The sequence below is a fragment of the Blennius ocellaris genome (genome assembly GCF_963422515.1).
Source record: "Blennius ocellaris genome assembly, chromosome: 15".
In the NCBI taxonomy this organism is placed as follows: Eukaryota; Metazoa; Chordata; class Actinopteri; order Blenniiformes; family Blenniidae; genus Blennius; species Blennius ocellaris.
Genome location: NC_137664.1, coordinates 22,377,616 through 22,520,137, shown reverse-complemented (window position 1 = coordinate 22,520,137; position 142,522 = coordinate 22,377,616). Strand labels below are relative to the sequence as shown.

Below are 142,522 nucleotides of genomic sequence, written 5' to 3'. Positions count from 1 at the left end.
AACAACATTATCTCAGATTGCAATATCTTTACCTGCTATTCAAATCCATTTGACGCCTTTCATGACAATCTTGATCACCTCTGTCAGCTTTTAGACGTTACGGCTTTTAGAAGCTGCAGCTCGTCTTTGTTCCCTGCAGCAGTAGACATTAGTGTTTTGGTGTCCACACACCGTATTCCAACTAGTGCTGGGGGAATTATTGCTGCTGCTCCCAATGAAACAATGAACACGGATGAAACTTGATATAATCACCTTGAAAGTCCTTTGTTTGTTCATTCGTATTTCCAACATAATAAATAAAAAGTAATTAAAAGGAACAAATTAACTAACCAATAAGTGACTAATTAAAAAGAATGTGAATACAGTGAAAAAACTACTTTCACATGCCTCAGCTTATTAATTCCCCCCTCCTCTCCAATCAGCCTGCTTTCTTGTTTAACCATTCACATACCCATAAACTTTAAAAAAAACACACAATAAAACAAAGAAAGCAACTAGCAAGTAAATAACAATGTGAATAAACAGAAGGTAAACATGATAAACGTCTAGTGTTTGTTCTGCCCTTCTTCTTCACCTTTCCTGCTGAACAGTTTGTATCTCTGTTTGAACTGCTTCATGGTTTGACTCGGCCCGAGGTCCCTGACAGTCTGTTCCACTCTTTACTTGCATAATAAAATATTAAAGCTTTTTAAACTTGGGCCTGCGAATGGTGTTTGAATTTTAGTTCCCTTCTTAATTGAAACTCAAACAACAAAGAGTTTCTGGATGTTCCCTGGTAGGGAGTCATTTGTTGCTTTGTACACGAGTTGTGCTGTTTGAAAATGAACCAGATCAGTGAGTCTTAATGTTTATGACTGTAAGAATAGTGGATTAGTGTGATCTCTGTAACCAGCGTTGTGAATGACCCTTAAGGGCCTTTTTTTTGCAGTGCAAACGGTGAATGTGGTGAACATTTGTAGGTTTTGCTCCAAATCTCTGCACACTAATGTAAATATGATGATATTAGTGAAGCGGAGAGAGTGTGGAGTGAACTGTGGTCCAGAAAGTATGCTTTACTGGGTAATGTGGCATTTTGTTTTGTATATGTTTCACTGAGATTTTCCAACAAATGACTATATATATATATATATATATGTCCACATGACCTGGACCAGTCTTGGGTCATGGTTTCAACAAGTACCATTCACTGAACCATTGAATCGAACGCGGCTTTATGGGCGAAGGCCAAGGGAAAACACCATTGCTCAGGAGACGACACAGTCCCTGGACAAACTAGTCTGTGAGACAAAAAAAGAATTTTGTGGCAGTGCGCACTGACAGTTTGTTTACTAATGGCACAATGGAGCCTTCAAAGAAAAGAGCACTCAGGAGCTTGAACAAGCTGAAGAGGATGAGTGGGAGAAGATATCAGCTGAAAAGAGCAAGGAGCTTCTCGATGGCTACAAGAAACGCTTGGAGGGGGTCATCACTGCCTCAGGGTGTGTAACTGCATGCTGCTATTTGTACAATTGTGCAAATACAAGTGCAAATTTGTACAATTTGTAGTGTAACCGTCCTTACACTGTTCACATTTTGACATCGTGAGACCAAGACCAGACCTAACAATTGATCTACAGAACATCAACATTGAATTGTCAAGCAGGATGTTCTGAGACGGAAGATACCAGTGAGCTCAGAGTGTCATCAGCAGGATGAACAGAGATACTGAGAGACTGGAAGAGTCCCAGAAGGACATGGAAGTGGGCGTCCCTTGTCCACGTTCCACCCGGTTGACGCTTCATCGTGAACAGAGAGCCTTGTGGAACCCGATGATGACTCTCGACTAACTCCAGGAATATGTAAGGACGGTGAGAGGCACCAAGTGTCACGTGAGGAGGACAGATTGAATCTTAATGGACCACAGTGCTCCCGCTAATGAAGGCGGTGTGATTATGGAACGGCTGCTTGGAGACTGAAGTTCCTTAAATGAAGTGGCCGGCACTTCCTCCAGACCTGAATCCCCTAGAAAACCTCAGAGGTCGGCTGCATCGCTGTGTAGAGGCTCGTTACTCTGGAGCCGCCACCTTCAAGAAGAGTGGGACGCCATGTCTCAGTGGACAATAAGTCCACCTGTAAACAGTAGGAGATGTCAACATGCTTTACGTGATGGATGCTCAAGGGCACATGACAAGTTATTGAGACACTGACATTTCTTGTTGGTGTACCTTCCACTGCTGGCTTGTGTTTCAATAAACTGTTTGAGGTGAGGAAACAACTACTGGATGCTTCTATTTTAATGTCAAAGCTTTCATGACATAATATCACTGTAGCATGAACTTAGTATTATTATTTAAAAAAATGTTTTAAGCCTTTGTATGAACCTTTGAAAGCGATCACTGATGACACAACACTGAGATCCAGAACTGATCAGGAAGCAGCTGACTTTATTGATAGCCACGTAGCATTAGCATCAACAGCACATGATGGCAGACAGAATTTCAGAACTCAAACACTTGTTTTTGTTGTCCATCTGACGATATGTTAAAGTGTCATTGAGCGGGACACTACTGCTCCAAACTGGCCCAAGTGGATGGACGGCTGCAAGGAAAACGCAGCAAAGGTTAAAATTCGGGCGTGAAATGAGATTCAACACAAACTGATGGTTGTTTGATGCTGCTGGGTTGGAAAGACACTCAATATGATTGTGCATTCTTGATTCATTCGTTACTTGCTTGTTATCAGTTGGTCCTGAAAAGCTTTCAGCTCCTCTGTGGCTGAGACTGTGTGAGGCTCTGTGTCATCCTCCATGTTTTTCATTCTCAGCTTGTTGGTTAAGATTAGTCACAGGTGACTTAATGACTTCCTCATCAGCTAAGCAGCCCAAAGGTTGACTTTAGAGCCAGTAATTAACCCAACAGACACGTATTAGGTTCAGGGAAGAAGCTTTTATTTCTGCTGTTATATTTTTCTCCCTCCTCTCTCTCTCTCTCTCTCTCTCTGTCTTCCTGCAGAGACCTCCCTCAGTATGGACACAAGCAGTGGCAGTCCTACTTCGGACGCACTTTTGACGTCTACACCAAGCTGTGGAAATTCCAGCAGCAGCACAGGTTATTTCCATCTCCTACTGTTTGTCTCAGAGTCGTGTTAACCGTCTGGTAAATTTATGAACATTGTCAGTGTTGTGCAAGTCACTAAAAAAATGTGTGTTAACTGGAGTGTATATGTTTCCTTACAAGTTGCTGAAGAAACTTGTGGGTCACTGTCATTACTTTATTATAGGGTCGGACATATAACAAGAACTGCTTGCTGTCAGTCCCAGAGTGCAAGTTTAGGATGTTTAAAATTGACAAAGTGCCTGTTCAAAAATAATTGAACTCACCAAATAACTCGTATTTCACCATCTGTACCAGCAAAAGTCTCTAAACTGGACCAATCGCTCACTGAATTTCTGCTAAAGTTTGCATTTGCACATTATTAAGTCTCACATTCCAAACAGAAAATGTACCATTTGCCCAGGATATAGGTTCAGTATGATTATGGTGCTTGTTTTACTACTTTACAGTTATTGATTTAGAAGAAACCGAAAGAAAATGGTTAAATGTCTCTTAAGGCGCGCTTCCAATGCACTTTCTGTCGCGGAGCGCGACGGCTTTTCGTGCGGCCCGACTTAAAAGTAGTGGATGGTACGGAAAGAACCCGTGACCGCTGAGTATGCTTTTCCGCTACCCCTCCGTTGAGGTACTTGGCACCGAGGGACGGGTCTGTGAGGAGGAGAGACGGCGCCACCGTCTGCTGGTTGGCCGTGACGATCGCTCCCCTCGACCACAATTTTTAATTATTTTACCAGATCTCCGTTGTTGTTTACATACGTTGCGTCTCCGAGTCGTTCAAAAACCCCGCCTACATTTTTACCGTACTTTCTGTCGTGGCACCAGAGACCGAGTTGGTCCTGGGGTGGGCTTTGCCGTACCGTAACTTCCCGCTCCGCCACATACCCTGCGGTGGAACAGCGGCTTTTAATGACCTGTGACATATCTGAATTATCGTAGTGTTAGCATTAGCTTTGGCTGAGCTGTCAGCAGTGTGTGAGCCAGAATAGTGACCGATTCACTCATGGAGTTCAGAGACGTCAGTTAGATTACTGTCACGCTTTTCCACTACGCGTTAGTCCTGCTACCAGGAGCTTTCGTGGTACCTGCGCGACCGAGGTTCCAAGCTAGCTAAGGCGAGTGGAAAATGTGATGTAGGGAGACGGCAGGCCGCTGATTGGCCAGCGCGTCACGATACAGGCGAGTCAGGAGGACGTCTCATTCAACCCACCATTTTTTTAAAGCCCGATTACAACAACAGCGTTCACAAAAGAGAGAGACGTGTAGAAATCTACCCCGTGCAGACGTTTCTTTGTCTGGCGGCCGACCAGAGGACTCGGCGGGAGCTGGACGGAGCGACCCGCCGAGAGTATCGGAGGTCGCCGAGCAACGCATACCCCCGGTGCTTTGGATTAACCGATGTCCGTTTCCTCGAGCGTTACCGTGTCACAGCAGATGTTGAAAACCGACCAAAAGCCGTAGCCGTCCGGCCGAATGCCGTTTAACTGTGTCTCACAAGTTCAAAGTATACCGTTTGTTCGTCTTATTTTAACATCAGCTGCTACTAATGGCTTGTGGCAGAAGTCACCAGTTGACAGGGGCCACAGTGAAACCGAAACACCGGACAGTGAAGGCCCCCTCCTTGAAGCACATTTGTAACAATCCACATTTTGTCATATTTGTTCTTAATAAATATAAACATATATACTATTTTATTTATTATATGAGCTCCAATGACTCCTCCCACGCCCACACAATTTCTTTCTGGTCATACAGAAGTTTTCAGAAGACCTATTCTGGAAAGAAACTGACATACATACATATGACTTGCTGACGTCAACAACAGCTGAGATAGAAGTACCAACCTGAAGGAAACTTTATTAATGCTTGCAGCCGGCTCAGGAAGAGACAGCAGCTTTGCAACTGTGTTATGTACGAAGAAAGTAACTCATTCACGTTCACATAATTGCAAATTTGTAACTCTTCATTTGAACATACAACAGTTGAAACACATGTGCTGAGTTTAAATTTGATTCCTGTTTAGGCTCATATACGCTCTACCTTCACACAAAAAGAGATTCAAATCAGTGTAAACTTATTTGCACTAATCCAATGGGTTGTTTTTTTTGAAGGAAGAAAGAAGTCAATGATCAATGGTGTGTGTTGGCAGTAAATACCTCCAGGTTTCACACAGCTGACATTTAAAAACTTTGACCAATTATAAAACCGCATCTTATCTCAACTTTTCCCCGTTTTGGTCAGCGGTGGTACTTCAGCATTAGTCTGCACGTAGACGGACAAAAATACCTTTGAGTGTCTCTAATGTGGAGTTTCAAGAAGTAAATAAACACTCGTGTTTTTACGAGCTACAATTGTACTTTAATAAGAGTTTTTAACGATGAATAAACTAAATAAATCAGGAGGCAGGGATTTTATTTTATTCTATCAAACATAATTTATTCATAGTGGAATCTACACAACTATTAGATGTTAAAGATTAGACATTTAAAAAAAAAAGACTAATTTGAATTTGACGACAGGTCAGAAAAATGTTATTACGTCAAATATTTGAGGGAATTTAAGATTTAACGAGTGCAAGAGAGATGTGTATACCTAACGTTGGGGTTCTTCAGATTTTCAGTTGGCACATTGAAAATAAACACAACTTCCTGCTGGAAACCAGCTTCAACTACATTTCATCTGTTATGGAGTCACTGAACAACTTTTATTTTGAAGCAGATGCCGGAGCTTCCTGCCATCGGGCAATGAATAAGATATTTATAGGACAAAGAGTTTGTGACACATTTCCATGAGATGTGTTGCACAGCAGAAAACTCACTGGTCTCTTTCCATTCACTGTTGTGGTCAGTTATTGTGCTCAGCGTTGTGTTTTCCTTCTTTTTGACAGGCAGGTCTTGGACAGCCGCTATGGCCTGAAGAGATGGCAGATCGGAGAAGTTGCCTCCAAAATTGGACAACTGTATTACCACTACTAGTAGGTCTGACTTTGAGGTGGTACAACATGAGGACACGTGTTTAATTTATGATCAAGTACTTTGTTTCTTACATCAAATGGACTTATCACGTTTATGATTTCAGGACGGACTATTGTGTTGAACAATTTTAAAAGACACAGAAAATTAACATTCTGCTATTATGGCCGAGTGACAATAATTTACAAAGCTCATTTCCATAAAAAACACATTGATATACATCTTTTCATACACTAAACCACGAAAATGGTAATTAATATGGAACAAATAATCTTTATATTAATTTAAATACAAGTCTTTAATATTTTGATTATTTCCAAATTTGTGTCAATACTTAAAATTGTTGGAAAAATGTTAAAAGGACAATTCATATGTCGAAACTTGAAAAGCTTACACATGCTGGATCTCCTGAATATCTTTATTTGTAGCACAGTGCACATATTTGACAGGTAGTTGGGGGGGTGACATCTGTATTTGTGACCACGTGTAACTTTAAAGAGAAAACTAAATGCTCAGTTTAGCATGTTGAGAGAGGCACGCGTTCACATGTCCCACGTCTCTGTCCTGAAGATAAAGTCTTGATCTTATTAAACTCTGGGTGTTTTTTTTAGTTTTTGAGCTTCATTCGCGATTGGCTGAGGGTCATCTGCTGACTTTCTTCACAGCAGAAGCGAAACATAAAAAGAAAAGTCTGAGTCTGTCCATATTTTTTTAGACCACCCCTCTTTTCTCTTCCTTCTCAGCCTTCGTACCTCAGAAACAAGTTACCTGAACGAGGCCTTTTCCTTCTACTCAGCCATTCGGCAGCGCTCCTACTACTTCCAGGTGAACAAGGAGGACAGGTGAGCTGCCTCGGGCCTGCACATTGTGGTTTTACACATCTCTGCTAAGACAATAAAAAAAAACTTTTGGATTTTGTTTTGTGTCCTTGTTTTTCTAACTTTTCTCCAGGCCTGAATTAGTAGTGAAGAAGCTTCGATACTACGCTCGCTACATAGTCGTCTGTTTACTGCTGAACAAGATGGACCTCGTCAAAGTCTTGGTGAAGGTATGAGCTCTTCATCCTCAGGACAGTTTCGTAGCTGCGGCACCTTCGGAGGCGATGTCACAATGAAGCGTGTCAGTTTGCAGAACTCCATTTTCCTGGAAGGACGTCGCCTGCCGGGGCCTTCAAGAAGCAAACGGCGCTAACAAAGAGCCGTCGTTTCTGACAGTCGCTTCTGATCTGAACAGCCAAAAATCAGCAGTCTGTCGATGAAGGAGAAGAGAGCAGGAAGGCGTGTGATGTATAACATAGCCGTCTCCCCTGTCCTCCTCACCCTGCAGGAGCTGTCTGAGGAGATTGAGGACTACACGCAGAGGTTCAACACGGAGGACCAGCTGGAGTGGAACCTGGTTCTCCAGGAAGTAGCAGCGTTTGTGGAGGTAGCATCGTCACTCTGCACGTGTCCCTCCTCAGTGTCCCTCCTCAGTGTCCCTCCTCAGTGTCCCTCCTCAGTGTCCCTCCTCAGTGTCAGGTCAACAGGGGAAGTTGGCGAGTTTTCATATGATTGATGATAAATACAAGCACTGCATGTCTTTCATGTCTTTATGCTTCGATTTGTTCTTCCAAGTGACAGTTCTCTTTCTCTTGCCCCTAATTTATCCCGCCATTAGTTTATTCACAATTTCTGTGACCTAATTATGACGTTTTAATCAATATTAGAGCTGCATTGTGTTGAATCAACATGCATATTGACATTTACAATAAATACAAAGACTTGTATATGATGTTAGTGACTGGTAGTAGTGGGAGCTGGTGGGGGTTACATTTCTTATGTGGGGCTCCTCATTATTCAATTTCAGCCAGTGTTAGCTTAATTTAAATACAGTGCATTTATTAACCACATTATAGCAATCCTGCCTTTTTTAGATCGAGAGGCTCCCAGTGATAAAAAAAATTATAGTCCTTTTAAACAGTTAGTGAATACAAAGCACTTAAGATGAATCTTTTACTAACATACTTGTACAACAAATAGTCCCTTTTAGAAAACGTTAGGAAAAACAAAAGGTACATCGGGTATATTTTCAAACAACACATCAATCCATCTTTCAAATCATTATGGAATGCTTTGAAAGAAATCCAAAGAAAAAAGAATTGCAAAATAAGCGGTGTGCTTTTTTTTTTAAGCTCACAGTCTTACAGTATTAAGTCATTAATAAATATGAGCATATCTAAACATATTTCTGTGTGTGTACATTTAAAAATAACTATACTGGAGAAAGTTCAACCTGACCTGCAGCTTTTCAGCCATATTTCTCCTTTCAAACGAGTAAATTCGAAGAGATGTAACAGAGTTAATAATCAGAGACTCGCCACTTGTTCTCTTCATCTCAACATCTCATTGAAACAAGCAAGAACAAACTTCAGGGGTCAGGGGTGATTAAAAAAGCACTCCAAGGCTCATGAAATGACACTGAATGAGTATGAATGAATGAAAAAATTAATGCTTGAACATTGTGAGCATAATGGACAGGTTATTGGCTGAGCCCCCAGGTAAACACAAAATAGAAGAGGAAGCATTGCCTGAAGAAACTCTTGTTACACTGAACATAATTACCGTATTTTCCGCCCTATAAGGCACCTAAATACCTCAAATTTTCTCAAAAGCTGCCAGCGCGCCTTACAACCCGGTGCGCCTTATATATGGAAGAATTGCTCTACTTGAGACTGCTATTTGACAGCTGAACAACCAGAAGCTTTTATTTTGACAACTCTAACTTCTCAACCGGATCTTCAGAGGACGACACTCCACACAACACCTTCATCACTCATGGTTGCACACCAACATTCTAACAAACCAAAATAAACTAGATGAAATAATGACTCCCTAAACTGGGGAACAAAAACACATAAACACAATCAACACAACACCAAGCCCAACAACAACCCACAATAACCTCCAACAACACAAAACATGAATTCCCATCATGCCTTGCAGCGACCACCTCTGGACGGTAAGCAGCCGCCGACAGCTCCTCAGTGCAGCTGATAGCTGCAATGAATTATGGGAGTTTCTGTTTGTGGTGTTTTAAATGCAATTATTGGGGGTTCTATTTGGTTTGTGGTGTCGGTAATAATTGTGTTGTGTTGTGTTTTTGTTGCTTAGTTCATGTAGTTTAGTTTATTAGTTGTAAGTTGTCAACCAGCAGTGAAGAAGGTTTTGTGTGTAGTGTCCTCCTGGCATAGGCTGCAGGTAGGACTATCAAAATAAAGTGCGCGCACCTCTCTGGGTGTTAGAATCAGTGGAAAATGTAACCTAATGGCTTTGAGCTATAAAGGTTGTTGACCACTGGTCTATTCCATGCGCCTTATAATCCGGTGTGCCTTATAGTGCGGAAAATACGGTACACTATTAAGGAGCTTGAACTTACATTGACAGCAAAAAATACTGTTCCACAGTGAATAGTTACACTGTAAAGGTGGTTAAAAAAGGTTGTAATTTATTGCAACCTTTTTATTGCAGTTTACTTTTCCTATTGTTCAAAAGACAGGGCTTGGAGGACAAAAACTTTTATTTTTAGACCAAGAGTGTAAGTGCTGCCCCTTTCCGTGTGTGCCTGTGTTTCACAGGCGGATCCAATGGTCGTCCTGAACGACAACAACTCCATGGTGGTCACCAGCAACCGTCTGCAGGAGGGCGGCGTGCCCCCGCTGGAACAAGGCATGGTGGTTGGACAGCTCGTCCTCGCTGACGCACTAATCATCGGAAACTGTAACAACCAGGTTCTAACCCACTAATTAATCAGTTTAACACATGCACACAGATCAAAGCTCAAATGATGTTTCCAAAACAAAAGAAAGCTATGTTCTATTTTTTTTTCTTCATTTTCTTCTTCCCCTCATCATTTGGTCTAAATTCTGTTGGCTTCGATTGTGCATCCATCGCGTTTCCTGCTTCGTCCATATGGGGGTCGCGCTGACGTACAGAGAGCAAGGATGCCCAGTGATCTCTGTCTCTGGAAACTTCCTCCAGCTCTTCTGGAGGGACCCCGAGGCACTCCCAGGCTAAACCAGAGATATAATCTGTCCAGCAAGTTCTTGGCCAACATGCCTGTTAGACCTCTAAAGGGAGGCCACCAGGGGGCGTCCTAATCAGATGCCCAAACCACCTGATCTGGCTCCTCTCAATGTGGAGGAGTAGCGGCTCGACTTTTAGTTTCTTTTGAATGTCTGAGCTCCTCATCCTATCACGAAGAGTGACGCCCACCACCCTGTGGAGAAAAATAATTTTGGTCACTTGTACCCATGATCTCATTGTTTCGGTAGTTGACGTAAAGTTCATGACCAGAGGTGAGGGTGTGGATGTAGACTGACCGGTAAACAGAGAGCTTTGCTTTACGACTCAGCTCCCTCTTCACCACAACGGCCCGGTACAGTGACTGTTGCCGCCTGTCCAAACCTGTGGCCAATCTCACAATCCTTCCTCCCATCACTCGTGAATAAGACCTCAAGATACTTAAACTCCTCCACCTGGGGAAGGTCCACCCCCTACCTGGAGAGGGCATGCCATCCTTTTCTGTGAGAGGACTGTGAACTCAGATTTGGAGGTGCTGATTTACATTCAAACTGCTTCACACTCTGCCGCAAACTGCTCTAGTGAACACTGGAGGTCCTCATGCGAGGCCACCAGAAGGACAGCATTCTGGTGGAGACCAGCGCCCACCCACCCTGTCTTAGTGCCGAGTATACGACTGGACCTTTCACAATGGGAGTACAAAGACTGGATTGCCTGCAGCAGCGGTTCCGGTGCTCTGTACTCCCTTAACACCTCCCACAAGACATCTGGGGGACACGGTCATAAGCCTTCTCCACAAAGTCCACCAAATTCATGTAGACTGGATTGGCAAACTCCAATACCCCTTCAATAATCTGCGAGAGGGTAAAGAGCTGGTCCGTTGTTCCACGGCCAGGAAGGAATCTGCATTGTTTCTCTTGAATCTGAGGGTCAACTATCGGTCGGAGTCTCCTTTCCAGAACCCCCATAGACTTTCCCCGGCAGGCTGAGTGTGATGCCGCGATAATTGGTACACTCTCTCCAGTCCCTCTTTTTGATGTATTGTAATGGTCCTGTACCCGAGGTCCATGTGATACTGCAGAGGTGTGTCAACCAGGACAGCCCCACAATATCCAGGGTCTTCAGCTGCTCCGGGCGTATCTCGTCTACTCCTGGGGTCTTGCCACCAAGAAGCTTTTTGATCCCCCTGGCGACCTCCACCGGGGAAATGGACGATGCCACACCGGAAGCCTCAGACCCTGCCTGTCATGTCCCCCAGGTTCAGGAGATCCTCAAAGTGTTCCTTCCACCTCCGGAGGATCCCCTCATTCGAGGTCAGAGGATGTCCAGTCTTGCTGAGTACAGCTTGAGATAGTCAGGCCAACTATATCTAGTCGGTACCTCTCAAACTTCTGCACCAGCTCTGGCTCCTTCACCCCAAGGGAGGTGACATTCCATGTTCCAAGAGCCAGTTTCTGTTGAAGGAGCCTGCAACGCCACGTTGCTCCCCTCTCTTGCACTGCTTGAGCAATGCACCGCTCCCCCATGTTGGACTTCATGGGTGGTGGGCCCATGTAGCCTCCCCACATCACTTGTTCGGTCTGTGCCTGACCAGGACACGTGGGCTAACCGGTCACCAGGCCATTGCTGCCGAACACAACCCCCGGGCCTGGCTCCAGAGGCGTGTCCTGGTGACCATCGTCTGGGCAGGCTACACCATCTTTTGTATTAATTTTTCATGGATGTGTTTGTTTTGGCCTTCACTCGAGACCTGTCTGCCTTGGGTGACCCTACCTGGAGCATGTGCTCCGGACGGCATAGCTCTGAAGGTCACAAGACCATGCAAGCCCTTCTGCCACACCAAGGCCACAATCCAGGGAAGATTGAAATTACAAATCAGAATAGTTTGGGGATTAAGTTACAATCGTCACACTAACTAGTGGTCATCAAAATGATGTGTTATATACAGAATAAAGGCTAAATGAGCATGCGTGGCATGTATCAAAACTCATTTAGCTAATAATGTAAAAAGTTATTTATGGATCAAAGCAACATTAAAAAATAATCCTTTCACGATGTATATGTACACATGAGAAAAATTGCATTTCTTTAAAATAAAAGCCATTGGTAGTTTGCTGATAAAATAATAGGTATTATGGATCATAATCATTCATTGAGGAAACAAACTATGCGAAACTTTGTGGAAAAAACAACAATATTTAAGTATGTTGTTATTGGTTAGAGGGGTTAAATACTTCATGTTGATTAGGAATATGAGTTGAGGCTACATTGACATTAGTGTTGTCAAACAATTACATTTTTTAGTCAGATTAATCACTGAGTTGCTGTGGATTAATTTCAATAATCATGATTGAATAACATACATTTTTAATCTATATTAATCCCATTTCATTTTGCATCAGCCAATAGACTCAGGAAAGAAGGGAATATATGCACATATAATGTTTATTAAACACCTTCAACAGTTGATGTTGACAAAAAACTTTTTCTGCGCTGGAGATGTGTTAATGGCATTAAAATATTGAATCAGATTAGTCATGATGATGGATTAATCCACGTTAACGCATCAATTTAGGCGGCACTAATATTATTTTCTAGCCCAGACAAAGGCCCATGATCCTCCTATTGAGAATCGCTGGTCTAGAATATTTTCATAAGGAGGATTTCTTTCCCGTCTTGTGATAATATTTCATGTTGTAATGCTACATCATATATTTAGAGTAGGGCGCTGAAGCTGGAACTGAGGATACGATCTATTCCGTAATATTTGAGGGTTCAACGTTTGTGTATTGAACTCATTCAGGCCTGTAGAGTGAACATGTGTTTTCTGCATTTACCAAACACAACAAAAGCATGAAAACAGTTCTCATTGTTCTTGATGTGACTAATTCTGCTTCTAACTTGTGTTCTTCATCTCTGAATTTCAAAGCTTCATCTTCTGTCTGTTATTAATGAAAATAAAAACAAAAAAAATCCACATCAAATGTGTATAATTTCCCATCATTACATTTTCAGTATTCCACTATTACCAGCAATGAATTAATAAAAAACTTTCAAAACTTTAACTGTATGGCACTGATCAGCCGTAACAATATGTTCACCTGCGTGAACACTGCTTCCCCCCTTACTCAATCAATGTTTGCACTGTTTATTGTGACCGCTTTCTAAGGCTGAGCTTTAGCTTCAGTAGCAGCTGTTCTTTTAGATCAGCTTTCACCCCCGACATGACCCCTGCAGACATTTGGAGATGCTCTGATCCAAACACTCTCAAATCCTCGCATGTCTCCATTGTTTGCTTTTCATCAACCTTTGGGTAGAAAATGTGCCATCATAGATATTCAGTGGTATTCAAGTCATGTGTCAGTGGTCAGGAGGTTATAACTTACCAGCATGAATCAATCGTTGTGTCCTGTGTAAAACAGAAAGGCTCTAAATTCATTTTTTTTATTCTTTAGGTGAAGTTCAGCGAGTTGACTATCGACATGTTCCGGATGCTTCAGGCTCTGGAGAGAGAACCAGTGAACTTGGCAACACAGACGCCCAAACAGGGAACGCTGGTGAGTGTGTGAGACTCCAGCACGTCTGGCAGTCGTGTGCTTCATGTCCGTGAAAGAGAGAATTGAACCGCGTGGAATCCGCTGGCTCATCATAACAAACGTCTCTTTGGGCAGTAACTTTGTTTCAGTGTGTGATTTGTAGTTTGATTGAAATCTGTACAGTTGACTGGAAGAAATTTAACAAATAAACAAAAGATGAGAATCTTCAAAGAATTTAAAGCCTATTTTTAAACGACAAGAGTCTAAACCAGGTGGCAATTATTTGAGAGGGAATGGTAAGAAAAAGAAGCAGCAGCAAATAGTGCACAAAAATATAGAGTTTCTAAAAAGTATTTAATAGAAATGACCTGAATTGAAACGAAATGTCTCAAAAATATCTTGTTGTCACAGTTGCGGCCTGTATATTGAGTTTCTTTGATTTGGGGTTGGTTTTTTTTTCACATTTCACAGTAAAAGCCTCTAACCTGCACAGGTTACCCACTGCCATTTATTAGAATATCTTTTATTGTGATAGTATAGAAATGTAGCCTTTCAACCAAATAGGATGCCTTGGTGTGTGTGTGTGTGTGTGTGTGTGTGTGTGTGTGTGTGTGTGTGTGTGTGTGTGTGTGTGTGTGTGTGTGTGTGTGTGTGTGTGTGTGTGTGTGTGTGTGTGTGTGTGTGTGTGTGTGTGTGTGTGTGTGTGTGTGGCATGCAAAAAACAAAAGAGTACAAGAAAAGCTTGAATTGTAATAATTGTAAAAAAAAAAAAAAAAAAATAGGTGTATTATAACAAACAACTAAAGCTTAATTTTCCTCACAAGTTAAGATGAAAAGTACAACTTAAACAATCCACATAAAGAATATAAGATAATACCTAAATGATTTCAGGTTGAAATGATATCCTAAGTGTTTCACGGATAACAATTACAAGCTATACAGACTCAGCAATGTGACTACTTCTGTTAGCATTATTCTCTCTATTTAGATAGTATAGTATAGTATTTAGGGCCGTATGGTCGCGCTCTCGCCTCGCAGGTTCAACTGGTTCGTGTGTTTCTCCCTGGGATACTCAGGCTTCCTGCCACAGTCCATGTGAGGCTAGTCAGTGACACTATGGTTGTAAATGTGAGTGTCACTGTGTTTGTACCCTCCCCTTGCCTGGAGTGAGCCGGGATTGGCTCCAGCACACCACAACCTTGACGAGGACAGAGCAGGACTGAGGGTGGATGGATAATAAAAAAAAAAAAGAGTATTGACATTGATTTCATTGATTTAACTAACCCACCCGATCATCATGGACAGTGTTTCACACCCTTACGTATTGTTTGCATACTGGATTTTACAAACTATGTTGATGTTGCCTGGTTGAGATGAACATTGTCCCTGGACGTGGCAGTCGCCTGTATAATCCTAAAGGATGTTTCACCTGGGGCAGTTCGTCAGACCTGCAGCTGCAGCCCCGCGAGGCTTCCTGGAATTGGAGAGAGACGCGTTGTTCCACAGGCTCTGATTCCGATTGTTCCGCACAGTCAGGAGGCAGTTGTCGGTGAAGTGAAATGTGACCTGTGCACAATGTTTCCCTGCAGGAGCCCAATGAAAAGCCGGCCAAGAGAGAAAACCCCCACAAGTACCTGCTGTACAAGCCCACCTTCAGCCAGCTTTTTACTTTCCTGTCTGCGTCTTTTAAGGTCAGCGCTCACAGCGAGCCAGTGTCACTCCATTATTTATGCTCGGATGTACAAGGTTGCCAGAATGTATCAGATGTCGATCGCTTGTCATTCAGAAGAAGGTGAAGCTAATTCAGGGATTTGGATGCAGACGCTTCATGATCAATTCTTGCATAATGTATGATGGCGCAAAAGTCGGGAGGAAACAATGTAGGGCAGCACAAGTTCACTGTATTCTGTCCCAGTTCATTTCCACACAGCTTCTGAGTGAACGTTCCCTCTGGAGAGAACGTCACAGCTGTCCTGACTGGAATAGAAAATATTGTAGTGAAAAATCATTTAGCAAAAAATTGCTTATTAAGTATTGAAAACATGTAGCTTCACTTGAAAACGTTACTCTGCTCCCCATTTGACCTGGAGTGGGCTGCACCAGTGGAACCAGAGCACAATATACACTGGACAACAAAACATAAATGCAAAACCATTGTTTTTGTGTTTTTGTTTTATTGTGAAGAACCCAAGACACACTTGCAGTTATGCTGCTGTCAAATCAGCATCGCGCTCACGAACACACACGTCGGCAGATTTGTGAATAACAGTTGAGAGAAATAAGCCTTTTGTGTACATAGAAAACGTGCATTTGAACTACATTTAGCAATTCAGTGTTTGAATCCCAGTTATTTTCATTGTGTTGGTGTCTTTTCAGGAATTACCTGCCAACAGTGTCCTGCTTGTCTACTTATCAGCGACTGGAGTCTTCCCCACTGGACACACAGATTATGAGGGTAAAGTACCAAATATGATAGAAATCATCAGGATATGATCGGTTATCTATAACTTCTGTCTTTGCCGTCTCTCCCACTTTGTCAAAAACAAAGTGTGTGTGACTCAAACATGAAGCGTCTGTGTCGTTATCTCTGCTGAACCTGCTGGGGCTTCTCTTCCCCCGTCCCGTCCAGCAGGACCGTACGATTTTGGAGGAGTTCTCACGAACACCAATCGAGACGTGATGAACGGAGAGACGGTGCAGAAGAGGAATCAGGCCCAGAAAGAAATGCACTGGTGAGACTGGGCTCCGTCCATTCAGGCAATCAGAGAGACACTCCCCACTGAACAGCCACAGACGATGTGGTCTGTTGAGATGAGACTGGTCTGTGATGCACTCGGGGCTTGGCATTGTATCAGCACACTGTGTATGAATGAATGAATGCTTACATACGAATGCTCCAGGTCATATATACACCTACTGCATGTCTAGTGCAGGGGTCGGCAACCTTTAATGCTCAAAGAGCCACTTGGTTCCGTTTCCCACTGAACACAACACCCAGAGAGCCACATACATTTTATTTTAACACTCCCACTGGCAGACCATGCCAGGAGGACACGACACACAAAACCTTCTTCACTGCTGGTTGACAACTTACAACTAATAAACTAAACTACATGAACTAAACAACAAAAACACAACACAACACAATTATTAACCCTAACAAACCTAACATAACCCCAATAATTACATTTAAAACACGACAAACAGAAACTCCCATAATGCATTGCAGCTCTCACATGCTATATAATGCTTAATAATTGCTACACATTATTAAAATGGAAGATTGCCTCCTTACGTCCCTCTCTGGGTGGCTTCGCCTCCTTACGTCCCTCTCTGGGTGGCTTTGCCTCCTTACGTCCCTCTCTGGGTGGCTTTGCCTCCTTACGTCCCTCTCTGGGTGGCTTTGCCTCCTTACGTCCCTCTCTGGGTGGCTTTGCCTCCTTACGTCCCTCTCTGGGTGGCTTCGCCTCCTTTCGTCCCTCTCTGGGTGGCTTTGCCTCCTTACGTCCCTCTCTGGGTGGCTTTGCCTCCTTACGTCCCTCTCTGGGTGGCCTTGCCTCCTTACGTCCCTCCAGGATGAACTGCAGTGGGACGGAGGCTCAAGGAGCCGCAGTGGAGGGACCAAAGAGCCGCGGGTTGCCGACCCCTGGTCTAGTATATACTGTATTCTGTAAGTGTAGAATACTCCAAGTTAGGTGTAATTATAATGAATAGCTGAATGAATATTGCAAGCAGTAAACAGGCTGTAGAGGATTTAGGAACGTTTTAAATACACTGATCAACAAAATTAAAGGGAACACTAAAAAAACACATCCTAGTTCTCAATTAATTAAAAGTTGAAAGTCTTTATTCAATATATATAGTAGAGTGCCTTGAGAACAAAATGACATTAAAATGATCAATGTAAATCAAAATGATTACCCCATAGTGTGGATATAATTGTGTATACGTGTGTAGAAATGTGAAAAGTTGTGATCTCCATGTGTGAAATCAGTGGTGCTCGTCAGAGAGAAATCAGAGTTTTACGTCTTCTTGTTGTGACTAATCAAACTCAACTTCTACGTGTGTGACTCAGTCTGACGTCTGACTGCCGCTCACACACTCTGTTAATAACAAGACTGTGTGTGTGTGTGTGTGCGTGTGTGCGTGTGTGCGTGTGTGCGTGTGTGTCGTCCCAGCCTTCATCCCGGGGACTTGTTCCCTTTTACCCGGAAGCCACTTTTTGTCGTTGTGGATTCTTCAAACAGCACAGCCTACAAGGTACGAACACCTCAAGAGTAACCTGCACACACCGATGTTGTCGTTGATGTTGTGACATTATCAAGGTTTTTTTTGTTGTTGTTGTTTTTTTTACTGTGCTGTTCCACACAAGTGATTCCCCTCCTTCCCCATAACAAGGAAAACCAACTCCTGCAGTGCGACGTTCAACAACAAAAAATGGCTTCAGGGTTTGAAATGCAAAAGTAACATATAAAATTAAAGCTGCAAGTAGCCTTGAATGGGTCGTCGCGACTCGCGGGACTCCAACCGAGAATGTCAGTGAGCATATGTGTGCTGCCCTCCCTATGTATTGTGCTGCTGCAGTGTTGACGTTACATCAAACGGTCAGACAAACTCTTGAGAGCCGGGGAGGTGAACAGCCAGGCTCCTTTAAGGACTCGTTGCAGCAGAGCCACTGACAGTCAGACAGACTGAGACTTAAAAAAAGAAAAGAGAGAGAGAGAATCCAGTGAACATGCTGTAAACCAGTGGAGGTACTGACCAAACCACTCCTGGGAGTGTGTGAGTCGACCTGCCGGGTCACACGTCTCTGGAGTTTTCTTGACCTTTGTGCTTTTTTTGTTTGTCCTGACAGAATTTCACTAACCTGTTTGGCCAGCCTCTGGTGTGCCTGCTCTCACCCACTGTATATCCCAAGAGCGTACAAGGTGTGTAACTCCAGCGTCGCAACTCGCTCAGAGTAACACAACTCTCCACAATAAGAGATTCACCTGATCTCTCAGGACGCCTCGGATCCCTCCTCGCTAAAACATCGAAGCCAAACACTGGGAGACACAAAAAATGGAGCCTTAAAAAGAAAGAAATGCTCCATTACTAGCCAAAGTTTAGGATTTTCTCTGACATGCAAGTCTTGACTACACAGGACGGATGTCTGTAAATTTATGGCTGAAAGAGTCTTTAGACTCCACTTTCTACCACACAATTTTCCCTGGAGCAGCAACACGTGTTCAACTTGTAAAACGGAGAGAACACAGTGATACACACTGATACACAATAATGTTTTGCTGTAGCTTGAGCCACTGGAGCAGTTTTATCTATGTTGAGACATTTAGCAGTTTTGGTTATTTGAGCCTTTCAGGCTGGTTTTTTTGTTGTTGTCATTTTCACTGTTTTAGCCATTGGAGCCGTTTAGTCTGTTTCGTCAGATATTTGACTTGTTTCAGCCGTTTTGTCAGGTGTAAAGATTTTCCCATGTTTGACCCGCTGTCCTGCTTCTCCTCCGGCCTGCAGATCAGTCCCAGCGTGGGAGCCTGTTCACCCTGTTCCTCTACAGTCCGCTCCTGGCCTTCTCCTCTGTTTGTGGCTTAAACACTGTGCGCAAGGGATTGTGGGAAAGGGCTCAAGAGTTTCTTCGCAAGGTCTACAGAGACATTGGACAGATGATAACTCGATCACGGACCATAGGTAATGTGTTGCTGTAACACCATCGATTTTGATTAGTGTTACGAAATGGTGCAAGCAGGTACTTCATGTTAGAATATCATGTGTTCAGTGCAGAGGAGCAGTGTTTTTATAGGAACAGACATTTTTCTTAATTTCCTTTAGTTGTTTAATAATTGTGAATTCTTCTGAAACATGGCATGATGGGGAAACATTTCATGTTTAGGTTTCGTCACAGATTACACCTCAAATAGCAACATTCCTCTTCCATGCATAAACCCTCTGACGAGAACTGAGGGCAAAGTTCACATAAGCAAGCGCGGTGACTGTTTCCCGATGCTCCGCCCACAGATCAGGCCTTCTTGCAGTTCTTCGGCGACGAGTTCCTGCGACTGCTGCTGATCCGCTTCGTCTTCTGCTCGGCTACTCTGCGACTGCACAAGCTGTTCCGGGTAAACGTCGTCTTCCTGAGCGAGCGGCTGTGTTTGCTTGGATGACAGAAATAATGCACCTCCAGAGCGGCGTCGGGCCCAGTAACCAGGCACTTAAAGCTTTGTTCACGCTCCAGTGAGCGCACACACACACACACACACACACACACACACACACACACACACACACACACACACACACACACACACACACACACACTGCTCAGGCATCTGCAGGCTGCCTCTCTGACCTACTTCACACCACAGTCTCCAGATGGAGCACAGACACAAGCATGTGCAGAGAACAGGGCTGATCCATTTACAATAACTAACGTGTATGTGCGCAGTTTGCAAGTTGCGCCTGTGCTCGTATGACGTCAACGTTTCTCGTTGACTGAGTCCTGTGATTGGCTGACAGGTGTTCAGGATGCAAGGCAGGAGCTTCTTGAAGGTTCTGGGTTTCACTTGAAGAATTGGTCCCGTCAAAAGGTTGAGCACAGACTGGGGGATAGCTCATTAAAAAAAAATAAAAAATACAAGTCTTTAAAATTAACTTAACATATTTTTTAAAATCTATTGTATAAACTGGGATTTGAATCTCAGCCTTCTCCCCCTGAGCTCCAGTGGTGAATGACCAGGATTCCTTCAGGGCTTTTGTCTCTGCCTCACTCAGTTCAGTTCTGATCAAACTTTCAGTCCCTCTTCCTCCAATGAAAGAAAAGAAAAAGGTGTGTGCGTGTGTGTGTGTGTGTGTGTGTGTGTGTGTGTGTGTGTGTGTGTGTGTGTGTGTGTGTGTGTGTGTGTGTGTGTGTGTGTGTGTGTGTGTGTGTGTGTGTGTGTGTGTGTGTGTGTGTGTGTGTGTGTGTGTGTGTGTGTGTGTGTGTGTGTCCAGTTATTATTTGGGGACCCTAGGGCAAAAATGTAAATGGCGCCGCGGTCATTCATGTCGCTAGCTAGCATTAGCATTAGAGGCTACGTTACTGAAGCTGGTGGGATCAGTATTCACGTCATGTTGTGTGTGTGTGTGTGTGTGTGTGTGTGTGTGTGTGTGTGTGTGTGTGTGTGTGTGTGTGTGTGTGTGTGTGTGTGTGTGTGTGTGTGTGTGTGTGTGTGTGTGTGTGTGTGTGTGTGTGTGTGTGTGTGTGTGTGTGTGTGTGTGTGTGTGTTGCAGGAGTGTCGGAGCTTCCCGGAGTCGTACCCTGAGCTCCCCAAGCAGGACACGGTGGAGAGCAGCCTCCTGCAGAAGCACGTCCTGGAGCTGGCGGCCATGTTGGACGTGCAGAGTTTATTCTGGGATGATTCACTGGAGGCTTACTAACGTCTCCACACAGGGCCCGTGGCAAACCTGTAAATACAGACTCCACTGCCAGAGCCCTCACTGTTGTTCTTTCTTTTCTTTTTTTTTCTAACAGGTAATCCAATAACAAATCACACACACACACACACACACGCACGCGTCCCGCATCCTAACTGACTGGTGGAAACAAACGTAGTGCAGTATTCAAACATCCACATAGACGAGCCGGCCTGTGTGACGCAGTGTAAATTGATTATATGCATCATGTGCTACACACATTTCAGCTCATCCTGCAGCCGCAGACTTTCTCCACCATCTCAAATGTAAAGATGTTGGGACTCCTGATTGTGTGTTTTGTTTGGTTTCAATAATTTGTCTTTGTTTATGCGCGTACAACTTGTGTGAAGACAAAGGTGCTGATTGGAGAAAGAAAAGAAAAAAAAAATCCTCAACATCTTCCAGGTAGGATTTTCCTTCTTAATCCATTCATTTGAAGGGAAATCGATGGAGGAAGAGAAAGTCCAGCACCAGGAGCCCTCACTGCATCCAGTAATGTAAGGGGGGGGGGGGGGATGCAAAGTCAGCCGTTTCCACTGATTTGTAGTTCCGTATTTGCCAAAATGTGCTTGTTTTGTCTGCCTTTAACTTGTAGCAGGCTGAGATGCATGAGGTTCTGTTCTGCCCCGTGTTGTAAGTCCTCCTTACTTTGTGTTATGAGTCGAAAGCCTTTAATCAACCATTTTAAGCCTCATACGTTTACGGTACAAGTTGTTTTTCCTCATCACTGTGCGAGGTTTGCATGCAAAAAAAAAGGAGCTTTTTTTTTTTACATTGATTAAATAGAGTAATTCACCATCTCAGAAGATTTTCAAAAGTGAGAGGAGTCGGTGCATGTGCATGAAGCAGCTCAGTAAATGAGGACAGTCCAAGAGAGAGGGGAGAAGTCAGTTGACATGTATGTAACATGTTCTCACTGATAATGCACAATTTCTATTGATACTAAACAAAAAACAAAACTGGCCTGATAACTTCTGCAGGAAATGTTATCATTGCAGAAAAAAAAATAGTAAGTCCTGGAAAAGCGTGTCAAATGCACACGTTTTTCCCACATTAGCCCCGCCCACTTCTGCTTTCTGACAAGCAGTTGTCAGACACTGCCAGCGAAGACGAGATTCACATGGTCCCACGTCACATTTTTGTACCAGGGGTGTCAAACGGAGGCCCATCAGAGGATCCAGTCCAGAGAAGACAAAAAACCTCTGGTTTATTACTATACGTCACATTGTTTTTGTTTTGGCTTTTACCGGGATCACTGTTTTACGAAGAGAAACGCTGAGCTCAGACTTCAGTGACTTTGCTGCCAGCGAAGTAGCAGTAGCATTAATGCCAGACTGTGTGAGCGCACGCAATCGGAGAAACCAACATCCTAATATATTTGTAAAAAAAAAAATTATTTTAACTGTACATAGTTTTACAATGTAGGCTAATCATTCTTGTGGAAACGCCTTTATTTATTTATATTATTTATTATGCTCTTTCTTTTCCACTGGTCCATTGAGATCAATTCGTGCTGTATTTGCCCTCCGAAATAAAGAGTTTGACATTCCCTGTATAAATCTTTACACATACCATGACATCAGTGACTTCAACCTCTTCAAATCCTCACAAGTTCAATTTAGAAAGAGCTCCGATGAAGATGAGGAGGGATGAAGGAGCTTCTGCTTTGGCGAGAATGTGACCTGCCATATTTTCCAGACTACAAGTCACACTTTTTATAAATGGCTCACGTCATGTTTAAGACATTATTTTACATACTCTTTGTATGTATTTTGTCAGTGAGCCTCTGCGGTTGAAACGGTTTGCAGTGGTTGGTGGAGACGGACTGATAATGCAGAACGTCCTGGTTCTCGCTGACACGATAGAGCCTCGGTATGTACGGTCGCCACTCGACAAGCAGCATTATTTAAACAGCTCGTGGGCCAGTCGTCGCTCACATACGCTGCTTTGTGCGCATTGGTTGTTTTGTTAACTTGCTCATTGAAACGTACGCTTACACTCCCCCCCCCCCCCCCCCCCCCCCCCCCCTCTGGCGGTCCCACGAGGTGCAGACGCTCCTTTCAGTAACAGGAGAGGAGGAGATTCAGCAGGAGCTGGACGCTGCTGTTCACAATGAGAAAGATTTCCAAGCTGCGTCCCAGAGAACGGAGCAGCGCCTCTCTTGGCAGCATTTCCTCCTCGCTGCCTGAAGCGTTCTCTCTGCAGCTTGTCCCTGTCGAAGCAACAACCCAAGCAAAAAGAAAGACCACAATGCCAAGCACGTCCTACATTATGTTACGCTTTATGCTAGGTCCCGCAATGATGTCGCGTACCTGCGTCGTTGCGCGGCCGTTTATAACCCCGCCTACAGTTTAATTGTACTCTGTGGTGGAACCACGCAACAGATTTTGGATGTGGGTACTCTTTGCCGTGCCGTACCATACTGACCGCGAGAAACGGGGCTTGACACGTCTGTTACCCTCCTCAGCAGATAATCCATAAGAAAAATGTATTTTCATCCCACAAAGTCGTCATGAGCAGCGACAGCAGGTCGTGTTTCTAATGGCTCAGTGTGTGGAAATATCTGAAAACTATCAAAAGAAACTTGATGGCTTTAAAGAACAAGAAGTTTGTGATTTATATGTTGGAGCTTTGGTGACCAACTCCACCCTTAATTCTTCAGAGTGTTTCATTCGTCCCCCTCTCATCTCCACTCTCAAATCCTCAAACAATCTGTCAAAAAGGTCTTCAGGATGTAAACAGTGCATTTCAGTGAGTACATGTTCTTGCTCCAACGTCAGAAATGCGCTCAAAGTCACCTTTTCACAGGGGTTGTGTTTATTAATGCTGTGCATCACTGGAGTGTAGCAAAAAGTGTTCTCAGTCTCAACGGAGGCATGTGACGAAGCCGCTAATCTCTTTCTGATACCAAGAGAGACTCCAGCTGGTATCAGCGACGCCGATACTGCCCATCAAAAGTCTCATCAGTGAGAGTAATCATATATCAGGATCCTACCATATCTGTAGTGTATCGACACCCTTTGGGTTTTTTTTTTTTTTTTGTATATCTGTATCTTGTGGGAATCGTATGTCTTGATGTTAGTTTTGTATCAGTGTAATATCGGTACGTCGGCTTCAAAGTGGATTCATAGCAGCATCGCGGGATGATACCAGCTCTGGTTTCTCCCCCCCCCCCCCCCAAACATCGGATTCTAAAGGAGATCAGCGGCGTCACATGACAGGTTGAGGACTGATCAGCAGATGATTTCCACGTTTTGTTGACAGTTTGAGTCGGTGCACACAGGAGGTTTGCTATTTGCTTTTATGCGGAGACGGTCTGAACGAACGTGCGAGAAAGTTAAAGAGTGAAAGGGGACAGTTTGTCCACTGGCCGCTTTTCTGACACCACATTCCAAATTTGCAAGGACTTGAAGAGAAGCAGAGGAGGGCGAGCGCCGTTTTCCTTCCCTTCTCTACGAGATAGATGGATAGATGCTGAAGTCCACCACCATGTCTTTGGTCTTGGCGGTGTTGAGGTGCAGGTGGTTGGAGTCGCACCACGTGACCACGCCCTGGATCAGTTTCCGGTGCGCCTCCTGTCCACCACTCAAACCGCCTCACGGTCGCAATGCCGTCATGAGCGTGAAGTTGTGCGTTCATCTCTTTCCACACATTCTGTGTTTTATAGGCTTGAACTTTATCAAGTTTTTTATTATTCTTATGATCTTGTTTGTTGTGTTTTTGGGGGGAGGGGGAGGGGTAAAAAAAAAAAAAAGGGAGACCGTGTTGATCCAGAGGCAGAGGTCCTCATGTTTTACAGCTGATGGTGCTCTAAAAATGACGCTGTCCCTGAGGATAGCAGCTTCATTCAAGCGTTCTCATTTCTTTTATACAGTCTGCTTAAAAAAAAACAAACAAACAAAAAAAAAAAAACTTGAACTGAAGGCAAACTACCAAATCGCATGTAGAACTAGATTTTCATGACCTCTCAGAATCGTATATTTCTGTGTTTTTGACACGTTATTGTTTTAAGTGTGTTCCCAGAACTCGACATGAAAAGATGAAAAAAAAGGGACTATCCAGTGAAAATAACAGTGACTTTTCACTGTTTTCTCATACTATAAGAAAACCAAGTAACTTTGTGCTTCTGCTTTGCCGTGGTGACCTTTTCTGCGCTTTGTTTCTCAAATACGACCGCCGATCGTGTAGCACACGTGGTCATTCACACAAACTCCCAATTCACCTGCATTTTTTTTTCTCATCACGCTCTGGATGAGTACGTGTTAATATTCTTTTCACTTTTTACGTGGGCAGCAAACAGAGCACTGTGCAATAGTGGGAATTTTCACGTTTGATGGGTCGATCAACTATAGATTGTTACAGAGCCCCGGAAGAGGCTGGTGATGAAACAATGGCAAAATAGCACCGTGTGACGTTTATCCTCCCGAGAGCAGCAAATACCTGTCCTGAAGGAGGCAAGGAATAGTGTCATAAAGATATCACCTCGCATAATTAGGATTGATCGTTCCAACAAAGAAAGTTGTGAGATGTACGTGAGCCAATTCGTAAAAGATGCAAAACGTCTGAAGAGATTTTATTTGTGGTAACACTACAGCTTTTATCAACAAAAATGAATGTGTAAACAAAAACACTTGCAATAAGAAGATAAATAGCTTCTAATAAGAAAAAAATTAACCTTCGTGAACAAGAGAGCAGCTTTTATGAACGGAGACTTGCGCAAAACATGATTTTGATTGTACAAACAGCGACTCGTGCTCAGAAGATAGAAACTGTCCTGGTCACAACGAATTTGTGCTGACACAACTGTATTTTGTGAAATCACACATGAACTTGTAGGAGCTTGTGCAAACAGCATAGCTTGCTCTATCATGACGATATCTTCAGCGGACCAGGTAGCTCATATTTATAAAATTGAACAATAGTGAACAAAAGTACCTTCTATGAACTTGTGCTCAAGTAAGTACTCATGCTAACATGTACTCCGCTACCGCTACTTATGCTAATAAGTGCAAAATGTTTTTGGGGGTTTTTTTGTAAGAAGATACTGGCGCGAACAAAGTTGTAGCTCGTACAAACAAACACACGTGAACTTTTGTTTAAAAACAAAACAAAAAGCCGTAGCTTGGACAAACAAGATAGCTCGTATGGATAAAAAGTAGCATGTTGCAGACTGTTAGTTGTGCAAATAAGATAGTATCTTTAGCAAACAAGGTGGTTTTATGAACAAAATTGATCTTTAACAAGAAGGCAGCTTTTATAAGCAGGTACTTCCTGCTGACATGAAGGCAACTTATACACTTTCCTTTGCTGACATGATTGTAGCCTGTATGAAAATAAAAATAGAACCCATATAAACAAGAGGTAGGTTGTCTATGAGAAAGTCGTCACTTCACTTTGACTAAAAAGACTTTATCTTGAACGATCAAACGAGAACTTGCGTAATAAAAGCTGCGAATGTGATGGTGCTAAATAGTCCTAAATAGTGCCGGCAGACGTAACAAACAGTTACGTGAAGGAGAAAGTAAGCGGTACAAACTATTAGCTTGTGTGCGCACAATAGCTTTTACCAACAAATATAAGCTGGTATGAACAAGAAAGCAACGTGTAGCTTAACAGTCGCTTGTGTCAGAAAATAGGAACGTTGTGTGAATAATGGTCGCTTGCGGCTTCTGTGAATCCAATAGTTTCTTTGAACAATCATGAACTCATATCGACAAAAAACAAAAAGCTTGTAGGGAGTCACAGTTTATCTATTACCATCATTAACTTGTGTAAACTCTACCACAGCTTGTATGAATGGTTTGCAGAAAGAATTTAGCTTCAAATGTAGCTCGGAACAAAATATGTAAAAGAAACGGATTTGTGTTTTAAAAAAAAGACGTGAGAAACACGTAGGCCTGACTTGTGTTTTGTAATAAGAAGAAGGTACAGGTGTGTCTGTGCAGATGAGACTATGAGTTGAGGAGGGACGCTGTAACAGATCTGAGGTCAGCCCCTCTCAAACAACAGTGCTTTTCTTTGCTGGCGTGACCGTTTGACGCTGTGCTCTCCGTTTCCCACTCACAGAACACATTCCACCTGCATCACAAATCACCATGTTTATACCATCGTTTCATACAATCAGTGTTGCTTTTCTTACATTCAGGCAATGAAAAAAAACAAAAAAACCAAGCAAATCCAGCCATAGGAGGGGATCATTTGCCAATATTAGCACAAATGTTTCACATGGATGCACAAGCACAAGTCCATCAAAAGAAGCCCCTTCCACAGAGCTGGCAGGCCACGCACCTGAGATAACTGCCCTGAACCCCCCCCCCCCTCCGTGCCCCCACACAGTGGGGCCTTTCTACCTTTTTCTATTGTAAAAAAAAAAAGATAATTCCATAAGACAGGTGCAGCTCTCCTTTATAGCAACATGTGTTGTTTGCTTGTTGTGATTCTCAGTGTTGAACTGTCAGATGTATTTTTAAGAGTTAATGTGGAGAAAAAAAAACAATGGGCAGATTGTTCTGTCTGTAAGCAGCATGTTCGTTTAGAATAGGAAGTGCCAAAGACTGGTGTGTTCTCACTCTCATCTCAGCAATGATTGACATCAATTATTGTATCGGATGTTTTTTTTTGTTTGTTTTGTTTTGTTTTGTTTTTTTTCCTGTGTGTTGCCAGATGGAGCCAATAAAAAAAGAAAAGAAAAGAAAGTTTAGCTTCATAAAGAAGCTGCCGTGTGTCTTTACTGGGGCTGGGTTTATACGGTTTACATAGTAGATGTATAGGATCTGACTTACGCAGATCCTGTATTAAAACACGTTTCTTATTTGATATAATTTGTCTGGAGAAAGTCATTTGAAATCACAAGACTGCAATCCTCCTATATCATCTCACATCCATTTGAAGACATGTTATAAAGCATTGATTGAGATGTGGTTTGTGGTTTCTCTTTCTTTGCTCACACCCAAGACAACTATGGAGAAGGAGGAAAATTAAATGAAAACACTACAATGAAGGAATAAGATGTTATTTAAACATCTCTTGACTTTCAAATTGAATAAAACCAGTATTTATAGGTTTAACGTCCTCCCCCATTTTGTTTAAGTTTAATTTAAAAAAAAGTTTGGAGTCCGAGACAAATTGATATCCTGCTGTTATCTTTCATATGTCGTGTCTGAATGTTTCTTGAAAGGTGGAGGTTTAAGACACTTCCTCGTTACAGCCATTTTTTATTAACTTTTTATGATTCTTAATATTTTATGTACCCACTGATTGTGATGCATCACATCTTTTTTGCAATTGCAAAATCAAACTTAATCTCCACAGAACTTTTCATACAGTGGTTATTTCCTTACTTGAAAGTGTGTTGCATGACAAAAGCTACATATCGGCACATAATTATAATTAAGTTTAAGGTTGTGATTATTTATCTATCTCTATCTATCTATCTATCTATCTATCTATCTATTTCATCACATCCTGTCAGGCCTGAAGCTGATGGTGTTTCAGCTCAGTGGAACTGCACTGCCCTCCAGCGGTCACTTGACAGTAATGCAGAGCTTTAAAACAATGAGAGCAGACGCAATATACGGTATATTGAATATATACATGTCTTTTTTTATTATGAATCTTTTTTGGGGGGAATCCAATGGTATACACAAACAATATACAATAGATATAATTCCACATCCTTTTTTTTTTCCTTCCAAAAAGTAAAAATAAAAAAAATAAACCCAAGAACCTGGAACAAGGGTCAAACACTACATGTCTAAATAAATACCTATATCATCACCATCATCAATCTTTATTCATTAAGATAACTCTTTATACCTATGTGTCTTGGTGTCTGCTTACATGATAAACCTAGTCTATTTGTATATGTGCATAGATATAAGATACAATGTGTAAAAAGTCCATCCTACTTCTATATGTCTATGTCCCGAAATTCTAGAGTTGAAGGATAGTTGAGTTGTGTGTTGCTAGGAAACGTTAGCGGATGTTCACTCGGGTCCAATCGCTGGCCGAGAAAGAGGGCACGTGTTTCAAAGCACCCAATCAGATGGAAGCTGGTCGTGTGCGCTTCCTGGACTTTATGTGAGTTTTTTTTAAGACTACAACAGATTTTATTCAGCTCTTTAACTACAAGCATCGCTTTTCCAATGACGCTTTCAACTACATCTTGACGACTTTATCTGAGCTTTCTTATGGTAAGATAGATAATGTGATCATTTATGTCGCAGAGGCTAAAAAAACCCCGCTGTTATCGCTTGTTCTTAAGCTGAACGTCAGACGACCGCGGTTGCGCGCGCGCGTGTGTAGTAATAGTAGTAGTAGTTGAACATAACTGAATGAAAGTGTCCAGCACATTTAAAAACTTGAGTAAAGCAGATAAACGAGTGCTCATAAATGTTTTTCAGAAGATTTGATGACTTTAGTAGCTGAACCTTTTTTTCTTGCCAAGTTTACTGGCAACAACTCAGACACACGACTGCATATAAAAAAAGATCTTTTTAGAGCCTTACAGAGGTAATTATATCATGAGCTTCACCAGTCTACTTGAAACTATACTGAAAATGTGAAATGTCGACGTAGAGAAGTGTCTGTGCCTGCAGTCATTGTTTTATTTAGAAACCAGCATTATTCTGTACTAAAATCCACGGCAGAGGCTCATGAGCACTTCCACAAAACAGTCTATGAACACACTTCACTGTGTCATGTCAATTCAACATGCCACGATCTTCTCTGATCTGATCTTCAGTTCTAAAGTGGGATTTCAAATATTTATTCCGTCAGATATTTGAAAACTGAGAAAGCCGTCTCCTCCAGATTAAATCCTGTCAAAACCCGATGCATACCACTTTATTAAAATCACATTTCTCAGGTTTGGGTTGTAGAACAGTTTCAAAATACAGGAACTGTTTCAGACCAAATGTTTTGTGTGCTATGAAAATCATCTGCCCTGTGACTGGCTGATTTTAAATTGATCAACTGGTGATGGAATCTGGTTTTACTGCAGTAAAGAGTAAAAGTGTCCAATTTACAGGAAGGGATAATGAAAAGAGGCAAGTCTCCGTCATATTTGGTGTGATGGTTTTTCCTGACACACTCACGTCATGAACAGTTCTACTCAACCTTTTTCTTTTTCACAGAGGAGAACAATGAGAACCCGATCCAGTTCCCCTCCGATCCACGTCCATGTGGACGAGGCCACACCGGTCCACGTCCACGTGGAGAGTTTGAAGAGGCCAAGTCCTGTCAGGACCCCTCAGGTCAGTCAGCGTCTCACTATCTGCCGCTTTACTGGACGTTTTTATCATGTTTTATCATTGTGACACTGAGAAACAGTTTAATCTGTTTGTTACCAGCTTTAAAATGCATCTTAAAACCCTTCATTTGGATTGGAATTCAGTATTTTTTCATCTTCCCTCTATATTGTGTTTTTATTCAATTAAATTTAAACTCGACTGTAATTGTGATCCTTTTCTGGTGATATTTATCTGCACAACTATTATTGTAGGCAATTTTCATTTCAGTTATTTTACTACTCTTACTCTTGAAATTAAATTTTTTTTTATCATTGAACTGATCATTGAGTTTGAATGTTTTTCCCTCCTTTTAAAATTTGCAAATCGCGAAAATTAAATAGTTGTGAAATCTGCCCCACTTACCAGTAGTTTTAGTTCTTTTCTGTTTCGGGCAGTTGAAATGACTTTGTGAGTCTTTTGAAGGGGAAAACGAAGGCGAACACAGTGAACCTTCGCCCGACAGCCCAGGTCAAAACCCGGGTTCCGTGGATCCCTCCAGGAAAAGCCTCCTTACAAGATGCTTCCTTCAAGTGGGAGGTGTGAAAAGTGGCTCCGGAACATCTTCCACTCCCAGATAATAAACCTGAAGTTACTGAAACAGTGTGTTTTGCACTCAGGGGCCCAGGCACTGTCTGGAGATCACGGCTCCACGCACAGAACCAGAACTCTCCCAGCCGCCGCTGCAACTGGCTGATCTCACTTCAGTGGCAGAGGAGGAAGAGGAGGAGGAGAAGGAGGGTCTGCATGGACGAATCATCCAGTACCAGAGGAAGATCGACAGCTTGCTGACTGAAGTCACCTCGTTGAGAAAGGAGGTGAGATGCAGAGAGAAGAGAAATGAGGTTACTTCGTGTTCTGGACTGTAAGTAGTATCTGGGTATGGGTCGCATTTGCCAAAACATACATCATGAAGAAGAAAAAAACATGTATGGGAACATTTTATTTTCATGACCAGGCATACAGAGAATATAGTAATGACACGTGGTATGAGACTGTATGGAGACGCTGAAGAGAAATCGTTTTGTAAGTTCTCCCAGTAAAGCATCTTAAATACGAAAGTGCTGCAGTTCAAACTGATGGGAGCCTCAGTAAAATCCAAACATTACATAGCCAGGTGGTCGACCATGCCAGCCGAGACAGAGACAGTTCTGGCTCGTTGGAAATGTAACATGAAAAAGAATACATCAGCTTTTTCAGTCTCTTTTTCTGTCCCAACAGCGAGAGAGAACTTGAGGATCACACAGGTTTAGTAGGAAAAGCATGAATATCACATCACTGAGGCCTGAGCTGAGAGACACAAAAGGCTTTTCCCAATGTCAGCAATAAAAGGATGTGGAGAGAAATCTCTAATTTAAGACAATAAAGCTAATTCTAAGGAATTATAATGAGTCATAATTCATATTTATGTTCCAGGTGTTGTGCAGTTTGAGACAAAGTGATAAACAAAGCTATTGACAAGGAAACGAGCCTGAAAAACACTTTCACAGTATTAAAACAGATCAATCAGTATGTTGAGGATTTTGTTTTCACATTTCTGTGGCTGCAAAGGAGGAGTTCTGGGCAGTGAGCAAGGCAGTGGGGCTGGTGTCAAATTACAGCATGCTCAGACCTGGAGGTCAACCAGTCAGAGGAAAGGACGCTTAATGACACTTGAGCTGTGTGTGTGTGTGTGTGTGTGTGTGTGTGTGTGTGTGTGTGTGTGTGTGTGTGTGTGTGTGTGTGTGTGTGTGTGTGTGTGCAGCTGCTGGAGCATCACTCAGAGCGGCTGAGCATCTCCCAGCATGCACTGCTCCAGCAGGAGGAGGAGCTGGCCAAGGTGAGCAGAGAGCTGGAGGAGACGGAGCAGGAGAACGTCCGCCTCCGTCGGTCCATGGAGAAGATGGTGCAGGAGGGCGAGTGCAGCAGGTGAACACTTCACACTGAGTTTATAGCAGTTTCATGTAGAACAAGGAGTGTGGAGAACATTCTTCTCGTTAATGTCAAAACTCACCAAAAAGAAACTTCACAATTGTTCTCTATGTGATTTAAGGTGCGTTGGTATTCTTTTGATGTCTTGATTCCACCATAATATTAGTCATCTATTGCCTCTGAAATATAGAGAAAACATGGGTTTGGGGAAACACTTGTTTATTCCATTACTACAACTCCAAAAGGTGTCAAATGTCACTTAAAACATCATGAAATGGTTTGAAAATCTCAGAAATACTTATTTCACAACTTGTCAAAAGACACATGTCATATTAATTCCTGTAGGATTGAACTTGTTCAGCAGTCCTCAGTTTCCTTTACTGGATTTTTTTTTTTTTTATTCAATGCAGCATGAGCAGCATGTTGTGGTGTTTTAAACTATTTTCACTGTAAAGAGATGCTGCTGTGATCAGAGCTGACTTTTAGTAAAGCTGAAGTAAGAATCCCCAAGAAATACCTTGTGTGGCTTTGAGCAGATACGGGTTTTGGTTGGAAATCAGTTCAGTGGGGTCAAACAGTGTGGAACAATACGTCTGTGGTGCGAAAGCTGCAGGGTGACTGTGGCAAAGTGCAAAAACCACAAAGTAGAGTGAAACTGCAATTTTTCCATAAACTTCCACAGTCCATCCTCTGCTCATGTGGGATAATAATTTGGGTGATACAGTATACAACACTGGAAACTTGTGAAATTCTAGCTATTTCTTGTATTATTATTATATATTGTGGGAATAGCAGCAGGTTTCAAGATGAGCTTCTGAGGAAGTCCAGTTTCAAAGTACCGTAGTTCTGGAAGCTTCTTTGCTGACGTGTCGCTCACAAACAAACACATTGTTTGTGGAAAAGAAAAAAAAGTCCAGTAACATTCGGCGCTGTGTTTCTTCGTTCGGCAAGTCAAATAGTGAGGAACCATACTTGTACCTGAAAACACATTTTCTCCAGTGGACATGAAGGTGAAAACACATTTTCTCCAGTGGACTTGATGGTGAAAACAGTTATCGACACAACAAAACCAGCAGTTCAATGTGAAGCAGCAGAGACTGAAGCTCCTTGGGACATTCATGAATCCAAATTTTTGTTTGTTTCTGTTCTGTTTTTATATATCAAGTCTCGTGATTTTGGACCTAATGTACATTGAACAACAAAATAAGATAAAAATTGAGGGAAAAAAAAAGAAACAGAACAGTGAAAGCCTTATTGTAATAAATCACATAAAACCCATATTAAAAAGGTGAGTGTGTGAAAACATGGACATGTTTTTAATGTCCTGAATTAGACATAGTCGTGTTTTTTTCTTCAGAAATCTCTCAATAGAGAAATTTCACCCGCTGATTCATCTGTAAATGGAGATTTTTTTTTATTATTACAGCGAGAATGAGTTTTTGGCTGACTTGCAGACCCGCTGCCTCTCTGAAACATTCAGCTCACTGTTTGCTCCTCCAGGCAGCAGGGCCCAGACTCTCTGCTCAGGAAGCTGACGGAGGCCGAGGTGGACGGAGCAGCAGCTGCTCAGCAGGTTTCAACCCTGCGAGAGTCCGTGTCCAAACTACCTGCTGCAGAGAGCAGAGTGAGTCTGCAGCCTCCATCCTGCTGGAGGGAGGGAGGGAGGGAGGGAGGGAGGGAGGGAGGGAGGGAGGGAGGGAGGGAGGGAGAGAGAGAGAGAGAGAGAGAGAGAGAGAGAGAGAGAAGAGAGAGAGAGAGAGAGAGAGAGAGAGAGAGAGAGAGAGAGAGAGAGAGAGAGAGAGAGAGAGAGAGAGAGAGAGAGAGAGAGAGAGAGAGAAGAGAGAGAGAGAGAGAGAGAGAGAGAGAGAGAGAGAGAGAGAGAGAGAGAGAGAGAGAGAGAGAGAGAGAGAGAGACAGAGACAGAGACAGAGACAGAGACAGAGACAGAGACAGAGACAGAGACAGAGACAGAGAGAGAGAGAGAGAGAGGTGTCTCTGTGGAGCTTTCAGGCCTCACTCGCTCACTGTGTGTGTGTGTGTGTGTGTGTGTGTGTGTGTGTGGTGTGTGTGTCAGCTGTGTGGGACTGAGTCCTCGCTCCTCGCCCGTCAAGAGGAGCTGCTGCGGCAGAAGCTGGACACCTTTGAGGCCACGAACCGAGCTCTACGGCGCCTCATCAGAGAGCAGCAGGACTCCCAGGTACCCCCAGGGACCAGCTCCACTTGGGGCGTGCTGCAGGGGGGAGCACCAGGCTGCAGGGGGGAGCACCAGTCTGCAGGGGGGAGCACCAGTCTGCAGGGGGGAGCACCAGTCTGCAGGGGGGAGCACCAGTCTGCAGGGGCGGGGGGCCCACGCAGCTTGTAGAGCCAGGGTGGTTCTGGATCCCCTATTAATGAGTTAACGAGAAACCCAACTCCACTCAGGACACACATTTTTAAATTTATTCTAATTTCAAATACTACTTTCTATTATTAAATTTTTTCTTATGAAGGAATAAATGACTTAATTATTATTATTAGGAAATTATTATTTGATCCCTCCCTAAATGTATTAGTTTGCTCACTGACATAAAGATGAACAGTCTATCATTTTAAAGGTCAGTTCCTTTTAACAATGACACAGAATATCAAAAAGAAAATTCAGAAAACTATAAAAAATAATTATATATATATATATATACATAGGCTGGACTAAAATGAGAATGACGGAGCACCTGAATGCATTTTAAAGGGACTCGTACATTCTACTGCTCCTGAAGCATAATGTATTGTCAAATTTTATTATTACATTATTACATAATGTATATGTAAATAAAGTTACCATACACATGTCAGATTGGACTGGGATTCAACCACCAAACTTGGGATTGTGTAAAATATGTAAAAAAAAAAAAAAAGGTTTATAATACAGGAAACTGTTTTTAATTGTTTTATTTGTTTTGTTTTTGCCTCATTACAACATCTAGCTTTTAATGGTCCCGCTGTTTACCTGAGCAGATGGTTGATTCATAGTTTTTCAGCAGAGTAGCACAGGAAGTGAACCTTTGTCATGTGTTGGTGGTGTTGAAGCAGCTGGAGACGAGCCGCCTGTCGGAGCAGAAGGACTCGTTACTGAAGAGACTTGCAGACATGGAGGCTGAGAACGCTGTGAGTTCCACTCCAACTCACACCTTTAAAATCTTGACTTCTCTCTCTCTCTCAGGTATGCACCTCTAAATACAACTGTTTCTTCTCTGTTGTAGAACATCGTGGTGAAACTCCAAGAGAAAGACAGAGAAGTGAAACAGCTGTCGAAGCTTTTAGATGCACAGAAGGTATGGAGGTGGAAAAGGGCCACGCATCAAGAATCTAGTGTGAAACACACTCAAACCATGTAACACTGACACATTTAGACATGGCCTGACCTACATGATATATCTTTTGGAATGGACATTTGAGTATTGGGTAAAATACGGCTCCAATCTCACTATACATAATACATGTAAACCCAGAGGAGAAGTAGTGGGAGGAAGTATATTCACCTATTATCCATCAGTTACTGAGAAATAACTCACTTCAATGTTATACAAATACATATATACATACATTTTAGTTTCTTAAATTTCCCTTTTAGAAGCAGCGTCTGTATTATGTATTATGTTGGTGAGAAGGTGAGTATAATGGAATGAGTTCACACTATGTAGTATTGGACCTGTTAACATTCTATATAATACATGTGTTGTGATAAAGATTGACTCCAGGAAGCTTCAGGAGACCATATTTATGGAAGAAAGCTTCTGTTGGCGAGTTTGGCATCGACCATGAAATCACTCTTAAAGCTTTCTTTTGTAGTGTCACAAGTTTTGCAGTGTAAGTCGAGCAAATATTGTTCCAGACAAAGTTGCAATATACTAATATTAATAATGCATGGGTTTTATATAGCTGGGAACTCAAAGATGCTTTAAATTGCATTGTTCATTCACTCCATACTGGATGGTGATAAACTACGTCTGTAGCCACAGCTGCTGTGAGGCAGACTGACGGAGGAGAGGCTGCCAAACTGCACCGTCAGCCCCTCCAACCACCACCAACCTCTCACTCTCACACTGCAGTCACCCAGGCAGTCTGACCTGCAGTGTCTTGCCCCAAGACACTTACAAAGTCAATATCAATCCTTTTTTTTATCATAAATACTATATTTATTACAAATAATTAATTATCCATCCATCCATCCATTGGCTACCGCTTTATCCGGGGCCGGGTCGCGGAGGCAGCAGTCTGAGCAGAGTAGCCCAGACTTCCCTCGCCCCAGACACTTCCTCCAGCTCCTCCGGTGGCACCCCAAGGCGTTCCCAGGCCAGCCGAGAGACATAGTCCCTCCAGCGTGTCCTGGGTCTGCCCCGAGGCCTCCTACCGGAGGGACATGCCCGGAACACCTCCCTAGGGAGGCGTCCGGGGGGCATCCGAAATAGATGCCCGAGCCACCTCAGCTGGCTCCTCTCGATGTGGAGGAGCAGCGGCTCTACTCCGAGCTCCTCCCTGGTGACTGAGCTCCTCACCCTATCTCTAAGGGTGCGCCCAGCCACCCTACGGAGGAAGCTCATTTCAGCCGCTTGTATCCGGGATCTCGTTCTTTCGGTCATGACCCATAGTTCATGACCATAGGTGAGGGTAGGAACGAAGATCGACCGGTAAATCGAGAGCTTCGCTTTTTGGCTCAGCTCCTTCTTCACCACGACGGACCGGTACAACGTCCGCATGACTGCAGACGCTGCACCGATCCGCCTGTCGATCTCACGCTCCATCTTTCCCCCACTCGTGAACAAGACCCCAAGATACTTAAACTCCTCCACTTATTCCTCCAGTGGAGGAATAATTAATTAATCTTTTGGAAAGTGAAAAACTGACCAAGATCGTGTCGCTTTTCAAAACTTATAGTTTAAAAAAAAATATCTTAATGAAACAAATATCCCACTGTACGTTCAACCCTGTGAACATGTTTTCTTCTGAATCTTGAAGTAAAGTGCCACAACATGTGTTTGAAGGTAAAAAGTACAGATGTGCAAAGTGCAAATGTGTTTTTGTTGTTGTTTTTTGTTATTTAATGTGAATACTTCCTGTCTGTCTGCAGGGTAAAAGTTGCTCTCGTTATCCTTGATATAAAAGTAGGAAACGTGACAGAAACCCTGCTGGGCTTTGTGATTGTAGGACACGGCCAGGAGCTCCGCGACCATATCCAAGAGTCTGGAGTCGACCAGAGCCCACCTACAAGGACAGCTGCGCAGCAGAGCGGCCGAGAACAACCGGCTGAGTGTGCAGATAAAGGTGGGTCTGAGCTCTGGGGAGACACCGAGGGGCTTCAGGTGTAGGATCACAAGGACCCATGTCTCTCTGCAAGAAGACCCACACAGTTTATGATCCGTGAGTTATTTTTTCCTGTGGTGGTTTTTCATCACGTGTGGTCTGAACTTCCCACCAGGAGGTTCAGAAGCAGAGCAACTTATTGATGACAAAACCATATTGAAGCCTCAACCGACAGCAGCAGAGCCAAGAAAGTCTTTTTTAATCTTGATTCACAGCAGATGATCCTTCAAGGAACTTTTTTAAAAATATATATATTTTTAAAAGTGGTGACGACCATCATGGGTGAATACAATTATATTTGTTAGATTAAAGTTGGTGCGTGTGTGTGTGTGTGTGTGTGTGTGTGTGTGTGTGTGTGTGTGTGTGTGTGTGTGTGTGTGTGTGTGTGTGTGTGTGTGTGTGTGTGTGTGTGTGTGTGTTAGTGTGTGTATGTGTGTGTGTGTGTGTGTGTGTGTGTGTGTGTGTGTGTGAGTTAGTGTATGAGTGTGTGTGTGTGTGCGTGTGTGTGCGTGTGAGGGTGAGTTAGTGTATGTGTGTGCGTGTACGTGTGTGTGAGCGGGTTCGTGTGTGTGTTTGTGCATCAATGAACTATTTCTTGCAAAACACCCCACCTTTATTAAAACATTAAACTTAACACTAAAACGCTGCCTGCTAGTAGTGCTTTAACGTATCTTCTCTAATCCCTGTCCTCTTCTTCTCACCTCTATTTGTCTGCCTCGACGTCCCCCTGCATGTTCTGTCCTGTTCCCCACCTTACTGGTCTCCCTCTCTGAGCTCTTGTCCCTCCATCCAGTCGCTCTTCCTCCCTTGACCCTTGTCCTGCCCTCTGCTGGTCACTGCACCACGGTCCCTGGGCCTGAGAGGCCTCACCTTTCACTGCAGAGTTTTATTCTGGAGATGATGAGATACGTTCATCCACTTTTTTATAATCTTCAGCTGCGTGTTATTTCCAATTATTTTCGTTGTATATGGGAGACCCAAGTAGTCCTGTATGCAATAAGTTTATTTTTTTTAGCAGGCCTGTGCATGCCAGTATAGTATTTCTCCCTTGTTAACGTTGATTTTACTCTTCATAACAGTTCAGTGTAACAGCTCAAAACAGCAATAATCCTCATATCATTGAATTCACCTTCTTTCTACAACTTGTGGTTGTTCATAGATGCGCAAATAAACATGTCACTGCTTGTTTGGAGCCAGAAATATGAAATCACAATCAATTTTGTCTGATTTAATTTATTTTCTGCATGAATTGTAGAAAATAAATCTATTTTTATTATATTTTTCAGTTTAGTTTTGGTGTAAATTTAGAAACCTTTAGAAACTGTTATTTTTTTTTATAAAAATTTTTTTTTTTTTTTTTTTTTAATGAATTATGATTCTTGTTAGGGGAGTTCTAGAATAGACAAGAATAGATGATATCAAAAATGTTCTGTATGTCCAGGCTTTAGAGGACCTGTTTCTCTCTCACGTTCTAACAGACAACACATCTAAAAAGGATTAAAACGCAGTAAATCAAATCACTATACAGTATATAAAAAAAAAATCCTGCTGTGTCCCAAAAAAGCATGTGGTGTGATAGTAAGTGCTCTGTTTCAGAACCTGGAGCGGTCGTCCAGCCAGCAGAAGGCCGAGATGGAGCGTGTGAGCGTGGAGCTGGGCGCAGTGCAGCGGCAGGCCGGCGCAGACCGAGACGCCCTCAAACGAGCCGCGCGAGCCCAGAAACAGCGGGCTGAGCGCAGCGAGGACACGGCGGGCCGGCTGAGCATCCAGCTGCTGGAAATGGTGCGCCGAGCATCAGCACAAGTTCGGTGTCCGTGACAGAAGTGTGACGCGTTTCCACCCCCCCAACAGGAGAAGCAGCTGTCCGAGGCGCTGGCAGCGGCCGAGACCTGGCAGAGTCGCTTCACACAGGAAACCAGAGACAAGAGCAGACTGGAGGCTGAGCTGACGCTGGTCGGCAGGTAACCGCAGCTCCAGCAGAGTTTCCCTTCACTTTTACTGTCGTCGCCACGAAAAACGACATTTCAAACACGCTGAGCTGCCTGCAAATGTAGTGCCTCTGTCATTAGTCAAGCTCCGGGTTTGAATCCAATGTGGGTCCAGTAAATATGTTTAGAGGGAAAGGGAAGTTCTGTATGGACGGCTTGTCTTGTATTAGCAAATTAAAGGCATATCACATTTCTGGTTTTGCATTCAAATGCCACAAATAAGTCAGATCTTGCCCACAGAGTCACGTCTCTTTCCAGTTCTATGGAGATACAATAGAAAATCTTCAATTCGGTTTTATTTTTATATCAATTCATAAACCATTGACACTCAAAAGATAGGGGGAAAAAAACAATTAGTCTTCATCTACTTTGTTCACTAACTAATATCCCAGAGGTGACAACTAAAATGTCACATTGAATAATTTGCAAATATAATCTTCTACACGTTTACTTTGGGGCGAAACACAAAAGTGGTGTATTAGGGTGCCAATCTTCCACACAGGTCTGAAACATCAGAATGGATTTTATTATATTTGTGTGATGCAATATGAAATCTATGTAAAATTTCAAAGTGGATCATTTTCTACCTTCCACATTGTGACGGATCATTTGATCTTTTGAGTGTAACGCCCCGTTGATTTGTTGTGAATCTTTGGCTCATTTCTCTTTCCCATTGATGAAGTATTGATCTACTACAATCCAAAATATTCACCTCATTATTAAGATGTCAGTGTAAAGCTCTTTGTATAAGGTTCAAACCTCTTCTTTGCACATTCTGTACACTAAAGTTGAAGAATAGAGTCAGCACTCAGAATGTAACCTGATCAAGTCATGGCTGGGACTTCCTCAGCTTACAGGTGAGTTGTCAGTTCGGTTCCTGGCTTTAGGTCACAGGTCTCTCGCTGCAGGTGTCTCACTGACCCTCCGGTGAGGGTCGTCTCCTGTTTCAACTCACAGTTTGTATGTTGCACATTTTGTGGCATGTATGACCCTCAGTCACACGCCTCCTCCCTCCCGTGAACACGTGGAGACGACACACACGACGAAGGGAATCCACCTCTTTGTGTACTTATCGCTGTTTAAAGCGACAGTATGTGTGACGATAATAATCATACTTTTATGCATTAGGTGGCAGCAGTGAGTCGCGTCCTTCTTCCAGACAGCTTATGTGTGTATCATTTAAAAAACAAACTGATTAATCACAAATCTAATTTTAAGGGGGCTGATAGTGTGTGAAGGCAGAGGTCAGCAGTCCATCACAGGACACACACACACACACACACACACACACACACACACACACACAGTCTGGATGACAATTTACTGCAATTGTGTTCAGGGGCTGGGTGGAAGAGCATAGGGCCACCCATGAAGAAAAAAACCCATTTAGAGGTAAATAAAACAAAAAGAAAATCGTCATGCACTTTAAGAACAAATTCATTGTAGAGATTTTTTTTTCCACAAAAATAAAAAGTAATAAATTCAATGTCGAGATTTATTTCATTTTATTACGAACTGGAAACGTCCCTCTCCTCTGGTCTATTCCTCGAATTCCAATTTCTCCAGTCAATTAAACTGCCTGAAAACGCATTTTGTAGAAGTCAGTTACATGTGCTGGATAGTTAGACTTTCTTTCAAAGTGCATGATTAAAAAAACAATCTGTGGAGAAAGAAAATGTCGACATGGAATTTAGAAGTGCACGATTTTTTTTTTTTTTTTTAATCTCCAATATTGTTATTTCATGGAGCCCGTCCATCGAGGTGGAGCAGTAGTGTCACATTGGTACAAGGTAGTGTCACATTGGTACAAGGTAGTGTCACAGCAGCAGTCACACTGCGGCTACCTGCTCAGCTTCTTAACGCGGGTTGATTCTCTGCAATGCTCTTACGATTATTCTCAGGCAGTTTTTATTCTTACTGTAATTTTTAACCTTTTCAAACTGTTGATTATTTTATGTCACAGTATGGTGCTGGTCATTTTTGAGAATCCACTCACAGCAAAATATAAAAGAAGATCGTGAAATAGGCTGCATGACTGATAAATATAGAATTTACAAGCAGTGAAGTGCATATTCTTGTTTTGTTTGTTTGTTTTGCACTTTTTGTGTACAGCAACATAAAACAGGTGTTTTTCATCAAACATCAAACATTCCGTCTTCAACATGAACATGAGAGCAAATCAGTTTTCCTTGACTTCACAGCAGGATAGTTTATTTTTGCCACTTTATGAAATGATCTGTATGTTGATGATGAAAGTTACATTTGGGGTATTTGAGCTGCTGTCACATATCACAATGAAACAATTTTGAGCCAAAATAGTATGTAAAGGTTGAATGATTCAAATATCTGCCAGAACCAGCTGGTGTAACTGACTTAAGTTATTATCAGTGCACAAGGGCGCTGCAGTTGAAGGATTTAAAAAGCTCGGTAATGTGTGTGTGTACGCATCATCTCTACTGTGTCCTTGTGTCAGTCGTGTTTCTGAGCTGACGGAGCAGCTGCACTGTGTGGAGGATAAAAGCAGAGCAGACCGGGAGGCGCTGTTGGATCACCTGCATGGACTCACCACAGAGAACACAGCAGCCAAACTGGACAACCAGACACTGAAGGTACACACACACACACCTAACGCACACACACTCAGTGTAATGCTGATCATAACATCCATGTATCTGATGGGTCTCTGACTTGACCAGCGTCCTTCTTGTCTCCACGTTTGTCCCTTAATAGAGGTACACTGACTGTCATTCCATTAACTGAATGCTCATGCTTCCAGACTGCGTCGTCTGCAGTGGAGGAGAAGCTGGCCTCGTCTCAGTCGGAGCTGCAGCAGGTCAAAGCTTCCATCAAACAGTACGAGAGCCTGCTGGACAGCTACAAGGTGCAGGTATGTGTGGCTCCTGTTTAGATTTCACCAGAGGACTGTGGTGGAACACAGATCTCATCTCCTGAGGAGGAGATACAATAAGTGTCACTGACTGCTCGTGCGAGGATCAGCCTGAGGAGGGGCGTCAGTGACAGCAGCTGTAGAGGAGCGTGGCAGTGGGGCTCTCATGAGCACCACATCTCCAACCCCCAGCAACAACATTCATGAACAATATTGCCACTGGGCCATAGCGCCACCTGCTGTAAACAGTAAGTCTGGTCTACAAATCTGTACATGCTCTTAGCACCAAGGGTGCATCGGACCCTGTTGAGATTGCTCGGTTTTTTTTATCCCCCGCCGTGGCTGATAGGCCCCGAAGGGGGATCTTGAAACAGTCTCCGTCCGTACGTCCGTCCGTTCGAACGTTTCTACCTATATCTCGGCAACCCCTGGGCCCACAGTGACCAAACTTCACATGTGGATACATCTCAGAGGGGGAAGGGATACTATGGTGACCTTGACCTAATTTGCATATTAAGTAGGTCACAGGGTCACGAAGTGCTTAAAAACACATTTTGGGCTCTGGAGACCTAGGTTTTTGAGCTCGGGCTCTGAAATGTTATACACACATGATACACACTCCAGGGATAACCTCCAGTACACCAAGTGACCTGACCTTGACCTTGAAGATTGGTAGGGTCTGAAGTTTGCTCGTCATGGTTGCACAATACATGTATTTTCATATAAACATTTCTCCTCATTTCTCAGCAGTTCCTGGGCCCACAGTCACCAAACTTCACACATGGACACTCCACCTGGGGAGAAGGGGCACCATGGTGACCATGACCTCATTTACATATCAGGTCACAGGGTCACTAAGTGCATAAAAACACCTTTTGGGCTCTGGAGACATATTTTGACATAGCTTATGAAGAAGACCTTTCAGATTCTACATAATTATCTACTAGGACCCATGGAACACCCTCTAGTGTACCAAGTGTGCTGCCTTAGAGCTGCTTTGTGAGAAAATATAAAGCCCTCCGGCGGGGGATTAGCCCAGCAACGGCCTTCTTGTTAAGGTCCAAGCACTGAAAGTTTAGATTACTATTATTTCTACCGACAAAATAAATGCATTTTGTCCTTGGAATGTTAACAAAAATTTGCACACAATAGAACTTAGATTAATAGATTTTATTTTTAGGGAGAAACACATGAGTGGCAAAATGGCCTGACAGCTTCACCTGCAAAATTTAGAAAATGAAGCATTTACATTTCACTTACAACTACAAACTCTGGTACACTTATGGAACACACCACAACGCACAAAAAGGTCTCCCGCACGCGAACCGAAAACTGAAAAGAAGTTGGCCGATTTGACAAAAGGGCAGATTAATTTAATCAATAGCTCAAAACTATATGGGAAAAGGAAGGGAATTTGAACATGTCCTGTGAAGACTGGAATGAAGTATTGAACTTCTCCTGAACCTGTACAAATTCAAATATCTGGAGAGAGTTTGGTTAGAAATGTTTGGTGTGTGATGATAAAACATCTTCTATCGCCATGTAATGGAGACGGTGTAGAGCTTGAGATGCCGACGCCTGACTGCCCTCTGCTCAAGTTTGTACTAAATATGGATGTGACTCTTCAATTCGCCACTCTGTTTCTTGGTATCACCACTCCTGTGGTGAGGAAATCAGACGAATATTTATTTGGTTTCCTTTTATGGGCTAGTAAAAAGGCCATGGCGTGGGGTTGGTAGCTCCCGGGAGCCGCCCCACTGCTCCGAGGTGAGAGTGTGGAGTGTCTTTGTGTGTTTTAGAGCGAAACGTGCAGTTTTTCAATCATCAGTCATAAAGCAGCGAGATTCCAGGTGCCACTTTACAAATGGTACCAATTCATCCGTAAACCTTTTAATCGAAGCTATGTTCACACACAGAGCAGAGAGCCAGGTGTTCATTGGCCAACTGGGATTTTTTTTATCAAGACAAATCTGTTGGAAAGCATCAAAAACGTAATCACACGTTTGTGTTGTGTATCAGTCTGGAAATGTTTTCAATTATATAAACTTCTCTGTAGAAGGTTATTACATCACATTTTCACATTTCATGCAGGACTGAGCCGCCTCACAATAATATGTAGAGATGTGGTTTAACACACTGATTGACCCGCATTCTGTTCCTGTCATTACTTTACTGTTAATATGGAAGAAATGTGAACGTTACAGAATGAGACCATGTGAGGACTTAACATAGTGGGTCAGCTTGAGGCTCTGTGTGTCGGTATAGATTTTCCTGCTGATGTAAAGGTAACCTTAACAAAGATTAGCATTTCTGTGGATGCATGCCTGACCCCAGTCGTCCCCCCACCTTTTTTTTCCCCCCGCCTGTGCCCAGGTCCAGAAGACCCGGGCCGAGGCAGACGAGTACCGTGCTGAGCTGGCCAAGGCGGAGCGGCAGGCTGAGGCGGTGCGCGGGGAGTTCCTGGGCCGGCTGTCCGAGCTGGAGCCGCTCCCCGAAGCCCTACGGCGCTCCCAGCTGCAGCTGCAGGAGGCGCAGGACAGGGAGCACGGCCAGGAGAGGCGCAGCATTGAGCTCGGGGCAACACTCGCTGACCTTCGGATGAAGGTCGCGTGCCCCAATCTCCGGTCACAGTCACAGGATAGTGTCAGATCCATCCAGTAACGCAGACGATAGGAAATGAGCATCAACAGATGAGTTCTGCAGGCAGAAATCTCCCCACATGTTGATCAATCACACAGACTGAAGTCGTTAAGGATCATTGAATGAAATGTTGTAGAGATTTCCACAGTGATCTTGTGCATTAGCGCGTGTTTCCAGTCACCTGATGAGGAGTTGGTCCTGTGCTACCAGGTGGAGACTCAGGGCAGCCAAATGGAGCTGGTTAGACAGAAAAACAAAGTTCTCCTGGAGGAGAACCGAGGGCTGCAGCTGAGAGTGGAGAGTCTGGAAAGGTCAGTCACATCTTCTGCTTTTCCTGCATCATCAAAGTCAAAGGGTCAAAGTCAGCTTTATTGTCCAGTGTGCTAATATGCATGACATACAGCACAGAGGAAATGATGTCAGATGCCGGAGGGGAGGGGGGTGTAAGGGTGGTTGTGGCAGGGGGCAGAGGCAGAGGGGGGAGGGGGGGCAGAGCAGGGAGGGGGGGCAGAGCAGGGAGGGAGGTGAGTCTCCTGACTGCCTGGTGGCAGAAACTGTCTTTGAGCTGCTGGTTTTGGCTCGGAGACTCTGAAGTCTCCTCCCCGACGGCAGCAGGCTGAAGAGGCTGTGGGAGGGGTGGGGGGGGTCACCTGCCATCCTGATGGCTCTGCGGGTGAGGCGGGTGTTGTATGTGTCCCGCGGGGGGGGGGGGGGGGGGGGGACACCAATGATCCTCTCAGCTGCCCTCACGATGCGCTGCAGAGTCTTGCGGCAGGATACGGTGCAGGCGCCGTACCACACGGTGATGCAGCAGGAGAGGAGGCTCTCCATGGTGCCTCTGTAGAAAGTGAGCATGATGGGGGTCGGGGCTCTTGCTCTCCTTCGCTTGCGGAGGAAGTACAGGTGCTGTACATCATCTGACAATATGGAATTATTATACAGCACATCGTTGATGAGATGAACAGCTTTTCAAAGTGCGGCTCCATAAAGTGGTTTGCATCGCTTCACTTTCTTAATCGCTGACGGAATCATGTTTTAGTTCAGCAAAAAAAAAAAAAAAAAAAAAAGAACCAGGGAAACATTATGAATCAGAAGCTACAAACGGTTCATTGAGATGTACTGTGTAAAACCTTCGATCAGTTCAAATGGTCATTAGATCTCTTGGTGAGGTCAGTTGGTCATTCTGTGTGTAAATCTGCCAGCTCAGTTTTTTTTTTGGTCACGTCAGCAGACCATTCAGTTGATTGCTCAGTCAGATCAGTTTCTGTGGTTAGTTGCTCAGCTAGGTCATTCAGTTATTTCTTTTATGCATAACATCTTGGAGAGGGTTGTCTACTCACCGCTAAAGCTCTCCCTGGACGAACACAAGGGTTTAGAGGTTTTCCAGTCTGGTCTTCTAACTCTGCACAGCACCGAGTCAGTGTTTAGAATGACATCCTCCTGGCCAGCGGTTCTGGTGGCTATGTGGTTCTTTTTCTGCAGGATTTAAGTCTTACCTGGCAGACAGAACACTGTGTGTGAACATTGCTGGCTCAATGCCTCCTGTATCATTTGGGTGTTCTACAGGGCTCAATTTTAGGGCCCCTGCTTTTTTCACTGTACACATTTCCACTGGATTCTATTCCGAAAAAGCCCGGCATCTTGTTTCATTTCTACGCAGATGATAGCCAGATTTCTGATTGTTTTTGCCCAAGTGGCTCCTGTGACTATGAAACAAGCTCCCACTGTGCATCAGACTGTCTGTTTTGAAAAGCAATCTTAAAACCCGCTTTTAACCCAGCTTGCAACTCTACTCCTGTTTTTATTGTTTCCATTTTGTCGGTTTCATCGTCATATAAATAAAGTTGAGTAGCGTTAGATGCTTAGTCAGTTTAGTGGGTCATGTGTTTAGTCACATTAGTTCAGTCGATCACTCGGGTCAGTTTAGTTGGTCATTTGGTCAGCCAGTCGCTCAGTCATTCTGACAATATGCAGCACAAGCCACAGATATTAAAAAGTAAACATTTTCCTCAAGTCTTCATAAACTACCTTCATCAAAGTTCCTGTGTTCTGCTGCTTTGAACATGCCTCAGATACAGTCTCCTCTGTCAGCTTCTCATTATTTAACTCATCATTTGAAGAAGTATGAGCCTCTCTGACTGCACTTATCGCCTTGTCGTTAGTGTCCAAACAGGGAACTTGAAGTCCTGTGTGTGTAGACTCAGACCTGCAGCAGACACAACACATGCTGAGATTCTGACATTTATTGTCTTTATCGTTCAAATGAGTAAAGGGTTTCACACACTTTTTCACATCAGCACATGCATACTCATGCGCCGGACGACGTGACACCATACGAGATTTTTGCTGATCACAGCTTCTCTCCTGTGTCGTCCCTCAGAAAGCTGGAAGAAGCCGGCAGTCAGAACAGTGAGCTGCTGGCTGTCATCACCAAACGAGAGGAGACAATCCACAACAACCAGCTCCGCCTGGAAGAGAAAACACGGGAAAGTTCTCGGCTCAACAGGAAGCTGGAGGAAGCTCTGAACGAGGCTCGCCAACAGGTCTGACGTTCACCATCTGAAACAATTTACTTTCAAAATGTTACCAGAGGCCTGTACTATGAAGCGGGATTAACACACCCATATATTGCTCTGTTATCTGGATTGCAAAGCCAGGCATTCACAATCCTTGATAAGCGTTACTACAAAGTAGGTTATCGTCTTGATAATTCAACCCAGGGTTTTCACTTTGGGATCAACATTCAAGATTCAAGATTTTTTTATTTGTCATTTAAATTGTACTGAGTACAAGAAAAATGAAATAATGTACTCCTTGTTTAAAAACAGGGAATAATATATAAAAGAGTACATGCAGATAAGAATAAAATGTTTATGGATCTCAGGATCTTCTAAGAATGGGCGGGTCATTTTCCAAGAGATCTGATTGGTCAGGAGGCGGAGCTTTTATACTCCCTGATCTCTCATCCAGAACATAACCTGCTCCGGAGCAGGGTCGCCGTTCAGCAGAGGTTACTGTGGTGATTTACCCTGGTAACGAGTGAACCAGGGTCGTAGTACAGAAAATCCAGGCTTGATCCCCGAAGGTACCTCGATAAGACAAAATCCTGTGTCGTAGTCCAGGACCCTGGTTTTTCCAGGTGGTTGTCAAGTCGATCTATAGATTTCATGTTGAAGACCTGATTCAGGCTGCCTCGGGGGTTCTCATGGCGCAAGACTTCTCGTTACAATAGGTAAAGATCGGTCTGTGTGACTATAACTAGGGATGCACCGATACCACTTTCCTACATTGTGACGTACTGATATTCAAAATTACTACATATGTATACTACATATACTGCAAGAAAATGGTTTCATAAGAGTACTGACATTTAACAATAAAACGTTGTCAGACACTGCCGGGCCAGGAAAATAGCGCACAGCTTGTTCAAAGCCATTTAAAATGATTTTTGAGCACCTGTGCACTGCCATAAAGTGGTATCGGCGTCGTGGTATCGGCAGCAATTTTATGAGTACGAGTACGAATACTCATGCCTGGCATCAGTGTACCCCTAGCTATAACTGAATTTTTGGACTAACAGTCGTCTGCTGCGTTATCACAGCCTGGTGATATGAAAATAGAACGAGAGCATTAAAGTAGTCCAAACGTTCAGCGGGATGTCGTTTCTATGCCCAGATGTCTGACAGCAGGGAGCGTGCTGCCACCAAAGAACGCTCCACCCAAGCTAAGATACTGGACCTGGAAACTCAGCTGAGCCGGACCAGCTCAGAGGTCAACCAGCTGAGGCGCAGCAAAGAGGAGGTGAGGGGCTGCTGATGGTGAACACACACACACACACACACACACACACACACACACACACACACACACACACACACACACACACTCTTCCTGCGCGCAAACTGCAGATGGCGACATGTGTGTGTGTGGTCTCATGCTTCAGGTGACGCGGCGTTACCAGAGCCAGCTGCAGGATGTGAAGGACCGCCTGGAGCAGACGGACAGCACCAACCGCAGCCTGCAGAACTACGTCCAGTTCCTCAAGGCGTCCTATGCCAGCGTCTTTGGAGACGCGGCCCTCAGCAGCTCCCTGCGGGCCCCCTCACCCATCTGAGCAAACACCTCCACACTTCTACAAGTGAACCTGCGCTACGCACGCAGCTTTTGGCTTGCTCGTGGATTTGTTCCAGCGACATTAAAAAGTTACACCTTTGAACCATCTTGTTGGTACATGGAAACTGAAACACTTCATTTTTTTACTCATACTAGGATTATTGATCAATTATAGTGAGTTCATGGATTTCATCGGGCAACAGGCAACATCAGAGAAATATAATTGAATTGTAAGACGACCACCATTTTTATCACAGATATTTTTCCCCATTGTGTAAGCTTCAATGTTTTTCCATTTGTTCAGATTCATTTTTTATTTTTTGGAGGAGAGGTTCCATATTTGTCTGCATTATTTCATCCAAATTTAGATTCAGTTGGCTACGCAGATGATTCATACCTGAAGGTATTCGTTTGAAATTGAATGGAGTGACCGGACTGAAGTGGCTTGTGTTTGATAAAGGCACAGCCTCTGATCTCTGCTCATCTATTTCATAACCTGACAATTTAGAATAAGAGTCAATACAGTCCAGTAATACCAATACGAGAACTAAAACCTCAGTTTTGTCCTTGTTGAGCTGGCGGAAGTTCTCTGTCATCCATGATTTTAAATCTAAAATACAGTGAAAAAGGGCGTCAAATGGCCGTGTGTCCTCAGGAGACACGGCAATGTACAAATGTACAGCTGTGTATCATCAGCATAGCTGTGAAAGCTGATGCCATGTCTCCTGATGACGTCCCCAAGAGGCAACATGTAAATATTAAAAAGTGTTGGACCTAAAATTGAACCTTGGGGAGCTCCACACTTGATTCTATGGGTTCTTGAGGAGCAAGTCTCCATACTTACATAAAATTGAGGATGTGAGAGACTGGAGGTGAAGCAACCCCCAAGGCTGGAGGCTGTGGCTCCTCTCCATGTGGTCGGCCCCCGAGGATGGTGGTTTCTCTCCTGGATCATCAGGGCCCGGCCATTCTTACGTCTGTTTCTATATTTTGAAACAGGCAGTTGGGGTTGGTTGTGTGTGTGTGTGTGTGTGTGTGTGTGTGTGTGTGTGTGTGTGTGTGTGTGTGTGTGTGTGTGTGTGTGTGTGTGTGCGTGCGTGCGTGCGTGCGTGCGTGCGTGCGTGCGTGCGTGCGTGTGTGGCGTGCAAAAAACAAAAGAGTACAAGAAAACCTTGAATTGTAATAATTGTAAAAAAAAAAGTGTTATTTTTCTTTTTATTGTACGTGAAGCACTTTGTGCTCCAACCTTGTATGAAAAGTGCTTTATGAATAAAGTTTGATTTGATTTGATTGGTTTGATTTGGCAAGATCTTATGATCCACCCTAAGCAAGCTTGCAGGCCTGAAATTTGATGGGTCTGGTGTGTCTTTATCTTTTTAGGAACAAGAGAAATGAAAGAGCATCCAGTTATTGGAGCATCCAGTTTCTGATCAGGAGAAACAGTCGGCTGGTTAAGACCTGAGAGAAATGTCAGGTCTACAGGTCTACAGGTGGATGTATAGATGTCTTTGTAAAATGGTTCAAAAACCTTTCAAAAATACATTAACAATTATTTCTCCAGTTCACGTATGTCTTGGTGTAATACTTTTTCCTTCTTTGCCTTTTTAATTTTTCATTTGAAGAGTGGGCGATGATTTTCCCTTAATAAATGCCTGAGATGCTTCCCAAACATCTATCCATCCATCCGTCCATCCATCCAGGCATCCATCCATCCATCCACCCATCCATCCACTCATCCAGGCGTCCATCCATCCATCCAGGCATCCATCCATCCAGGCATCTATCCATCCCTCCATCCATCCATCCAATTGGGCCGCAAATCCATCCATCCCTCCATCCATCCATCCAGGCATCCATCCATCCATCCCTCCATCCATCCAGGCATCCATCCATCCAGGCATCTATCCATCCATCATCCATCCATCCAGGCATCTATCCATCCATCCCTCCATCCATCCATCCAATTGGGCCGCAAATCCATCCCCCCATCCATCCATCCATCCCTCCATCCATCCAGGCATCCATCCAGGCATCTATCCATCCATCCATCCATCCAGGCATCTATCCATCCATCCCTCCATCCATCCCTCCATCCATCCATCATCCATTCATCCATCCAATTGGGCCGCAAATCCATCCATCCCTCCATCCATCCATCCAGGCATCCATCATCCATCCATCCCTCCATCCACCCATCCATCCACCATCCATCCATCCATCCATCCATCGAGTTAAAGTCACAAAAATCATCATTACTAAAGACTTTGATATGATGCATTTGCATAATTTTGGTTGTTTTTAATACAAAATTTGTTATGAAAAAACCAATAAAAAACATATGGATGTATTTAGTTTGAAATGTGTATCATTTGGAAGCTTTGCGGCCCAATTGGAGCCTCTTGCGGCTCAGCTCTGGGCCACGGGCTTTATGTTTGAAACTTCTACTTTAAGCCAACACACACATTAAACCATTGGAATTAGTCCAGAAACTCATTTCACTTGGCAAGAGAACTAAAAACACATGTAATATATTTCCATTAGCAGTTCTTATTGCCTTTAAATCAAGTTCACAGAAGCATATTTTGGACACAAACACGTATTAGTAAAAGGTGAAAAGGCCTCCAGACGTCCGTCTTCACCTTGAGAGACGAAGAAGGTGTAGAACGACGCCCTCACAGCCCAGGTGGAATGGACCATTCCGGACTTTTCCATCCACTGGAAGGGGCTTTTCTCCGGATGCCACTGCACCGCGGAGAACGGGTAGTGTTTGGCTGCACACAACAAAAACACTCATTTTTCTCTTTAGAATCAATAGAATTCTAAAAGTCACAATTAGAGGACGACAACGTGTCAAAGTTTGAGTCCATCCATCCATCCATCCATCCATCCATCAAACCATCCATCCATCCCTCCAGCCATCCATCCAGGCTTCCATCCATCCAGGCATCCATCCATCCATCCATCCAGGCATCCAACCATCCATCCCTCCATCCATCCAGGCATCCATCCATCCATCCATCCCTGCATCCAACTATCCATCCATCCATCCCTCCATCCATCCAGGCATCCATCCGTCCATCCATCCATCCACCCATCCACCCATCCACCCATCCATCCATCCATCCATCCATCATCCATCCATCCCTCCACCCATCCATCCCTCCCTCCCTCCCTCCCTCCCTCCATCCATCCCTCCCTCCCTCCCTCCCTCCCTGTCCCCTCCATCTTCCTCCAGTTCTTCAGAGAGGACCCCCAGCCCCTCCCTCCAGTGAGACCTGGGTCGACCTCGGGGCCTCCTCCCAGTCAGACGTGCCTGGTAGGCCTCTCAAGGGAGGCCACTAGGGGGCGTCCTGATCAGATCTTCACCACTTCAACTGGCTCCTCAATGTGGGGGAGCAGCAGCCCCACTTTGTCTCTCCCTGATGGCGGAGCTCCTCACCCTGTCATGAAGAGTGACGCCGCCACCCTGCGGAGAAACCTTGGTGACCGTCGGTCTGAACCTGTGGGAAATGTCCAGCTCCCTCCTCCATCACTCTGGAAGAAGACCATGCAGCCCACTGGAAATATTCACCTTTACCTTTTCTGTTGCTCTTCTGAAGGGAAATGCCTTTGTGATGGCTGTTGAATATCTCCCCTCTTTTTCTCTGGCCGCTGCTTCCATTCTTCCACTTCCACATGGAATGTCTGCATAAAGATAGAGGAAGCACTGATAGAAGCATCATTTATAATAAATGACATTTCCCAGATCAGGCATCGAGAGAGAGACATGCTACACATCATAGATCAACTCTAATCCTGTACCGAGCCAAAGCACACTTAACTGAAAGTATTTTTGAATGTATAGGTTTAAAAAAAAAAAAAGGTTTTTTATGATGAACCCACTACGTTTATTTGGCAGATGTTATATACAATGCAATGCAGCGTTGACTCAATTTCATTTACCACGTTTGTTTTTCACATAACATGTTTTGTGTTGTTTTAGAATTAATTTGAGTGTTTCGTGCTTTGTTCAGAATTTCAGAGTTCATTTGATCAATTTATGTCCACATGCCCAAAATAAGGATTATGTTTAGTTCTCAAAAATGACTGAGCAGAATTTACAATCAATTTGCAGACAATTGACCTGCAAACTTTTTTGAAACACATATTTATCTGAATAGTGTATTATGTGTTTATAGTAAATAAATATGGGCAAAAAGAGAATTGTATTGTGAGTTGGAGGTTCATTTGATGAATTATATCTATTGCTTTTTAAAATAAGCACTACATTAGACACAGACCCATTACTGCTCCTCACTGGGTTTATCTTCAGTTTGATCCTTAGAAAATGAGCTCAGCCTTTTCCCAACGACTTGTTTAGAGTCTTCGTAGTCCTTCAGTAGTCCTTCAGTAGTCCTTCAGTAGTCCTTCAGTAGTCCTTCAGTAGTCCCGTATGGCTGCTTTGATACTGGACTGCAAAACCGTCCAGTATCGTGAGCCGGCTCTGACTTTTCTCCATCATCCCCTGTGTTTGGTTGTCCTCGGTAAGATTCTGAACACAATCACTAAATAACAGCCATTACTTGTAAATCAAGTCATGAATTGTAAACAAAACAATTGAGAAGAAATGTATTTGATAACTAATCTGTCAAATGTACTTGTCGTGGGATTTCTCAGGATTTTGTACTTTTTGGTGGAACCCTCATAACACCATGACGTCCAAGGTCACCTTTTGTGAAGGAATAAAAGTATGTTTTGGTTTATTTATGGCAGAACAACTTGGAGAACTTTTTTATTAATCAAGTAAGAAATGATTTGCTTCATTATATATTACTGACTCGGCTTGGGCATCGAGTATCGAGTGGAACCGGGACTAACTTACCCATTCTCCCGGAATCCTTCACATTTTTTATTTTGATTCCCAGTCCGCAAAACACCAACGAAGAAGAATCCGCCAAACACCACCAACGAAGAAGAATCCGCCAAACACCACCAACGAAGAAGAATCCGCCAAACACCACCAACGAAGAAGAATCCGCCAAACACCACCAACGAAGAAGAATCCACTGAACACCAACGAAGAAGAATCCGCTAAAAATCACCAACGAAGAAGAATCCGCTGAGCACCAACGAAGAAGAATCCCCAAACACTACCAACGAAGAAGAATCCGCGGAGCACCAACGAAGAAGAATCCCCAAACACCACCAACGAAGAAGAATCCGCTGAGCACCAATGAAGAAGAATCACCAAACACCACCAACGAGGAAGAATCCGCGGAGCACCAACGAAGAAGAACCCACTGAGCACCAACGAAGAACAATCCGCTGGCAACCAACGAAGAAGAATGCGCTGGCAACCAACGAAGAAGAATCCGCTGAGCACCAACGAAGAAGAATCCGCTAAACATCACCAACGAAGAAGAATCCGCTGAGCACCAACGACGAAGAAGAATCCGCGAGCACCACCAACGAAGAAGAATCCCCACACACCATCAACGAAGAAGAATCCGCGGAGCACCAACGAAGAAGAATCCACCGGGGGCAAGCATGGACGTGGTTGTCTTCTCGTAAGGTAAAGATTTACCTTGTTGTCTATATAGAAACGATCATCCTGCTCTAATAAGAAGCAGTAGTTGATCAGTGTTAATGAGAGGAGGAGGAGTTTTGTGGTTAAGTTAGGAGCAATGAACGTTTAAGTTGCTCTTTCTATCCTCTGCCTTGTTTTGGGGTATTAAGTGTCACTTCTTGCCTTGTGAAAACTTTCTCCAGTAACTTTTGGTGTGTTAAGAGACGAATGTGCCGACATTGAACTGCACCAGTAATCATATCATTCTGTATTAATGGATGTATACAACGAGCTTGCTACTGCGTTTTTATCCCAGATAGATGCTGTATATATAGGTGTGTGTGTGTGTGTGTGTGTGTGTGTGTGTGTGTGTGTGTGTGTGTGTGTGTGTGTGTGTGTGTGGTGTGTGTGTGTCTGTGTGTGTGTGTGTGTGTGTGTGTGTGTGTGTGTGTGTAAATTTACATTACTATTCATCCTCGGTCACTAAAATGTGACTAATAATTAATTTATTATAATCAGGCATCTTAATAGGAAGCATCTATCTGGGATGAAAGTTTTTATCAGCACATTCACATGAGAAAATTATTAAAGGTTATGATAGAAATTTTAAATCAAATGTATAACATAATACAATGAATCATTTAGATGTTTGTCAATAAAGTTAAATGTTTATGTCTGTGCCACACATATAGAGAACTGAAATTGCATTTCTCTTCACATCTGCATTTAAAAAAGAATTCCACACACTAAAAATAGAAATAATTGATGTAACATACAGTACAGACCAAAAGTTTGGACACACCTTCTCATTCAATGAGTTTCCTTTATTTTCATGACTATTGACATTGTAGATTCACACTGAAGGCATCACAACTATGAATTAACACATGTGGAAATATGTACTTAACAAAAAAGTGTAAAACAACTGAAAATATGCCTTATATTCTAGTTTCTTCAAAGTAGCCACCTTTTGCTCTGATTACTGCTTTGCACACACTCTGCATTCTCTTGAAGAGGTCGTCACCTGGAATGGTTTTCACTTCACAGGTGAGCCCTGTCAGGTTTAATAAGTGGGATTTCTTGCCTTATACATGGGGTTGGGACCATAAGTTGTGTTGTGCAGAAGTCAGGTGGACACACAGCTGATAGTCCCACTGAAGAGACTGTTAGAATTTGTATTATGGCAAGAAAAAAGCAGCTAACTAAAGAAAAACGAGTGGCCATCATTACTTTAAGAAATGAAGGTCAGTCAGTCCGAAAAATTGGGAAAACTGTGAAAGTGTCCCCAAGTGCAGTCGCAAAAACCATCAAGCGCTACAAAGAAAGTGGCTCACATGAGGACCGGCCCAGGAAAGGAAGACCAAGAGTCACCTCTGCTGTGGAAGATCAGTTCATCAGAGTCACCAGCCTCAGAAATGGCAGGTTAACAGCAGCTCAGATTAGAGAGCAGGTCAAAGCCACACACAGTTCTAGCAGCAGACACGTCTCTAGAACAACTGTTAAGAGGAGACTGTGTGAATCAGGCCTTCATGGAAGAATAGCTGCTAGGAAACCACTGCTAAGGACAGGCAACAAGCAGAAGAGACTTGTTTGGGCTAAAGAACACAAGGAATGGACATTAGAGCAGTGGAAATCTGTGCTTTGGTCTGATGAGTCCAAATTTGAGATCTTTGGTTCCAACCACCGTGTCTTTGTTCGACGCAGAAAAGGTGAACGATGGACTCTACATGCCTGGTTCCCACCGTGAAGCAGGGAGGAGGAGGTGTGATGGTGTGGGGGGGCTTTGCTCGTCACACTGTTGGGGATTTATTCAAAATTGAAGGCCTACTGAACCAGCATGGCGCCACAGCATCTTGCAGCGGCTTGCTATTCCATCCGGTTTCCATTTAGTTGGACCATCATTTATTTTTCAACAGGACAATGACCTCAAACACCTCCAGGCTGTGTCAGGGCTATTTGACCAAGAAGGAGAGTGATGGGGTGCTGCGCCAGATGACCTGGCCTCCACAGCCACCGGACCTGAACCCAATCCAGATGTTTGGGCTGAGCTGGACCGCAGAGTGAAGGCAAAAGGGCCAACAAGTTCTAAGAATCTCTGGGAACTCATTCAAGACTGTTGGAAAACCATTCCAGGTGACGACCTCTTGAAGCTCATCAAGCGAATGCAGAGTGTGTGCAAAGCAGTAATCACAGCAAAAGGTGGCTACTTTGAAGAACCTAGAATATAAGGCGTATTTTCAGTTGTTTCACACTTTTTTGTTAAGTATATAATTCCACATGTGCTAATTCATAGTTGTGATGCCTTCAGTGTGAATCTACAATTTTCATAGTCATGAAAATAAAGAAAACTCTTTGAATGAGAAGGTGTGTCCAAACTTTTGGTCTGTACTGTATATACAGGCTATGAATATAATAAGTTAAGAGATATATAAAAAGATAAATAATGTAAACACTGCAGTGAAATCAACACAGTAAAGTGAATAGAAAGTTATAACAAATATAAATGATGATGATTGACTTGTTCTTTTTTCAGAGGCACGCTTCTATTTTAAATGAAATTAAAGAAAGATAATGTGAATACATCTCTTGTTTTGCAGGATTTTTTATCCAGACACAGAAATGCTGGAATGGATGCAGTACAAACTTTGCAAAGGCTGGCTGCATGTTGGTTGTGCCTTAAAATCCCACAAACATCTGGAGGAGTCATCCAGCTGTGGATGTGAGACCACGAATGAGAGCTCAAGGTACTACAACAATAGTTTGTACAATTATTCAATAGATGTGTGTCGTATGGCAGACATGACTGAACCACTTGGTGAGATATTTATTTTACACTCTCTGTGTTGATGTTGTGTCTTTATATGAGGTCACTACTTTCATAAAGGGTTTTAATCATCAACAGGAGTTTGATGATCACATTGTCAAAGTAAAATATCAACTGATTCTGCATCTTGTCAAGAGTTGGTGATTAATATTGTTTAAATCACAGAAACAATAATTCCCAGACAGTTTTGACTTTAGTCAAAGTGGAACTTTTCTGCTGTGTCTTTTCATTGGTTTAAGGTATTTTTCTCTGCAGGATCATTGAGGCTGTTGAAGGAGGAGGAGGATCCTCACTGTGTTTTCCAGAGAGGAGATCAAGGTGAGTGAAACAAACTGTGCTGTTAGTGATTCTACTCTCTTGTGCTAATATCTGTTCTCTCTTCTCTCTTTGCTCTTTGGCTTCAGAGCTTCATGATGATCTCATGGACTCGAGGGTCCGTTCAGAGAGAATGAACCTCTGGAAGATGTCGTCTGCATCACCTGCCCTCCAGCAGCACGTCATCATGAAGATGTTGTTTCAGTGACCAGCAGGTAATAAAACATCTCTTTATCAAGTTTGAGAGTTTTTATGTAACATAAGCTTGATTTGTTTACTTTTATTCCTCTGTATTGTAAGAGATGTTGGAGCTACTGAAAGAGATGGAGGAGGTCACAGGAATCAAGAAGGACCTGAGACTCATCGGTTATGTTTTTGATGTTACACGTCCAGAAGTAAGACGATCAACCAAATGGAGGAAATCCATGTGTGTCACCTGTGCTTGTGTATAAAATAAAGAACAATGACATGATTCATGGATAGTTTGATTCTTTTAAAGTTGTCAGAGGTACTTTTTGAAGGTTTGTCATGGACATTTACTCTTTTCCTGCTGAAGTAACTACAGTTACTCTCCATTCTTGTAGCTTGTTTTGCTTAATGCACCACACATTGTCACTGCATGAATGAAGCAGGCAGATCAGTTCAGTAGCTGAACTCTACAGATGTGGTTCCAGCTGCAGTGTCTTGCTGAAATAGGTTCAGAGAGAGTTGGACAACTTGGTCCATCATGTCCACAGCAAGTGTCTACAGAGTAAACGTTTGCTACGTGGCTCAGCAACAATCTGGGATATAGAATAAGAGGTGCAGTGATGTGTTGGAATCTCACAGGACCACAGAAAGTTTGTTCATTTCTTGGGAAAGAATTTTCATATGTCATGGTACACAGTCGTGGTAAATAATGCCACCACACGTGGTAAATAATGCCACCACACATGGTAAATAATGCCACCACGCCATGGTAAATGATGCCACCACACGTGGTAAATAATGCCACCACACATGGTAAATAATGCCACCACACATGGTAAATGATGCCACCACACGTGGTAAATAATGCCACCACACATGGTAAAAAATGCCACCACACATGGTAAATGATGCCACCACACATGGTAAATAATGCCACCACACCATGGTGAATAATGCCACCACACGTGGTAAATAATGCCACCACACCATGGTGAATAATGCCACCACACGTGGTAAATAATGCCACCACACATGGTAAATGATGCCACCACACATGGTAAATAATGCCACCACACATGGTAAATGATGCCACCACACGTGGTAAATAATGCCACCACACATGGTAAATGATGCCACCACACATGGTAAATAATGCCACCACGCATGGTAAATAATGCCACCACACGTGGTAAATAATGCCACCACACCATGGTGAATAATGCCACCACACATGGTAAATAATGCCACCACACATGGTGAATAATGCCACCACACATGGTAAATGATGCCACCACACATGGTAAATAATGCCACCACACCATGGTGAATAATGCTACCACACGTGGTAAATAATGCCACCACACCATGGTGAATAATGCCACCACACGTGGTAAATAATGCCACCACACGTGGTAAATAATGCCACCACACGTGGTAAATAATGCCACCACACCATGGTGAATAATGCCACCACACATGGTAAATGATGCCACCACACATGGTAAATAATGCCACCACACCATGGTAAATAATGCCACCACACGTGGTAAATAATGCCACCACACGTGGTAAATAATGCCACCACACCATGGTGAATAATGCCACCACATGTGGTAAATAATGCCACCACACGTGGTAAATAATGCCACCACACCATGGTGAATAATGCCACCACATGTGGTAAATAATGCCACCACACATGGTAAATAATGCCACCACACCATGGTGAATAATGCCACCACACATGGTAAATAATGCCACCACAAAATGGTAAATAATGCCACCACACCATGGTAAATAATGCCACCACACCATGGTGAATAATGCCACCACACGTGGTAAATAATGCCACCACACCATGGTGAATAATGATACCACACGTGGTAAATAATGCCACCACACCATGGTAAATAATGCCACCACACATGGTAAATAATGCCACCACACCATGGTAAATAATGCCACCACACCATGGTGAATAATGCCACCACACGTGGTAAAAAATGCCACCACACCATGGTGAATAATGCCACCACACCATGGTAAATAATGCCACCACACCATGGTGAATAATGCCACCACATGTGGTAAATAATGCCACCACACATGGTAAATAATGCCACCACACCATGGTGAATAATGCCACCACACATGGTAAATAATGCCACCACAAAATGGTAAATAATGCCACCACACCATGGTAAATAATGCCACCACACCATGGTGAATAATGCCACCACACGTGGTGAATAATGCCACCACACGTGGTAAATAATGCCACCACACATGGTAAATAATGCCACCACACCATGGTGAATAATGCCACCACACATGGTAAATAATGCCACCACAAAATGGTAAATAATGCCACCACACCATGGTAAATAATGCCACCACACATGGTAAATAATGCCACCACGCCATGGTGAATAATGCCACCACACGTGGTAAATAATGCCACCACACCATGGTGAATAATGCCACGCGGCACGCTGGTAGATGGTTCAGTGGCACCCCGAGTTGTGGCACCTCGTGGCACCCTGTGGCACCCCGTGGCACCCCCCGGCACGTTTTGCACTTGGCCCTGCTGGAGATATAGTGAGCTGTTGTCCAGGCTGGGGCAGCAGTTTTCAGGAAGATTCAGGAAGACTCTGACAAACTGGAACCTGGTGGACATTTATTGCAAGCCCTTCCTGGATGTACACATCAGTGATCTGTCAGGAGACATGGCTGAACCATTTTGTGTTGATCCTGTGGAGATGGACATCGAGGTCATAAATCTCCACAGTGATGTCCGGCTAAAATCCCAGCAGCACTCACGGCAGCATTCACAGCATTTCTGGAGTTTGGTTGAGCCAGACAATTACAACAATCTGAAAATGAAAGCTTCATTTGGCTCGACATGTTTGTGTGAATCAGCCGTTTCAGACGTGAACGTTCAGAAGCAGACTGACAGAGGAACGTTTCACTGAGAGCATCAGTGTCAACCTCAGCAGACACACTCCTGCTTCCAGCTCTCTGCTTGAATCCGTGCAGTGTCAGTCTTCTCACTGACTGTGACCATATGATGCTGAACGTGTGTTCAGACGGCTGCACTATTACACTCTTTATACATGCATATGAGCATTGTTACAAATTCAGCATGCTGCTGATTTATCTTTGATTTTATAAGTGACCTTTTTACAATTTTAGAACTGTTGAGGATGTCCCAAATTTAGTTAGAACAGTGTGCATAGGCAAGTGATTTTGGTTTCAGTTTTTCAACGTGTAAAGTGTCCTTTTCACGATTTTGAAGCATTAAAAACACATGGAAATTAGCAGTATGAATAAATCTTACAAAACACCAGTAGCTCTCTGGCACATTCACTGTTAGTAAGAATCTCAGAGACACTTAAAGGTTGGAGAGCTGCTGTGGAGACTCCCCAAGGTCCTAATGCCATCCTTTGTTACGCTACCTCACACTCTGTTCCACCATTAATACTTCATCTTCGTAAGATTACCTAAAAGAATTTTATGAAAAGGTCAGTGATGATCCAGGTGGGAACAGCTTACCTTTTTGTGTAAACTTTGCTCGCCGGGTTTCAAGAACCAACTCTGTACATCAACAAGCTCAACAGCAAACCTGAGACGGCACATTGAACTGAAGCCCCGGTGAACCTTTCAAGGTGTGTGCCAGTAACGAAAACATCAAAAGACACGGCGAGGGCGAGGGCGAGCCTCCCAAATGGCCTTAACGGCTGACAGTAGCAGCTCTGTCGTCTTCGTCTCCCGGCCACAGCTAGATAACCTGGTTTTGCAGGATATCGTCAGAGACCTGCAGCCTTAATTTGTTTGTGGAAGCTGGCCTGGTATATTTTCCTTTGCACCTTAAGGACTACTGTCTGTTTTTTGTTTTTGCTTGTTTTAATAATTCCTCATTAATAAAGGTGGAGAATATACTGTCGGAGTGGGAAACTGCAGCTGGCTACTAGTGTGACTGAACGGGTGGCAACAATGGGGAAATGCCAGTATTCTGAGGGTGATAGCAACTATGCACTCCTTCATTTTTGGAACTGTGAATTGAGTTAAAACTTTTGAATTTTGAATTATGAACTATGAACTGAACTGCAGTTCAATCAGACTTAATAAATTCAAATAAGTAATGCAATATTGTTGTAGGATTTGTACTGTTCTCTCGCCTCTGCTCAAAAGAAGATATTATTCTACAACTATTCTTTATATATGTAGCACTTTTCACACGTAAAAATCCCACAGTCTTTGAAAATAGGACGCAACAAATCAGACAGTTTCACAATACTGTTTTTTTTTTAAAGAATGTCAATTATTTTACAACTCATACATCACTATAACTGCAGTTTTCGAAATACCATTTTGGATCAATTCTACACATTCCAACTGATTTTTTTTTGTTCTTGCACACCAACAAGAATTTGTTGATTTATTTTTTTCTTTTCTTCTTCAACAACACCTGTGTGTTGAAATTCGTAGGTCTTAAATATTTCAATCTGAGCACAATATAAGGTTATTGTTACCACTACAAATATTCAGTCAAACATTGGTTATTGAACTTATTTTGCACCTGGAAGTTCTTGAAAACCAGTTTAACTTCCCCATGAAGACCATTATGAAGCCCTGACTCTCAACATGAGGCCTGTTAGAGCTCCATATGAAACAACGAGCCAAATTGTTATATTCAGAAATATGAAAACTGATCTTAGAAAACAATAATAATAAAAAACGCGTAAAAATTTAGGTTTAAAATGCAAATCTTTCTTTTGTTGTATATGGATCAAATCTTTTTGCCACCACCGTGAATCTGAATGGTGTCACACAGCACAGTGTCTGTAGTGACGAAGCTCTTGTGTGCATTACACTTCCAGACTCGCAGAGTAAAGGTTCTTTTGCCGAGTGGATCTTTAAGAACAGACCACCTCCTGTCCGCTGAAGCCACGAGGAGATCAGCTGATCCAGGCACTGCTGTATTCTGCTGTATTCTGCTGTTTTCTGCGGTTGAACACTCAGTAGCTGATAACTGCGTATACATTGACTGGCTAACAGTTGATGCAGAATGCATCGTCTGTGTGCTGTTTAAGCCTGCAGCGATAACCTCAGTGTCTCAGTGTTGCAGAATGAAAGCCAGCAGCTTCCCACAGCCCTGCGCTCATTAGATTAGTGTGGACTAATGTGTTTGAGGAGCAAACAGCCAGATCTGCTCTCTCTTGTCGGTGCTGTGTGTCTTTCAGGGTGTAGCCCTGCTCTGCAAAGAAAGAGACAGGAATCCTGAAAGGCTTCATCGTTTAATATTTTATGATCTCAGTCTAAAATGCTGGCCACAAGCTTTTAACTGCCAGTTCTAATAATATGTAAAGATCACATGGTGAGACTGATCTGAAGTACATGAAGCCTTTTGGGTTCAGGTATACCATCCAAATCCTCTCATATACACTCTTCCTGCTATGTTGGTAAGTTAAGGTTATAACTCAGCAATGACTATTATATTTGTTTTTTGTTTTGAAGACCTCCGTCCTCAATAGAAGGAAATGTCCTGGAAGAGAACGCTGAACCTCTGATATCAGCTCCAATAACAGCAGCAGTAAGTGAGGATGCTTATATATTTCTATGTGTCTACTTATACTTGTCTCTGTTCCTATGGGTGTTATCTCACTTATGTATCGTGTTATGTGCCCCTGAGCATCAATTCCAGCTTGATATTGACATGTCCTGCTGTTCATCTGTGGACTTGTTGTCTGCTGAGGAGTCCCACGCTTCTTGAAGGGCGGTTTTCAGGTCATTGAGGTTCCGAGTTCCGAGTTATGAGCCTGTACATGGTGACTCAGCTGATCCCAGAGGTTTTCTATGGGATTCAGGTCTGGAGAAAGTGCAGGTCCCTCCTTTCAAGGTACTGCAGTCTCCTCTTCCCTGATGATAAGCCGGAGCAACGTCATCCGCAAAGATGAAATGAGGCCTGTGTTGTCCACGCAGGGACGAAATGACTGGATTAATGATGTTGTTCAGGTAGTATGGGGGTGTCACTGTAACATTCACCTTGGGAATTTCAGCCTGGGACCCCAGCACACGCTAGAATAGCCATCGTAAATGGCTACAAGAAACATTTAGAGGCTGTCATCACTGCCAAAGGGCGTGTTACCATATATTAAAGAGAGTTGCTTCACATTTTGGATTTTTGCTTCTTTGTTTGTTTATTTGTTTAGTTGTTGTTATTCTGTTTCTTCTTTGAAATGTCAATACGTAAGTTGAAAAAAGCATATTCTTTGTTGACTTCCAAATAAAAGATCCTGATGATATCAGTTTGGTACATTTCCATGTATATCTGAAGATATTTTTGAAAGTTTGTGCAAAAGAAGGAAGAGAAGCCAATCATAGTGACTCAGGTGAACGGGTTGTTGCTTCAACTCTCTCCGGCAGTGTTCGGCTCTCTCCGGCAGTGCTCGGCTCAATCCGGTAGTGCTCGGCTCTCTCCGGTAGTGCTCGGCTCTCTCCGTGCAGCTGCAGAGACTACGTCACAGTAGGTTAGAAAAAACAGCCGTCCCTCGGAGCTGCCCCTCATCCTTCGTCGTCGATTCCACTGGACTAACACCACTTCGTAAGCTTTTTGGAAACACATCGAGGTACGAACATTTCATTATTCCAACCACATGTTTGTGTGAGTCCTGATTCGATGCAGCAAGTAGACGGAGCTCTTCAGTTGATAATATTCGATTTCCGTCCTGTTCCTTCTGTCCTGTGCGCGGATGGCTCCATTAGCTTGGTGGCGACAATCAACAAACTGCAAGCGTTCCAATTGTTGAATGACATTTGCAATAAAACCAGTAAAATAATGCAAACCTCTACAGACAAAGCGTTTAAGTTCGCCGAGAAGGCGGACTGGTCGAGAGATATTATCTACAAGTTAGCATTAGCCAGTAGCCACCCCATCGAATATGACATTAGCTTTAGCTCGCATTGGTCCCGACGAACTTCTTTAAAGATTGTTCGTTTACAATCGCACGCATTTTGGGTCACGATAGCTTGTGATCATCGTGGGTTTGCTGTTGTAAATCGTGATATTTTGTTGGCAGTAATGACTGTTGATGTGGTGTTTGGAGGTGCAGTCAGCGAGCCGGCCTGCTGCCTCACAGATCAATAACAGAACAATCAGATTAATTCACCGATACAGAGCTGCACTGTTAAATCCTCTGGCTTTTTGTGATCTGGATGGAAACAATGAAACGCAGGTCGACTTAAGCATTTTGTTGGGCTCCATTTGCTGGTTGGCCGTGAGGGAGCCGCCCAGCCCAGCCCGGATGAGGACCCTGTGGCCCCAGTGTGCCCCCAGCTGTCACACCTCCTTCCTGCCTGTCCTCCTCCCATGTCCCCCACCAGGGCTGCTAATCATTGACACACGCTCTCTGCTGTCATTTCCCTCCACATGTTGCTTTTATTATATGGAGTCACAGTTTTTTCAAAGGGCAGGGCAAGGGTTAGTCATCAGCCTGTTATTTAGTGCAGACACAGGAAGTGACAAAGGACAGTAAACGCAGAGATAATGTTCAGTTTGTAGGGACTGTCCGCTCAGCTGGCTCTGTCATGGAGCTGCCAGGTTCCTCACATACCAGCAGCCCCTCCTCAGCAGCCTGGAGTTGGCAACATGTTAGAGATCAAGCCATAGTGAGAATGACTGAAGTAACATAACTGAAGAATCATCACTGGAACTATGTACTTTAAACTTAAGACTCAAAGTTAACAGCTCCTATATATTTTTTTTTCAATAAACTTGTACCACAAAGGAAATAAAGTCACTAACACACTGCAACAGGGACACTTTTATTAAAATCCGCTGCACAAAATAAACCTGTGAATGCTCTAAAATGTTGAGAACTAAACAGAGGCATGCATTAAAAGAAAATAAATAGATCTTTGTAGGGTTTAAGCCCAGTGTGGCAAACTTGAGGGTGTCTGACCAGTGACATTACTGCACAATAATAAACAAATGTAGCTTTTTTGTGGGCAAATAAATAGAATGCATACAAGAAAATGTAGTATCTTAAAAATAAGTGCAATTTCAATATCACGCCAATTGTAAATGATGTATTCGTGTGCAAAATACAGTGAAACTGTGGCGTTTCTGGATGTAAATACTTGGTGGGGTGTGATTTTATTTCAGGTCTAGTGACACCACTGCATTCCAGTGTAAAGTGGGGGCGTCATCTTTTAGCCACGACATTATAACAAGGCACTGATCGCGTAAATATGTTGAGCCTTGGCGATATCCGAATGAGAAAAAAAAGAATTTTAAAAAGAAAGATGAAGGAAAGTCAACAACAGGAATCGAACGAGGTCGCGCCCTACCTGCCCCTAGTGACCAGTCGCCCCTACAGTGAAGTGCTGCTTTCAAAACTCTGGAAATGCAACAATTAAGATTAAGAAATGACTTGGCTGTCTGCCTTTCCCCCCGGGGATTAATAGAGTATTAATAAAGTATTTCTATTTGCACTGTCACCTTACAGGCTGAGCTGGAACCTCTAACTATTATCAATTTCTATATAATTAAGGCGCTTTTAATAGTCACCCGAGTGTGTTCACTCGTCTCCATAATAATTCAAGAGGTTTTTCGGAGGCAGACCTGAGCAAAATGACAGAAAACATTAACAACGTACTCTTTCATGTCGGAGGTGCTCGGCTCTGGAGGTGCTAATTTGTCCCACTCAAGGTTTTGATCGAAACATGTTTTCTGCAGATTGATGTTTTCTGCGTCAACGTCGGATATTACGAAATCATCAGTTCCTCCTCCTGAACTTTTATGTAGTCTTTGTCCATTGCGGTAGGTAAGGGGCACGGCCTTACCCAACCCTTCAACTGCCATCTAAGAGCAACATAGAGCATTGAGAATTGACAGAAATAGTGATGTAGGACTTTTTTCCCATGTCGCCCAGCCCTCGTTACCAGTATAATTTAGGTAGTGATGAGCTGACGGAGTGCTGCTGTGGTCCTGACGCGTCACAGGGGAAGTGGGGCACCACCGCTTCAGATAACCCAGATATGTTCATTTGCAGTCATGTCGTGTCACAATCAGTAGTTGATGTATATCTGTATGTCACAGCATCCTAAAAGCTGATTCTTACCAAGCGTCTGATTCTGGGGAGCGGGGAGATTTCCCAGCATTCACGTCCAGATTGGATGCACTTCACTTAGAGGCTCAGGCTTCTGTTTGTAATGCGAAGCCCATCAGAACGTTAAGTGCTGCATTATTGGAGCTGTTGTGATGTTAGAGGATGGGGCCATTCATTCATGCGTGTTCAGCTCTTTCGTCAATAACACCCCTCGCCGCCTCGCTGTATTGATGTTGTATAAAATTTGCTGGGGATAAGCAGCCGTGTGCTGTAGCCTGGGGTTCAAACATACGGCATGCGAGCCACGACGAGCCTGTCAGTGTCCATCCTCGCCTGTGGAATATACAAAAAGACATGCATTTACATTTGCTGTTTCTGATTTGTTCGCTGGGGATGTAGTCGAGTATCAGCAATGAGCTGGAGGCACACTACTGAGAGCAAATTAGCATTAGCATCAAATCCATACTGTGGATGTAGATTTATATAAACATTTATACTGCTAAAAAAAGACAATCAAGGCACACGTTTCTCATACCTTTCGCAGTGTTTATGACAAGGTAGCATTGTTAACGAGAGCAGGCACTCGCTAGAGACCACACAACCTCTTTTTTTTTTTTTTTGAGCACCTCAATTCCACATTTCCAGCTCTTTTAGGTCTCAGACAATCAGTGAATACTATGGGTGTCTTTTTTTGTGTGTGACCGTCACCAGCCCTCCCGGAGTGTCACACTCACTTCAGTTCAGGGTAAACAAAGTGTGACCTGAATGGTGCCACGTCAGGGAACGTACCAAAATAACCAGTTTATCAAACAAAGCAAAAATCTGAAAGTGAAAATGTCAATCTGAAATTCTCGCCACCAAGAGTGTCATTTGGCCAAGCAGGAAACTTAGCTAGGTTTTATTGCTGCATTATCACAGACATTCCTGCCCTTTCCTATCCAGGTGTGACCCACTGTCTGATGTTGCGTAACTCCAGCAGACAACTCTGCTGTTTGAATCCATCAATGGACTCTCTGGTGGGCCGTATGTTTAACACCTGTACTATAGAAAGGCTGTAGCCTGCTAACTTACTTTGTCACTTTTTAATGTCACTCAGATTTAATCCTTTCTGTCGGAGAGCCCAGATGTTCCCATTCACATGAACGCTGAGTAATCACATTGATTTTGCACCAGTCTGTGGGTCAATCCCATAGTATTGGATCTCGTAACAGCTTTACCCAAAGTTTTGACTTTGCTCGACTAAAAAAAAAGTTTCTTCTCCTTCAAAATGTGATCAGGAAAAGTCAATAATAATTTTGAGAGCATCATTGTTGTGATAGATGTCATTCTTGGAGCATGAAAAGAAATCTCTTTCTACGTCGATCAGATCAGAATCTTTCGGTATTAACATAACTGTTCTTCGCTGTCTGAACCTCTTCCCAGTTATTTGGACACAGTTTATTAAATGTATGATGGTCCTCTATTGGGCGGACCATTCAAGCATTGCTTTCGGTTCGTCCCCGGCTTCTGTCTTCCTATTGATTATTAATCACCGTCATGTGCACCATGTCCATGTTTACTAAAAAAACCAAGCTCAAGGGAACCACCCTGCTGCCTGCTTGTGTTGCCTTTTTAAAAGAGAAGATTCCAGAGGAATGGTGACGTTGTTTTGCTGAGTAAAGGGCTGCGAGTGGGCCGAGGGAGGGAGGGAGGGAGGGAGGGAGCAGAGAGAGAGACGCAATGCTGGGCTAGGTCTTGGCTGGATGCTTCATACAGCCCAGTCACTGCAGGTACACTGCGTCTGTCCGTGCTGCGGACTGGACCTTCACTTCCTCTCGGGACCATACGGGGCTGGACTCTGGTCGGCCCAGACACAGATGTAGCCGTCTGAACCACCCAGAAACGAGGGGCAGAGGATCCTGAATCCAAACTTCAGATGTGCGTATGCCTTTACTTTGCCAGGTTCTTGTCCTTTCTGATTGGAGTCTGTCACGAGGATCGGTCCAGGGCTGCACACTGTTTGTTTTGACTTCCTGTTGACCTCGCTTCGTCCTCTCATAGCCCCAGTTTTTAGACATGAGCCTCTTTTTCCGGCCTGTCGTTTAATGCTTTGAACGCGTTTGCATGAGCGTGTGAGCTGACCTCAGATGCTCTTAGTCATTCTGGCAAATGAGTATTGTTTGTTGGTTAACTACAGCGGTGGGCCACCAAGCTTGTCCCAGACAAACAAACTGCATGTTGTTGTTTATTTTTTATATATGTTGATTCATTTGCAAAAGAAATGATAAGGTAAGTCCATTTGGTTCATGCTTTGTTGTGGACATTCCTTGTTAGTTTCTACGTCACATACAGTCTCGTCACGATGGGGTTTCATTTTGAAGTCGTGAAGGGACCGATTAAAAACAAATCTGATCATAAGCTTTTGAAATGTATACAAGAATTGCTCAGTGGTCGAGTCTGTCATCCATTAACCGGAGGGTTGACCGTTTGAATCCCGCGCTATCCAAGTCATAGTTGTCATTGGGCAAGGCACTTTACCCACATTAGCCTCCCTTACCAGGGTTACGGCGATGCTGCGGATCAACGGCGCAGTGGATCGTTGTTGTCGGCGCGCAAGCAAATACTGCAGCATACAGAGTTGACGGCGTGACACTCTGCGTTGAAGTTTAGGAAAAAACAGGCCACCGGCGAGCCGTGGGAGACCTGGCGCCCATGTCCCCCCAATTTATTTCTTTTATATATAAAGCTCAATATTTGATGCAATTAGAACCAATTTATATATATATATATATATATGAACAAATTGGTAAAACATTTTAGTCATTCCTTTTTTGAAAATGTAATGTGGATGATTATATGTAGTGTAAATAGAGCAGGAGTAAGAACCTTGGCGTTAGCTGGTGGCTACATGTTAGCATTGAGATGTTAGCATTTGGACCCTCTACCAAATCAATGGAAATGACATTCAACATCCCCTTCACTGAATGAGAGGTTAAACCTCTGAACACACTGAAAACAGGTGCATGAACAACCGCACAATGTTGGAGTGTAAAAACAAAGCACAAGGACGTTTTTTTTTTCTGGATGGAATATTTAACATTAACATGTTGAAGTTGCAGCCCTGGTCTGTTCTCCCTCCTATCTTGTCGCCACAGGGAAACACTATATTATGTTGTTTCCTACAAATTCTCTTCAGCTTTCACATCGTGGGCATGCTTTGAGTGTGACGTATTCACAAGGCGTAGTTTACCATAGTAACTGAATGACTTCACGCTCTGGTGTTTGTCTGCTGAGGGACGGAGCATTTAAACTGTCTTGTTTAGTCACATGGCATCGCAGATGAAATGAGCTCATTTGTCTTTTCGCACATGGGGTTGAAGCCTTGGTTCTACAATCTGGGACTCCACCCTCGTTTAAAGCTTTTACTCATTATTTCTATGAAATATGCCTCTCTTGAATGAGCTCAGTCTCTTGAATCTTTGAGGGCTGTTCTGGATGGGGGTGGGAGATTTTAACCCCGCTTCAGCAGAAAACGATGCTTTGGCTCCTGTTGCAGCCGTCCATTTTCAGAATTCCTCCAGCATGCAGGCAATTTTTTGAAATGGACTGACTCTTAAGCGCTACCCTGCATCCACCCACACACTCATGTTTTATCAGCGCTGCTTCTCTCTCAGCAACAAGAGGCAGTATGGATGCTTCTAAAAATATATTCTACTGGAAGTCTGATTGGACGTGATGATAACAAGAAAAATACACAGAACAATTGGAATTAACAATCGCGGGACTCTTTGACTCTTTTTACTACAGATGTGATGATTGACTCTGGTGTCGTGGAGGGTTTCGTCTGTCTGCTGGATAAGACATCTGCATCTGCAGCTCCTCTGGTCTTTCAGTTAGTTTTTCATGAAGAAACTTCAAATAATACTGAATTCTTGCTTATTAATCCTTCTTCTGTAGATTTTCGCCTCAATCTGATGGGTTTGTGGCCGCGTGGAAATGATCCAATGTCTGTTTAGATTTTACAAACGTACCGCAGTCGGTGCTTTGCAGTTTTGTTCCTGTGAAAGTGGAGAACTGGACTTGGGAAGGATACAGACGTTGACAGTCAAAAAGCGCGTTCTAAGCTCCCCACCTGGCATTAAATATTAAATGTGGCTGGAAGAGAAGGTGCCGCTTTTTCATGACTGCAGGGCTCCAGTGCAGAGAAGGTAACGGCTCAACTGCTGATGGCTGCATTTGTGGGCGTCGGCAGAGAGAGACGGAGTCGTCCCCCTCAGAGGAGACGAAGGACAGCTGTTATCTCCTGATACAGGATGAAATGCAGGGTATCAGCGGGCTCAGCGAGCAGTCTGCTGCCTGCTTTGACGCCAACTCCGTCACATGCTTTTTAATAATCCGCCGTGATCATAGTCACACATCAAGCTGAACCAAACATTCGCCGTCCCTGTTCTTCACTGCTCATCAGGTAACCAGGCCTCTTTAAACGCTGCTTATTTGAAGTGGTTAGGATGTTGCATGGTTCCTTTTTTTTTTTTTTTTTTTTGCTGCGTCATTGCATTTTTGTGACTGATAACCTGGAATGGCACCGAGTTACTTTCATGACGGTGAGCGGGGGGTGTCAGTGTTATTACCATAGATCATAACCAGTGTGGAGCTACTCATCTGCCAACATAACAAAGCGTTTCACACCCGAGAGGAAGAAAAGCATTAACCAAGAAGAAACCAGGCTTGCAGATTATATCCTATAGAAATATTTCCATTTCCGATGGATGGCACTCTACTCCTTTTCTAAAGTTGTTTATATGTCCCTCCAGGAGTTCAGAGCCATCTGGCTCTTTATATTCTTTTGAATTGGGATTGTACACACAGGGATCCTGGTGGAGCTCCTCACACAAGCACACAGTAGGCTGTGGAGCAACACCGTCCCATTGTCACCTAATCTGGGCTGCGTGCGGTCGACCACAGAGGGGTCGGAACGGACCCTTGCACACAGCGGTGGGTCACGATTTTTACATCACAAGGACCAAAGCAGACTCTATGCACACGCACACATGGAGAGCAGGGCTGCGACTAATGATTATTTTAATAATCGATCAATCGGTCGATTAAGCCAGTGATTCCCAACCGGGGGTACGCGGACCCCTAGGGGTACGCGAGGGTATTGCAGGGGGTACGCAGAAAGATTATAAATTAGCCTACAGTATCCACACACACCAAAAAAAATTATACTATATTATATTGTATTATATCATGAATTTTAGTAAGGCCATACGTTTATTTTCCATGAGTAGCAGTTCATCCACAGTGATTGTAACACTACAATCACATAATATGAAAAGACTATAAAGTGGCGCGCTTTAAAAAAAAAAAAAAAAAAGGTTCACGTTCTTGCTGCGGGCGCGCACGATTCGCGAAGCTAGCTAACTCTAGCTGCATACCGACTGTAAACATGGATGCATGGCTAGGCAGGAGTAAACGTCCAGCTACCGCTACTGCTACCGTCGCCTCGGACGCAGGCACAGGGGAGCCCAGTGAAAAAAGGAATTATGAAAGACTTATGAAAGACAAGCAAGCGCAAGTGTCTCATTAAAAGGTATGTTTTTACACTCACAATAATTGTTTTATTTAAATGAGCAGTTGGATAGATAGAAAGACAAAGGGTTAAATATAAGTACACATTAAGGCGAATAATCACACACGAGAGAGGGGGTACTTTTCACATGGAAACCAGCTCAAGGGGTACACTGGTCAAAAAAGGTTGGGAACCACTGGATTAAGCGATGAATCGGTGAAAAACAAACATTTCAAATTGTAGGACCAGTTGATATTGAAAAAAAACCAATCACTAAATATGTTATAGTTATTTAAAAGAACATAACTGAACTAATACAAAGATGTATACAATATAAATACATATATACACATGTATACAAGATAAGTATTAAATCAGATTTAATGTACTTCAGGGACCACAAACAGTCCAGTTTCATCCTGAGTGACCAGACTGGTAAAATATTGCTATAATAACCTTTAAATTTACACTTTAAAGTGTTTCTTTGTTGTGGTCAATAATGACATTTTCTCGATTTGTGGTTGCAGCCCTCGTGGAGAACACGTTTTGGCCTTAATTGTTAGCAACACGCAACCGTGAAGTCTAGTCTTCAGACCAGATATCAAGGAGTGCCTCTCTTCCTGCTTCTCCTCACTACTCCACGTCTGCCCCGGAGATATTTTCCCACTTATTTCTGCTGTTTGCTTTGTTTGTTTATAACCCACAATGCATTGCAGTCTACATCGCCTCCTCTTGCTCCGTCTGCTGATAGTTCACACTGTGTGAACCGGACCTCAGTTCACTCCCCTCGATGTGAACGAGGGCAAGTGAGGAAGAGGAGGAGGGACATTATGCCATAACTCACTTTTTAGGGGGGGTTGATGCTAGTAATCGGCTTACCACACACACACACACACACACTGTCCGACTGTATTGTGTGTGTCGGAGCTCAGTCTTCTGGCTGAATGTGGCTGCACTGCTGACTCCACTAATCCGCCCCCATTCAGCGCCGGCGAGCAGCAGAATACTGTCTCCATCCATCCTCTGCTTTTTGTTCAACAGTCTGCAGCATCGACACAAATGCAGTCATTCACAACGAGGCCACACGGCCTGCAGGTCAGCCTCTGTGCCGGGGCCACCTCGGTTTGGTTTCAGTGGATCAATACGTCATTTCCTCTGGGTTTTCTTTCTGTGTTTCATGGGTGTGGTCGGTCATAGAAACGACGAATACGATCACATTGCTGCCACCATGGTTACAATATGTCACAGTATAATATAAACTAATACAGAGATGTCAAACTAGGTTTAGTCCCAATGCATATTCATCTTTTACTTAAGCAATGCGATCTTCAAAATCCAAAATATACATTGTCCTCTGGAAGGGGCAAAAAAGCATATGCACAGAGCATACAATTATGATGCGACCAATTAATACATTAAAAAAAAGGCTCCCCGAGTGGATTAAAAGTGCAATCACAATTGGTAACAATAGATTTTCCAGTCTATTGTGCATCTGGTCATCTGATGTAAGAACAGTAGCTTTACCTGGTGGTGTTGGCAGTCTGCCAGAATCAGTCTGGACTCATTCAGAGCTCATTTAAACCCTGTTTCAACAACATTGTTCTCAAATGAAGACACCAAACTTTCATTGGGTGTCCGTTTACATGACAGCTTTGCTCAAAGTCACTGAAAACGACACCTAAAGTCCCCAAGCTGTGCAATTTTTGGTCGTCAGAGATGAAGGATTGGATCGTGGGAGAATCGTTGGTAAAATCTGTGGTTTTGAATTGATTTGGTGGCTTTAACATCACGCCGTGTGCAAGGCTCACCAGATGGCCCAGTTGGTGCTCGTAAGCCTGCGATCAATACTGGGACACTTTTATTTTATTTACATGGCGTTTTATTGTTCCGCCATCACATATTACGCAATAAGGATTGCGGCGTGGCAGACATGATTATTTGTGAAGTGATGTGACACCTAAGATTGTTAAAATCCCAGTGTGGGGAAGACTTATGGTGGAACTTTTTGACAACGGTCCACCTGCGTCTCCAGGTAGATGGAAAAAAATGCTGTGACTTCACATACACACCACGGCCGTGGTAACTAGTGTTGTAATAGTGCAAATAGGTAGACGACATCACAGTGTAGTTGAAATGTGCAAAACATTCTTATACACATTCAAGTCATGTAACCAAGTATATTTGGGGGGAACCAAAAAATGAAACACAATGTTATTTCTGTTGGCAGAAACATTCAAAAACAAATGTGTGTTTAAGATGGAACCTTATGGCCATTAGAGGCAACTGCTCTTTCCAAATTGTAGCTCAGAACCAAGAATACTTTTCTTTACATTTTTTGCACACAGGTTGACTGTCGTCAATTAGATTCATCCTGAAAAAAATCCGAAAAACGTTCAGATTGTGTTCTTTTAGTGGAGGAAATCCCACCAGGGGCCAGGGAAACCAAAGGGTTAATAATAATTAAAATCCTTTAATGATGATTAAAAGTTGAAGCAGAACTGCTCATTGTCAGGAGTTTCATTATAATGGTACTCGCGAGACCCCTCGTGGCCCTACATGCTAACAACACACGAACTTTGCTTTCAGATTCCTGCCATGTCCGTGTAAACGGACATCGTTTTCAAAATGTTGCCACTTAAACAAAAAACTACTGAAATGAAGAAGCCAAACTGATGCGTTTTCACGTGAAATGTAAACGGGATCTTAGTGCAGATTACTGATATCAGTCTGGGCTGTTTCAATAATGTTTCTGCACATTCCTGGCTGCAATGCACTGCAGTCTTATTGTTATTATTATTATCATAAGCTCTTTCCTTTAATTATTTCGTGATATTGGATGTTGAGCGGACTGCTCCACTGCTCACTCAGGCCTCCGATGGAAGACTGTAAAAGAGTTTGCGGGGGCCACAGACACCCCGAGTGTTCAGAGGGGCTGACTGTACTGATCTCATTGTGTAGCGGAGCCCGGTTACTGTTCGCATGTTTGTGGAATTTCCGCCCCACCCCCCCCTGTGGCATTTTGGCTATTTCAGACCCCCGGCCCCTCAGAGCTGCTCCGCTTGGGACAGGATGGGTGGGAGTGTCGAGGGGGGATGGTGGGACGGCGGGGTTACGCAAATATATTGATGTCCGGTTGACACAACCAAGCCAAGTTTCTGTCAGAAACTGAGGAGGAGGAGGTCAGCATACACTGATGCTCATTTCTTTTCTATAATTCCAGTATATATCAATGATCTACCGTATTTCAAGGGGTGGATCAGGCCTTTTCCTGGGGGGGGGGGGGGGGGGGGGGGGGGGGTAGTCTTGGAGTGGAGGAAGACAGCTGCATGAAAAATGGCACTGCCTTTTTAATTTTTGAGATGAAATACATGGAGAATAAAACTATTCTTTAAATGAGCATTTTTGGACGAAGATCAACAAAAGCATTTAGAATGGATGTTCCAGCATGTTCTCACACAGCAGAGCTCCTCTGGAGGCATGTATTACTCTTATCTGAGAATGTGTTGGATACATAGATAACACAGTTGTTTATAAAACATACATCTGGTTTGGATCCAAAGTTTTTAAAATGTTAAAGGGTGACGCCCTCCTTTACCAAGCTTCAACTCCATTTGACCCCCTCAACTCTCACTCTGCACATCCTTTGTCTCACATCAGGCTCTATATTCTTATTTTATTATCCAATTGTGGGCAGAGCCTCAACGAGGATTTGACATTAACTTACAGGGGACAGCTTTTGTGTAGCAGGCTGACTCGACCTGGACACACACACACACACACACACACACACCACAAGAATGAAGCTGGGAAAAGGCCTCTGTCCTGACCTGGATATTGCTTCATGCTGCTGGGCCCCTCCAGGAGAAGCCGCCTCTCACACCGTTGCGTCTCGTTTGTCCTGCAGAAAATGGACACAGCAGGGGTCAAAGTGCTGGAGACGGCCGAGGACATCCAGGAGCGCCGGCAGCAGGTGCTGGACCGCTACCGACGCTTCAAGGATCTGTCCATCATGCGGCGGCAGAAGCTGGAAGACTCTTACCGCTTCCAGTTCTTCCGCCGCGACGCCGACGAGCTGGAGAAGTGGATCCAGGAAAAGCTCCAGATTGCCTCTGACGAGAGCTACAAGGACCCCTCCAACCTGCAGGTCTGTTCCTCCGCAGGACCCAACTGTCTGCGGTGCTGGAGAGTGTTGGGCTCATAGTGTGTCTGTGGTCCTCAGGGGAAGCTGCAGAAACACCAAGCCTTCGAAGCAGAAGTTCAGGCCAACTCGGGAGCCATCGGCAAGCTGGACGACACCGGGAACCTCATGATCACAGAGGGACACTTTTCCTCCGAGACCATTCGGGTAAGCCACGCACCGACCCCTCATAATACTTTACAACACATTATTCAAGCTGTAGACACACAGACACACAGACACACTCTACCTACTTCCATGGCCTGAATTCCTGTTTGGTTTTAACCACTCCCATGTGATTCAGTCTTACACGCCTTACCGGACACAACAGCGACCTGTAGTTACAAGTGTCAATATGGCAGAGTACATCCAAGTAGGTGTTTTAATCCGCAGTGTGACTCTTGAGTGCAGTGGAATTCTACACACAAGCTTTCGCTGAGCTTCTGTTCAGGCTCCTCTCCACAGGTTTCTCTTCACTCCGTCATCAACTCATTCTTCTGAGTCGTTTTCATAACAATCTGCTGCATTTCAGACCCGCCTGGAGGAGTTACATCGGTTATGGGACCTGCTGCTGCAGAGGACCAAGGAGAAGGGCATGCGCCTGCTGCAGGCCCAGAAGCTGGTCCAGTACCTGCGAGAGTGCGAGGACGCCTTGGACTGGATCAGTGACAAGGTCAGACTCTCATCTGAAATCAACTTGAATGCTTTAATTTACTGCAGTTCATATTGTAACCTATTATTCTAAGTTGAGCACCTCAATTTGACATGTCCTCATTTCTTGCACATTTTAAATGAAACTTGAGGCTCAACAGCGTCCCTGGGGCTTATGATAGTGATTGATTTGAACAAGGGATGAAAACTAGGCTAATTTATTCAGGTGGCAGAGTTCTCTGGTAAATGCTTCACTTTAAACTCTAAAAGAGAAGCTCGACGTGAAATTAAATGAAGCCGAATGTGAAAATCCCCAAAGCGAAAGCCTTTGATATTCTCCAGTTGCTCGTAAAAGGAATAAATTAGTATTCACGAACCTTGAAACGGTACCTCCTCTATCCATTGGACCAAAGCAAATGGTAGCGTCTTGTGTTTGTGTCCTGCAGGAGGCCATGGCCACCTCTGAGGAGCTGGGCCAGGACCTGGAGCACGTGGAGCTCCTGCAAAAGAAGTTCGAGGAGTTCCAGACAGACCTGGCGGCTCACGAGGAGCGCGTGAACGAGGTGAACCAGCTGGCGGCCAAGTTGATCCAGGAGGCCCACCCCGAGGCCGAGCTGATAGTCCGCAAGCAGGACGAAGTCAACACGGCGTGGCAGCGTCTGAAAGGCCTGGCCCAGGCCAGGCAGGGCAAACTGTTCGGGGCGGCCGAGGTGCAGCGTTTCAACAGGGACGTGGACGAGACCATCAGCTGGATCAAGGAGAAAGAGCAACTCATGGCCTCGGACGACTTTGGCCGCGACCTGGCCAGCGTCCAGGCTTTGCTGCGTAAACACGAGGGTCTGGAGCGAGACCTGGCTGCTCTGAAGGACAAGGTAGGGTCCGTGCGGCTCCGCGCACCCTGCAGAGTACGTGCAAAGGTACGGAAGCCTTCTCATGTCGTCACCGTCGGGCTTTCCCTCTCCCGCAGGTCACCACGCTTGGCGGGGATGCAGAACGCCTGCAGCAGACTCACCCACTGAACGCGTCTCAGATCCACCTGAAGAACGACGAGCTGGTCACCAACTGGGAGCAGATCCGCACGCTGGCCGCTGAGCGCCACGCCCGCCTCAACGACTCCTACCAGTGAGACACACACACACACACACACACACACACACACACACACACACACACACACACACACACACACACACACACACACACACACACACACACACACACACACACACACACACACACACACACACAAATGTCTATGGAGAGACACACGTCTGGACAATTTACATGAACCAGTGAACCCAGTGTTTTATAAAATGTGGGATGAACAATGTGTATATAAAGATTTACCAGATATTTCAACCCAAAATCATAATACTAGCTTATAAAGAGTTTTTATTGCCTTTAGAGCCAAAGAACCACATGATAATATTTTTATAATAATTAAAAATCATGCAACGTGGTTTAAGCTCTATTTGAATTTCTCATCCTCCCACACTTTGAGAATCTCTGAATTACATAACTCTTTCATGCAAGAGTCCAGAACATGCACAGGAATAAGCTGTAACGTGGAAGGCCCTGGTGAATCAAGCATGTGCTGTTATGCCGTTTGTTCCTCCTGTTCTGCGTGGAGGAGTTCAGAGCTCACAGTGGCTGTTCTCTCCTCTTTTTTCACCAGTTACCCTTCAATTGATTCGTTTAAACTGATTTCAGCCATGGAAGCTTTCTGAGCATTTTGTGCCACCATAGATTCTTTTCACACATTTACATTTTTGTTTAACGATCTATAAATCTCTCTTGAGTCGCTTGAATCATTGCTGACTCCGCCTCTCGTGATCGCCTCGCCCAGCCTGCAGCGTTTCACTGCCGACTTCAGAGACCTGACCAGCTGGGTGACGGAGATGAAGGCTCTGATCAACGCTGACGAACTGGCCAACGACGTGGCTGGAGCCGAGGCTCTGCTGGATCGCCACCAGGAGCACAAGGTAACACGTTTTGTTGTTGTTGTTTTTTTTAATTCTGCAGGTGGCTTACATGCACTGCCAAAATACATTGTCACAATTATGTCGTGTTTGAAAAAACTTTGAAATGTCTTTCTTGTGACATCCAGGGAGAGATCGACGCTCACGAGGACAGTTTTAGAGCGACTGATGAAGCCGGTCAAGCTCTGCTCAACACGGGACACTACGCCTCTGAAGAGGTGAAGGAAAAGGTACGGATCTGAAGCTATTCCCATTATATCGTCACTCCTCCGCGTCGCAGCACCACGTTTAACACCGTGTCTGCACTGGCGCATCTGTGTGCAGCTGGGCATCCTCACCGAAGAGAAGGAGTCTCTGCTGGAGCTGTGGGAAGTCCGCAGGCAGCAGTACGAGCAGTGCATGGACCTGCAGCTCTTCTACAGGGACACGGAGCAGGTGGACAACTGGATGAGCAAGCAGGAGGTGAGCAGGCAAAATGAAGGAGCGTGCGCGACAAGTTAGAGCGGTGCCATTGTCCTAACATTGCATCCTTGATCACGTAGGCTTTCCTCCTGAACGAAGACCTGGGGGACTCTCTGGACAGTGTCGAGGCTCTGCTGAAAAAACACGAAGATTTCGAGAAGTCGCTGAGTGCCCAAGAAGAGAAAATCACCGTAGGTTTCCAGTACTTGACTCGCTGAAATGAATTTTCATCCCGTATTTCATCTGAGCAATATCATTAACTCAACTGCATGAAGTTTGCACAGCAAGATTTCACACCTGAATGTATTTGAATATCCAGGCTCTTGATGAATTTGCCACCAAGCTGATTCAGAACAACCACTACGCCAAAGAGGACGTGGCGACCCGCAGAGACGCTGTACGTAGTTCTCCTCCGTCCTGTAAACGTCTCACACCGGCGCCCCAGATGAGTTGATAAAGCAGCATGTTTCCCTCTTCAATCTCGTCTTATTTAGCTGCTCAGTCGACGCAACGCCCTGCATGAGCGCGCTCAGTCCCGTCGTGCCGCCTTGGAGGACTCCTTCCACCTGCAGCAGTTCTTCAGGGACTCCGATGAGCTCAAGAGCTGGATCAACGAGAAGATGAAGACCGCCACCGACGAGGCGTACAAGGTAGTTGGCCCAGGAGTTATTGTGCCAGCTTCCTTCATTCCGGTGGCTGTTTTATTAAGCGTCCGTGTCCGTTTCCTTTACGACAGGACCCCTCCAACCTGCAGGGGAAGGTGCAGAAGCACCAGGCCTTCGAAGCCGAGCTGTCCGCCAACCAGAGCCGCATCGACGCCCTGCAGAAGTCCGGCCAGGAGCTGCTGGATGGGAAACACTACGCCTCAGACGAGGTGGCTGGTCGCATGGAGGAGGTCAGCTCCCAGTGGAAGAAACTGCTGGAGGCCACCGAGCTCAAAGGTGAAACGTGCAGGATCTTTTAATCTAAAGGCCGCACGGTCTGCCTTCATGACGTGATGTCAGAAAAGTACTGTGAGGGAGTTTGGCCTCTGTAGATGAGTACACCATAACACTTTCTTCTGGGGATGTCCGGAAGCCCTCAAACAACATGAGTAAATACATTTTATTTTCTCCCAATTCTACAAAAGGAAGAAGTGGTCTTTCTTGCCCGCATTAACTGGACAACTTCCCAAGTTTCAAAAATTTAAATGCATATATATGTATATATTCAATGGAGTACTTTGTAAAGGTGACACAAAGAGCTATGAAATACATTACTTTCAGTCTGAATAGCTGCTTTCTCGTGGCTTCCTTGAAGGCATCAAGCTGCGTGAAGCCAACCAGCAGCAGCAGTTCAACAGGAACGTGGAGGACATCGAGCTCTGGCTGTACGAGGTCGAAGGCCACCTGGCGTCGGACGACTACGGCAAAGACCTGACCAGTGTCCAGAACCTGCAGAAGAAGCACGCCCTGCTGGAGGCCGACGTGGCGGCCCACCAGGTGACGGACGCACCGGCCCACCGAGTCACGCCGGCTGCTGCCTGCGCACAGGGTCTCACTTAACGTACGAGTGTGTTTCCTCAGGATCGCATCGACGGGATAACCATCCAGGCTCAGCAGTTCCAGGACGCCGGGCACTTTGATGCCGAAAACATCCGTAAGAAGCAGGAGGCTCTGGTGGTCCGGTACGAAGCCCTGCGGGAGCCCATGGCCGCACGCAAGCAGAAACTGTCCGACTCTCTCCGGCTGCAGCAGCTCTTCAGGGACGTGGAGGACGAAGAGACGTGGATTCGCGAGAAAGAGCCAATCGCAGCCTCTACCAACAGAGGTGAACTATGGCTCCATTATCCTCCAAAATAAACTGTTGCACAGTACGAGTCAGCGTAAGAGCTCTACATTTCTCTGGGGGTTTTTCTGCAGGCAAAGACCTGATCGGTGTCCAGAACCTGCTGAAGAAGCACCAGGCTCTGCAGGCTGAGATCACGGGTCACGAGCCCCGCATCAAGGCCGTCACGCAGAAAGGAGAGGCCATGGTGGAGGAAGGTACTCACTTGAAATCACAGCCCGTCGTCTTGATCGCAGTGACACATTGGCTCATATCTATGTGATCATGATGTGTGTGTGTGTGTGTCAGGTCACTTTGCTGGCGAGGATGTGAAGGTGAAGCTGGCTGAGCTCCATGGACGCTGGGACACGCTGAAGGCCAAAGCTTCTCAGAGGAGACAGGACCTGGAGGACTCCCTGCAGGCTCAGCAGTACTTCGCTGACGCCAACGAGGCCGAGTCCTGGATGAGAGAGAAGGAGCCCATCGTTGGAAGCGTCGACTACGGCAAAGACGAGGACTCTGCTGAGGTACACACACACACACACACACACACACACACACACACACACACACACACTGTTTGATGCCTTGAAACTGGATCTATTTTCTGCTTGTTTGTTTTTTTTGAATCTGGGAACTGTTGATACTCCAGTACTTATAACGGCTGGCACAACATACGACTCCCTAAAGTACAAATACGGATGTGTTGTTTATCCTCAACAGGCCCTGCTGAAAAAGCACGAGGCCCTGATGTCTGATCTGAGTGCTTATGGAAGCAGCATCCAGTCCCTGAAAGAGCAGGCTCAGTCCTGCCGGGTAAGATTGTGACACACACACACACACACACACAATTCTGTCCACATCAGCTTTTTCCGCTCGGTGAAAGAACCCAGTGAGGCATTGAATGGTTTTCTTTGGTCACTTCACAGCAACAAGTGGCACCGACTGATGATGAGACTGGGAAGGAGTTGGTGTTGGCTCTGTACGACTACCAGGAGAAGAGCCCTCGAGAAGTGACAATGAAGAAGGGAGACATCCTCACTCTGCTCAACAGCACCAACAAGGTACACATCAGATCTCCCTACACACAGCAGCCTCCCTGCACCAGCAGGCGAACGGGTTCATTAGGTGTTCTGTTAGAGATGCACGGAGGAGTGAAGTCAGCTTTTTATTAATATTTGTATTTTACAAATAGAGCAGTGTTTGTGGGGGCAAAAGTTGGGATGATCAATCATATACATTATATTTAGTGTATCAAATTCAACTTGACTTACATTTATAGCTTTTGATGCACATTCCATATTTCTGATATTTAAAAAAAAAAAAAAAAAAAAGTTGTGTCAGTTTGATGTCACGTTGGATTAAATGCTCTTCATTTTAAGTTCAGGCTCCGAGTGGGTCTCTCACAATGCAAAAGCAATCCATCCACCAATCAGAATTTTATCAAAAGTCCCATTGGGATCTTTTTTTTTAAAGCGCCAGACGAGAAGCAACAACACAATTATGATAAAAAAAAAAAAAATAACCAAGGTGCGAGCAGTTCCGTTTTAACGGCCCGTTTTTGTCGCAGGACTGGTGGAAGGTGGAGGTGAACGACCGCCAGGGCTTCGTCCCCGCTGCCTACGTGAAGAAGCTGGACCCCACCCAGTCGTCCTCCAGGGAAAACCTGCTGGATGAGCACGGCAGCATTGCGCTGCGACAGGACCAGATCGACAATCAGTAAGAAAACCCCCTCAGCCTGCTCCTCAACCCAATTCACTGACTGCTGTCTCTCTTTTTTTTTTACTACCGAGTGTGACTTTTACTCTGCTCTTGAAACGTCCGTCTCCTGTTTTCTGCTGAGGTGTGACACTAATGACCTTGCCCCTGGCCTCTTTTCTCTCCTGTGCTGCCCTCCACTAACACCCTAACCACCCGCCCCCGCGGTGCGTTGGCCTTGCCCCTGAGCAGGCTCGTCACCAAGGAGGCCTGCAGCGTGTCTGTGCGCATGAAGCAGGTGGAAGAGCTGTGAGTAGGAGCCCGCAAACCTGACACTTGTTCTTGTGATTGTGGTCCCATCACAATTTGACATCCCCTCCCCACCACCACCACCACCACCACCACCAAATCCCCGTGTTGTGCGATACCGTGACCCCCGTCTTCTATTCAGCACCAGAATAGAAGCTCTTCTCATCCCCTCATCCCAGTCGTTCTCGTGCATGTCAGATTATCGCTCATGGAATCCGACTCGCTGCACATGTTGGGTTGTGAAAAGGTTCCTTTCGCTTTCTCAGAGAAAGGAGTTTGATTATTTCGTAACAGTTTTAAGAAGAAGTGTGAGCATTTTCAGCTCCACCTGCCTCCACAGTCGTCACAGTACATCAGGTAGACAGTCAGTAGCATCAGAGCCATTCGGAAGAGAAGCAAGCTTATTATTCCTCTGAACTCCAGAGCCACCGCCCTCGAGACGTCGCTGAAGACTCAGTCGTAAGCCTCCCTTCTCCAAGTCCACAACACACATGTAGACTGGATTGGCAAACTCCCGAGCCCCCTTGTTAATCCGTGAGAGGGTGAAGAGCTGGTCTGTTGTTCCACAGTGTGAGCTGGAGCCTCTCCACCTGTAGCACCTCCGTCAGCAGCTTGGATACTGATGCTGTGGTGCTGAGTCGGGGATTCCTCTCATTCTTCCTTCCAAGTCCTCACCATGTCCTTCTCTTGACAATTTGCCACTTCTGCCTTCATCTCACTCACTGTATTTGTAGAGTAGCTCCTTCTTCCCACCATGTTGGTAGAAGCCCCTTCACCTGTTTGACCGAGGAGTTCAGCGCAGCCGTGTTGTTCATTATCTCCATTCCCACCGCTTTCAGCTCCTTCTTAAAGTCGAAATTTTCAACCAGGGCATTTTTCCGCCCTGACTTTCTCACTGCAAAAATGTCTGCTTTGAGAGTGAGAAGGATTTTTTTGACTTGAAGCTCGCCCAGCATGACCGTGTCCAGTGTCCCTCCTCTCCTGTGTCCCTGGTGCCCTGGTGTGACTCCTCCTCTGCCCTCCCGTGTCCTGAAGGTACGGCACCCTGCTGGAGCTGGGAGAGAAGCGCAAGGACATGCTGGAGAAGAGCTGCAAGAAGTTCATGTTGTTCCGCGAAGCCAACGAGCTGCAGCAGTGGATCAACGAGAAGGAGAGCGCCCTCACTAATGAAGAGATGGGCTCCGACCTGGAGCAGGTTGAGGTCCTGCAGAAGAAGTTTGACGACTTCCAGAAGGTAAATTATTCTCCACATGATTTTCACCAGCTTTTCTATACTTTTAAATTCGTTAAAAAAAAAAAAAAGAGCTAAAGCTGCGCAATGTGTCTCAAATGTATCGTCTTATCAACGTACAGGTTATACACGTCCCAAAAGACTGAACGGACCAATTGTTTTCATGCACTGTTCATTTTTGCATCCAATGAAGTTACAAGTTGCGTTCACCGAGCAGGTGCAACAGCAGGCGAATACTAAAAATGGTTTTCAGACGAGCTTCAGTCACTGTCTCTTTTGTAAAAAAGGAACCTACGTGTTGGAATAATCCTAGTTTTGGTTCAGAATTAGTGCGAAGAGCAGTTTCTTTGTGTCTCTGCTGGTGTGTTGCGTTTGTACCAGTGGTCTTTACTGCCGGGTCAGATTGTTGGAGCATGCAGGGTGTGACGGTGTGTTGGTCTGATGTTCGCAGGATCTGAAGGCCAACGAGTCTCGTCTCCGGGACATCAACAAAGTGGCGTCCGAGCTGGAGTCTGAGGGCCTCATGGCCGAGGAGGCTCCCATGGTCCAGATGCAGGTGAGCGCTCGGCCCCGTGAGCACGTCTACGAGCCCTCGTCGTTTTTACCCGTCAGTTAACCCAGACTACATTTTTTTTTTCCCTCTTTGTAGCAACAAGAGCTGCTGGGTTCTGCTCCTGGAAAGGTTTGAATGCTTTCTAGCTCTTTTTTTATTGAACATTTTCCCGGTCGCTCGAGTAAAACGTCCTCTCACGTGATCCTTGTTTGTCCAACAGGATGAAGCTGATGCCAAGACTGCATCTCCTTGGAAGGTGAGCTGCATTTTTAAAATGTCTCCAGTAAAACACAGCTTGTGTTTTACGCAGCAAAATCCGTCCACTGTGGAGAAGTGACAGCCCGTCAGTCTTGCTCTGAATATTCTAACTGCTAATGTGCCCTAATGTGCTCGGTCGGATGTTTTCACGACGAGACTCTTGAATCTTCTTCCTCTGAACTCTGAAGGATTCCAGGTTCATAGCTGAAGAGGTTTCTGTTGTTCACCTGTTGGATTCACTGTGATTCAGCATGAGGGAGTGTGTGACTGCTGTAAAGTCTCGGCAGGAGTCCAACATGAACTCCTGAGTTTTCATAACCCTCTTGACTGGTGTGGTGTCTTTTTTCTTTTCTGTTTTTGTCACGTTTGGTTTACCTTTGACTGTAGAATATACGCTTGGCTGTTCAAACCACGGCTAACTTTAACACCATCAAGGTAAGATGAACCAGCAGCTCCCCACCTCCTTCTCAGTGTTTCCTCCCGCCCTGCTTTGTGATGACAACGCTCACCTGTTCATCACTGTCCTGCTGTCTCCTGGTCCAGTGTTGGCACTGTCCTCTCTCGTAGCACATTTTATATGTATATATGAGTGTGTATATGTCCTGTTAATGTTGTGTTACTGTGCTGTGAAGTATTTGTCCTCTTACAGAGTTCTTCTTTTCGCTTCTTTTCCTGTTATGCTTCCATTGTTCAGATCAATACCTTTTGATAGCAAAGATAACCTGAGTGAAAACAAAATGCAGTTAAATGTCTTCATATATTAAGGTAAAAAAAACAAACTAACCAAGCAAACTTTGCGTTATGTCGAGACGTACTTGCCCCATTACCCCCATTAAAGGAATGATAATTATTTCATCTCACAGGATCAGATTTATTTGGTTAGTTAATTTTGTTTGAATTGAATCCTGTTATTTTAAAACCACGTCTTGTATTTACTCAGGCTTTCTTTGCTTGGTATTGAAATGAGTTTGAAACATGGGAGTGACGTTGAAACTGTTTCCGCAGCACGACATGTAGCGTGAATGACTGGCAGCACACTACATGAGTTCTGTCTTCAGCATGTTGGCCACATGCTGACTTTGTGTTGTTTCCTTTGTTTGCACACTGTGTGTTTTGTACCGAGCATCCTGCCTGCATTGTCCGCCGTCCATCAGCCTGCCTGTCAGATCCACTCACAAAATAGTCTTATTTCCCATGGTTATGTTTCACACAGTGTTTGATTAAGCTTCTTCTCACTGTTAATTTAGTGATCACACCACACACCTCTTTAATTGATCCCGCTCTGCAGTGCACATGTGAAATTCCAGCTCTCAGCCCAGAGAAAGATTCCACAGATGAACCGTGCTCGCTTTGGGGTCCTGTCTGCTTTTTTTTTACACATTTGAACATGGAGTCTTTCCTGCAGGAGCTGAACAATCGCTGGCGGTCGCTGCAGCAGCTTGCTGAAGACAGGAGCAACATGCTGGGCAGTGCCCACGAAGTGCAGCGCTTCCACAGGTACCGGCTCAAAAGTGGAGAATCTGAACCTCTAGAACACATAACACATGATCCGCCATACTTTTACTTTGTTTTGAAGTGTGACCGTCATCATTTCCTGTCTCTTCCTTAACATCTCTTTCAAAATAGACTGATCAAAGCAACAGAATTCAATTTTTCTTATTGTCAAACTGAGTCAAGGGTGGTTGAACTTCTGTGAAATTGAAAATAAGATGTGGGCATGTAAAGTCAGATTTATCTCAGCAGAATTGCAATGATCGAAATCCAATGCACATCAAACAAAGAACAACATACCACACAGAAGAGAACACGGATGCACCAAGACACATCATCAAAGGTCTCGGCAGTACCTTGAAGAACCAAGCCACACAACACAATCTGCACCTAGGAAGTAACTTTCAAATAAACTAAAGAGAACAAAAGAACCAAGCAGAGGTTCAAGTAGGAAGGAGAAGCTGAAGGAAGCTTCGACTGATCAAAGGTTTCATCTTCATGTCTGGATCAGTTGATTTTGGAGGATAGTAAAAAATTAAACGAGTAAAAAACAACCAATACAAGTCACATGCATTGTGAGCGCTGAAAGTATGTCAGGTGAATAAAGAGGGGAAGCTGCATTAGAGAAGTTGAACTGAATTAAGAGCCAAGCCTTTTCCCCTCATGAACACAAACACATGAAAAACCGGGCCTCTCACTTCAAGTGAACACAGTCAATTAGTGTCCTAATTGATCCATTATTTTTCAGAATTTCTTCTGGGCTAATTATAAATGAACCCTTAACTTAGAAAATAGTTGTAAAAATGGTCAAACCATGACCTGGTTAAATAAGTAAAGCATTGGGAGAGACGCGTTCAGGCCTTTTAATTGATGGAGTTTGTGGTATTGGTCTTCAGGGATGCCGACGAAACAAAGGAGTGGATCGAGGAGAAGAACCAGGCGCTCAACACGGACAACTATGGCCATGACCTGGCCAGCGTCCAGGCTCTGCAGCGCAAACACGAGGGCTTCGAGCGAGATCTGGCCGCTCTGGGAGATAAGGTCCGTCTGGCTGTTGCTCAGATTGAAGAATATCCACATCATCATCATCCTCCTCCCTAGAGTCTAACACCCCCCCCCCCCCCCCCGTCTCTGCAACACAGGTGAACTCTCTCGGGGAGACGGCGGAGCGCCTCATCCAGTCCCACCCCGAGGCCGTGGACGACATCCAGGAGAAATGCACGGAGCTGAACACGGCCTGGAGCAGTCTGGTGGGACGGGCCGACCAGCGCAAGGACAAGCTGGGAAACTCCCACGACCTGCAGCGCTTCCTGTCTGACTTCAGGTGACCTGTCCTGTTGGTTCTGGAGCAGAACGAGTGGGTGTTAGGGCTGTGCAGTTATGTGTACGTGTGGTATTGACTCCTCTGTGATCCTTCCTGTGTACGCAGAGACCTCATGTCCTGGATTAATGGTATCAGAGGACTTGTTTCTTCAGAGGAGCTGGCCAAAGACGTGACGGGAGCTGAGGCACTTTTAGAAAGACACCAGGTGACCCTTGACCTTGTCTCTTTCTGTTCACACATGCAGACCACCAAGATGCCATGCTCACTCCCAGAGGGCCAAATTGTGACAGGAGTACTTCTTGTATGGGTTATATTGAAGAGCTCTCGATACAGTGAGAGCATTTCAACACAGCACTTTGTGTGGTAACTTGTTCTGCAGGACTGAGCGCAGTCTGTCTGCTGCCATCAGACTCATTATTGCTCATATTTAATTGAATTCTTTGCACAAATTGCATTTCAAGAAGCTTTTTTAGTTGGATATTTACCTTTCTATCCACCTCTATATACCGTCGCTCCCCTTAGTGTGCATTTCTTACTTTCATTTACATCTGAAGCTCGTGTCTGGTTGAATTAACTTCCTCTCAGCTGTGTCTTTTCTAGAATGTCTAATACGGGCCTTCCTTCCATCCCCTGTCCCCGTAGGAGCACCGCACAGAGATCGACGCTCGTGCCGGGACCTTCCAGGCCTTTGAGCAATTCGGGCAGCAGCTGCTGGCTCGGGGCCACTATGCCAGTCCTGAGATCCAGCAGAAGCTGGAAGCTCTGGACCGCGAGCGTGCCGACCTGGAGAAGGCCTGGGTGCAGCGGCGCATGATGCTGGATCAGTGCCTGGAGCTGCAGGTGGCTGCTCTTCCTGTGTCGGCATGAGCAGGTATGAAGTGGGGGCAGTTGGTGACCACAGTGTTTCTCCCCCCCCCTCCCCGCAGCTCTTTAACAGGGACTGTGAGCAGGCTGAGAACTGGATGGCAGCTCGGGAAGCTTTCCTCGCCAGCGACGACAAGGGCGACTCCCTGGACAGCGTGGAGGCCCTCATCAAGAAGCACGAAGACTTCGACAAGGCCATCAACGTGCAGGTCACTGCCATGTTTCACTTTGTAACAAGCATTTCATCAGGAATTTAGGGGGGAAAAAAAGTCTAAACAGGTTCTGCTCCACAGGAGGAGAAGATCGCTGCTCTGCAGTCCTTCGCTGAGCAGCTGATCGGAGCCGATCATTACGCCAAACCCGAGATCCTGAACCGCCGCCAGGAGGTCCTCGGCAGGTAGGACACGTCCGCAAAGTGTGGCCATTTGAATGATGAATAAGATTTAAAATGGTCCACTATAGTGCGTTGATGGATGGAGCTGAGGGACTGAAAATTGTAAATGTTCATGCTTTTTCAAATAAAAGATGAATTGATAAAATAACAAAATGATGTGAACATCATGTAAAGCACAGGCCCTGGTCTGCCCTGGTTTGTGGAGTTTAAAAAGCTTAATTGCTCACTGCACCATCTAGTGCAACACGCTGGTACTGCAAGCCGGGGTTTACTCAACAGCGTTTGAGTTTTATTCATAACATGTTTTCAATACGGGGTTTTCAGAGGGGGAAATCTCTCAAGGTATTGTTCTGTTTTTTTTAGTATTTGCTCATTTTCTAGCTAAACTGGTGGTGTGTGTGTGTGTGTGTGTGTGTGAAAGGTGGCGGCGGCTGAAGGCCCAGATGATCGAGAAGCGTTCCAAACTGGGAGAGTCTCAGACGCTGCAGCAGTTCAGCAGAGACGTGGACGAGATCGAGGCGTGGATCAGCGAGAAGCTGCAGACTGCCACTGACGAGTCCTACAAAGATCCCACCAACATCCAGGTACAAGCAGTGTGTGTGCTTGTTTGGAAAGCCGGCCTTTAACAGAGGCATGAACAGAAACCTCGTTTAAATAGAAGTCGTCGTCCAGACGTTACCGAATTGCACGTGTTTGATAAGGAATCCCGTTTCTGATCGCTACTGTTGTTGTTGTCTTGCCCTTTAACTGCAATGAATCCCTCCCTGTGTCCTGTGTGAAGTGAGACTGAATCTTTCTCCTACTCTCGTTCTTCTTTTTTTTTTTTATATAGCTGTCCAAGCTGCTGGTAAGTTTGCGTAGTGTGTCAGCTCACTAACACCCGAGCAATCTCTTCTCCATGTGTCCTCGTCTGTGCTGTGTATGTAGAGCCCACGTAGAAACCAGCCCATCTTCAGTGTGTCCCTCACCATCCACTGTTTAGCTCTACCTTCTTTTTTTTTTTTTTTTTTTTTGTTTCACCTGGGCTTTAATTTAGCTCCAGCTTGTCTCTGAATTCTCAGTCCGTCTCCATGTGAAGGCCCCGGGATGTTTCACTCCTGGGACGTCCCTGGGCTGTTGGGTGTCGCCTCCATTTTTGTGTTTCGTTTTGGTCACTTTTCAGAGGAGACTTTTTTTTTAATATAATTTCTTCAAGCTGCTTCAGATGTTTGCATCCAGAGTGTGACTGAGAGTAGCAGGTCGTTGCACCCGTAAAAGCGGCCATGAAATTGGCGGCAGCCTCAGAAGATACAAACAGGAAGCAGCTTTGCAGAGACTCCTCTTCTGTGTGTTCTCTCACGCGTCACGGACACTGTTCGTCTTCACGTGTTCTGTCCTGTGTGCTTGTTGCTGTTGGCAAGTCACTGTCTCGTTGAAGTCTTTTTCTTTATATTCTCTACATAATTTTATCAGTTTCCATAATTTTATCAGCTACCATAATTTTATCAGTTTCCATAATTTTATCAGCTACCATAATTTTATCAGTTACCATAATTTTACCAGTTACCATAATTTTATCAGTTTCCATAATTTTATCAGTTACCATAATTTTACCAGTTACCATAATTTTATCAGTTTCCATAATTTTATCAGTTACCATAATTTTACCAGTTACCATAATTTTATCAGTTTCCATAATTTTATCAGTTACCATAATTTTATCAGCTACCATAATTTTATCAGTTACCATAATTTTACCAGTTACCATAATTTTACCAGTTACCATAATTTTATCAGTTTCCATAATTTTATCAGCTACCATAATTTTATCAGCTACCATAATTTTATCAGTTTCCATAATTTTATCAGTTACCATAATTTTATCAGCTACCATAATTTTATCAGCTACCATAATTTTATCAGTTACCATAATTTTATCAGCTACCATAATTTTATCAGTTTCCACAATTTTATCAGCTACCACAATTTTATCAGCTACCACAATTTTATCAGCTACCACATAATTTAGAAAAAGAAAAAGAAAAACAAGCTTCATGTCCGCTGCAGGAGAAAATAGATGATTGTTGACATAAGTGTAAGTATGAATACATTGCTGAACAATAAGCACAAAATGACACGTCTCAGTCGACGAATAATTGGGAGAAGTAACACCACGAGCTGTTCCTAACTCCGCGCGTGTGTGTGTGTGTGTGTGTGTGTGTCGTCAGAGTAAGCATCAGAAACATCAGGCCTTCGAGGCGGAGCTGCACGCCAACGCAGACCGGATCCGCGGCGTCATCGACACGGGGAACTCCCTGATCCAGAGGGGAGCGTGTGCAGGCAGCGAGGACGCAGTCAAGGTACCGTCCCCGTCTGTCAGGGCTGGAATCATGACGACGGGAGTAGAGAGGGAGACTTTACACTGGACGGCTGTGGGCCGGGTGCCACGGCCAGCCGTCTCTCGTTTTGAAGGTTGCTGGTTCACGTCCCCATCTGGCCACATGCCAATGGATGGACTGAACGTCTTTGCATGGCGGCTGCCTGCACTGGTGTGTGGAAAAGTGTTGTATTAGTGAAATCCATTTACAATCAAAGCTCTGGTTAAAGTCTTGTGAGGTAGACCTGGATATACTTTTCATCAGTGAAATTCAACTCCTCATAAAACAACGTCATGATTCCTAGTTTTACTTATATCCGCTAAACAATGTTTCAAAGTGGAAGAAGCTTGCTCGAGGTTTAATTGACACTGTCAAAATGCAATAACACTACTGTGTGTTCTCAACATTATTTTGTGACCAATACAGCCACTTGGTTTATCGTCTCCACATTCACTAAAAAGCCGTTTAACCTTCGTTTACTGTTTTGGATCAAATGGATCCACTGTGGCGTTGTTGTTTTTCATTTGCACACAGAACAAGTTAACCAAGAGAAACCCACCCACTCCCACCACAAGGCCGTGGGGGGGTGGAGTATCTTACACTCAAATCGAGTTTGTAATCAAAATTGTAATCTTGACAGTAATATATCTTATTGTTTTAGAGTTTTTCATGACTTTTAAAAAAAAAGTGACCCAACTTCCATACATCCGTTCAATATTTTAATTATTTATACTTGTGATCTGGTGCTACCAACACTGTTCCAAGTTCCTTTAGATCAATGAATGAATGGAGTTTTATTTTGGTTGTTTACATTCAACTATTTGCATATTGCCGTCAAGAACACAATGGTCACAACCAAACAAAGGCTTTGGGCAGTTGGGCAATAACGTGAGTCTAATTTGTCAACAGTGTTTGAAATCAGCAGGTGTATTTTCATGAGTTCGTGTGATAACAGATGTTTTCCACCATCTCTCCACTTGGGAATCGTTGGTCCAGACTGAGCTGCACCGCTGTAAAGACTTTAACTCTGAACAGTTTAAGGGATTGATTGTTTGCTGAAATGACAGCAAAAGTGTGTACAAAAACACAGGTGTTTAAACGAGGTCCAGTTATTGTTAAAAAGGTGTATTGTGCATCTGGAGTTGCAACTTCCTGTGAAACCTGTGCCCTTTGCAGACGCGGCTCAGTGCTCTGGACGAACAGTGGCAGTTCCTCGTCAATAAATCGGCAGAGAAGAGCCAGAAACTCAAAGAGGCCAACAAGCAGCAGAACTTCAACACGGGAATCAAAGACTTTGACTTCTGGCTGTCTGAGGTGTGTGTGCACACGTGCATGTGTGTGTGTGTGTGTGTGTGTGTGATTGTGTGATTGTGTGTGTGTGTGTGTGTGTGTGTGTGTGTGTGTGTGTGTGCAGGCGCTGTAAACACTGTGCTCCCTGTCCTCAGGTGGAAGCTCTTCTTGCTTCAGAGGACTACGGTAAAGACCTGGCCTCGGTCAACAACCTGCTGAAGAAGCACCAGCTGCTGGAGGCTGATATTTCTGCACACGAGGTATGCAGCTGCTTCCATCCAGGTCTGTGCATGTGGGTCAGCGGCCTGCAGGGACGCCCTCCTCTCAGGGCGCCGCTCTTATTTTAGACCCACGTCACCATCACCCAACCCGCGGCTGCCAGAACCACAGTCACAGTCCTTCACTTCAACCGCTTTGATGTATAATCGTATGCAAGATTTTAACACGCAGAAGAAGAAGAAAAATCTAAATAAGAAAGTAAAGCAACATTTAAAAATGTGAGAGTGAACATTTAAAATGATTGGAAAAGGAGCTGAATTGAACTCGTGAGAAAACAGTTAAAGACGAGTGTTTCCAGGCCTGATTGACATGTCGGAGGGTCCAAGTTGATCCACAGGAGGTATTGTACAGAGCTGATGTCCAATAAGGGGAGGTGTTGTTCCCAGTTTGTCCACGGCGCCCTCTAGTGGGAGAATCGGTGGAAACCACAGGAAGTGGTTGTCCCCTAAGCACTTTCTCTTTATTCCACCTCACAGCACTGAGACGAAAACAGCCAATTGCAGCAAGATGTTAACAGAAGCTATTTAATTAATATGAAATATAGGAGTGTCATTTCACTCGGTTTGTTAGATCTGAGGGATGTTGGATTAGATATTAAAAGCTGTGATGTGGAGCAAATGAGTCAAAGAGCTTTAAAGTGTCAATTTTACTGTTAAATTGTTCATTTATGCACTCAATTCATTCTGCCCTCCACTTCTGTAACTTGGATTTATAACAGTTGAACATGAAATCCACTGTTAATGTATATTGTAAAGCTTAATCAAATAAATATATTTGATTAATCATATTAATCTTATTGATTCCCAAGATGACTTTCATTACATTAATTGAATATTATGTAGTTGTGAAATTTTGACCCAATAATTCTTAGTTTTTTTAAGAAAGGAATGAACTATTTTCATCATTTAGAAAAGCACTATTGTATCAGAATTCTTATGAAAATAGTTTCATCATTAAAGATAAACCGTTGCAATGTGAAAGTGAAACATTAAGTTTATGATGTGAAGAATTGTCGACTAAATGAAGAGAGACGGTGACTTTTTCTTTAATAACCAGACTGACTCAGCAGCCATCAGAAGGATTTTCATTACATATGACACAGTCCAGGTGTTCTAGTCAGAGGAGGACGGGTGGCGACTGAGACAGAGGGTCATGATGTGGCTGAGCGTGTCTCTGGTCTCCCTGCAGGACCGTCTGAAGGACCTGAACGGGCAGGCCGACAGCCTGATGGCCAGCAACGCCTTCGACACGTCTCAGGTGAAGGACAAGCGCGACGCCGTGAACGGACGTTTCGCCAAGATCAAAAACATGGCTGGCGGCCGGCGTGCCAAACTCAACGAGTCCCACCGCCTGCATCAGTTCTTCAGGGACCTGGATGACGAGGAGTCTTGGATCAAGTAAGACGACCTGTTCGGTAGCGCTCACTGGGGTGCCAGCACTGACGACGTCGCATTTTCGAAGGACGTTGTTGTGAAACTTTGCACACTTGTCAGGCCCGCCAAACCGTTTGATAATCTGGGGGAGTTGCACATGTGACTTGTGAAATTTGCTCAACGGCGCCACCTGCCAAATTATGGAAAAGGCGTCCTCAGAATCTCGTGTCGCCGAGAGCTACGGAAAATCGGCACACACACGTAACGGGCCAAGACAAACGCTTGCGGCAAAACCCAAACCTCAACAGGAAGTCGGATATTCTGAGGAATGTGGTGGATTTTGGAGAATGTTTGCGTTTAGATCATTTAGTTTAGTCCTTGTGTCCTGCATGTGGTGGGAGTCGTGGTCCTTCGTGGAGGACTTGTTTCGCCGTCACCCTTCTGTCTCCGTGTTGTTGGCATTGAGCCAGTCCAGTGTTTTCCTCCTCCCTGGTCTGGCAGGTCACTTCTTACTGTGAATGAACTGATCTGGAGAAACTCTTCAACAACGCCCTTTTCACACTTTTCCCCTGCACAGGGAGAAGAAGTTACTTGTAAGTTCGGAGGACTACGGACGTGATTTGACGGGAGTTCAGAATCTGAGGAAGAAGCACAAGAGGCTGGAGGCGGAGCTGGGAGCCCACGAACCGGCCATTCAGGTAGACGCCGCCTCACACCTCTGAAACTGAGCCACACTGGGAGACGGGGCGAACGCACGTACACTCTACAGCTTTTAAAATGTAGAAACCACTTGTGAAGAACAGTTGCACATCTGAGGCTTCTAAACCATAACAAAGCAACTTTATTTCTTCTTACATGCCTTGAACCCTGCACAGACAACTTGGCTTTTTATGGGTTGACAAGCTTCATGCCGCTGATACATGGGTGGTGCGTTCAGGTGCATCACGTAACTCCGACGTTTCTTTTTTTTTTTTTTTCCTTTTTAAATTTGTTGGTGCGTTCAATAGTCCAGAAATCACGGTAGATACACAGTAATCCAACAAAAATACTAAAGAGTGAGGTTAATGGTTGAAATTGTTAAACTAAAATATATTAAGTCAAAATAGAATAAGCAATGGCATCCATTGTTTTTTATTCTTTGTGTCTTTTGAGTTTAGAACTATCACTGCTGTCCAGCACTTTGTTCCAGTTTGTTTTGGGGGTTTTGTTCTGATAGAACTGAAGTTGAGTTAAAGATTTAGAAAGTGACAGAAATTGAAATTGTGCACAAAAATATGTAAAAGAGAAAAAAAAATGCAGAATTAGCCAACATTGTGGAAGTCCTTCTCAGAGCTTTATTCCAGTTATACACACACACCATGAGACTCTTCTCAGGAAGTTCAGATCAGACTGTTACTCCCAGGTTTGGAGAGAGACTGAGAGAGAGGAACTCAGAGTTTTCCCACGTGTCCCAGTTGCTGGATGTGTGTTCTTGTGTTCCCAGTCGGTGCTGGACACGGGGAAGAAGCTGTCTGACGACAACACCATCGGGCAGGAGGAGATCCAGCAGAGGCTCGCTCAGTTTGTGGACCACTGGAAGGAGCTGAAGGACTTGTCTGGAGCGAGGTGGGTCTGCGCCCTGCAGCTCCACAGCGACGAAGCTCAAGTTGAGCCTCAGAAGATCGCAGGGCTTTTTCCTGCGTTTGTTAAAACACAACACAATTATTGTTGTAGTGATGCAACGCAATCCTCCTCACATTAAAAAAAGTATGAAACCAGAGATTAAAACTATGAAATAGAGCTTGTAAACTTGAATTTATATCACTTGGTAAAATGATGAGTCGGCGAAAACAAATGCTGATTCCACCTCGATTATTGGCGGCAGCAAACAACCCAATGCTGATAAGATTGAGTCTGCTGTAGATGTTGGTTTGTCGAGTCACACACACACACACACACACACACACACACACACACACACACACACACACACACACACACACACACGTACACAGAGTGGTGTGTGACGGTGTGTGTTGGACCGCCAGGGGCCAGAGGCTGGAGGAATCGCTGGAGTACCAGCAGTTTGTAGCGAATGTGGAGGAAGAAGAAGCGTGGATCAATGAGAAGTTGAACCTGGTGGGCAGCGAGGACTACGGAGACACCCTGGCCGCTGTGCAGGTGCCGTCTTTCCCCGCAACCCTCGCATTCGTGTACCTCATTGCTGGGAATTCCCAGTGTGACTGCTGGGAATTCCCAGTGTGACTGCTGAATTGTGTGTTCCAGGGGCTGCTGAAGAAGCACGAGGCGTTTGAGACGGACTTCACGGTGCACAGGGACCGGGTGAACGACGTGTGCACCAACGGCGACGAGCTGATCAGGAAGGTACGGGGGTTTGTTCCCGGCAGGGAAGCGCCGAGGTCGTCCCTGTCCCCCAAGCACTGCTGAGTCTCTTGCGCCTGTCTCCACAACAGAACAACCACCACGTGGACAACATCAACGCCAAGATGTCGGCTCTGCAAGGCAAGGTGTCGGAGCTGGAGAGGGCGGCGGCCCAGAGGAAGGCCAAGCTGGACGAAAACTCCGCTTTCCTGCAGTTCAACTGGAAGGCCGACGTGGTGGAGTCCTGGATCGGTACGGAGACGTCCTCCTGGATATGAATGAGCTGATTGATAAAACGACAACAAAAACAAGCAGCAACAGAGTCATTGAGACGAGCCGGCAGCTTTACATCCTGCGGTTCTGTGTGAAAATGGGTGTTTGGTCAAATGACCAACTCTCTCTAGTGGCTCGGCATGCAAATTGCAGCATTTTCCCATAATGTTTATCTAAAGCAGGGGTGGAGGAACCCGCAGCCCTGCACGCTTTCAATGTGTCCTCACATCAACACAGCAATCATTGGCTCGTTGTCAAGCCTTCTGCTGGGAGACATTGAAAACATGCAGGGCTGCCGCCCTCCCGGACCAGGATTCCCTAACCCCTGATTGAAAGTCACATTTTCAAAGTTCTGTCAGTCAGCAGAGTTTCACATATTGAGCAACTTCAGTCATTTTAACCATCATATTCTAATGATTGCAATCACTCACAATCTGCATTGCTGATCAAAGCAGTAGAAACACAAATATTTTCGTTATTTTCCCGCTGACTGAGCAGAGCCGTGACACTAACGCGTGTTCGTTGAACTGTTCAGGAGAGAAGGAGAACAGCCTGAAGACTGACGACTACGGCAGAGACCTGTCCTCCGTGCAGACCCTGCTCACCAAGCAGGTACGAGTTCCTCCGCACGCTTCATCCCCTCACTTCTCTCGACGCGCTTCTTCTGCCTCCCGTCTATTTCTATTGACACTCCGTACTGCTCTGTGAGAGGAGCGTCGCCTCAGTTTCATTGTACGTCATGTCATGATCAGATCCATCCATCTTCGTTCCAGCAGCTCGGGGTGCTGGATCTGATCCCAGCTCAGTGGGCGAGGCCAGGGTGCTTCCTGGACAGTGGTAATAATAGCCGTTCCGTTGTTTTGTGTGTGCAGGAGACCTTCGACGCCGGGCTGCAGGCCTTCCAGCAGGAAGGCATCACCAACATCACGGCCCTGAAGGACCAGCTGCTGGCGGCCAAACACGTCCAGTCCAAAGCCATCGAAGCTCGCCACGCCGCTCTGATGAAGCGCTGGAACCAGCTGCTCTCCAACTCCGCCGCCCGCAAGAAGAAGCTGCTGGAGGCACAGGAGCACTTCAGGAAGGTCCGAGGACCACGGCCTTCATCTCACCCACCCCCGGGAGGTGTCTTTCCTCCCGTTTCACGCCCACTCTGCTCTGCTCTCAGGTGGAGGACTTGTTCCTCACGTTCGCCAAGAAGGCGTCGGCCTTCAACAGCTGGTTCGAGAACGCCGAGGAGGACCTGACGGACCCGGTGAGGTGCAACTCCCTGGAGGAGATCAAGGCGCTGCGCGAGGCCCACGAGGCCTTCCGCTCCTCGCTGAGCTCGGCGCAGGCCGACTTCAACCAGCTGGCGGAGCTGGACCAGCAGATCAAGAGCTACCAGGTGGTGTCCAACCCCTACACCTGGTTCACCATGGAGGCCCTGGAGGAGACCTGGAGGAACCTGCAGAAGATCATCAAGGTGGGTTCACTCCTCCAGCCTGCACACGCCTCACTCTGCCCTCCAGCCGCCAGGCTCAGTGTGTGTGTGTGTGTGTGTGTGTGTAGGAGCGAGAGCTGGAGCTGCAGAAGGAGCAGAGGAGGCAGGAGGAGAACGACAAGCTGCGGCAGGAGTTTGCGCAGCACGCCAACGCATTCCACCAGTGGCTGCAGGAGACGAGGTGGAGTTTGTTTCGCCTCACAATTTTTAAGTCTGATGAAAGAAACCCACTTTGAAAGACGTGAATTTGTTGTACGCGTAAAAGAAGAAAACCCGTTTAAAGTGTCGCAGCCTGTAGAAAGACTGACGTTTGAAAGGAAAAGCCTCTCGGGATGGAGAAAGATTTTTAGGATTCCGATTCCATTTTGTTTGAGTGTTTAACCCTTGGATGCACAATCTACCAGTACCTACACTCTTCCACAAGGGGGGTCGAAAATGACCTCAATTCAAATCAATGCGTTTTTGCCATACTGGGTTGTTGTTCTTCAAAATCTTTAAAACGAGGAGTTGTAATATTTTTCAGATTCTAGGTATTCCTCATAAAACATGTTAGACTGCTGACATCAGATGTGTAAGTGGGACAGTATTGACAGTCATCAGATGTATAAGATGACATCAGATGTGTAAGTGAGACACTCAGAGTTGTTAAGAATTAAGTTTCATAGAAGATTCCATAGGAACTGCTTGGGGTCATTTCTGACCCCACTTGTGGAAGAGTGGGGTCGTGATACAAAAACTGCAATTTCTTAAAATCAATGAAAAAAAAAAATGCAAATGGCCTCATGTCACAAACATGTTTTTTGAGGAATACCTGGACTATGAATATATGACAACTTTTCATTTTAAAGATGTTGACAACTAACAACCCCTGAGGTCATTTTTGACCCCACGTGTGCATCTCAGGGTTAAATTATTCGGAGCGAATCCAAAATGCAAAAATTCATTCAGAGTTACCGTTGCTGTATATGCAAGTTGTTCTGCGTTGTCGCTCGTATTTCCTCCCTTTTGATGAAATGTCCACTTTGCTAGTATCGCGAGCGTTTGTGCTGCTTGGGCGCCGTGCTTCCTGCTGGCTGCGCCGGTGACTCACGTCGTTCATGCCCACTGGAATCGATAAGGGAATCGTTTTACTCAAATTGGCAAATGATTTTCAGCAAGAATCGGTTATCATTCCCCGTCTGTACTCTCAGTCGCACCAGGAGAGCTGCACCCACTGTTCATGTTGAAGTGCTGCTGTTTCCAGTTATAAATCTCTCTCTCTCTCCCTCTCTCTCTCTCTCCCTCTCTCCCTCTCTCTCTATCTCTCTCTCTCTCTTTCTCCCTCCCTCCCTCCCACTCTCTCTCCCCCTCTCCTTCTCTCCCCTCTCTCTCTCTCCCCCACTCTCTCTCTCTCTCTCCCGCTCTCATTCTCTCTCTCTCTCCCCCTCTAATTCTCTCTCTCTCTCCCACTCTCTCCCACTCTCTCTCCCCCTCCTTCTCTCTCTCTCTCTCTCTCCCTCTCTCTCTCTCTCTCTCTCTCTCTCTCTCCCTCTCCTTCTCTCTCTCTCTCCCTCTCCTTCTCTCTCTCTCTCTCTCCCTTTCCTTCTCTCTCTCATTCTCTCTCTCTCCCACTCTCTCTCTCCCTCTCCTTCTCTCTCTCCCCCTCTCCTTCTCTCTCTCTCTCTCTCTCTCTCTCTCTCTCTCTCTCCCTCCATGTGGCTGCTTCCTCGCTGGTCTTCGCCATCATTGTGCTCATCAGGACGTACCTTCTGGACGGGTTAATATCACTTTAATCTTTGTGTGTGTGTGTGTGTGTGTGTGTGTGTGTGTGTGTGTGTGTGTGTGTGTGTGTGTGTGTGTGTGTGTGTGTGTGTGTGTGTGTGTGTGTGTGTGTGTGTGTGTGTGTGTGTGTGTGTGTGTGTGTGTGTGTGTGTGTGTGCGCTGCTCTTCTGTGACTGTGTGACATTGATGTTTTGTATTTTCTGGAACTTTCCCTCAGTGTCTCAGTCTGATATTGTGACCTGTGCTCCTCCTCCTCCTCCTCCTCCTCCTCCTCTCTCTGCATAGCATAGCCTATCGCCGGGTTATCTGTGTGTATCAGTACCAGGTTGCTGATGATCTTTCTGGAAGGTCAACCTCTCTCCAGCCTTGCTCTGGTTTCTTTCTCTTGTTGCTCACTTGGACTAACGCCTCTGGACATCTGAGCTCTGCTGCCTCAGGATGAAGCTGCAACTTACTGCTTCCTGTGTGTGTGTGTGTGTGTGTGTCCGTCTTCATCACCACATGTCTCGGGGAGGAATTCATGACTTCCTTCTTGCAAAGTCTGATCTCATGAGCAAATACATTGCATTTATTTCAGTCTGCTGGTGAAGTGATTCAAATGAATCCTTTGAATTGACCCAGAAATCAGATCAATTCAAACCCAAAAACAACAATTCAACCCTTTTGAAATAAGATGGATGTGAATTGAGGATGCGAAGGCGTTTGGTTCCAGCAGCGCCGCAGTGTGAGGGTCCTGCCCACCGCAGGGATGTGCACACACACCTCAGAGTGGAGCACAGTAGTACGAGTGGAGCTTCCTGCATGTGTGCAGTGAGGGTACACTCCTGTCCACTTCCTCTAACGTCCCACTGCAGCTTTCAGCCTGGAGACGCTCCTCTCACACTCACTGCTTAACCCTGCGCTGCCACGGCCTGTCTGCCAGAATAACAGTGTGTGTAGGAGTGTGTGTAGGAGTGTGTGCAGGAGTGTGTGTGCAGGAGTGTGTGTGCAGGAGTGTGTGTGCGGGAGTGTGTGTGCGGGAGTGTGTGTGCAGGATTGTGTGTGTGCAGGAGTGTGTGTGTGCAGGAGTGTGTGTGTGCAGGAGTGTGTGTGTGCAGGAGAGTGTGTGTGCAGGAGAGTGTGTGTGCAGGAGAGTGTGTGTGCAGGAGAGTGTGTGTGCAGGAGAGTGTGTGTGCAGGAGAGTGTGTGTGCAGGAGAGTGTGTGTGCAGGTGTGTGTGCAGGTGTGTGTGCAGGAGTGTGTGTGTGGTGATCATCAGCTGGGACGTGTGTAACGGGGTGTTTCTGTGGGTGTCAGGTCGTGTATGGTGGAGGAGTCTGGAACCCTGGAGTCACAGCTGGAGGCCACCAAGGTACCACACCTCACGACTCACTTCCTGGGGGGACATCGACACGACATACGACACACGACACACGACACATGACACATGACACGACACACTACACACAACACACTACACACGACACTACACACTATACATTACACACTACAAACACACGACACACCACACACACTACACATGACACACTACACACTACACACTACACACGACACACGACACACTACACACGACACACTACACACGACACACTACACACGACACACTACACACGACACACTACACACTACACATGACACACTACACACTACACACTACACATAACACACTACACACACTGCACACTACACACATGACACACACTACACATGACACACTGCACACTACACACTACACATGACACACTGCACACTACACACCACACACCACACTACACACACGACACTACACATGACACGACACGCACTACACACCACACTACACACTACACACACTCCCGACGGGACAGGGAGAAATCCCTCCCCCAGGTGGATCCATCTGTCTTTAGCAGCGTGTAAACGTTTCCCCTCGCTCCGTCAGCTCGCTGGATTTTACCTCCCTGCTGACGCACTTTTGTTCAGAAGCTTCCGAAACTCTTCATATCTGAATGAAAGCTAGAGGTTCAGCCTGTACACACACCAGTGACGTCTCACACGCAGAACGGAAGAAGAAAAAACCTTCACACACTGACAATCTAATCCCAATGTCAGCACCCCCGTATTGATTGAACCTTGTTGGTTGCACGGCGTGCAGCGGAAGCACCAGGAGATCCGGGCCATGCGCAGCCAGCTGAAGAAGATCGAGGACCTGGGCGCCGCCATGGAGGAGGCGCTGATCCTGGACAACAAGTACACGGAGCACAGCACGGTGGGCCTGGCGCAGCAGTGGGACCAGCTGGACCAGCTGGGCATGAGGATGCAGCACAACCTGGAGCAGCAGATCCAGGCCAGGTACTGAACCACCGGCCACATCGAGGCCCGCAGTGAGGTCAGGGGTCAGAGGTCAGGCTGCAGCCACAAAGGCAGGTTCACGTTTCAAACAGAGGTATTGTTCAGTTTTACCTTCAAAAGCCGTGTTTTTGAAGGTAAAAGAGCCACAATTACACTGAACATTAAACATTTTATTCCATTTTTAGATGTTTTAATAACTATTTTTGAGCTATTTTACTTATTTGAGCTGTTTTTAGTTCTCATTAGTATAGCTTGTTTTAATTGAAGCAATTTAACCTTTTTAACTTGATTAATATTTTTAACCATCAGACTTCCTGTTCACTTTACGATTGTTCCACCTTTTCAATACTTTTTAGCTCATTTATTGTTTTAAGCATTTCGATGGTTTTTGCTCCTTTATGCTCAAATGTTTTAAGGAGATTTTATTAATTTTAATTGTTTTCCTTTATCATAACCATCAGGCATCATACCTTTTATTTTATTTTCCAATTGTTTAAAAACAAATGTTTTTAGCTGTTTTCATGGATTGTAGTTTTCTTTGAATTGTTTGAACAGTTTTAGTTGCTTTATCACCAAACTTTATATCAATGACCTGCTTTGTGTATTCTCTGGAGTCACATGCAGTAATAGAACAGACTTGAACGTGTTTTGTTTCAAAGTTTAAAAGACGACGGTTGTGGTCTGCTCTCTCTTCACGTTCTCTCTCGTCCTCGCTGCAGAAACACCACCGGAGTGACGGAGGAGGCCCTGAAGGAGTTCAGCATGATGTTCAAGTGAGTGCTGGAGGCGGCAGCGAGCCGAGCTGCGGTCATTGTGCGCCTGGTCTTCACCTGCGCCCCCTGCTGTTCACAGGCACTTCGACAAGGAGAAGTCCGGTCGGCTCAACCACCAGGAGTTCAAGTCCTGTCTGCGCTCGCTGGGCTACGACCTGCCCATGGTGGAGGAGGGGGAGCCTGACCCCGAGTTCGAGGCTATACTGGACACCGTGGACCCCAACAGGTCTGTCTCATGTCCTGGTCCTGGTCCTGGTCCTGGACCAGCAGGCAGCGGTTCACTTTAAAACATCCTTTTTCGTTTCCAAACGATGTTTTCCCTCCTCGTTGGCTCAATTCTCTATTTAACCTGAGATCTGATCGCAGTTATTCGATACTGTATTTTATGCAGTATAAGTTTTCTCATGTTTTTCTTGGCTTCAGTGCTGATGGTCGTTGCAGATAAGCTCTGAGACTGACGACATGTCACGTCGTGAAGTAAACGATTCTGTTGTGGCGGAAAACATTCCATTTGATTTTGACTTCATTGCCTCAGAACATCAACCTGACGACTCTGAAGATGATTATTCATGAGGAGACGGTTCCCATGAGGAGAAGGAACCACCTGGTACATCAGAGACCAGTGATGTATCAAGGGATGATGGTGAACTAACATTCACAAGTGCTGCTGAGGCAGCTCCCGTCTCTGAAGACAATAAAATATGTGTTTGCTCTCAAGCAGGAGCCAAATTAAGAAGAGATTTAAAAATAGGTGTATTACAAATACAATGTATTATGTTGGAAAACATCCACGTCCAGTGCCTTCCTGGATCCCGGCCATCAAGTGACAGAATGTGATGTGATCAGTTGTTCAACCTTCTGAAGGTGGACATTGACGACAATGTTTCAGAAGAGAAACTCCACCGTCACGACATCTGAGGACGGTGGTTGTTCAGAGAACTACTTATTGCAGGAAGCTCACATTTAGTCATTTAGTAATTAGGCTCTTCTGGTCCCAAACAAATGGAATTTATTTTTAATGTTAACAGAAACCTATTGTCCACATATGAGGACATATTTTGCAAAAATTACTTCCTGTAAAAAAAAAAAAAAACTACATTTAGTTATACTTATTAGGTCCAACTTATGCAAAAAAAATCCACACCAGGCAAAAGCTGAGGTCTTCATCGGAGCCGAGATATCAGCGGTGCCGCCATGGAAGCTTCATACCTGGTCTGATAACAATCAAACAATGTTTGTCGTCGAGGGGAGTTGGTAAAAACACCCATCACTGCATTTTACACCACAATGTTTCCTTAAAATTGGCTTTAATTGGTTGCTTTTGTTAAACACTGCGACATTTCCATCTTAAAAATAGCCGAGTCAGCATTTGATTAATTTGCGTCACAAATGTACTACGTTTTAAGCGTTTCCTTTAAAAGTGGAAGCGGCGGGAGAAAAAAAGTGGCGGAGGTTTACAAGGGTGAAATCGACCACTATTATCCTCCCAAACTAAAATCCATTCCCTGTACTGTATTCAAGGTTTTATATTTAACTGCTCCCAGTCCTCGGCGCTCCTTCAGTTCCTCCGTCGTCACGGCAAGCGAACTAAAACACAAGATATTTCACGGAAAATCCTCACTTAAATATCTGTTGGCAGCACAAGACATCCTCTGCCTCTGGTCGGGCAGGACTCTTATCTTTCTGTCTTAAGAATAGGAAATGTGACCATTGAAAACCACACAGTTCTGTAAATAAATCGGGGAGAAAAATAAACTACAACGTTAATGGTAGAGGTTTGAGAGCAGGTCTGGACTAAAACCCTGAAACGTGTGTGTGTGTGTGTGTGTGCAGGGATGGTAACGTGTCGCTGCAGGAGTACATGGCGTTCATGATCAGCCGTGAGACGGAGAACGTGAAGTCCAGCGAGGAGATCGAGAGCGCCTTCCGAGCTCTGAGCACCGAGAACAAACCCTACGTGACTAAAGAGGAGCTGTACCAGGTGAGGCTTGCTGCACACGTGTGTGTGTGTGTGTGTGTGCGTGTACATATGTATGTGTGTGTGTGTGCTGACGTGTCCCCCATCCTTCCAGAACCTGACCAAGGAGCAGGCCGACTACTGCCTGTCGCACATGAAGCCGTACCTGGACAGTAAAGGCCGCGAGCTGCCGTCGGCCTTCGACTTCGTGGAGTTCACGCGCTCGCTCTTCGTCAACTGATCCGTCGCCCGCCAGTCACCAGTCGGGAAGCGTCCCCCCCCCCCACCACAAACACACACGGCTCAAACTGCATGATGATTGTGGCACTAAAGGAAAATTCACTAACAACAACTGTCTGTTCTATTTATCGGCTCGGCCGTAACTGTGTGCTTCATGATAGCATAGTGGATCTGTCTGCTTTTAAACGTCAGTGTTTTTAGCTGTTTTAGCTTGTGCTTTCAATTAATCCCAGAATAATAGTGAACACGTTGTAATAACACCTTAACAACTGCAGTGTGCTTTAATAAACGCGACTGATTAGAACTGGAGACGGCGACTGTGAGTCTTGTTTGATTTATTCCCACGCTGGTTTAAAAACAATCGTTCATCACCAACATAAAAATCAAACTACTGTCGTTTATTCAATGAGGTTCAGCTTGTTGTGGAGATAAAACATTCAAAGTTAAGTCACATTAATGCTACCATAGATCGATTTGAGACCATTCAGACTACAGGCTGGCATTTATCCACTCAATTGTTTACTTTGAATAAAATACAAGCTGTGAAGCCTCTAATCTTAATCTTTAAGTTTCATATGAGACCCAAGTCTTTTTTTTTTTTTTCTTGGTCATGTCACCTTATTTTCCTGTACTGATTTAACATATATTTCCTCAATATACTAAAGGCCGATCCACATTTAAATTTTTCATTCATGCAAGCCAATGATTGTATTCTACTGACTCATGCAGCCTGTTACTTTAGTTGGAAATGTAGTTCATCTACGGACACTTCTGGACAAAAACTGAGTTATTACCTCCTCTGATTGAAAGTTCAGTAAACAAATCTTGTGTCCGCGCTCGCAGGTTGGAAACACGGTGCAGCAGCTTCATATATTCTAATACATGTGAGCTGAATCGAATCCACCGGATTATTATTGAATGAAGAGCAGCAGATTTAAGTAACTTTCAATACAGGTTTTATTGTTCACCACATTCATAAACTGAGTCAGACACAAAGCTGAGAAAATGAGTGTCTCGTCCAGTCACTCCCCCCTCTCCTCTGATTGGCTGTGGAACAAAATCCCCGCCTCTGATTGGCTGTGGCATGCAGAGAGCATGACTGCTAGGCGATTTAGCCAATTTGGTTGTTTTGATGTGAGACGCAATAACTTCTTCATTTTGTGTTTTCAGTTTTGATATAAATATAAAGTCTTTAACTTTCAAATCCAAGTCGAGTCTCAAGTCTTTCATTATTTTTCATCATAACGGCGAATAAAGTTTACTCTCGTCCAGGTCACATGACTCAAGTCCCCCATCTTGTTGCTCTCTGGTCACACTGCCACCTGGTGGTTGAGGTGCTCTCTGGTCACTCTGGTCACTCTGGTCACTCTGCCACCTGGTGGTTGAGGTGCTCTCTGGTCACTCTGGTCACTCTGGTCACTCTGCCACCTGGTGGTTGAGGTGCTCTCTGGTCACTCTAGTCACTCTGCCACCTGGAGGTTGAGGTGCTCTCTGGTCACTCTGGTCACTCTGCCACCTGGAGGTTGAGGTGCTCTCTGGTCACTCTGGTCACTCTGCCACCTGGAGGTTGAGGTGCTCTCTGGTCACTCTGGTCACTCTGCCACCTGGAGGTTGAGGTGCTCTCTGGTCACTCTGCCACCTGGAGGTTGAGGTGCTCTCTGGTCACTCTGCCACCTGGAGGTTGAGGTGCTCTCTGGTCACTCTGCCACCTGGAGGTTGAGGTGCTCTCTGGTCACTCTGCCACCTGGAGGTTGAGGTGCTCTCTGGTCACTCTGGTCACTCTGCCACCTGGAGGTTGAGGTGCTCTCTGGTCACTCTGGTCACTCTGCCACCTGGTGGTTGAGGTGCTCTCTGGTCACTCTAGTCACTCTGCCACCTGGAGGTTGAGGTGCTCTCTGGTCACTCTGGTCACTCTGCCACCTGGAGGTTGAGGTGCTCTCTGGTCACTCTGGTCACTCTGCCACCTGGAGGTTGAGGTGCTCTCTGGTCACTCTGGTCACTCTGCCACCTGGAGGTTGAGGTGCTCTCTGGTCACTCTGCCACCCGGTGGTTGAGGTGCTCTCTGGTCACTCTGGTCACTCTGCCACCTGGAGGTTGAGGTGCTCTCTGGTCACTCTGGTCACTCTGCCACCTGGTGGTTGAGGTGCTCTCTGGTCACTCTGCCACCCGGTGGTTGAGGTGCTCTCTGGTCACTCTGGTCACTCTGCCACCTGGAGGTTGAGGTGCTCTCTGGTCACTCTGGTCACTCTGCCACCTGGTGGTTGAGGTGCTCTCTGGTCACTCTGCCACCCGGTGGTTGAGGTGCTCTCTGGTCACTCTGGTCACTCTGCCACCTGGAGGTTGAGGTGCTCCAGCACGCTGGTCTCTTGGCCGCTCCGCTCCGTCAGCTCGGTGCTCAGCTGCCAGATGCTCACCGTGCCGTCGGTTCTCCCCACGGCCAGCAGCTCGGGCCGCCGGCGGTTGAAGGACAAGCAGGTGGCGGCCTGGGCGGGGCCGCTCTGCTCCAGCGTGGCCGCCGGCCTCAGTGACCTGCGACCCAGGTCGAACAGGTGCACCTCACCTGGGGGAAGAAGCGCAGGGGGAGAGATCAACGTGACCATCAGTGTTCATCGTGAATCCATCTCTACTCTTCCTCCGGGGATCAATAAAGTACCTCTGATTCTGAGGGTCTGAACCTCAATGTGCAATGTTTACTCTAGTTTCTATGTTGGCGTTACTGATCACAGAAGAAGTTAAATCAACCTGCAGTTTGGTGTCGTTTCTCTATTGGGCAGTGGAGGAAAGCCGTCCTCACAGTAACACTTTGATTAAAACAATATAACCCTTAATCCATTGTAATGGTCATGTTCTTGTGTTTGTGACCAATAAAGAGGAGCTGCAGCTGGTTGGGGGTTGAAGTCCCTGTTAAAAAGCTGCTGCAGAGCATGTGGAACACAGTCGACCACTAGAGCACCAGTTGTAGTTGTAACGACCGGCTGCACCTTGTCCAGTGGCGGCGGCGAACAGCAGGGGTCTGCTGGGGGACCACTGCACCTGGAACACGTAGGACTCTGACACCCGCAGGGAGAGCAGCGGGTGGGCCTGCAGCAGAGAGTGCAGGTGGGCCATCCCGTCAGTGCCGCCACTCACAAACAGGTTCCTGTAGGCAGGGGGGGGGGGGGGGGTGAAAGGTCAGAGGTCGTCCGAGGACCACCGTCTCCACACACCAGAGTAGAGATCCTTCACCTGTGGAAGGGGGAGCAGTGGATGGAGTGGACCGGCCCGCCGTGGGGCTTGAAGGAGAAGACGGCCGGACCCCTGACCGGCACGCTGCAGTCCTGCCAGGCCGTGACGGCCGGCACCCGGGAGGCCAAGGAGCAGCGGAGCAGGAGACCCCCCTCAGAGCCCACCAGGAAGGTGTCCGGGTCCCACGGAGACAACGCCAGGGAGGTGACGCCCACCGTGCTGCTGCTGCCGCCGCGAGCCTGGAGGAGACACACGACCTGGTCAGGACAGGACAACACTCGTCCAGCGGTCACCGTCCTCCGGACCAGACCAGGACCTGCAGCTCCACCTGAGAACCAACACTGAACACCTGGAAATAAACATGGTGAGCACATTCTCTGACAGGCCTTTTCTCTGAAGGACCCAAAGTTTACCATTGAAAATCCCCCAATACACACACACAGACACACACAGACACACACACACACACACACACGTTTTTGTGAGATTCTCTACCACTGGCTTCTTTTCCTCTGAGGATCAGCTGTTTGGGTTTAGCGTCTCCAGGTGGTCTGGTGACGACTCGCTTTTCCGTTTCAAACTTTACTTCTTCAGTTTTTTTCCACCACAAAAGATTTATTCGTCTATTCTATTCTATTCTATTCTAGCCTAGTCTATTCTATTCTGTTCTATTCTATTCTATTCTATTCTATTATAGCCTAGTCTATTCTATTCTATTGTATTCTATTATAGCCTATTCTATTCTAGTCTAGTCTATCCTATCCTAGTCTATTCTATCCTATTCTATCCTATTCTATTCTATTATAGCCTAGTCTATTCTATTCTATCCTATTCTATCCTATTCTATCCTATCCTATCCTATCCTATTCTATTCTATCCTATTCTATTCTAGTCTATTCTAGTCTATTCTATCCTATTCTATTCTATCATATTCTAGTCTAGTCTATTCTATTCTATTCTACCCTATCCTAGTCTATTCTAGTCTATTCTATCCTATTCCATTCTATCCTATTCTATTCTATTCTATCATATTCTAGTCTAGTCTATTCTATTCTATTCTATTCTATTCTATCATATTCTAGTCTAGTCTATTCTATTCTATCCTATTCTATTCTATTCTATCATATTCTAGTCTAGTCTATTCTATTCTATTCTATTCTATTCTATTCTATTCTAGTCTAGTCTAGTCTATTCTATTCTATTCTATTCTATTCTAGTCTATTCTATCCTATCCTATTCTATTCTATTCTATCATATTCTAGTCTATTCTATTCTATTCTATCATATTCTAGTCTAGTCTATTCTATCCTATCCTATTCTATTCTATTCTATCATATTCTAGTCTAGTCTATTCTATTCTATTCTATCCTATCCTATTCTATCATATTCTATTCTATTCTATTCTATTCTATTCTATTCTATTCTATTCTATCATATTCTATTCTATTCTATTCTATTCTATTCTATTCTATCCTATCCTATTCTATTCTATTCTATCCTATTCTATTCTATTCTATCCTATTATATTCTATTCTATTCTATTCTATTCTATTCTATCCTATTCTATTCTATCATATTCTAGTCTAGTCTAGTCTATTCTATTCTATTCTATCCTATCCTATTCTATCCTATTCTATCCTATTCTATTCTATTCTATTCTATTCTATCCTATCCTATCCTATCCTATTCTATTCTAGTCTAGTCTATTCTAGTCTATTCTATCCTATCCTATTCTATTCTAGTCTATTCTATTCTATTCTATTCTATTCTATTCTATTCTATTCTATTCTATTCTATTCTATTCTATTATAGCCTAGTCTATTCTATTCTATTCTAGTCTATTCTATCCTATCCTATTCTATCCTATCCTATTCTATCCTATCCTATTCTCTTCTATTCTATCCTATTCTCTTCTATACTATTCTATCCTATTCTATTGTATTGTATTCTATACTATCCTATCCTATTCTATTCTATTCTATTCTATTCTATTCTATTCTATCCACAGGAGAGGACGGCACCTGATGCTTTGCTAACTACTGTGGGACCTGGAACTGTGCAGCCGTCCTCTGGTCTTCTCCAGACCACCAGGACCCCCCAGGACTGATGGATGTCTGACCAGCCCTCCCGCTCTCACCTTGTACCTGCTGCTGCTGCTGTGAGGAAGCTGTTGCTGCAGTAGGGCGTAGGCGGCGTGCAGGACCAGCGAGCCGCGGTCCGAGTCCAGCGTCCACAGCAGCACCCGTCCTCCTGAGTCAGCACTCAGCACCCCCAACTCTCCTTTCTTCTGCAGGCACAACCAGGCCACCTGCACATACAGGTGGGGGGGGGGGGGGGGGGTCTGCACTCATCCGGCCACCACACTCCAGAAGCGGACCCCTACAGGAGGGACCCAGGTACTGCAGAGGGTCCAGAACCAGCTGGACTCACCTGGTACACCGGTTCCCTGTGGCCTTCTGCAGACAAGCCGGTCTGGGCCAGAACCAGGTCCTGAGTCCGACTGGTGTCCCAAACCAGCACCTCCCCACTGTACAGACCCCCTGCAGGCACACACACACTCACTTTGTGTCTTTTATCTCTTTTAAAGAAACTAAACTGTGTGTGTGTGTGTGTGTGTGTGTGTGTGTGTGTGTGTGTGTGTGTGTGTGTGTGTGTGTGTGTGTGTGTGTGTGTGTGTGTGTGTGTGTGTGTGTGTGTGTGTGTGTGTGTGTGTGTACCTGCGATCCAGGCCGGCTGGGTGGGGTGGCAGCACAGAGCTGTGACCGCAGTGGGAACATTGATGACCAGGTCGGCCTGGTCGGAGCGGAGGCTTCGCAGGTCCACGTTCCAGGTACACACACACGCCCGCTTAGTGCTCCAATCCCCGTCATCAATCCTGCGTGTGCACACACACATACACACACACTCTGTGTCTTTGAACAGTGGTTTCCTCATGTGGAACCAGCTCGGAGAGAGAGAGAGAGAGGGGGGGGGGGTGACGTACCGACCGTAAGCACAGGCGACGACTGAACCTGTGCAGCTCCAGGACACGCTGGTCACGTGCAGCTCGTTCTCCTGGGCGCTGCGATGGCGCAGGCAGTGGACGAGTGAAGTCTGGAAACAGCAGCACAGAGACACTGTAGTGGAGAAACACATTCTGATCCTCTTGCCATCACTCAGCCAGATCCGGCGTCGAACCCTCACACAGATCGGAGAGAAAACTTGATTTATCGGGACTTTACGGAAGCAAAATTGTCAAATTGTAGAACAAGACTTTTTGCTTCTCTGGTGGTCAGAGGTTGTTCTTACTCTGGTGAATCTGATCCACTCACAAACTAATGTTACTGAGGAATATATACTGTACACACGAAAAGTTAGATCTGGTAGTTTTTGAATTTTATAAATATTATTATTAATCAATAACAAAGGTCCACATGACTAAAAGAGATTCACTGATTCATTTTCATTAAATACAATGCATGTTTAACCTGTAAAATAAAGTGGGGTATTTAGTTTTTATATTCATTAGAAACTGTAGCTTATACAGTATTACATTTATGGAACTGAACAACTTCCACTTTGTTTCTACATTTTAACAGTTTTAAGCAGTTTAAACCATTTTAGCCATTTGAACCTGTTTTAGGTCATTTTTAGCAGTTTCAGCTATTCCAACCACTAAAATCTATTTTACTTGACCTTTCACCCCAAACACACTCGTACATACAAACACAGTGAATATTCACAATACTTACAGAAATATTTATTCCTTTTCTGCCAGGCTGACATTTGTATTTTCTAAAAGATTCCATTTCACACTTGGAAGACCTAATTAGCATTACCTTTAAAGTTACAATATTCTTTAGTAAAGTTTTCTATTACATTTTTCCACCCCAAATGACTTTCAGTTTCTGAATTATTGTCTTTTCAACAATACTTTCTTATTAGAGATGTGTTGTTTTGTCTGTTTGAGATGTGCAGGAGGGCAGAGAATTGAAAAAAAACCTAAATGTTGAGCTGTAAACAAGATGACCTTTTGTTCATATCTAAAAAGAAATGAAAGAGGGTGGTGCTGTGCAGCAGTAAGCAGTCACCCGTCTGCCTCGTCTCCCTCCTACCTCCTGGCTGGGATCTTCCCAGCTGGGCTGGAACCTGTCGAAGGCGTGGCTCCGGGCGTTTTTCACCAGCTCTCTGATGACCGTGTCCTCCACCCGCCGCAGGAAGTCCCGGAGGCCGGGGGCGTGTGGCGGGTGGAGGAGGAGCTGCTGGGCGGAGTCGTCCTGAGGTTCGGTCTGAGAAAACCCCACTGAGGTGAACACAGTCTGGACCTCGGCCTCCGTACGGTGCAGCGCCGTGGTCTGACAGCCCCTCTGAAAGACACCACAGGGACCAGGGTCAGACGAGGTGGAGCGGGGGGGGGGGGGGGGGGGGGGGGGGCAGACCCCAGGACTCCACACAGAGGGATCAAAGAGATTATAGGAGCAGACGGTTGTTTAAAGAACAATTGCATTGAGCCTGAAATGTTGATAATCACTGTAGTGTGTGTGTGTGTGTGTGTGTGTGTGTGTGTGTGTGTGTTGTGTGTGTGTGTGTGTGTGTGTGTGTGTGTGTGTGTGTGTGTGTGTGTGTGTGTGTGTGTGTGTGAACCACAAAGAACTTTACTGCTCTCTGATCCTCACATGTGTTGAATTCTGGACAATTAGAACCAAGCAAGATGAGTTACACACATTGTAAATACATTTTATTAAAAGGATTAACTGAGCACATTTTTTTTTTTTTTTAAACACAATCTGTTAAATATTTCAGGAAAACACTCAGGACCCAAGTCATAAATCAGATACATTCTAGAAGGTATGAAATCCTCTGCTCTCTATAACTATAACTATAACTATAACTATAACTAGAACTAGAACTAGAACTAGAACTATAGCTCACAGTCAGTCACAGACTGTTAAATGATACTGGCTCCTGTCGTCTTTATTTTCATTTGTATTTTATTTGGTTGTTTCTTATATAGGTATGTGCACTCCGTGAATTTGGTGTGGGGCTTCTGTTGCTGTTTTTATTTAATTTTTTCCCATTTCTGTTCTGAAACTGAAAATAATAATAATAATAATAACAACAATAATAATAATAATAGTAATAATAGTAGTAATTATAATAGTAATAATAATAATAATAAACATTCCAGGAAAATCACTGCATGAGTCAGTAAAACCTTACATAAATGTTTCAAAGCAAGAGAGGCCATTGGTGAATTGAAAAGTGGTTTAATGTGACAATTCTCAGAATTTCAGAATTTCACTTTCTAAACTACAGTTCATTTAATTGTGATTAGAAAGTGGATAGAGATATTTTACTATGATGAGAAAGGTCAGCTGAGCTTTTTGCTTCATCCTGTCACTTTTCCAGGAAATAATGAAAGAAGGATTGAAAAGGACAGTAGATTTCAATCAGTCTAAACTCTAAGGTGAGCAGAGAGGTGTGATGACGTCACGAGCAGCAGAGTTAGCCAGGAGGAGTAAACAAAGCGTGAGGGAGGATGAACCTACCGACTCCAGAGTAGCCTGCTCGGACTTCCTCCACACGGACTGCAGACTGACCGAATCCACGGATTCATCCGTGAACATGTTGACTGAAGCACGTGAAGACAAAGATTCAATTAAACCCGCCGAGCTGTAAAAAACAAAAACAAAAACGGGTCCTGAACGCTGCTTGACGTCTGCGCTCAGACGAGGACGGAGCCATTTTGGACACGGACAGTTACCATGGCGATATGGGCACGTGACCGGATGTACTGCGTTCACTTCCGTCCTGTTTTTTTTTTTTTTTCATTGTACAAGAACGATTACAAACTGCAGTGGTCAAGAAATATTTTATTATTTGAACATTTCAGTGCTAAATTTAACATAACGATGAATGTCAGTATAATGAGGCGGTTAATCCGTCAGAGTTAAACAGGAATCAAGTCCCAGTGAACCTGACGTCACTCATGGTGACGTCTCAGCTCAGCTGATTCTAAAGTCAGTGTTGGGTCGTACATTTCAGACCCAGACCTTCACTGCTGGTCTGAGTCAATCCACCCCTCAAGAACTTTTTATGGCTACAAACCATGTTACTGCAGAAATGCAGTATACAAAGCCTCTACATCACAGATAGATACTCGTGGAGCCAGAATAAATACCTTTAGAATGAAAGAAATCCAAGTTCACGTCTCTTCTGCTGCTGCAGCTTCTTTTCCAGAAACTTCTGGAGGTCGAGGAGGGAGACACACGTCAGCTTTTCCTGGTCTTGAAAATAATATAATGGCAAATAATATAATCCTGATTCCTGCCATGGAGTTTGTAGTGAGCGTTAGTGAATTGCTGCGGTGCGTTCAACGACCTCTTGGAAAAGTCTCTCTTTAAAATTGTTTTTACAATAAATCTGCAACAAAATGTCTTTATCTTCTCCTTTTGTCATTGTAGACAGTTTCACTTTATTCAGTTTTAGATGATGGAATATGCAGAACGAATAGCCTGATGCTAAAAGGTCTGTTGCTTTATAGCATTTCAGGTTGTGCATCATGTTTTTGAAAAGTAATAAATTAGTAATTAGTAAGGTAACTGGATTACTTTCTCGGAGAAGTAATCAGTAATTAGTTAATATTTCCACAAACCTGACCAACTAACATTGATTATGTCTATGCGTCTACGCATAGGTCTGTGGCTGTTGCCACAAGGGGGCGGTAGACCCAGAGAAATCGGTAGATCCACCTATCGCAGAAGAAGACACAAACCCCGCCTCCCCGGGTTTGTATTGACCAATCAAGAGTCCTGCAGCATTTCACGAGTGACTCGAACTGATAAATACTGACACGAAGCTAAAGACAAGAAGCCCTTTGGGTTCTTCGGGTTTTATCCGGTCACTCAGTTTTCTTCCACCCCGGTCACCAGCTCACCTAGCCGCCACACACTTCATCATGGTGGGTGTGAAAGTGATCGGCAGCGACCCGGACTTCCAGCCGGAGCTAGCGGCCGCCGGCTCCAGGCTCGCCGTGGTAAAGTTCACAATGGCCGGGTAAGCTAACCGAGTCGGCGGTGAGGCCTCGAGGCTCCACAGGCTTCAGCATACCTTTATTCAGCTTCAGACTCATGAACAACCAGAACCGAGTGTGAAACTGCCAGAACTGAGTCAACTCTTCTGTCTAACAAATGACCCGGTTCTGAAATAACGAGCTTCATCTAAGGTAGCATGCTACCGTTAGCATACAGGAGCTAACTAGCTGCGCTGCTTACAATGACATAGCAGTATTTTTAGTATTTGACAGTATTTACAGTAACTGAGCTAAAGGTGTGTGTTTTGTCTGTTCGTAATTAAAATGAGCAGACTGTCATTAATAAGGTGATCGGCACCATTAAAACTGTTAGAACGTGTAATCTGTCACAACATCGAGTTCCTCAAAGTAAGGTATTACTATTCATATGGAATAATGCTATTACTGTGTATTTTTTTTTATTAATGTGCTTTATTCAGATGTTTGTTCTCATCTGGATTGTGAAGCTTTAACATGGATCTAGCTCTTATCAACACGTTGAAGAAATCTCAAGTTCATGCCCTGTCATTTGATCTGCATCCAAGCAGATCGCACGCACACTTTTTTTTGTTTGGGCACCCCTTATGTGACCCCGCCCCAACTTAACTTTTAGTATGTTCACAACTACAATAAACAATACAATAAAATAAACATAGTAGCAGCAATAATATAAATATTGCTCCTGGTTCTCCTGTGTATACATGTATAATTGTGTTAATTTAGTCGTCCTAAATGTATGCATTAGTTTGTTTTGTTACCAACAGGGTGGACGTAAAAAATAAACTATAACATGCATATGTTTATCTAATTATCTGCTTATTTATACATAATCTATGCTCTTGTATGTCACTATAACTGCAATGTGGAGGTACTGTGATTTCCTCATCGAATTTAACAGCCTTCGGTTATAACAAAAAAGTACGAAAGGGTATTCAACCAGATTTGATCTAAACCAATACACATCTGCAGCAGCACAAAGCAGCCTGATTTTGTGAAGCGGATGAAGAAAAACAAATTGAACAAAAAACATTCATAGAGAAGCAGCAGTAAGGATCATAATGGCAGCAATGCAATTGTGGATCAATGTGAAGTTTTCAAAAGTCCAGTTGGGGCTGGGCGATATGGCCTCAAATCAATATCATGATATATTGATCAGTTCACCTCGATAACGATAAATAGACGATAACGACTCCACTGCGCCCCCCGACACACTAAAAACTGTTTGTCCACTAGATGTCTCAGTTATATTGATAGTACGACTCCCCTGGACTTATTTATTGCCACTTTAAAGGACTGTAAAACTACACTGTCTGAAAATAAATGAAGAAAATACAAATTAAGATGTATTGAAGAGCTGATGAGCACAGATGACTTGAAATGAGAAGGACAGAGATCAGATTATACCGTGACTTCGTCTGTATTGCTCCTGAAAACGGTGGATTTCTCCGCAGTGACATGAAAAAAGACGTATCTAACCTCATTCCCCTGGAATAACTTTCATATTTTGTGTATAAAAGGACTTCTGAACCTCCTCCATGGCCTCCTCTCTCCATTTTTGTCACAGACGGGTTGGGTGGAGTCACGTCTCTGACACAATACAGCGTCTTAAAGGGACAAGCTACTGACCAACCTTTCTTTTATCTCTCTCTTTTTTTTTTACGCCGAATATACAGACATGGGGAAAATGACCTTGGTAAATTTCAGTATCGGTAAATTTTCAGTTTATTGCCCAGGCTGAAGTCCAGTGCCCATATTCACAAAGCGTCTCAGAGTCCTCAGAACTCCTAACTTAACCCAAACATTCTAGAAAGGAGTTTTGGCTTAAAAGTGATTCAGGAAGTTTTTAAGAGCAACTCTGAGCAACGAGTTGACGGAAACTTTTAACTGCAGAAAGCTGTGATTGGTTGTTCGAGAAAGGAAGAACCAAATAAGCCTCTGTGCTCCGAGTAACGAATGGAGTGTAAAATTAACCATCAAATATCTTGGGTTGTATTAAAAACATGTAATCATGAATCATTTATTTTACGTCATGGTGGTGAAGCTCAGAGAAATATAAAATGTACATTGCTTAAAAATGATTGGACTTACCTCGTTCACATGCCGATTATTAACTTGATTTGCTTATTGTTATCTTTTCGGTCCATGCTGGTTATTTTTACCACTTAATGTATTTGATATTAATGGCGGATGCAGTTGTCGCCAATTCTTGTAACTGGTGGAGTTCTTATAAAAAAATATTTGATTTGGCAGGATTATGAAAACAATAAATGGAATGGATATCAAAAAAAACAAAAAGAATTAGAAAGCCCAACTGCACAGAAGAGCAGTGCCTGCTGTAAGATCACCCCTGGAGGATTAACATTATTCATGTATGATCCAGCGTGTCAATAGATCGTTGTCGTTAAACGTACGGAAGTTTCTGTTGAAGAAACTATTGGGCTTCTTAAAAGTTCTCCTCGCTCCCTTTTTAACGCTTTTCCACCTTCAGAGCTCTCTTGGGACTTAAGAGGCTTTGTGAAAAGGGCCCAGGTTTTCAGAATGAGCACAGTGTCACCATGTAGAAACGGCCTCACGCCTCCTTCCTCCTCCAGTTTTCAGCAGTGAGCTTTCTGAGGTGTTCATCTCAATCAATTGTCCAATTTCATCTGCAAAATCTCCCTCTAGATCAGCGATTCCCAGCCTTTTATTTTCTACCATTGTAAACCCAGGCGGCCTCCATTAGCCAGACAGTTACAAAAAAAGTTGAAGGAACTCCATGATGCCCTGGATGTGAAATGGTTTCTCTATTATTTTCTGTCACAATGGATTAGTTTTCTCTGAGGATAAACTCTTTGGCTTTACACATTTGGTTTGCCAGTTTTCCCCCCCAGACGACACCTATAGTTCAGTTTATTGCTTCTGTGTATGTATGTAAAAATACATGCATTCTTTGAGCTTTTCACAATTGACTTGGGGGGGTTGGCTGGATCGGAGCCTCTTGCGGTCATGTTATATTTGACACCCCTGCTTTAAAGTCCTATCATATCGGGGGTCCCTGGCTAATGTGCTGTAGCTTCTATAGCCTGAAACAGAAATGTTGAGGGGATGAATATTCACTGGCCTATAGGAGGAGCACATGTTCATCATGTTCCTCAGCACATCTGGGCAGCCGTTGAACAATTCAGCAGACGAGGCTCTGGTGTTGTGTAGTGAGAGTGTGAGAAGAGGTGAAGCCCCCCCCCCCGGCTCACTGTGGTCCCTCTGGTTGCCTCCCCAGGTGTCAGCCCTGCATCAGAATAACTCCGGCTTTCAACATGCTGAGCAACAAGTACCCACAGGTCGTCTTCTTGGAAGTCGATGTTCACAATTGTCAGGTACGTCTCCTGGTGGGTTTCAACTCTTCACATTGGAATAAACTTCCACCCCAGCAGAGAGGCCAGAGCTCGTCTCTGCACTTTTTTTCCAGTGGGACAAAGGAGGCCGACACACTACTTGTTCTGTGGTTCACTCCTGTTTTTATTGTTTTCAAACGATCGTCCTGGTCAGGAACAAAATTGATCGTTTATGTCACCAAATCCAATATTTGTGGGTTTGGTGGGTTTCAGATTTGGGAAACGTCAAACTTTTAATGTTGTGTGTTTTATTTTTTTAATGTAAAATCAAGCATATTATAGCCACCGGGTATTATTAAAAGTTAATGGCTGTGCATGGTCTGCAATTTTAACCCGTCTGAAAGAAGGGAAACGCCAGTTCATCTAGTTCCATAATGAGAGTTTAGCAAGTGCTTAAACATGTTTCATTGCATCTCACAGAATGACTCCACTTACCAGCAGGAAGTGATCCAATGATTAACTCGGGACTGATGCAAAAAAAAAAAGTACTGACAAACACCAAGTCAAGTTCAGAAAATTCAGGCTCTTCTTAAAATTTGGTTTTGGAAAAAAAAGAGAGAGTTTGATATATCAAACAAAAAAGATGTCCTTTGTTTGACTTCAGGCCACTGCAGCAGCCAACAACATCTCGGCCACGCCCACTTTCCTGTTCTTCAGGAACCGGGTTCGGGTGGACCAGTACCAGGGTGCTGACTCAGCGGGGCTGGAGGAGAAGATCAAGCAGCACACAGAGAACGACCCCGGCAACAGCGAGGATTCAGACATTCCTAAAGGATATGTGAGTGAACCGGAACCCTGCTCATGTGTTCACCAGCAACAGACGGGGACTGGTCAGCGTGATCGCTTGTACGACGCGTCGTGACGCAGACCTGGGGGACTTTGCGTCCTACACACACCAAACATAATGGGCTAGAACATGGGGATGGCGTTTCTTGATTTTCAGTCAGCAATCTCTTCCGCAAAAGAGCACAAGCGATGTCCATAGTCTGGAGATTCTTTATAAAAAATAATAATAGGTTTTATTTAGAACATGATTTTCATTTAAAAACCTCAAAGTGCTACAAGCACATAAAAAATAAAAATCTAAATACCTAAGTAAAGGCATTGGTGTGTGACGAGAGCGATTCCGTAGTTTATTTTGACAGTGACAGGAAGTGGGTGATGATGATATGTTTTCCGAGCAGCAGTGTCGGGGGTCAGCTGGAGCTTGTGGAGACGTTTGCTGGGGATCAAAATGAGGAGTATTGCAGTGTTACTGGCCGGGAGCCAGGTCCAGCCCTCACCATGTTCATTTGAACTGTTTCTAACAATTATTTCCAGTGAACCTCGACGTTGGGCCGTCACAAGTTGTACCGACGCTCCAATTCTGGGCCGTTTAGTCTCAGGGGGCAGAAAACACCCTTTTAGGCAAATGTGCCTGGTGACATTTAGTGAATATTAAGGTAGTGCAGCTACAAAGATTGTCAAATAAACATGACGTTTGGCATGGAGTACCCTGACACATAGGGGGAACTAGCTAAACATGATTTTGGGGCATGCTGTCTTTCTATTTTCAAATATCACCATGAACATGCACAAAAAGATTTTTTTTAAAAGTCTGTGCTCCTGACACTTTACCATCAAATGTGATCATTTTCAAGCACTTTATTAAACGTCACTGTCCCAAGTGTATATAAAGAACTTCCCAAGTTTATGAGCTTCAATTTAAGCCCAAGATGAGCTTTTAATCTTGAAAAATAACAGTTGCAGTGCAGTGTACATTTTCAATCACACCCCTTCCAAATAGGATTAAGCCCATTTTCTAACTGATAAAACAAATTTAAAAATAAGAAAATAAATTCTATATGTATGTGTGTGCTATCGATTAAAAAGAAATGATTGATTAATTGTACAATTTTCTGTAATTAATTGCATTGCTTTCTCTTGAAGCTTGTAATGGATATTTGTTCAGGGAAAACCACAGAATTAATGTCGACTATATTACAATATACTATAGTATATTACAATGCAGTATACTATTGTATAGTAGTGACTATATTTAAATTCAAAGACGGTTTTTATAGCGTCCTTTTAGCTTTGCTTGAAACTGTTTCTCTCCAAGATTAGACAAATATTAAAAACATTAATTCATTGAAAAACATCCAAAATTAGTTACCACTTTGAGAATCTGGATATTTCTAGAAACAAAGTTGGGCATTTATTACAACACAGTGGCAATAACGCACACACACACACACACACACACACATTTGCTTTGTCTTTTCAAAGCAAATGACTTTCACTTCCTCAATCGGGTAACTTTTTAAAAGTGAAAATTTCTGGGTTCATATCATTCCACTGGGTGCTGCTCTGCTCTGTAGTGGCGGTGCTGCACCCAGACGCTGCTCTGGAGAAACTGGGGGGGAAATGAAAGTGATGCAAACAAAACTGCGTTAATTACGTTAAAAAATGTAACGAGTTAAACGTTTCAGATCAATGAATTAAATTAACGTGTTATTTTTGTCAGTACTAAAATAGATAGTGCCACTTAAGGCAGCAAGATTATGAATGAACACATGGAATTATGTAATAAACCTGTAATAAAAAGTGTGAAGCGGCTGAAACCGTTTCATCGTTCAGATTCTTCAAATGAGGTGAGATTCTTCTCGATGAGGGGCTACTGTTAGAAAGCTCACATTTAGTTGCACCTTAAATTGCTAATGTGAAACACTGATTATTGTTTTCTTCCAGTAAATCATGTGCAACCTTGATCACAATCAACCAGGAGCTGCTGCTTTACTCCAGATGTCTACGACCAGATGTGTCCCTTGTAATATTTAATTTGTTATTACACACTGTGCACTTGTAGAGAAACTTGAGAACACTAACACATTGTTGTGGACTAGATTTGTGTCACCAGTAGAAAGCACAGCCTCACAACTCAGGCGTTTTGAACTTTCAGCACAGAGCAGAAGAAACAAAACACACTTTGTAAAACCTTCTGTAATTCCATTACAGAAACAGGTTCACGTTAGATTTGTGTCCAAAGACGTGAGCTGAACATGGATGTTTGTGATTTCCTGCTGTTTCCAGATGGACCTCATGCCTTTTGTCAACAAAGCGGGCTGCGAGTGCCTCAACGAGAGCGACGACTGCGGCTTCGACAACTGTTTAATCAAAGACTCTTCTTACATGGAGTCGGACTGTGACGAGCAGGTCAGGAGCTCCGGCTCGTTTTGACACAAAACTTGTCACAAGACAGGTTTTTCTTTTTTTTTAATCTTTTAACTGTGGAGTTGTTAATGGCTGCCTGTTTCAATGTGTGCAGCTGTTGGTAACGATGGCCTTCAACCAGCCCGTGAAGCTTTTCTCTATGAAGCTCCAGTGTTCAGACTTCGGTGAGTGGCTTTTTTTCCCCCCTCCTTTCTTTCTTTCATTTGAAGGCGACTCCGTGACAATCCTCCCGTTGATCCTGGTCTCTGCCATGGTTTCCTTCCCGCCCCCCCCCCCCCCCCCCCCCCCCCCGCTGCTCAGCCCAAGCCCCCAAGGTGGTGAAGCTGTTCATCAACCTGCCGCGCTCCATGGGCTTCGACGACGCCGAGCGGAGCGAAGCCACTCAGAGTCTGGAGCTGTCCGAGGAGGACTACAAGGAGGACGGCTCCGTCGCCCTGCGCTACGTCAAGTTCCAGAACGTACAAAGTGTTACGGTAAGAATGGGCTCTCCACGCCTCTCCTCCACCCGTCTGGGTTTCTGGGCTCTCCTGGGTCCAAGTCGGGGTTTTGTCTCCTTCCTGCTCGCTCTCGTTTCCACTACACCAGTGTTTTTCAACCTTTTTTGAGCCAAGGCACACTTTTGTCTTTGGAAAACTCTGGAGGCACACCACCACCCGAAAATGTTAAAATGTGAAACTCTGTAGCCTCTATTAACAATATAAAGTCTTTCTCATCAAAGTTTTATCAACAGGAATCAATTAATTACAGAAAAAAAGTATTTCCCAATTTCTTATTTTAATAGTGACTCCCTCAGTGTGAAACCTGGACCTGATGGATGAAGAGCTGAGATCCTGGTTCACATTCTTCCTTTTCTAAAACTTCTCCATCACTGTCACTGACACAGTACTTTGATACAAGATGGGAGCAGGAGGTGGAGATTAACCACACTGACGTCTGTCACTTTACATTTCACCCGCACATTCTAAAGCAGTGTTTTTCAACCACTGGTGTTTCCTCCAGATGTCGTCAGGTGTGCAGTGGGAAATTATCCAATTCCACATTTTTTTCTAAAAAACATTTGCTCTCACAGCCGACTGTGTTGCAGAGTAATCATGTATAAATACTCTTCACCACTAGAGGGCAGCACATAACTTTGCCGGTGAAATGTAAACTGACAGACGTCAGTGTGGTTAATCTCCACCTCCTGCTACCATCTTGTATCAAAGTACTGTGTCAGTGACAGTGATGGAGAAGTTTTAGAAAAGGAAGAATGTGAACCAGGATCTCAGTTCTTCATCCATCAGGTCCAGGTTTCACACTGAGGGAGTCGAAATAAAAAAAACAAAGAAATTGGGAAATACTTTTTTTCTGTATTTATTTGATTCCTGTTGATAAAGCATTGATGAGAATGACTTTATATTGTTAATAGAGGCTACAGAGTTTCACATTTTAACATTTTCGGGTGGTGGTGTGCCTCCAGAGTTTTCCAAACAAAAAAGTGTGCCTTGGCTCAAAAAGGTTGAAAAACACTGGTCTAACGTCTCGTCTCAAAGTTCTGTGCTGCCATCTAGTGGTGAAGAGTATTTATACATGATTACTCTGCAACACACTGTCGGCTGTGAGAGCAAATGTTTTTTTTTTTTGAAAAAAATGTGAAATTGGATAAATTCCCACGACTCACCTGACGAGATCTGGAGGAACACCAATGTGCCGCGGAGCAGTGGTTGAAAAACACTGCTCTACACAGACGTTTTGGCAGAAACAGCTTGAGTTTTATTTTGTAGTAAGTTACGCCGTCACCAGGAAATGAACAGGAAACGGGAAGTTCAGAGGTTCATGTGCTGCACCTGGTGGCTGAACCAGGCTCCACTGGTATTAGAAATATGGATAAATGATTAATATATTCATAAATTCAAGGTTTATTACTGAACTGGACACTGAATTAGAACGCCCCTCAGACCACAGTGGCCGCTACATTATTCACACATGAACAAATGAAAATGAACCACTTAAAAAAATAAATAATAATAAATCATATTTCCTTGTGCATCATGGGTACTTTGGCTATTCCAGTGGAGCTACAGTACCCCTAAATCCTGCAAAGGAATTTAGCTTTCTGTGTTAAAGGCTTGCACTCGCACTTTATTCCTAATAGGAAAAGATGTTTGCTTGTTTTCATTTTAAAGAAAAGGTACTTGAAATCATTTGAGTGTTTTGTTTTTGTTTTTAGTTTTACCGCCCCTAAAAATCTAAATTAAAAATTGTCTTCAGTGGTAAAAAAACAAAAAACCAAAACGGGATTTTGTTTTGAACCAAAACTCGTGCAGTCCTCTGGTTGTGACTATTTAACTCCTGTGTGTGTTTCAGCAGTGTTTTTGCTTCCCTCCCTAGTTGTTCATCAAGTCGAATCAAGGAGACGAGGAAACGACAAAGATCAACTACCTGACATTCATCGGCACTCCAGTACAGGCCACCAACATGAACGACTTCAAGCGGGTACGACGCCCCCTGCTGTGCTCACTTCTCCCCGTCTGCCTCTCCTTTGCTTGTAGGAACCTAATGTTTGTGTTGTCGTCACACAGATTTCAGGGAAGAGAGGTGAGAGTCACTGAGCCGGAAGAGGAAGAGGCTGCACATACATCCAAGGACTTTGCTTCTGCCAAAGCAAACACACACACACACACACACACACCCACAGCCGCCAGATGTCGTAAATGAGTCCTGAATGAAGTCTTCATCTGTGGAGACTCGGTCTATGAATCATTTGTATTGTAATTCTGATGACGTCTCTCTCTGTAAATAAAGCCCAGTCTTTTTTCAAAGGCATGCGAGTCATTTCTGCTTTCTTTGAAGAAGCATCACAAAGCGTCTGATGGCTTGAAAGGTCGTCTTTCAATTAGCAGGGTTCGTGTCCTACTATGTTCATGAAAGTGGAGCATGGACACTGATCTGTTGGGAAAATACAGTTCACAGTATGCACTATAACCATGGCTGCTTGTATAATAAGGATAAGGAAGCACACTTTGTTTTCCCACTGCACGTGAACGTGAACATGATCTCCATAAAACCTGCAAGTGTTGCAATATTGTATAACACTAACTTAAATTACCCTCTATTCAATGGGGACAATAAATGCAAACTAATACATTTAAAAAATTAAATCAAGCAGTTTGATAGTGTGATGGTCCAGAGTTTTATTGTTTCATATAAATATATTGATAAAAATGAAGCTGTGTTTCCTCACTGTGACATAAGGAAGTTAAAGTGTCAAACCAGTCGGTGATGATGAGTTCAGGTGAACCCAGAGCAACAGTCACTGAGGTATTTCACTTTCCTGAACACTGATGAAACACGTTCAACATCTGCTGACTGGAGGATCATTCATGGATCAAACTAATCTGCAGGTTGGGCTGCAATTTGATGGGTCAGAGTCTGGCAGAGTACTGTGTTTGATCCTGCAGGTGGAGAACATGAGACCTTGTTTTTGGCCTTGGGAACATGTTTATTCCAAAGTGGGCTGCTTGTACCCATGGTTTTAGGCAGAACTTGGTGTTTTGTATGGCGGCTTGGAAGTGCAAAACACTACAAACTTCAGAAAACCCCTCCAAATCCCCAAAAACACTTACCAATTCACCTCGGGGGGGGGGGGGGGGGGGGGGGGACGTGTGGTCCCTGCTGACGGCAGGGTCGTCACTGACTGGATTGCTGCCAATGACTTTCTATTGAGTCTGCGAGGATCCACACAATCATTTAGTGCAGTTGAACAGGAACTCTGAACAGGAGTAGTAACTCTAATCCAAATGCTTCTTAAGAGTAATGTCTCTGGACTTGGGGCCGCCTCTCTTCTTCCCCCTCTTCGGCCTTTTCCCGGTGATGTTCTGAGTTTTTCTTGGAGTCTCTGGGATACACGTTTGCAGGAAACTGCTGGCATTGATGGGAGGAAGGCTCTTGGTGCACCTTGCGTGGGGCGAGGTTGCTCTTGGAACAGACGAGGGTGTGGTCCGTGCATGCTCTGGGTGTTCTTCATGGATCTTGGATGACACCAGGGTACTTTGAGTGGGTCCTTGTGAAGAAGGTGTTTGTCACTGTGAGGTTGTGGAAGGGCCACAGCTCCAGGACCCTTTGACCTCTCGTTCATCCTCCCAATCCCATGACGTCCAATGACTGAAGCTTTCAGCTAATTTGTTATAATTCAGCGGGGGGAAAAACATGGATTTAGGCAAAATTAGAATCAGAGAATCAGAATCGTCTTTATTGTCATTGTAACAGGTACAACGAAATGGCATAGAAAGTTTGGGGGAAAGAAGGACAACATGAGGTGAGACAGGTTACAACATATTTCTCGAGACAGCACTTAGGATATGTGAAGGGTAGTGTTGCAGCCCGCCGCTGGGACGAGGTGTTTCGGCGCAGCAGACCATCGGCGTGCAGCAAAGGCGTTGAAAGGTACTGGTGAATTCCAGTGGGCCAAAGTATCAGGGGAGGGGAGGAGGGGAGGAGGGGGGGGGGCTCTCCTCACATCCAGGAGAGTTGAAGACAAAACACAGCCTTGGCGACCGGGTGTCTGGGAATTGTAGATTAGGTTTGTTTTTGTTCAGGCGCTTCAGCTTTATCTGTCGACCTCGAGTGTCTCTGGTCTCCAATGCTGCTCCGATTGTAGCAAGATTCTAGCTTCCCAACCGAGTCTGAAGATCCTCCAAGATCGATCCAATTTCACGTAAACGTTCAAGAGTCATGACCTGCACGCTCATGAGTTCGTTTATCACATGAGTCTGAGCGTTCAAAGCTCGGCACACTCCTTCAGTGACGATGGGCTGCTTCTCAAGTTTGAGATAGATCAGAAAGCCGCCAGCCAAAATCAGCAGCATACCTGCTATCATGAATCCCAACATGTAGAGGTCCTCCACGCCGTCCATGGAAAGAATGGGCACACACAGTGGCTTCCAGGAACCCGAGGAATCCAACATGTATCCGGCTGTAAACGTCCCATCAGGACATGCAGACTCTACTTTGCCCGATCGTACTGTCGTAAAATTTTGGTCGATCGCATCGAGAGACCAGCTGATCAATTCCATGGTTCCGGTTAAATTCGGATGGGGGTGTGAAGAGAGGCTGTTGTTAGATCAGACACGAGACAGTACAGGATGGGAGCAGCGAGCGGGGAAGACGAGGGAGGAGAGGAGAGGAGAGGAGAGAGAAGCGTCCGCCTTCGAGTGATGATCAAATTTGAACGAATCGTTCAAAACCTGCGAGTCACTTTACTGAACGGTGTCTCACGAGTTTTCTCGTTCAGTAACTCGTTCACTGAGTCATTCACTGCTAAGCACAGCAGCTTCCAGCTCCTTACATTCACATGAGGCTTTCAGCAGCTCAAGTCAGCTTGTAGGTGAAGTTCAGCACGAATGACCGACTCACCTCGTTTCCGTCGTTCAGCTCGCATGCCCGAGTCACTTCCGCTGTGTCGTTCACCTCATGAGCGGTGAGCGGAGAGCCCTCCGCGCCTCCCTCACCTGAAAATCTGCAGCTGCGCTCCGCTCAGAACGTTTCTGAGTGACGACGGAGAAAAAAAACCACACATTGTTTCACAAAGCTTGTAGAAATAAATACATGAATAATACATGGATAAATACACAATAAACAATGTTAAAATACCACTGTAGTGTGTATTGTGTTACATTTAATATGGTCCCCTATACTTAGTTCTGCCCTATGAACGTCACATTATTTATTGATACTAGTAAAAAAAGAAAATCAAAACGTTGGAAGGAAAATAAAACTATAAAATTATATGTATATATCAATATATACTGTATATTTGCCATTCTGGATGCCAGGCATTTATTCAGTTTAATCATTTATAACTGCCCACTTGCCCTCCCCGCTTGCAGCTTCGTCCTGTACTGTCTTGTGTCCGATCTATCAAGAGAATATCTTCAGACCCGCATCCGAACCTAACCGGAACCATGGAATTGATCAGCTGGTCTCTCAATGCGATCGACCAAATTTTTACGACAGGACGATCGGGCAAAGGAGAGCCCGCATGTCCCGATGGGACGTTTGCAGCCGGATACATGCTGGATTCCTGGGGTTCCTGGAGGTCCTGGAGGTTCCTGGAGGCAACTGTGTTTGGCCATTCTTTCCATCGAGGATGTGGAGGACCTCTACATATTGGGATTCATGATAGCAGGTATGCTGCTGATTGGAGCTGGCAGCTTTCTGATCTATCGAAAAGTTGAGAAGACGCGGGCCGCCGCATTGGGAAGGCTGCCTATCGTCAATGAAGGACTGTGCTGAGCTTTGAACGCTCAGACTCAGATGATAAATGAACTCAAGCGCGTGCAGGTCATGACTCTTGAACGTTTACGTGAAATTGGATCGATCTTGGAGGATATTCGAGCTCGGAGGGAAGCTAATTATAATTATTCTGCCACAATTGGAGCAGCAGTGTGAGACCAGAGACACTCAAGGTCGACGGATAAAGCTGACGCGCCTGAACCAAAACAAAGAAAATCAGCATTTGGCTCCCAGACACACAGCTGCCAAGGCTGTGTTTTGTCTTCATATCTCCGGGATGCGCGTGTGAATCAAGGCTCCGCCCCCACCCCCGCCCCCCTGGCCTTCCTACCCTCCTCCCACCCTCCCTCCCCGGACATTTTTGCCTCTGGAACTTCCCAGGACATTCACCGCATTCGCCGTGCCCCTACCCCCAACCACCAGCAGAGGCCACTGGAGAGGCCGGCTGGGCGCCTGGTGAAGGCGTCGCGCCTGAAAAAACCTTCTCCTAGTGGCGGACTGCAGAACTTCCCTTCATGTATCCCAAATGCTGTCTCGAGAAATGTTGTAACCTGCCTGTGTTGATGCTAAACATGCCTGAGGTGGGTTTTTTTCCCCAATTACAGACTGTGCTCCTCAGAACACAGTCTTTAATCTGCCTTTTTCCCTCCTCTCCTCACCTCATGTGTCCTTCTTTCCCCAAAACTTCTATGTGAATGTAATTTCGTTGTACCTGTACCTGTACCTGTACAATGACAATAAAGTCAAATCTAAACCTCAGAAACAACACACATAATCTAGAATAAGGAGACCAGGTCCACTGAAAACTAATGTGTAGTTATTGTTTATTTTCCTCAGAAGTGTTTCAGCATTTTACTATGAATACATGATTCTCCCCCCGTGGTTCATGTCGCTGTTCAGCTGAACCTCCAGGTCCTGGAGCGGGTTGTTATAGTGCGCATGCGCAACTGAATCAAATGACTCAAATAATTCAGACAACCGATCCACTTGGATGAACGACTCAAAAACCCGTGAGTCTGTTCAAGGAGTCGGCTTTCTCATCACTACCGCCTTCGCTGAGAGCCGGAAGAAAAACAAAAAATGATGGCTTTTCTTTTTTTTTTTGGTTCAATCGGTTTTGCCTCAAAAGGTTAATGTTTGCAGTGGTACTGTGGATTGATTTTATAGTTGCTGTTATACCTACAATTTTACTGTGAGTAAACACAGTAAAGTTAGTTTACCAGTAAACCAGTTTGTGATCAACACAAACTGGGTCACATGACATTTTGGCCATAATCTACAGTTTGTTTGTTTGTTTTTTTTAAAATAAGATAGGAGTGGAAAAAAGTAGAAAGAAAATTCAAGTATGTGATAATTAAACTTATGACCTAAAATAATATTTCTTTTTTCTTTATCATTTTGATGGACAACCTTTATTGAAATTGATTAAAGCACCAGAATTGTGAAAAATAACAGGCATTTTTACTGAAGGTCAAAGTTAAATTAGTGTTGCACACGTCTCTATACTCTAATTAGTTTACAGTAAATATGACTTGCTTGGACACAAGAAGGTGCTCTGTCCATCTCTATAAAAGACACTTTCTTACTAGGACAAACATGTTCCAGTGTTTAGGTTTGTGTTTATGTTTGTGGTTATGTTTATGTTTGTGTTTATGTTTATGTTTGTGTTTATGTTTGTGTTTATGTTTATGTTTGTGTTTATGTTTGTTTGGTGTCAGTGTGACTGAGAGAGGAATGCTGACGATATGAAGCTTTACCAGTTGATGCTGTTGGATGAAGAGTGAAAGAAGCTCTTTTCACTTCTTACAATGTAAATCTGAGTCCAGAGGAGTCGGAGCCTCACCAGCCTGGAGCCTCACCAGCCAGGAACCTCACCAGCCAGGAACCTCACCAGTCTGGAGCCTCACCAGTCTGGAGCCTCACCAGCCTGGAGCCTCACCAGCCTGGAGCCTGACTAGTCTGGAGCCTCACCAGCCTGGAGCCTCACCAGCCAAGAGCCTCACCAGCCTGGAGCCTCACCAGCCAAGAGCCTCACCAGCCTGGAGCCTCACCAGCCAAGAGACTCACTAGCCAGGAACCTCATCAGCCTGGAGCCTCACCAGCCAAGAGACTCACTAGCCAGGAACCTCATCAGCCTGGAGCCTCACCAACCAGGAGCCTCACCAGCCTGGAGCCTCACCAGACTCACCAGCCAAGAGCCTCACTAGCCAGGAACCTCACTAGCCTGGAGCCTCACCAGCCTCACCAGCTTGGAGCCTCACCAGCCAGGAGCCTCACTAGCCAGGAGCCTCACTAGCCAGGAAACTCACCAGCCAGGAGCCTCACTAGCCAGGAAACTCACCAGCCAGTAGCCTCACCAGCCTGGAGCCTCACCAGCTTAGAGCCTCACTAGCCTGGAGCCTCACCAGACAAGAGCCTCACTAGCCTGGAGCCTCACCAGACAAGAGCCTCACTAGCCAGGAACCTCACCAGCCTTGAGCCTCACCGGCTAGGAGCCTCACCAGCGTCACCAGCCAAGAGCGTCACTGGCCAGGAACCTCACCAGCCTGGAGCCTCTCCTCACCTCCCTGCTACAGTCTCACTGTCCATCTGTGACTAGAACACTAATATTTCGTTATATCCATGATAGTGTGTCGTTATTACACGTTATATTACACATTATTATCATTTGATGCGTCAACACGAGTTTTCTGAGTCTTTTGTTTGTTTTGTTTTGTTTTTAATGAGATGGGCGGGATTTATGCTTGTAAATGTCAGTCAGATCTGGCAACCCTGCAGCAGCTGGACGATGGCGCTGAGACGCGTTCGGGGCGGCCGGGTTCAAGGTGAGTTCTCACCGGCTCTTTGGGGGGGGATGTGGACCCGGTGACCCGGTGACCCGTCCGGTGAGGAGCTGGACCTACTGACCCTCCTGCTCTTTGGCCCCACAGGGGACAGCGGGGAGGACACCGTCCTGCTGGACGTGTCCAGAGGTAAGTCCGTCTCCCACCTCAGCTCCGCTTCAGCGCTGCTGTGACTCTTTATTCAACTTCGAAAACATTTGAAAACCGCTCTGAGCCTCGGTCTTAAGACGTGCGGTCGCGAGTTCGAATCCCGCCGTGGACACACAGTCTGTGGTTGTATATTTGACCTAAACACCAAACAAACACAGTGCAGTGATTTGCAATACAGATATTCCAAGAATTGGAACACGTGCAAGTTGCGGATCACTCCTCATCCAAACAGCGTGTTGATACAGAATTATCACTTAAGCTGAATGGAAAAAGCAGAAAGTTACACTTCTTCCTACTATTCCCCCTTTTCAAACATGTATCGCACATGTAAGATTGGAGTGTATTATTCTTATTCTTATTCTTATTCTTATTCTTATTCTTATTCTTATTCTTATTCTTATTCTTATTCTTATTCTTATTCTTATTCTTATTCTTATTCTTATGCACATGTTTGAAAAAAAAAAAAAAAAAAAAAAAAGAAGTTCAGCCCGAGGGCTCAATGCTGAATACAATTTATGTTTGTTCTTCGGATGCTTTTTTTTCTTTCTTCAATTTGTACTTATGACCTCTATGACCTCAGGTCGATATTTTTTTCTTATCATCAAAAGTATTTCAAGGAGAGTTTAAATAAACCTTATTTTTAGTCCAAAACTTCACATTTTGACTTTTAAAGTTGTCACTGGAGAACTGTATGTTACCAAAGACAAACAAAAAACAAAAAAACCCCAACATTTTCTTGGCTAAATGTGCCCCTTTTAAAAGTGTGTGGAGAGCAGGGACATGCTTCAGTTGTGTTGATGGCCACGGAAATGTCATCTTGTGCAGTGGGACAAATGATCATGAATGATTTAATGTCACAGTTCAAACACCGTCATTTCTCATGTTTCTCTGCTGTGGAGACGTCAACTTCTCTCTGTTGTTAGTGTCTTACCTACCACTGTGTTGATCTCTCAGCCTCATTTAACCGTATTTAATTCTGATTATACTGCCAGAGGTTCCCCCAATGTCACTGATTCAGCCACTCCTGCTGTACTAACAGACAACCAATAAATCCCCTGAGTGCATTTTCGAAAGAAAAATAGAAAAAGAGGCTAATTGTGTGTTCGTTGTTGACTTTTGGATGTGAGGATGAAATAACAAATTGTTATGGAAGATGGTGTGTCCAGACCCAACGTCCCAGATCAATACAGAATTCTGTCAACTGAAGTATTTATGGTATAAATTGGAAATGGATTTCACTTCTATAGCGCTTCCCAAATCACTGTTAAGCATTGTTAACTACATTCACCCATTCAGACACAAATTGACACACTGACGGAGGCTGCCGCCACGCAAGAGGCCGAATCCAGCTACTGAGGGCACTTTGGGGTTCAGTGTCTTGCTCAAGGACACTTCGACATGTGGACAGGCGGAGGTGGGAATCAAATGTACTAATATTTCATATTGTTCCACCCTAAAGGCACTGGGGTGTATTTCAGATTCTAGTTTGGTCCACTTCACCACTGCTGGATTTTTTTTTTTTTTCCTTTTTAAAACCTTTTACCTTTTAAGCCACTTTTAAACAAAGTTTAAAAGTGTGTTAGAAATGCCAGAGAAATATTTGTGGTTAAAGACCGAGTTGCCATAAAATAGAGCAAATATGTTGAGAATTAGGATTGCATTACTGGTAATAGAATTCAACAAATATATTAAAAAAGGTCTCATACATCATATTAGAGCGTATAATATATGCATATATAATATGTCATATATTCTTTTATGATCAATCGAAAAGCTGGTGAAGCATGTCGGCCAGCGGCACAATGTGCCATTTGCTGTTTTCTCCTTTTCTGTCTCATTTTAGTATTTATGGAGAAAAAAAGAAGCTTGGTAGCGGACTCTTTTAGAAAATTTTAAATAGATTAAGCTTATCTTTAGTTAAAAAACACAGAGATGATGAAAATGTGAGTTGAGGTGAGTGAAATGAATCGTGTGGTTGTTTAGACTGCAAACAGGCCGGTGTGAAGGAAACACTGAAATGTGATCGGGGAAGTTCAGACCCAGTGACTCTGTCGGCGTGCAGCTTTTCTCGAGTCACAACACTTCAGCGGTTGTTTTCCGTGTGATTGTATCAACAGCGAGCTGTTTGGAGTGTGGCTCTTTGAGTTTTCAGGAGCTGCTGCTCACACTGGACATGTAGGCAGAGTTCAGTATAGTGGGAATTATTTACTGTCATTTATTTCTTATGTTTGGCAGCCTTTAAAAAAAATCACTTTTAAACTTGGCACAAAAAATATGAACGTTTATATTTCTTTATTTTAACAATATATCTCACACCACTGGAATGCCTGCTTGTTTACCTTTTAACTGCTGATGTATTTGTGGGACGAGCGGCTGTGCCACTGAACAGCAGCAAGAGACAACATGTCGTCTTTTGGAGAAGCAGCCGTCGACTCGGCACCAAGATCATGATTTGGTTTAATGGCGTTGTAAACTGTGAGCCAGATTCTGATTGGTACAAAGAATAGAACAGAAACGGCAAATTCATTGAACATCTTCATAGATGGATTATTTTTCAAAGTAAAGCCAATAATAATCGACACATAGATGACTATTTATTTCCATAAATGTGCAGCTCAATAGGAATTGTTGAGGATTTTTCTGTGGAAACATCCTGTGGTATTGTGAATGGCTGTTCTCTGGCTTCGTCCTGATGGACGGCTGCTTGTTGAGTCCTGGTTGTCTTTCAATCATGGTTTTCATGATTGATGGAACTGAGGTTGGTGTAATGAGATTACATTTCAATAACGAACCAAACTGTCCACATGAGAATGAGCTGTGATAATGACTCTATATTCTTACGATGATACCTTATGAAAATATATTCAGAGAAAATAGATAATAGATCACGTATATTTAGTATACCCACACACATATACACATACAGACAAACGTACATACCTGATGTATGTAATGAACATGCCTGAAAAGAGGCTGGAAGAAGTAAAATGATCAAATACTCCATAGTTCTACTTTATACATATCATTCTGTATTAAAAGTATATTTATATTTATATATATATATATTTGGTTGTTTGGAATGTTGTTTGCAGATCCTGCAGAAAACCTCCTGGAAATCCTTCAGAATGTTGCGAAGCAGCAAGGAATGCCCAGCGTACACAAGCTGGCTCACCTCACTAACTTTGTGAAGGTTGGTCCAAACAAAGCTGGAACTGCTGAGTCGGCCTGGTGACTGTAGAGGGCGGCAGAAAGAGGAAGGTCAAAGGTCACAGTGTGTTTATTATGCTGCTGTGAAGGACCTCAAACTGTTGTTTTATGTTTACATATTGTCTCTATATGGGGACCAGCCAGAGGAGAAGGTGAAAGTGTTTCCTTTCAGAGTAAAGGCCTCGAATAAATCTCAACAAATGTAAATTAACAGCAAACTCAGATGATATTTCTGTGTCTGATGAAGAAGATTCAGTATAAACATTTACATTATAATGTGAAATATGTGCCGTTTTTATCGTAACACAATTATACATACTTCTTAAAGGTTGTTTTTTCATTGAAATTGTTGTTCATTTCAATTGTAGTTTTTATGTGTAGCGTTCCGGCTACTTTCACAGTTTTCTGTGTAAATGTGAGTTTTGACCTTGTGAAAGCCTTTAAGAAAACATTTTAGATCTTCATTGTTATTTTTCTTGAAACTGACTAATAGATAAACATCAATCCAGATGAATATGACGGCGTGATAAGTATTTCTAACAAGTTGCACTGTCTGTTTGTTTGTTTGTTTGTTTGTAGGGTAACTTTTTTTGCTTGATTCAGTTTGTAGTTTCTTGTGACACTTGAGAACGAGAAGTCCAGATGAGTTTTCCTTCACATGCAGTCTGAAGTGAAGCTGTAGAAAGTGTTTCTGTCCCTCCTCCCTGCAGCTCCTCTGTCACGTCGGCGTGGCCGAGGACCGGCTCGGCTTCACCTATGAGGAGATCATCATCTGGTGAGGCTGTGGACGCGTCACCCAGAGCGGCTCCGTGTTTGACTGCAGGGTTCTCAGTCTCCCCTGGTTCTCCACAGTCTCCGGTTGTCCTTGCTGAACGAGGCCAAGGAGGTGCGGGCAGCAGGACTACGAGCTCTGCGTTACCTGATCACAGACGGCAGGGCGCTGGAGAAGCTCCTCCTGCTGCAGGTGGACTACCTGATTGCACGGTGAGGGACACCACGAATAGTTACTGCACCTGACTATATATTATCATCATCATCATGTTTTATAGTAGACACAGGAGTCCATACAACAACATTCTCACAAACTCATAAAACAGAATAAAAAGTGTATAATCCTATCAGAAACAGGACAATCACAGTCAAATATCACTCTATTATAAAAGTCAGCCTGGTGTTTCACAGTGGTATGACTGGGATTATAATGGTGGTGTGAGTTCCTCTCTCCTGCGCTACACTTTTATACTTCAGGTTCCTCATGACAGCTTGAGAAGCAGAAACACCTGCTTGGCAGAACTTCTCACATCTGCACGTTCTTGATTGTCTATATTAGTCCACAAGGGGGCGGTATACGAGGGATCACAATAAGCTCTAAAGCAGGGGCCTCAAACTCAATTCACCTGAGGGCCGCTGGAGGCTGGGAATCAGGGATTCCACTCAAACAGTTGTACAAATAAAATCCTCTGTCATAAACAGTTTTAATGATTTCTTCTGAACATGAATGGAACATTGAATGAAGATCATGAACGGTTCTTCTGAACATGTTTCCCTTACTACTCCTTCCTACCAGAGACTTCCTGCAGCACTTCTTCTCACATATCTGTGACACACATCTTGGTGGAGGAAGCAGTGGAGACCCTCACAATGAGTTGATCTATGAGCCATAATGAGGTTAAATCACTCAAAAGATAGAGCATGTCTATTATACCAGCTGTAATCAATAAAAGCTTTGATTTTTGACACCTAAGAGCTAAAGTAACACCATGGCAGGAGGACACGACACACTACACCCTCCTCACTCCTGGTTGCCCTCCCATGGCTAATAAACTAAACTAGATGAACCAACTAACTCCATGAACTGAGCAACAAAAACACAACACAATCATTACCAACACTACAAACCTAATATAACCCCCAATGATGACATTTAAAACACGACAAACAGAAACTCCCATGATGCATTGCAGTGATCAGCTCCGTGATCAGCTGTGGGAGATTGAGACCCCTGCTTGAAAGAGTCATTTTACTTGAACTACAGCATCATCATCATGACACATTCTATCAGTGATGAGACGTCCCAGATATGTTGTTTTGCTGCTGACAGTGAGTTTCAGGTAAAATGGAGGAGTTGAGATCCTTATGATCAGAACTGAGCTCTTTCTGGCATTCTGTTCTATTTAACATGACATTTTAACCCACATTCAGAAGAGATATTTAAGAGCTGCTGAAATGCTGCTCTGCTGGGAGGAAGACTGACCAAACATCAGCAGACATGATCAGTTATCTAGTTACCCAGAGCACATCCAGGTTCACATCTATTCAGCTGTAGAGAGACGTCCTCCATGTACAGGTTAGAGAGAGCAGGGGACCCCCCCCCCCCCCCCCCCAGGGTGAAGTGAATGTGTCACTGTCAGAGCAGTTCCCCAAAGTCTCTTTACTTTCATGTTTCCACGGTCAGCGGCCTTAGAGGCGTCAATAAATCCCAGAAGAACAGGAATTCTTTCTCATGTAAACTTCAACAGTTTCTTTCAATGCATAAATACTGAGGTCAGTACCGTGTTTGGGTTTAAATCCAAACTGATCATCACTGGTACCAATATATTTGGTGATTTGAACCCTTTCTAGTATGTGTGTGTATATAAGGTTTTAAGTTTGTAGTTGATTTATGTGAGCAAATGTGATCATACCTCGTTAGGAGTCGGTACTGATGCTCCCTCCAACCAACCTACTACAATCTGATGTTGCTTTAATGTTACTAATGTTCCTCCAATCTTGTAAATTTGATTGAGTTGTGAAATATGTCGTAAAATGTAATATTTAGCTCAGCACCGTCGCTTTACGTCTCTTTGCTTGTCATCCTCTGGATGTTGTCCCAGATGTGTAGACATCCAGCAGAGTAATGAGGTGGAGAGGACGCAGGCTCTCAGGCTGGCACGCAAGGTGAGACCTGCTCCTCGTCCTGCACATCATGTGTCCTCGCCCTACATGGTGTTTCAAACCTTTAAACTGTGTGACTGTCACTGTTCCACCTGGCACAGAATGCACTAAACCCGTTAATTAATGGCAGCGTTTTAACTGTTTATAGGCCCCTCTGTGACATGTGACATAGCTTATCAGGACTGAACCTCAACCTTTATCACTGAAGTGGAGGACTGAAACACATCTTTCTCCACATTGTTTTTTTAAATCGTTTTAAGCACTTTGAATTACATTGATTGTATAAAAAAGAGCTATATACATAAAGTTGATCGATTGATTGATGTGTCGATGTGACACGTGTTTTAATATGTGAGATAAAAAAGTGTTTGAAGTAAAAAAAAAAACATGCTGCCTCACCCAGATGGTCGCCGTCAATGCGCTGCTCTTCCCTGCTTCCATCGCCAACTCCCTCATCGCGGTGGGCAACGACGGGCTGCAGCACCGGGATCATATGGCTCGGGCCTGCACTGCCATCATTTGTGAGCTCTGTGCGTAAAAAACAAAACAGTACAGACACACACAAAGGGAGAGTTTGATGTCATCAGTGTTGGCAGACCTGTGTGTGGACCCTGTGTTCCTCAGCCTTGAAGAACCCGGCGGCGGTGGCCCAGCGGGGCGGCCACGCCACCGTGCTGAAGAATGTGACCGACTGTCGGCTGAGCTGCATCAACGAAGCCCTGGTCACCACCATCCTCCACCTCCTCAACCACCCACACACACGACAGTACATCCGCTCCGATGTGGGACTGGAGGTATCAGTTCACCCCCCCCCCCCCAAAAAACAAACATGCAGCAGGTCTTTGTGCGTGGAGTTTTGTTTTTTATTTTTTGTCTCATGCGTCTGTTTCACAGCAAATCCTGGCTCCGTACACAGACTTCCACTGCAGACACACTGCCGACACGGCAGAGGGCCCGCTGCAGTGAGTTCAACACCGTATGAGACACACATTGAACCATGTCAACTTACTTCATCACTGAAGGATGTGGCTGTGGCCTGCAGGGAGGACAGGGAGGCTCGATTCACTGCCAGCAAAATGTCCATCGTGGCTTCTTTTCGGTCTTGGTCAGGTAAATGAGCGAATCCACAGGTTTGTTGTGCCAAAATTAGTGCTGAATCTAAATAATTGCACAATTTTCTGGAATTAATCCCAATTAATTGCATTTTTTCTTGTTAAGACCGGAGCTTCTCACAGATTCATGGAAAACCATGGAAGTCATGTAGACTCTTCAAATGACAGTCTTCACTTTGCACATTCACAATATCTTCTCCATGTGAAGCTGTAAATGGCTCATTGACATGAACTGCAGCAGGGCAGAGTGTGTGCTGTAAACATGTGGAGTGTGTCTTTTTGTCTGATCACCTTGCAGGTATCATCAACCTCTGCAAGACAGGCAGCTCTGGACTCCGCTCTCTGATTGGCTTGTTCTGTATACCAAATATGGACGTGCAGGTTGGTGTTTTCCTGTTGTCAGTCATAATGCCAGGATGAACAATGAGCATCTCATGTTTCACTAACGTGAGAGAGACACGTTGTGCGGCGATGACCTCCAGCTGACCTTGAAACAACACTGCTTACGTTTTAATGTGGAAGGGTGACCAGGAAAACACACTGTGAGCTACATTTGGCTACAATTTGCAGTTAGAAGACAACAAAGTTGACAAACTTTTCTGTGGTGGAAGTGCAGTACAAAGCAGATCAAGTCAAGTCGAGAATTTGGTCATTTTTCATAATAAAACGTTGTTCAGACTCGGATAATAAATAAAATGGAAATAATAACAGGACTACGTCAGGTCCTTGAAGCTCTCCACTCCCTCCACCTGGGTCCCGATCCCGAGTGGGTGCTACGCCCTCTGCTGCTTCCTGCTGTAATCCACCATCAGCTCCTTGGTCTTGCTGACGTTCAGGAAGAAGCTGTTGTCTCTGCACCAGTCCTCCAGGTGGCTGACCTCCGTCAGGTGCTCCTTCCCATTGCTGTTGGAGATCAAACCCACCGCTGCAGTGTCGTCAGCACACTCCATGATGGTGTTGGAGTCTGATGTGGACACACACTCATAAGTGTATAGTGAGTACACTTTACAGGCCACTGTCTCCATGCGTCTTGCGCGGCGGCCTCTGATTGGTCAGCTCAAAACGGCACTTCCCTCACGACCAGAGCCGATTGTTTCAGCTGCTGCTTGTACCTGGAGGCTGGTCACACTGGCCGAACGGTGGTTGAATCTTTACTGCGTAGCTGCTGCTGGAGGGAGAATAGCAGGGTTCCAAAGCTCTCTCTCCCCTGGTGGGGGAGGGGATGTCATGGCCAAGTTCTGGCATCACCTTCCTCACATTGGCACTGTTAAAATCTCCGGTCCTGGTGAGGGCTGTCTCCCGGGTGTTAGGCTGGCAGCTGGTGATGGCATCATGCAGCTTGACTAATGCAGCCTCCGTGTTCCCTCGCGGATGAATGTAGACGGCGCTGAGGAAGATGGAGTCAAATTCATGGGGGAGATAGAAGGTCCCGCTTTTAGAACGACGTGGTCGTAGAGGTCAGCCATGTTTCTGCGAGGCAGATGATGTTGCAGTCTCTTGTGTCCCTGCAGTAACTTTTCTTGGCTCTGAGCTCATCCAGCTCGTTGTCCAGGGACTGGACGTCAGTGAGCAGGATGCTGGGCAGTGGTGGTTGGTGTGTGCAGTACCTAAGCTTGTTCCTGATGTTGGCTGGTCTCCTTTGTTGTTGTTGTTGTTGGGAAGATCTAGCTGGGCCACAGTGCATTGGAGGTCAAATATGTGGGAAATGGTGATCAACCGATATTCACCAGTATGTCTCTGATGTATTTGATATGACCATAACATGCCATGCTGAAGAACATAAGAAAGGATAAATAGAAAAAGTTGTGGTATGAGGGCAGCTGACTTCACCGGTGGAATCTTTAACACAATTAATACTCATTTTCCTCTATCAATACTTTACATTAAGGGTGTGCTATATGGCAAAAATATCATAGTAATTCTGCCTACATGTGCAAATAATGTAAACATACAAAAAGGGTAAATATCACTGTGATAAAGTGCACTCTTGCAACATAAAAACTAAATTGCTCCTGTCTTTTGAGGGAGCTTTCACGTGAACCGTGAAACATCAAAGTAAAATAAAAAATTAGAAAGCAAGATATCAAATAATTAAAATACTTGAGACTTATTTCAAATGGGGAAAAATAAAAATATCAACCGGTATAAGCAAAGGCAATTCTGTAAAATATTATTTAACCGTCATTTTAACAGATTGAACTATAGCAAACACTAAATACTTGATCAAATAGAGTCAAATAAAAAGGCAAACTTAAGTAACTGAGGTTATGTCAATGCATTACATTGTTAGAACATGCTCAAATATCAAAATCAACAAGTCACACCTATAAATCAAAGCCATTTCACCATCAAACAGTGACCAAGTAACAGTAGTAAAATAAAAACAAGTCCAAAACGGAGTGGGAAGAAGTAAGTACTTATTAAATCCCACCCCTTCTCCATAAATGAATAGTTATGTCAGCACTATTATATTAAGGCTAATTATTTAAAATACACTATAAAACATAATACACATGGCTCAGAAAGTACATTAATTCAGTCAATCTTATTTCCACTCTCATATAAAATTGTATTTCATTTGTCTAGAAGGAAGATAATACAATAAAACATGCTTCAATATTCATCTAGTTGATATTCCTTTCAATGTGTTCTAGACGTGGTTGTGACGGCGATG

General features: G+C 44.4%; 6 protein-coding genes and 1 long non-coding RNA gene across 9 annotated transcripts in view; 6 read left to right on the top strand and 1 right to left on the bottom strand.

Annotated features, from left to right (window-relative positions):
• Positions 1-21,563, top strand: part of scai (suppressor of cancer cell invasion) — a gene marked incomplete at its 5' end in the record, with an annotated part of 25,513 nt that extends 3,950 nt beyond the window's left edge. The window contains 15 exons of the mRNA XM_080510302.1: positions 2,991-3,086; positions 5,977-6,063; positions 6,805-6,903; positions 7,013-7,109; positions 7,388-7,486; positions 9,675-9,827; positions 13,575-13,676; positions 15,245-15,346; positions 16,032-16,110; positions 16,288-16,387; positions 17,834-17,915; positions 18,511-18,583; positions 19,167-19,340; positions 19,668-19,768; positions 20,919-21,563. Of these exons, the coding sequence (XP_080366428.1) occupies positions 2,991-3,086; positions 5,977-6,063; positions 6,805-6,903; positions 7,013-7,109; positions 7,388-7,486; positions 9,675-9,827; positions 13,575-13,676; positions 15,245-15,346; positions 16,032-16,110; positions 16,288-16,387; positions 17,834-17,915; positions 18,511-18,583; positions 19,167-19,340; positions 19,668-19,768; positions 20,919-21,065 (1,591 nt within the window). The 3' untranslated portion in view covers positions 21,066-21,563. The remainder of the gene's footprint in view (positions 1-2,990; positions 3,087-5,976; positions 6,064-6,804; positions 6,904-7,012; positions 7,110-7,387; positions 7,487-9,674; positions 9,828-13,574; positions 13,677-15,244; positions 15,347-16,031; positions 16,111-16,287; positions 16,388-17,833; positions 17,916-18,510; positions 18,584-19,166; positions 19,341-19,667; positions 19,769-20,918) is intronic.
• Positions 21,564-29,184: 7,621 nt separating this feature from the next.
• odf2a (outer dense fiber of sperm tails 2a) lies at positions 29,185-49,275 on the top strand. Its single transcript, XM_080510301.1, has 19 exons — positions 29,185-29,293; positions 30,236-30,355; positions 30,815-30,928; positions 31,009-31,206; positions 32,193-32,296; positions 33,800-33,923; positions 34,374-34,496; positions 35,366-35,443; positions 35,539-35,610; positions 37,484-37,600; positions 39,236-39,421; positions 39,491-39,600; positions 42,101-42,236; positions 42,404-42,514; positions 44,888-45,118; positions 45,365-45,465; positions 47,535-47,697; positions 48,830-48,955; positions 49,098-49,275. Exons 1-19 carry the CDS (start codon positions 29,291-29,293, stop codon positions 49,266-49,268), a joined length of 2,388 nt encoding a protein of 795 aa, XP_080366427.1. The 5' UTR covers positions 29,185-29,290; the 3' UTR covers positions 49,269-49,275.
• Positions 49,276-54,682: 5,407 nt separating this feature from the next.
• Positions 54,683-58,355, top strand: LOC308140586. The gene is made up of 5 exons (XR_013936954.1): positions 54,683-54,818; positions 57,410-57,556; positions 57,892-57,954; positions 58,041-58,166; positions 58,252-58,355. It is a non-coding gene; the product is annotated as an uncharacterized lncRNA (long non-coding RNA).
• A 6,319-nt stretch (positions 58,356-64,674) lies between these two features.
• On the top strand, positions 64,675-107,878 carry sptan1 (spectrin alpha, non-erythrocytic 1). Of its 3 annotated transcripts, XM_080510076.1 has the most exons (54): positions 64,675-64,769; positions 76,706-76,945; positions 77,021-77,146; positions 77,511-77,651; positions 78,076-78,501; positions 78,597-78,751; positions 79,476-79,611; positions 79,737-79,838; positions 79,933-80,070; positions 80,151-80,261; positions 80,390-80,467; positions 80,565-80,720; positions 80,807-81,011; positions 81,370-81,551; positions 81,636-81,879; positions 81,972-82,094; positions 82,186-82,403; positions 82,600-82,692; positions 82,806-82,940; positions 83,447-83,595; positions 84,919-85,117; positions 85,566-85,670; positions 85,764-85,796; positions 85,888-85,923; positions 86,313-86,360; positions 87,331-87,422; positions 88,313-88,457; positions 88,559-88,740; positions 88,846-88,945; positions 89,383-89,580; positions 89,667-89,813; positions 89,898-90,001; positions 90,420-90,582; positions 90,831-90,845; positions 92,206-92,337; positions 93,532-93,669; positions 93,801-93,905; positions 95,113-95,321; positions 95,875-95,995; positions 96,781-96,902; positions 97,325-97,457; positions 97,563-97,661; positions 97,751-97,910; positions 98,467-98,543; positions 98,804-99,013; positions 99,097-99,393; positions 99,480-99,592; positions 101,150-101,167; positions 102,468-102,522; positions 103,303-103,499; positions 104,219-104,272; positions 104,352-104,498; positions 106,106-106,253; positions 106,345-107,877. In XM_080510076.1, the coding sequence occupies exons 2-54, from the start codon at positions 76,709-76,711 to the stop codon at positions 106,468-106,470; spliced, it is 7,383 nt and encodes a 2,460-aa protein (XP_080366202.1). In that variant the 5' UTR covers positions 64,675-64,769; positions 76,706-76,708; the 3' UTR covers positions 106,471-107,877. The 3 variants fall into 3 exon arrangements, with proteins under 3 accessions (XP_080366202.1, XP_080366201.1, XP_080366203.1); XM_080510075.1 differs by lacking the exon at positions 90,831-90,845 and having other exon boundaries at positions 90,420-90,597; positions 106,345-107,878; XM_080510077.1 differs by lacking the exon at positions 90,831-90,845.
• Positions 107,879-108,697: 819 nt separating this feature from the next.
• dync2i2 (dynein 2 intermediate chain 2) lies at positions 108,698-115,351 on the bottom strand. The gene is made up of 8 exons (XM_080510334.1): positions 115,223-115,351; positions 113,789-114,040; positions 112,412-112,787; positions 112,125-112,234; positions 111,832-112,002; positions 109,695-109,933; positions 109,451-109,608; positions 108,698-109,029 (listed from the first exon to the last, which is right to left on the bottom strand). Exons 1-8 carry the CDS (start codon positions 115,298-115,300, stop codon positions 108,791-108,793), a joined length of 1,623 nt encoding a protein of 540 aa, XP_080366460.1. The 5' UTR covers positions 115,301-115,351; the 3' UTR covers positions 108,698-108,790.
• Positions 115,352-116,513: 1,162 nt separating this feature from the next.
• Positions 116,514-126,130, top strand: txnl1 (thioredoxin-like 1). Its single transcript, XM_080509694.1, has 8 exons — positions 116,514-116,729; positions 120,002-120,098; positions 120,721-120,894; positions 123,189-123,311; positions 123,424-123,493; positions 123,630-123,802; positions 125,700-125,804; positions 125,891-126,130. Exons 1-8 carry the CDS (start codon positions 116,632-116,634, stop codon positions 125,918-125,920), a joined length of 870 nt encoding a protein of 289 aa, XP_080365820.1. The 5' UTR covers positions 116,514-116,631; the 3' UTR covers positions 125,921-126,130.
• Positions 126,131-135,725: 9,595 nt separating this feature from the next.
• Positions 135,726-142,522, top strand: part of LOC308140484 (rapamycin-insensitive companion of mTOR-like) — a gene marked incomplete at its 3' end in the record, with an annotated part of 26,137 nt that continues 19,340 nt past the window's right edge. The window contains exons 1-9 of the mRNA XM_080510299.1: positions 135,726-135,785; positions 136,513-136,577; positions 136,655-136,786; positions 138,676-138,739; positions 139,140-139,266; positions 139,361-139,530; positions 139,631-139,698; positions 139,779-139,846; positions 140,147-140,229. Of these exons, the coding sequence (XP_080366425.1) occupies positions 135,741-135,785; positions 136,513-136,577; positions 136,655-136,786; positions 138,676-138,739; positions 139,140-139,266; positions 139,361-139,530; positions 139,631-139,698; positions 139,779-139,846; positions 140,147-140,229 (822 nt within the window). The 5' untranslated portion in view covers positions 135,726-135,740. The remainder of the gene's footprint in view (positions 135,786-136,512; positions 136,578-136,654; positions 136,787-138,675; positions 138,740-139,139; positions 139,267-139,360; positions 139,531-139,630; positions 139,699-139,778; positions 139,847-140,146; positions 140,230-142,522) is intronic.

Excerpts from the sequence above, each read along its gene's own strand:
- odf2a (XM_080510301.1), top strand. Across the intron at positions 34,497-35,365 it reads GAGAGCAGCAGGACTCCCAG|CAGCTGGAGACGAGCCGCCT; the intron begins GTACCCCCAGGG and ends GTGGTGTTGAAG. Across the intron at positions 37,601-39,235 it reads GGCTGAGTGTGCAGATAAAG|AACCTGGAGCGGTCGTCCAG; the intron begins GTGGGTCTGAGC and ends GCTCTGTTTCAG.
- sptan1 (XM_080510075.1), top strand. The coding sequence starts at position 76,709 with ATGGACACAGCAGGGGTCAAAGTGCTGGAGACGGCCGAGGACATCCAG. Across the intron at positions 92,338-93,531 it reads GCAGCGAGGACGCAGTCAAG|ACGCGGCTCAGTGCTCTGGA; the intron begins GTACCGTCCCCG and ends TGCCCTTTGCAG. Across the intron at positions 104,499-106,105 it reads GACACCGTGGACCCCAACAG|GGATGGTAACGTGTCGCTGC; the intron begins GTCTGTCTCATG and ends GTGTGTGTGCAG.
- dync2i2 (XM_080510334.1), bottom strand. The coding sequence starts at position 115,300 with ATGTTCACGGATGAATCCGTGGATTCGGTCAGTCTGCAGTCCGTGTGG. Across the intron at positions 112,235-112,411 it reads CCAGCCGGCCTGGATCGCAG|GGGGTCTGTACAGTGGGGAG; the intron begins GTACACACACAC and ends GTGTGCCTGCAG. Across the intron at positions 109,609-109,694 it reads CACTGCTCCCCCTTCCACAG|GAACCTGTTTGTGAGTGGCG; the intron begins GTGAAGGATCTC and ends CCCTGCCTACAG.
- txnl1 (XM_080509694.1), top strand. The coding sequence starts at position 116,632 with ATGGTGGGTGTGAAAGTGATCGGCAGCGACCCGGACTTCCAGCCGGAG. Across the intron at positions 123,494-123,629 it reads GCTCCAGTGTTCAGACTTCG|CCCAAGCCCCCAAGGTGGTG; the intron begins GTGAGTGGCTTT and ends CCCGCTGCTCAG. Across the intron at positions 125,805-125,890 it reads ACATGAACGACTTCAAGCGG|ATTTCAGGGAAGAGAGGTGA; the intron begins GTACGACGCCCC and ends GTCGTCACACAG.